This window comes from Mytilus californianus, unplaced genomic scaffold (genome assembly GCF_021869535.1).
Source record: "Mytilus californianus isolate M0D057914Y unplaced genomic scaffold, xbMytCali1.0.p SCAF_31, whole genome shotgun sequence".
Taxonomy (NCBI): Eukaryota; Metazoa; Mollusca; class Bivalvia; order Mytilida; family Mytilidae; genus Mytilus; species Mytilus californianus.
This window is the reverse complement of record NW_026262681.1, coordinates 1,689,152-1,833,330: the sequence shown is the minus strand read 5'-3', so window position 1 is coordinate 1,833,330 and position 144,179 is coordinate 1,689,152. Positions and strand designations below refer to the sequence as shown.

Here is a 144,179-nt window from a genome sequence, read left to right as displayed (position 1 = left end):
ATAAGAACAAACTATACAAATCAGTTGAAAGAGGCTTAACTCATCAGATGGATAAAAATACAAATACTACAAATACAAGTGGACGTGGCCGGGTACTTGTACATCCAAACGACAAAAATACACTAAGAACAGATCTGAGAGTACTCGCAGTTACTGACAGCTAGTTCAAAGCCACTAACAACTAATAAAAAAAATCATGCATCTAAGACTAAATATGCATAGTTTCAGCATTGCCTTTCTTTGTATGTCAAGTTTTTTCAGATGGGTTGGGTAATCGTGGTTGCAGTATTTTTGGAAAATTCGGGGGTGTTATTTTTTTTTTTTTTATTAAATTTACAATAAGAAGCTGCAAACCTTTTTTTTAGTAAATAGTTTTTTTTTCTGTCGAATGGAGAAAAGAATCATTTTTGTTTATACAAATTCTATATATTAAATAAATAAAGTGTCACATTTTCTGTGTATCCAGGTGACAACACTCTGTTGATTTAAAAATGTACTATTTTACCTCTGTTTCATTACACAATTTTTTTAGAAGAGGGTGTTTTTGTGTTGACCTATGAACTTTGTTTACTAGATTTCATTTGGTACTAAAGAAAACAACCAAACCTTTAAAAACAAATATCATTTTAATTTCCCTTACTATTATTGAAATGCAATAAAATAAATACATTATAAGTAACAGGGAAATATATCTCTGTCTGTCTGTCTGTCTGTCTGTCTCCCTATTAAGTACCATACTTTCATTGAAATACATTGTATTTAATAAAATAAGTACATTATAAGTAACAGGGATATGAACTTACACACACACACACACACACACACAGTGCTTCTCTATCTGTAAATATCTCTGTTCCCCATATACTATCATTGAAACAAGGTGTGTTTAATAAAATAAGTGCATCATAAGTGGCAGTAACTTGCACACATACACACACACATTTTCTCTCTCTCTTTCTCTCTTGCTCTTTCTCTTACTGTCTCTCTTTTGCTCTTTCTCTCTTTCAAATAGAATTTCCTCCATGTATCATGAGTATTTTAAATTGATTATTTGTATAATATTTGATTGGGGAATTTAAAAATTAACAAGATCAACTGAATCATATTAAAGCATGAAAAAATAGTCCCTCTCCAGAGTAAATGAACATCATTCACACACACATACAAATATACACAGACAAAATTATTAAATGCAATATGATAACTTTCAGAAAATGACTATGGTCAACAAGCAAAATCAAACATAATCTTTTGTGACAAAGACTTTGTTTTGAATGTCATAATTCTCCTTAATTAATTTCAGACAATTAAATTATTTGTATTCATGTAAGGACTAGAAAAATGTCTAAATGTGTGCAAACTCTAAAGATCATTGTGAAAAAAATTTGTCTGTGGAAGATTTATGGATTCATAGACTAGGCCATTAATGCAGTTATTAGATTAAAAAAAGTAAAAGGTCTTGTGTGATTGAGTTCAATATTTTGAACCATATTAAAGTTCTTATGATTTAAATGTCAAGCTACCGGTATTTAGTTTTTAGATTTCCTGTTACAAATGGATTTTATAAGAAATAGCATTTACTATTTAATTATTCAAGCTGAAATTGTTCATCATCTGTAAAAGTAACTAGCTATATATATAGATTTCACAATTTACTGGCAAATACTTTGATTTTATGATGTCCTTAATTGTAAATATATGAAAACAGATATTAATTATCAGATAATTAATGAACTTCAAGCAATTAAATATATGAATACAAATTAATTTCATCTATTTACTAATTAATGTTAATTAGGTTATACTGATAAGGAAACTATTGTCTACTCTTCAATACCAGCTGATGATGAGGGATTATCTGACAGTGTACCGGTATGTGCATATGAAATGGAGGTATTTCCCGATAAACGTGATGGCTTGAGACTTTTTATGTGCCTCTCTAGTCCCAAATACCACAGCACACTTGCCACATGTGCACAGCAGCCCACCATCCTAGCCCCAACTTTGCATGTGCAGTACCATCCATTTACAGGCTTCTCCTCACTTAACCCATCATTGTAGTCAATCCATAATGTATGGATGGTAGATTTGGAATGTCTTGATTGAATTTTGACTTGCAGAAGAGTTTCAGATTCTTTGCAAAGTAATAGTTCATAATTTCCAGATTCAGAGAGATGTTCCCTTGTGTATCCTGGTGCCTGTTTAAGTTGGTAGATACCTAAAGTGATATCCCTTAATATTTCCTCTGTCAGCTTTGGAAAATTTTCAAGTACTGTGCCAGAAGCATTAATTGGTAAGTATACAGTTCTCCGTCTTATCAAGTTGTTCTGTTCTACATAAGTTTGTAGACTGTTTTCTAAGACAGAGCGGTCAAGCATCTTCTTAGCTACTTCTTCATTTTCAGGGTTGCAGACAAGAGGTCGTTTGTACTTATTTAGTATACCACCAGTAATCTTTACTAAATCACCAATACTGGAAATCATGGTATTTGGAACCACCTTTTCAAAAAAATGAAACTGTTTCAATCTGGCATTTGTGCTTTCTACAACCCAGCGACATTTAGTTACTAAGCGAGTCAGATTAGCTTCGTTCGTTGTCAACTGTTTTTTCCCTTTTACCAAACAAACGGGCATCTTAACCATATATCCCTGATCTTCCAAGTACTGAACTGCATCCCTGAAACCCCTATCTACAATGCAAATATCATCATCCTGCAACCATGCTGTTATGTTCTCCAAGTTGTTTGTTATGGCATGTTTTGTTATTGATGCATCGTTATTGTGACCGTCTGCAAAGTAAGGCCCTAAGATCGACAGGATATAGCAGTCAGTTCCTACAATTATCATAGGTTTGACCAATGGGCGGTGTTTGTGCATGCTGTAAGACATTCTCTGGAAATGATAATCACTACTATTTTGAATGAAAATGTATGTGCCGTCCAGGACGATTACAGCTTGTCTTGGATCTGTAGTGAACAATTGCTTTGCTACTGGTGTTGTATGGTTTGTTACAAAATCTCCATGACTTATATGCTGAAAACCTAGTGTATGTGGAACAAAGGTTTCCATTAAAGTTCTTCTTGCTGCATGGATAATTCTCTGTACCTGAGATGTTTTCAACCCTGGCAAAGACTGTTCCAAGAATTTTGTTTGACAAACCAACACGGAGCTTGGTAAGAAATACTCCAAGGCAAGTCCTTACTGACCTTACTCCAGAACTCCTTACAGTGGACATGTATCCAAGTAAGTCACTAAACTGATCCTTACTCAGTCCTGTCAAGCCATTATAATTTTCTTCAGTCATGAGTGCAGGTATATCAAAGTTTAAACGTGAAGATGTCATTTTCATTATTGTTCTTAAATCATTTAAGAGACCTGTTATGTCAGTACGAGAAAAATATTCATGCTGTTTTGATGACTGCAAAACATCTAATGCTTTCATCTTAAAAAATCTACTTTCCATATGTGTTTTGCAACATCTACTTTTTTGGTTAATGAAAATTCCTTTTTCAATAAATGATTGAGTTCTGGCTTCAGATGTTATTGTTACCAGATGGTGCCGCTTGTTTCCTTCCTTCTTACATACAATGCAGTACCTGTGTGTTTTTGGTGCGGATTTTATATCTAGCCTAATTGACTTTGGTGATGTAAAAACATTATCTGCACATGCTCCAGGAATATCTGCCACATTTTTTACCCTTGAATTGTTTGTCTCAATTGAGCGAGATCTTATTGTTTTATTGCAAGTTTTTACTTGTTTATAAAGTTTTGCTGTGCAAGATGCACATAACCTGTCTGTTTCCTGGATACATCTCTGCAATTCATCTGTTAGGAGTGTCTTTAATACACCACTGAAGCAGCGTCTTCTGTTGTTAAGCTGGCATCTTTTCTTACAAAGACAGCAATTCACAGACTTTGTCATCTTGTAAAAAAACTGGAATAGAAAAAAAATAAAATGAAACACTGTGAGCATTATGGACATAATTAATGGACAAAAAGAATATATGTATATATTTCATTACCTGAAGATCTGTTAAAGCAGTGAAAGTGCTAGTAAAAGTGATGAATTGAAACCGTTATTATCTTATATTTATTTTTTTACATATTATATATATATATATATTTTTTTAAACGCCTAAAAAGTGTACAAAACAACACCAATAACAAACAAGAGGCTCTCAAGAGCCTGAATCGCTCACCTGTATTTCAGAGGAGAAGATTTTTAAATGTTAGCAAACTTGATGAACAAATTGTGTAAAATTGTATTTAAAGGGCAATAACTCCTTAAGGGGTCAATTGACAATTATGGTCATATTAACTTTTTTGTAGATCTTACTTTGCTGAACATTATTGCTGCTTACAGTTTATATATATCTATAATAATATTCAAAATAATAACAAAAAACTGCAAAATTTTGTTAAAACTACAAATTCGGTGGCAGCAACCCAACAATGGGTTGTTCAATTCGTCTGAAAATTTCAGAGCTGATAGATCTTGACCAATTGAACAATTTTACCCCATGTCAGATTTGCTCTAAAAGCTTTAGTTTTTGAGATATAAGCCAAAAACTGCATTTGACCCCTATGTTCTATTTTTAGCCATGGCAGCCATGTTTGTCGATCAATCAAAACTTCGGATACAATTTATAAACTAGATACCCTAAGGAACATTTAGTTAAAGTTTGAAGGTATTTGGCCCAGTAGTTTCAGAGGAGAAGATTTTTTAAATAGTTTACGACGACAGACGACGACGACAGACGACGGACGCCAAGTGATGGCAGAAGCTCACATGGGGCCCTTTGGGCCCCGGTGAGCTAAAAATGGGGGGTTGTAGATTTGTATCCTAACTGTATATATGTAGTTGATAAAATAGAATAAAATGCCCTGCAGGGCGCAGCCTGACACAACCGCAGAGGTCGAACCCTGAACAATTGGGGCAAGTATGAAAACAACATTCAAGCTTGATGCAGCTCTGAATTTGGATTGTGATTAAATATTTGACACAGCATAGGTTTCTGACATAGAATGAATGTGGTCTAAGAACTTAAAAATTTTAAATTGGTCATTTACCTATTATGGTCCAATATCCCAAATCTAAATACATGGTTAGATTCAGCATATCAAAAAAAAACAAGAATTCAATTTTTGATGAAATCAAACAAAGTTTAATTTTGGACCTTTTGGAACTCAATGTGGACCAATTTAAAAACAGGTCCCAAAATCCAAAAACGTCATACAACGTTAGATTCAGCACATCAAAGATCCCCCTATATGCAATTTTTGTTGAAATCAAACAAAGTTTAATTTTGTACCCTGATTTAGACCAACTTGAAAACTGGGCCCATAATCAAAAATCTAAATACATGTTTAGATTCAGCATATCAAAAAACTCAAAAATTCAATTTTTGTTAAAATCAAACTAAGTTTTATATTGGACCTTTTGGACCTTAATGTAGTCCAATTTGAAAACAGGAACAAAAATTAAAAATCTAAATATACGGTTAGATGCGGCATATCAAAGAACCACAATAATTCAATTTTTGATGAAATCAAACAAAGTTTAATTTTGGACCTTTGGACCTCAATGTGGACTAATTTAAAAACGGGGCCCAAAAATCCAAAAACTTAATACACGTTTAGATTCAGCATATCAAAGTACCCCATATATTCATTTTTTGTCGAAATTAAACAAAATGAGAGCAATGAAATGATATTCCGACAAAACAGACAAAACCATGGCAAAAAAGAAATAAAAAAAAAAAAAAAAAAAGACAAAGACCAGTCCATTAATACTACACAGAAAGTTAAAGATAAAGCAACAAGAACCAAGGAGTGCCCCTGGTACATATCCTGCCCCAAATGTGGCACTTGTTGTGTTGCTTAACGATATTCTCAGACCAGAAACTAATATCACCAAACTAAGCATAAAATCACTTACCTCTATTTGAATTTTGTTTTGCATTTCGCATCACATTTTGCATGTTTCGGTAAAACTACTACCATGTTTAGTAACTTCCTCGTAAGCAGTGATCCATTATGACGAAAATTGTTGTATGAAATAGAAGCTTTTACTTATTATATGAAATGGGAGATAAATTCTTTCTGTTGCTTCAATCACAATAGTCCATATGTAAATAAAGTGCTTAATAAAGGAAATGCAAATTTACTCTAAACTATCCTGTATTGGTCCAATACCATGGAGGAACTGCTTGGATACCGGTGACCATAATATTGCAACCAAATACAGCAAACTAGTGATGAAAATATAAAACAAAAACAGCAGCAACTATTCTAATTTTGGAGGGTGGGCGGGTTTAAAATAATTAAACTATTTTCTGCAGCACCTGCTTTGTTGTCGACAGCAAATTAACAAGTGCCCGATACGGGAATTCCAAAATTCAAATTCCACGTGAGAGCGCCATCTATGGCCATGCCATATATGGCAATGAGCTAAAGGCTGTAACACCCACACACCCACACAAATATTTGATTGAATTAAACCAGATTATTGAAAATATAAAATTTTGATAATCTCTATTAATTGCAATACTCATAGAAGAAGACCCTAAAATAATACTGAACGAATAACAATGAGATGAAGAACAACGATCAAGAGTTGTTGTTGTATTTTCTTAACTATGTTGAAGTCCTTCCTTTAATCACAAAGTGATTAAAAATTGTTATAGAGTTGTCTTTATTTGTCTGTTGTTTATTTTAATTCACAAATACCAAGATGAAAATACTACAGACTTTCTGTATTTAATACTCATTTGTGTAGAGGTTCCATCCTCTGTTTTTCATTTATAACCTTTACCACTTATACAAAAAACAATCATTCTAATTAAACATACATTTTATTACACCAACTTGTATTTTACATTTTCATGACTAGAATATACATTTTTACTTTGTGGCATTACTTTGGCTACAAAGTATTCTATAATATTTTGTTGAGGCGCCAGGGTGACTACCGATTACTTATACACAATGGCTATCAGCTGACCTATGTTGACATACTGTCATAAAAACCCCTGGTAGTTAAACACGGTTACACCACCACCTACCATGGGGAGTGACCGGGGAAAACACTCGTATTTCCAATGCTTCAGTTATTAGTGCCCCACCTGTTGGCAGGTGTAGGCCTCCCCTCTGTAAGATGAGGTGGAGGAGGTCCCAGAGTTACCCATCTGTAGACCCCACCGTTACCACTAACCACATTTTCTAAACCTGCAAATTGCAGAACTTGTCAGGCCCAGAGCAAGGGCCGAGTGAAATAATCCCCCAATCACTACCAGTCTCCCTGGACCGCCACATGAGAGCCCAAGTCAGCTACCAAATCTGACTTGGGTTCTCACCGCTACAAAATTTTCATTATTGAAGCATTGGAAAAGTTGATTTTGTTGTGCGTAGAAAAGACTCAACCCCCATCGTATATTATTTAAGAAAACCTGATTTCCGGTTTGTGATAAATGAGTTCCATATGTTCTGTATAAAGACACTTCACTTGCCCTAATATTCTCATGTAAAATAGCTTTTCCCCCATTTTCTATTACAAAGTTTTTGACCACTGAATTCACTCTTTTTCTCATCCGTTTGATTATTGGACCCGCATTTAAGGGTGCAAAATGCCAGTATCTGCGCTGTAGAATTGAAGACCATATTATAATAACATTTTTGAATAAAACCTGATAACGTAGGATAGAACATTTTACATTTTCAATTGAACCCTCCCCTGTCAATTCTAAATCTTTCAAATCATTAGCTCCACAGTGAATAATAATAAAATTAGGAGAAGGTAAAAATTTTCTTTTTGCATCCAGTAGGGAGTCCAAATCTTTAAACTGTAAATAAGGTTGCCCAATCCAGTATGCTGAGACTCCATTGGACTCCAGTCCAAGGTTGGTCCTACCAAATTTCTTTGCCTCTACATTGGCCCAATGAACAAGGGAACTTCCAACAATCCATAAAATCTTGGGACCTGTGAAAACTTGTAGCTTGTTAGCCTTTTGTAACTAGAAAAATTACAACCTAATATAGCGAGAATAAGCATGCGATTTCCATCTACCTAATTTCATAATTACCTCCTCTGAGACCCCCTGCCTGGCGAGTTCAGTGGCTCCCCCAATTCTAAAACTATGTGACCTAAAATGACCTTTCTTGATATGAAGAAAATGTAAAGCCTTTTCCAGTATACTGCTGAATTGGTATCTAGTTAAAGGCGTACCAATTTAATCTATAAACAAATCGTTATTGTTACAGGTAGGTCGTACCTTTAAGTATTCGTTAATGAGTCGTATCGGACAGTAGTTTTTTTCTGTTCCCAGGTATCAATAAAGTAACGGACTTTCCCTTTTGTTCAGTTTGACCACCTTACTCTTAGCTCTAGGACTTTTTTCTTAACTAAAATATCAGCAATTGTTAAGTTGGGGCCATTTATAAAATACTTAGTTTTTGGAGTAGTGATTTCCCCTACCCTTAGCAAACCAAAGCAGGCAACTGAAAAAACTGCTGAAAATAAAGCAGCTTCATATTTATTCTTACATACTTTATCTAATTATAAACAACGTATCATATCTCATAACAATTGCACTGTAATTGGTGCTCTAATATCATTATGTTTCCCTACTTGAATTCTTTTTATTCCTTCTAATGCCTTGCCAATTATAAAGAATTTTGTAGTATCCTGTATGCCTTGTATTTTATGATGATATGAAACTCCTGATATATAAGATGATATGGTACCCCCAGAAAGACCTTATTCTGACAAAGAAGCTATAAAATTTAGCAAATCATTGACTGGCACTAGCCAATGCTGTTTCAATTTGTAAGATGATCTAAAATTACAAAGTTTTGACAGAGCCAAATTGTATGATTTTTGTGTATTTTTGGACACACCTTGATTGACAATATAATCCGCCACCTGACTTAAATGTTCCAGATCTGTGTTGGAATTTTGGTTGGCCACTGGTCTGCTTCTGGAGCTAGGCTTCTGAACTTCCCCCACTGAGAACGAATAGGACAATCAGCAATTTGGTTTTGTTTTGAAGGGATATAAATTGTCTTAACTGACGTATTGTTTTTTAAATTCGTAGTTTTTTTCTGTTCCCAGGTATCAATAAAGTAACGGACTTTCCCTTTTGTTCAGTTTTTGACCACCTTACTCTTAGCTCTAGGACTTTTTTCTTAACTAAAATATCAGCAATTGTTAAGTTGGGGCCATTTATAAAATACTTAGTTTTTGAAGTAGTGATTTCCCCTACCCTTAGCAAACCAAAGCAGGCAACTGAAAAAACTGCTGAAAATAAAGCAGCTTCATATTTATTCTTACATACTTTATCTAAACAACGTATCATATCTCATAACAATTGCACTGTAATTGGTGCTCTAATGTCATTATGTTTCCCTACTTGAATTCTTTTTATTCCTTCTAATGCCTTGCCAATTATAAAGAATTTTGCAGTATCCTGTATGTCTTGTATTTTATGATGATATGAAACTCCTGATATATAAGATGATATGGTACCCCCAGAAAGACCTTATTCTGACAAAGAAGCTATAAAATTTAGCAAATCATTGACTGGCACTAGCCAATGCTGTTTCAATTTGTAAGATGATCTAAAATTACAAAGTTTTGACAGAGCCAAATTGTATGATTTATGTGTATTTTTGGACACACCTTGATTGACAATATAATCCGCCACCTGACTTAAATGTTCCAGATCTGTGTTGGAATTTTGGTTGGCCACTGGTCTGCTTCTGGAGCTAGGCTTCTGAACTTCCCCCACTGAGAACGAATAGGACAATCAGCAATTTGGTTTTGTTTTGAAGGGATATAAATTGTCTTAACTGACGTATTGTTTTTTAAATTCATTAAAACCATTTATCTTACTAAAGTCATAACTCTACTTGATTTGTTAGATGATCTAAAATTACAAAGTTTTGACAGAGCCAAATTGTATGATTTTTGTGTATTTTTGGACACACCTTGATTGACAATATAATCCGCCACCTGACTTATATATTCCAGATCTATGTTGGAATTTTGGTTGGCCACTGGTCTGCTTCTGGAGCTAGGCTTCTGAACTTCCCCCACTGAGAACGAGAAAGACAATCAGCAATTTGGTTTTGTTTTGAAGGGATATAAATTGCCTTAACTGACGTATTGTTTTTTAAATTCATTAAAACCATTTGTATTACTAAAGTCATAACTCTACTTGATTTGCTAGTTTTCATATTAATGATTTGAACAACCGCCTGATTATCAACATGAAAAATAACTTTTTTGTTAACAAAATATGATTCCCAGGACATAAGTGCTGCTACAACTGGAAACAACTCTAGCAATGTCATACCTCTGGTGATTCCAGTTTCAACCCAATGTTTTGGCCATATGCCTTAGGCCCACTGACCTGCAAAATAGATCCCATACCCACCTTTGGACCCCCCTGCACTATCCGTGAACAACTCTAATTTTTCGTTTGAAACCCATACATTGTCGGTTATTACAGTGACACCATTGTATTGTTTTAAAAAGTCTAACCAAACTTCTAAATCTGCTTTCATCTGCTTGTTTACTCGAATTTTGTAATGTGATTTTCTTACCCCCATTGTTGAATTTATGAGTCTGCGGCAGATGGTGCGGCCTGGAGCAACCACCTTGCAAGCAAAATTCAGGAGTCCACGAAGAAATTGCATGTCTTTAAGAGTTATTTGAGAACTGTCGAAGGTATCTCTGATTTTTTGTGAGAGTTTGACAAGTTTTTCATTTGGAAGCCGCATGATTAAATTTTGCGTATCAAATTCTATACCCAAAAAAATGAGTAATGTCGTAGGTAAAGTAGTCTTGTCACTAGCAAGAGGAATACCGATTTTATCGCATACTTCTTGGAATATCTTCAAAGTATTGCCAACTTTTGATGTTTGGCTCGACTCGACAAAAAAGAAAATCATCTAAATAATGGAGGATATTATCATTTTCACTATTTTGCTGTATTATCCAATGCAAAGCTTTTGCAAATTTCTCCCAAAGGGCACAATTTATTGAGGCCCCCATTGGCAGCATTTTATTAAGATAATATTCACCTTGAAATTTTATCCCCAACAAGTCAAAATCCTGCGGGGCCAATTGGCAATAAGCGAAAAGCCGCCTTTACATCACACTGACTTAAACGGGCAAATGTTTTGTGTCTATTAATCAAACATGCTGCTTCGTCCACTGAACTGTACTGCACTGAACAATGATCTTTATATACAATCATGTATTGAATTATTCTCAGGATAGGATAAATGTTGAATAAGTCTAAAATCCCCATCATATTTTGGCACTAGCCCCATTGTTGTCCAGAAGTGTGGGAAAAGGCGGGAATCTGAAAGGACCAGCAATGCGACCAAGTTTAACTTCCTTCATTAATTTTTCTTTAAAAATGTTGGGTAGCTGTATTGCACTTTTTAAATTGGAACTCTCCATTGGTTCCCTAGAGCCAAAATATTTTAATAAAAAACCATATTTGAAACCAGATATAATTTCATGTGCTACATTGTTATGTGGGTAAAATTCTAAATAATTTTCCAAGACAGATACTTTAACAGGAGTATTTCCTAGTGAATAAAAATTAATACTTTTCGTTACTTCTTCCTTGGGCCCGCTTATTACATTGGGCCTTTCTGTGTTTGCAACTGCATATTTCACATACATGTTTAAACCTACAACGAGGGAAGTAGGGACAGTCATTACCATTATCATAGTATTTACATGACATATTTGCACTACCTTTAGTTACCTGTGATTGCTGATGTGTTCTCGTGTAAGTGTTTGAAAGTGTAGCTGCATTTGAGTTATAATGACCACGATTTTTTGTATTTGTTCTATAACCCTGTGATTGCACTGACACATTGGTTTGTACTGTGGGAGATGTGATGTTTAATAGCCAATATTCACCGTGTATGTTTCCCCAAGATAAATTTGGATTCTTTTCTATTGTTAGCCTAAATTGCTCGTCATAGGTGGCCCAGTTTTCTGACCGCGTTGCCGCTAATCTTATATCACGTATATATTTTAACAATTCCTGTGCCCGAGTACTGTATTTCTCAATGTAAACACTCATAAAAAAACCATGAATGCTGAATTCCATTCATTTATGGACAAAAAAACACCCGACGATCTTTTTTCAATGCAAATTTTCCCCCTTTTAAATTTCAAATCGCCCTCGTCAACCTCCTCCATTTCTTTTTGCGTTCTCAAAAGATAATGTAGCTCAATAAACTTTCCTTTATCTTTTCCTTAATTTTAAACGGCACGTGTTCCCCCACTGTGTCATGAATGCTAGCCTCTTGTGTCGGGGTGAAATCAATTGAATTATTTGCCATTTCAAAATTTTTGTGTGACGGGTTGTGCCTAAAAGGGGGGAATGCCCGTGCATCCTCCTCCGACTCATTACCTGATGATATTTCAGCATTTTCTTCTGGTCCTTGTGTCTCCACGTGATCCATCTCCTGTCTTTTCCTTTCCATTCGTTTGCGTTCAACTCCGGCCTTCTTTTGAGTGACGTCTACGTTCTGTACTCCCTGTCCTTCTTTCCTGCTTGTCGTCTTTCTCTTCTTTCCAATGTCCCTTTATGGCGATCCCCTGGCATTTCTTTTGTTTGGCATCTTTTAGTTTTTTAATTATTAAACTATTTTCTGCAGCACCTGCTTTGTTGTCGACAGCAATTTAACAAGTGCCCGATACGGGAATTCCAAAATTCAAACTGCATGTGAGAGCGCCATCTATGGCCATGCCATATATGGCAATGAGCTAAAGGCTGCAACACCCATACACCCACACAAATATTTGATTGAATTAAACCAGATTATTGAAAATATAAAATTTTGATAATCTCTATTATATGAAATGGGAGATGTGCCTTTCAAATGCAGCTCAAATGTTGCTGCAAAAAAAAACGAAAATTGCACTGTAGGTTTTTTTTATTGTTTCATCATAAAAATTATCACATTAGGTGTACCTGTCATGACCAACACAAGAGGTGTCAAATGCATATATAAAAAAGGATCTACTCACCCTTCGGGGCACCTGATATCAACTAGGTTTTTGGTGGGGTCAATGTTGCACATTTTTAGTTTTTATTTATTGTTTTATTACAGTAGCATGTTGTTTGTCTTTTTGTCGTTTTTTGTTGTTTTTCATGGTGTTGTCGGTTTCTCTTCTTGTGAGTTTTGATTAGTCCTTTGGTATCTTTCGTCCGCTTTTTTAAAACTATTAAATTATCAATTTCGTCGTAATGTTATCAGATGTCTTTCACTTCAATTGTACAAAAAGTAAGTGTTCAGCAAATTTATTACAATTAATATACTTTAAAATACACATGTTACGTAAATCTTTTGTTCAAACTCTCCATTATTTTTCAGGAATGGAGAGTTATTTTCTATTGTTCGTCTTCATTCATCCGGACCTTTTGCCCTTTGGATATTTCCATGGGCACTTTCTTTAAAAGTGTTCATTCATGGGAATAATTCTAAAGGACGTAACGCGATATTAAATGAAGATGAAATCTTGCTAAAACGACTGATACTGGATTTTTTTAAATTGGGATCGTAGTAATACAATGAACACTAAATATATTATTTACAAACAGCTTTTATTTGCGAGTCGTCATTCCATCGTGTAAAATATAGTATCGTATTCACTAAAATTCAACAATATAATCCAAAATTTGTTTTCCGATGCAAATATTGGCTGAATTTTTGTCACGGATAGTATCCAAGTGGGTAAAAACGAATATTTTCCATTGAGTCCCATTCCTCTTCTGTGCATCCACAAAATATCAAAATATCAAATGTGTTAACTGTTATTTGTATGAGTCAGTGAATTTTATTGTAATATTGAACACATTAACATTATTCAATAATGAAAGTAAGAGAAAAATATATTTCACATAAAGATTTGATTTTAATTTTACCGTTTAAGATATCATTTCCTTGAAATATTTTGATTTTGTACAGCAAAAATCATTTGTTACATTTATATATATATATATATATATAAATTAAAAACACAAAAATTACTCGGATAGTTTCTACAATAATATTGTGGTTTAGTAGAATAAATATGCCAAGAAACTGAAATGGTCAAAGTGGTGTATTCGGTATTTTATTTGATTGTTCGTTGTTATGTTGTCTGCTCTATGGTCGGGTTGTTGTCTCTTTGACACATTCCCCATTTCCATTCTCAATTTTATTATAATTTAAATATAGTACTAATGAATAAAATTTGAGGTGTATGTTTAACATTTTAATAAGGCTTGTGTTAAATATTGGGCAGGGTTCTTATTCAATTTTCAACAGAAACGCGTAACATAATCGAATTCATTCACTGTTGTTATATGTCCAGTGGCAAATATAACAGTTATATCGGCAGTGCAAATAAACGGCGTTAATCTTGAAATAAATGTTTAAATGAAATTAAAAGGTAGTTGTCCACTTAAGTTAAATACATACAAAACGGAATCCAGAAATGCTTTTAATCATGCGGTTTTTTTGTTTCTAAAACATTTTTTGCCTCCTTTCTGATAATAAGGAAGAATGAAAAATACTTTCAGTTTGCTTGTATTGCTATTTAAAAAAAATGCATAAAAGTTTTGTTCGTTGTAATTAACAAAAGGAAAGACAAAATATTGGTTTGTAGACCGTGTATATTTACGCCAAAGATATTTCATTTTTGGTTGTCGAATTGAAAATAAAATTACTCAGTAATTCAAGGTGATCTTATATCTGGGAAAAAATAATATTGAAAAATACTCAAAATTTCTCATTTCAATATTAACTTGAAGATTAAAAAATCGCATTTGGAACAGTTATATTTACTTTATTTCTAGATTATTCGAAAAGAAATCATATTTTTCTTGTTGTATATCAATTTCATTTCTTAACATTGATACAAAAATTGAAAATTGAAATTGAACTTTTACAGAAATATATTTTTTTCTATTTAACATACAAATGCAAACAATGCACAATTATACGGCTTTTTCAATTTTTCTTCAAAGAATGTAAAAAGAAAAAAAAAATCCCCCGTTACAGCATTTTCCATTTTACAAATTGAAACTTGAAAATACTAGTAAGATAAACATTACATTACCTATTTTAGTTTTGAAATGAAAAGAATACTCCTATGTGAAGAAGTTTTTCAATTTGAAATGTCTCGATACACATAAAAAAAATAGTCCATTATAGTTGAATTTCCAATTTTCGAAAATTTTCATAAAAAATGAAAATGCTCCTGTGTGGAGCATTTTTCAATTTTTGGAATCGTTTGACAAAATGAAAAATGCTCCAAAGAGGAGCATTTTTCATTTTTCAATTTTGACAAAGATATTTAAAAATGGTTAATAAACCTATTTTTTTCATTCATTGTTAACAATTTATGAAATATATAATACCGTTGTTCGACCGGAGACGTAGTCAGCTGTTTATGAGACTATTAAATGGACGATTTTAAAAGAAAGTGAATTATTCAATATGGATTCAGTTTATTTATACGATTACATCAAGAGATAGATATTCTTCCCTTAGTTTATTTATTTTGTATTTACATTGTGTCATAGGTTAAATTTATTTGTTCAGTGTATGTTCAATGGTGTTAATATGTCCTTTGATTGAGTTAAGCTATTTCAGTTGATATTTTATAGTGTGTCTTTCTATGTTGTGATGTTACACTATTGTTTCAGAAAAAGGGTGAAGGTTTGGTACCATTAAAACGTTTAAACCCGCTGCATTTGTTTGCACCTGTCCTAAGTCAGGAATCTGATGTTCAGTAGTTGTCTATTGTTGATGTGGTTCATAAGTGTTTCTCGTTTCTCGTTTTTTATATAGATTAGACCGTTGGTTTTCCCGTTTGAATGGTTTTACACTAGTAATTTTTTGGGGCCCTTTATAGCTTACTGTTCGGTGTGGGCCAAGGCTCCGTGTTGAAGACCGTACTGTGACCTATAATGGTTTACTTTTATAAATTTTAACTTTGATGGAGAGTTGTCTCATTGGCACTCATACCACATCTTCTTATATCTATAGATAATACTAGTTTAGTAACAATAACATAACGGTACCAATTTTATTACACCAGATGCGCATTTCGACAATTAATGTCTCTTAAGTGAAGTTCGAGGTAAAAATAGTTGAAAACCATAATACTTATACAAACGTTGAAGGGGCAAATCAAATAAAAAATGACCTAAAATATAGCCAAATCAGGAATCAGAGCTTTGCACGAGATATATATTCCTTGATTTTGAATATTTTCCAAAATAGTGTGGATTATTAAACGAAATCTGTTTTTTCCTATTTTAGTTTTTCATAATGAAGAAAAAAATCGTTCAGAAACACAAATAACAAATTATTATTAACATGAAATAAATTTTAAAACATAAAATTAGAGCGAAACATTATGAAATGATTATCTGTAATGTTCATAAAAAGGGCGACTTAATTGTAATGAATTATTTCAGACCAAATCTTCACCTGCAAGTGGAGAAATCTTCATGTGATTTTGAAATAGAGTTAACGTGGTTATTAGGTTCATTGGAGAGAGATGTGTCTGTGCCACCAAAAACACTAATTTTCTGCAGGTAAATATCTTAAATTCCTTTTTTGTGTTTCTTGAAGCCGTTATGAGGTTGGGTTAAAAGTGAGGATTTTACAAGAAGCTTATATCTTAACCATCTTAACCATATTCGAACGTTTTATATGTCTCTGGTACCGTTTAGTCAATGATATATGTCTGTTTTTAAAGGGGATCTATAATAAATAAAAGCGAGTCATGGTTTATATCCGCATATACAGTTAACTCGCTTGGTTTATTTCTTCAACATTCCATATTAAATATGTAAACTTTGTATTAAAATAAAAATCGCGTGAACATTATTATCAGGACTAAGCCTTTAATTAAACAAAAAGCTGGTGATTTCAACTACAATCAAATGTTTAAATGGTATATGTTTCAAAATAAACTGATATATGTTTTAGATCTATCCCAACAGTTGCAGAGATCTTGTTGCTATTCAATGATGAACTTGGGGGAAAAAGGTTTTGTGGTGACTATCGTTTGGTGAAAATGTTTCACTATGCAATTCCAGAGGATAGAAAGAAATATATTCTAGAGGAGTTTAAAAAGACTGATAGCAAAATCAGATGTGTAATAGCAACCGTTGCTTTCGGTATGGGTATCGATATACCTGACATTCGTAATGTGGTTCACTGGGGTGCACCAAAATCTATGTTGAGTTATTGGCAAGAAGTAGGTCATTGTGCACGTGATGGAAAAGACGGTATGGCTGTCTGTTATGCATATGCAAGATCTCTGCATAAAAATATAACATCATCAGATGTTGTGGATATGGTTAAGAGCACATCATGTGTGCGACGAGCTACTCTGACCAATTTTGCAATTCCTGGAGTCACCTCGGTGAATCATATCGTAAATTCGAGGTGCTGTTGCATCTGTGACATGGATATCTGGAAACCTTGATCAGTGTGAAAATATTTTTTATGGGATGAATAAATATTCATATAACCCTTGGGCAAATTAAATAAGTGTAAAATACCATTAGAAAAGTACAGACTATTGACAATTATTCTCGGTAGAGAATTTCAATTAATTTGTTTTTAACTATTGCTTGGTATTCACAGAAAGAACATTTATTCATTTAAATCGCGGTCGGAATTTTTATGCTTTATATAAAAAATAAAACCTTTGTTACTGTATAACATCATAACTACTTGTCGACAATCAGTAAACCTCAACTAAACAACAGAAAGTACACATAATCTTAAGTGGCATAATTTGCCAGTAGCATTCAGTCTCTGTGAAGTCCGCGTACAAAAAGTATGAGGTGCAAAATCGTTGATTTAACGAGTTTAAACGTTCGATACATTAAATTTGTTTCGTCTACGTTATAGCGTAGAAACGTCACGTTCCGTAATATAGCGTTACTGATGTAAACAAGATTTCCACAGCCTCGACTGCAAGGGATTTCCTCCTGTTATAATGAGTTTCCATATAGTGTACAAGTATTTAAGGTATGTAACTTGTTTATTTTATCAAGTTTTACCATTTGTAATACATTTTTTTCGTATTTGAGCGCTCTGGCAATGTCCAAATCGTCAATCGTCCCTGGGTAATCTACCAGGGAGCTTGCACCATTGAAGGTAATGGAGGGCGAACTGGACTCAGTGACAACAAAAAAAATTTAAAAAATGAAAATAAGTCACTTAGGCCAGGGTTGGACTAAATAATGTACAAACGTGTGTTACAAACAATAGAGACCTCAAAAATCTGCTTTTTGATTATTATCATTTAATTAAATATTTTTCACAGAGGTTAACTAGTGATTATTTTAGAAGACACATTGTAGTCATTAAAATTCACGTCTTTAACTTTTTCGGCCGCAGATGAAACATCTATCTCACCATTGTACAACGACTGTCGCAATATCGATGAAAGCATCTGTACACGTGTAATACAGTTAAACCCAGATTTCTGTCAGAACGATACATGTGCTGCTTTGAAGTTATGTCCCCTGATGTGTAAAATTTGTTGTAAGTAACGTAGTACTTAGTGTTTATTTTTAAAAGATTTTTGCTAACAACGTAGAAACATATTATTTAAATTCAAAACAAGATCTAATATGTAGTTTTGGTGTATCATATGCTAACTAGAAGTAATATCATTATTATGATGTTTATGATGATGATGTTTAATGTCCATTGTCAAATGCATATCAGGACGAAAACATGTTAATTAAGGAATGACTGTAATATTTTTTCTGTCTATGAAGAAATAACATCAAAAATGTGGTGCACACTGAATAACCCGCGTAGCGGGTTATTTTAAAGTGTGCACCACATTTTTGATGTTATTTCGAATAGACAGAAAAATATTACAGTCATTTCTTATAATTTAATTCTAAATTCCATTTTAAACCGGAGTAAACCATGAAAAAACGTTGATGACGTCACGGTCACATGACAAAATTATGTCTATGAGCTGATAAACAAAACAACGTCAGCCAATCAGAAGACGCGTTACATCCAAAATTAAATTATTGTCATATAAATGGGAACATGGTTTGGTTAAAAAACCGACACGCTGAGTCGGATTGTTAAATGATTGATTGTTGGTTACTTAAAGTCTAGTTGCAGATATTTTATGCATGTTCAAGACAACCGGCTTGTTAACTTGCAAGTCCACAACGAGAAGACGTTTCACCCTGATCAGACACATTATTATGATTCTGAGCCGCACAGTATTTGCCGTTACTCTTAAATGCCATGTGCTTAGCGGAGAAGCAAATAATGCCTTTGATTTGGCACGGCTTGAGATCGAAACAAAGACCTCCCACTTACACGCTTCCACGAGACAACCATTCGGTTTAATTTGTTGGAAGGCAAGAAAAGAAAGGAAAAGCCAGAAAACGATGTATTAATGATAGAACTTAAATAACAACATACACAATGTAACAATACAGAAAGAAGAAATTAAAAAAAATCGATACTTATTAATGTAAAATAATTCTCAAATAACAAGATTAAAAATTTACCTGTGTATGTTTTGGCTGCTGCATGTTTAACTGTGTGTATAAGTTACACGAGGTAAAGATAAAACAACTTTAACAAAAACTCGTCTGCGCCTTATTTTTGCAACATTCACAATTCTCTTATTTTCGAAAGAAATAGTAGTATGACGTTAACAATGTAATGAATTTAATATCCAAACAGTTAAATTTTGAATTATCACATGAAAAATAAAGAGGCCATATATAGACAGAACATATGAACGTTTTTTTCTTACTTCTGTTTTACTCAAGAAATTGTGTGTATTTCCCAAAAGTCACGAAGTCTGATGTACTGTCAATTAAAAGGTATCATGGAAAAAGGGGTTAGTACGTTATCAATTTATTCCGTATTATTTTCGTAATTGTACTTTTTTCAAAATGATTAGTTGCTATCTAATGTTTTATCCAAAATGATGAGACAATAGGTCTTAAACTTTTCTGTTTCCCGCCATTTTAGTTAGATGTAATAGTTGTAATGACACAGAACACATAGATGACTGCAAGGCGACAACCAAAAATAACGGGGACATGGTACAATGTAAGCTGTCTTTAGTGCGGGAGATACTTCTTGGGAAAATGCTGAAATTATAACAAGTAGTACACAATTACAGTTTTCGCAATGTAAGGTCCTAAACGTCGAAAAAACTTTCAAATTACCAAATAGGAACAAGAAAGTCATTCCAAATAAAGGAAACTAAATGGTAATATTGAGACTACGTCCAAAATAACTTATGAATACACATATTTTAATGAAACAGCATGTCAATAACAACTTAAAATACACACGTCAACGATACAGCAACCCAACAAAACTAATATATTATAGACATCAAGAAACAGAATCCCAAGGGTTGACTGGGAATTAGAAATATGGTTATTCATGGATTTCTGCCGTTTAGGCAGTAAAAGTCTTGCTAAAGTGAGCGCGCGTTTGGCTGTGTGTGATGTTTAAATACGCAGTCACGTCCAGTCGGAATGGGGGCGTTATATGCAACGTGTAGGGAGAATGTCACGATCTCTGTACGTTAAAGAACAACTGTTACATCTCTAATGGGTCGTGGCTAGTTGCAGTTAGTAAACAAAAAAAAACAAAAAAAAACAAGAAGAAAAAAAAACAGTTTTGAGTTCGACCTTTCGAGACATCAAAATAAAATATAAAAAAATCAAACTTTACTGCTACTTATAATGTACTTATATTTTGTTAAGAATTGTGTCATTTAAAGTGAAATAGATTGTTTTGCAAAAATGAGATGACATAGTAAATGTTAGTGGAAATAAAATCCAAACTAATATATTATGTGTCTTATCGTTGTTAAATTATCTATTTCAGAAATGTTATTCTCTTGAAACATTAAGTTTTGATCTCAGACCGGTATACAGACTTGGATGTATGGATGATCGATCAGTTATGGTTTTTTTTTTCTTTATTACAGGACGCAATCTACACATAACATACAATAACTAAATTGAACTGAGAGAAAAAAAACACACTTATCCCGTATTTACAAGTAAACATGAAAAATAAATCCCTATTTAGGGTACCGTTACCCCCTTTAGATTTTAAAATATCTACGTTGAATTAGAAAAGACCTTTCTCTGTCTTTATAGGATTTAGAGATGTACACAACACAATTATCATATATTCCAGATTTATATTTTTTGGTACGCCAGAAGCGCGTCTCGTCTACATAACAATGAACAGCAACACTCAAATCAGAAGAGTTGTAAGGAAAACACATTCTAAGCTTGTATATGTTTATTTATAGATTTCTGTCGTTTAGGCAGTAAAACGCAAGAACATCTGTTTCGTCAAAATATGATTATGAATATAATTTTGTAAGAAAAATATTTTTAAAGAATACCGAGGGAATACACATGAAAATCAATATCTGTGAAATTCCAAATATTCAACAACATTCGCCTGTCCCCAGTCAGGAACCTGTAGCCTTGGTCAGCGTTGTGTGTGTTTTTTTTTATTTTGGTTTATTTATATGTTTCGGAGTTTTGTGTGGCGTCCATTTCGCTGAACTAAGTATACATTATTGTTTAGTGGCCAGCTGAAGCCCGACTCCGGATTTAGAATTTTTTTGCTGCGTTGAAGACCCATTGGTTGCCGTTTCCATTCTCAATTCTTTAAAACTATTTTGTCCATTTTCCCCACTTTCCATCTTTTTCCCATTTACCCTAATCCCAGATTTCGGATTTCCTTAATGCATTGTATAGGACCACCTCGGGCTGTCTGCTTGCTTTTATGTGGTCCTACTGAATTGAAAATCGTGAGGTGAGCTACGGATGTCTGTTTATGCATGTTACATTGGTGATTGTGTACCGTCTTTATGCCATTACCCTCTGCATTATCCCATATCCGCACCTTTTCCGTGTGTAAAAGCTAATGCCAAATAATCCTTTGATGATGATCAATAATCTTCAAATCATTTATACTCATGGTGTTACATATCAAATATATAAGTGTCTACTTCATTTTGGACAAAGTCTGGTTGAAAGACATATCAAGAAACACTTATCATGGCAAGGCACCCAGTCATCACCACCTAGATTCCTTCCATATGCTGTGTTTTCTTTGATAATGAATTCACGAGTTAAGCGGGAACTATTGAGATCTACTAACACCTATTTCCATAATTGTTTTACTTCTCCACAGATCCCCCGGTTTGCCTCTTGATTCTTGAATTCATTTCTTCTTAACAGAAGTTTCGATGGTTCTTCGATGTTCTACCCGGAGTTTTCCCTTAGGAGATCTGAAATGATTCTTCCATGATTTTGATATGCGTTAGATTACCTTTCCCAATAGTTTTAATGTAAGCGGGTTTTTTTTTTATAGTTATGAAATTTGACAAAACAATTACTAATTGTTGTTAAAAGTCACATACCTCTGTTCTTTTTATATAATTATTGTTGATCCAGTTCCATACTTCAACAGACAGTAGTAACATGATTGGTAATGTTTGTAACGTAGTTTCTTTTTCGTCAATTAACAATTTTTTCAAAATCAAGTTTATCAACACTTTGTGTCTCCCTCTGATAACCATACAATAACAAAGCCCCGGTTTCTAATTTGGCGGTTTGTTGTCGAATAGAAAGTTGATTTACAATTTAAAGATATTGTTTCTAGAATCATTCAAGAGAGCTCTATCCCCTAAGTTGATTTATCATTCAGGAGAGCTCTATCCCGTAAGTTGATTTATCATTCAGGAGAGCTATATCCCCTAAGTTTATTTATCATTCAGGAGAGTTTTATCTCCTAAGTTGATTTATCATTCAGGAGAGCTCTATCCCCTAAGTTGATTTATCATTCAGGAGAGCTCTATCCCCTACGTTGATTTATCATTCAGGAGAGCTCTATCCCCTAAGTTAATTTATCATTCAGGAGAGCTCTATCCCCTAAGTTGATTTATCATTCAGGAGAGCTCTATCCCCTAAGTTGATTTATCATTCAGGAGAGGTCTATCCCCTAAGTTGATTTATCATTCAGGAGAGCTCTATCCCCTAAGTTGATTTATCATTCAGGAGAGCTCTATCCCCTAAGTTGATTTATCATTCAGGAGAGCTCTATCCTCTAAGTTGATTTATCAGTCAGGAGAGCTCTATCCCCTAAGTTGATTTATCATTCAGGAGAGCTCTATTCCCTAAGTTGATTTTGATTTCTTTTATTTTTGGCATTTAACAACCTTAAAAAACGGCATTAATCCTTCAAGGCGCTTGTAGTTATAATTGGGATTAGTAAAGTAAAGGAAAGGCAAAGATGTGTATTTTTTTAAGAACGGTACATTTTTATGAACAAGATACAACAAATTCAAGGGTACCTAGAGTGACGACTCTACTTCGCATCCGAGAAAAAAGTTTCCAACCATCTTTGTGAAATAACTTTTAAAAAGCCTAATTTCGGAAACGATATCAGGATTAGCTTCAATTAACGATTGTAAGCAACCAAGGAGCAATTCAAAGTTTTCTGAAACCCTCTCGAAACACAACTAAACCTTGCAATCGCTGAACAACTAGTGTGAGCTGATAGGATGCCTTAACGTTTTTGGATGCTTCGGAAAAAAATTGTCGATATTCTTCAATTTATTCAAGCTTTCTGGCAATGTACACTCTACTTCAGTATGAATCTTAAAACTGTTATACAAATCACATACTCCCCCTTTTTTGTCAATTTCCTATTCTCCCTGTCTTTTTTCCATATCACACTTTTCTAACCCCTATAACCCACATCCAAAAAAGCGTGTTATACCCTCATCTATCATATTGCATCCATCATTTAAATATCACAAGACATTAGTCGGTCAGATACCAATATGTATTTCTGTTGAATTTTGTTTTCCACATTTGTTTGATGTATTCAAATGTATAGAACACATTTCTTCTACAATGCTGTTGTGGGACATGTATATTTTATATACCTAGGCGTGGTTAAGGCTCTGACTTATATTCAGAGAGAGAGAGAGAGAGAGAGAGAATTATACTGTATATTGTATATTTCATATTAAAGCTTTGTCAGAGATTTAAGATATCGAGCCCACAAATATTTGGAAAAGACAACAGTTACAACTTAAAGGAGGTTGTTGCAGTTATGACCTATGTAATGACAATGTTGTCATGACAACTACACCGACTACAACAACAACACAATTTCCTACTACTATGATTACTAGCATGGTGGTAATGATTTATAAACATTACAAAAATATAAGAAAATGTTTGATTTTAAAACAAACAGAATCTTTTAACGGACAATTTCACAATATCATATATTACCCAAGATATGTTCAATCAGAAAATGAATTGATATTCAGTAGCGCTAGCTGCGGAACCGTAGCTCTTATGGTCCTTATGATACTTTTTGACAATTGTCCGCAATTTGTCAAAAATATCATAAGGACCATAAAAGCTACGGTTTCACAGCTACAGAAGAACTAGGAGTCCGTTTTTATAAAAGAAATTACGACTAAGATTGATCGTAAGTATACTGAATTGTTCATGACTTACGATCAATCTTAGTCGTAAGTTTGTTTGTGAAACCGACTCCTGACTAATATCAGTAATTAGAAAGTATCAATCAATGAATAGCAAAAACACATCAGAATCGATAACCAGACCGTTGACAAAAGTTAAACAAATGTGGTTGAATAGTATTAGCTTTGTTTTTAAATCTTATTATATCTTTTTCAAGTAATAATTACCAATCATTGATAATTTATTTGAGGATTGCCAGTTTGTTTTAAGCGACGATTGCCAGTTTGTTTTAAATGACGATTGTCAGTTTATTTTCGACTTGTGGGTTCGTATCAACTTCACAAATAATACATGATGGTCTTGAAGTATAGATTCTAGGTACTGACGTTGTTTATCATCTTCATTACGTGTTATAGTGTTCTTTTATTTGTCTTTGTAAATTATTACCTTTACTGTTTAGTCCATTTTTGGTAATATCCATATGGCGTGGCTCGGTACTTATACATCCCGTCATAATGTTATTGTGCTATGGTCAATTTTTGTATTCTTGTCTTTCATTTTTGTTTATGTTCTTTGCCTATATGCCATTTTGTTTTTCTTTGTTGACATATTTGTTTGTTTTTTGTAGTAATTAAGATTATAACACAATGTTGACTGCTGTACCCCTATTTTTGACATTTTTATCTATTATGTCTGTTTGTTTTGTTCACACATTTTTGTCAATATAATGTAATTTTATGCGACTGTCATACAAGTGAGGGGTTTAGCTATCTATAAAACCAGGATTAATCCACCATTTTCTACATAAGGAAATGCCTGTACCAAGTCAGGAATATGACAATTGTTTTTCATTCGTTTGATGTGTTTGAGCTTTTGATTTTGCCATTTGATAAGAGACTTTCCGTTTTGAATTTTTCTTGGAGTTCGGTATTTTTTTATTTTACTTTTGAATATCCCTTTTGCATCTCGCGCCTGTCGTTGATCTTAGCTTCTTGATTCCTTAAAACATTAAGAATAACGTTGATTTTGAATTTTTCGATACATCAAAAATTAAAAGGACGAAACCAATTGAACGAACTGTTTTAATTTATGTATTCAATGATGAGAATATTTAAATGATTTTGTTTAATGTCGTCACCTGGAAGATGATTATTGACTACATTTTAAGATATTTGCGAATTTTTTTAGTAGGCTGCGGTCACCGTTCATCAAAACAATGTCCTTCAGGATTTCAGCTTTATGGACATTCGTGTTACCATCTATACAACTAAAGGAAGAGACTGATTTCATTGAGCCGAAACTCCTCTGAAATCATAAAAAGTCAGAAATATTTGTGATATGACGTATAAATGTAGTGTTTTGTACTTCCTAAATTTGTCTTTGAAACAATCTTTTTTCCCCAGAAAACGCCAATTTTTAAAAAAATATCCAAATTCGGAGACCGTTATCAATCTGTGTCTAATACGCTTTCGCGCATGCTCAGTCGACGTACTGCCGGCGAAATCCAAGTGAAAGTTAGAAGAAAGGATAGAAAATAGGACAGTTAGGCCTATAAGGATCCTGTATTGTATTGTGAGTGCATCATTTTGCTAAATTAAACGACATCCACCCTTTTTACTCAGGTGCAGAACAGTCCAAAAATGAAATGGGCGTTGAACGTGTCGAAGTGATCCTCTCCCCTTTTATGTGTAAACACAGGCACCCGACGTCTGGACCCCTCCCCCTTTTTATGTGTAAACACAGGCACCCTTGACACTCTTTGTTTCAACAATTGTACCGCGATTTCTCGGGCATCTTCTAGTTTTGGTAAAGACGCGAAGAACTGGCATGATGTAGAGGTATAAAAATTGACCCCAAAATAAAAGCTCAATTGGGAAAATACTGCCCGGAAAATAAATGTACAATATAAAAATTAGAAGCTGTGGTATTATTTGCAATGAGACACCTATCCACAAGAGAATATATGACGTAGATATAATCAACTATCGGTCATTGTACGGTCTTCATCAAGAATCGAAACCAATACTGTATATAGGTTCAAATAAGTCGTGTAAGCTATAAAAGGTTCCGAGATAACAGAATTCAAAAAAGTCAAACAAGAAAACCATTTATTCACAAATGTATGTACAAAACAATAAACGAAAAACAAATATGACAGACATCAACTTAAGACAACCACTAGCTATAATACTAAATACACAACGTACCGATCTAAGAGTAGTACAATTTGCAGTTATCGAAAGTCAGTGCGTGTAATCAACATATCAAAAAGTCTATTCACCGTAAAACATATCTACTTTGTGTTTCCAGTTATTTCCGAACGCCTATGTCACGGACTCTAAGGAGCTATCTGAATGTGAATCTTTTGACATAAATTTGTTCATTTTTCAGAGTTACTGTCAGAGTAAATGTACCAGACTTTCAGACTTCAGTTCGCTAAGCAATCTACAACAAGTGTTTTTCCATATTCTTTCAAAAATATCATATTCACAAAGTAAGTATGAATACTTTATATGAACATGGCAATTTTTTTAATTAAATTAAAAACTTCTGAACTTTACTTTTTTATGCTGTATGTAAATATGGCAGATAACTGGTCCAGGTGACTTTTGAAAGGGACACGTACGTTTAGAATTTATCTTTTTAGTAAGTACATTCTGCAAAAACTAAAATAATTGTTGAGAATTGACATTAGGGTTGTCTTTAGTTTACAGGATTAATATAGCATTAAGTTCGTTTAAACTCTTCACTTGAACATATCTAAATCTAGGGATGTTCCAAGTTGTGGATGTTGGTGCAAGGTGTGTTTTGTTGTGCAGTTTACTAATTTTGGTAATTCTTGGCCTCTTTTTTGTTTTTTAAATAAAAGATGAACATGCAACTATATTATAAATGTATATTGTCGGAAAATATATAATTTATATGTACGAGCTTTAGAAACAGACGAAAAGCGGGGCTCGCCGAGCTTTTCTCCTGTTTCGTAGCGAGTACAAATACAATTCATATTTCGTACAATGCGTTTTTATCCTGTAATTTACACCCGGCACTTTAAGATTTAGTTGTTTAAATTCAAAGAGTTGTATCTGATTTTTCAATGAATTCGACATAGTTTAAACACGTACAATGTACCGCGAAGAAGACACCAAAATACTTACAAGGGGTGTTCAAAGACATTAACTACACATGCGGGTCTCGCACGGTCCTAAAAAGGAACTGTCACACAAAAGGAAATATTCACATTACCGTTTGCTCAGTATGAACGCAACGTAACAGGAGACGTTATTTCTACAAGTACAAATAAAAGTGAAAATTTTTTTGTGTACCTGTTATATGTACAATAAATGACTGATTGCAGGATAAAGCTTTTTATATGGTAATCGAAGATTTTTAAAATTCTGATATTAGCGTTTACTTATTTTTCTTCTACCTGTAAACCTTGGGATGAATAACGTTCTGTTTAGAATCATTAGCTGGGAAGTTAATGTTAAGTATGAAACCTAAATCGCTTTTTAAAGTCATGTAATATATATACTATTCTTATCCTTTTAATTTCAGCATTGAATTTTTGGACAGATGGTGTCGTATACACAACTTATAGCCATGGTTATAGACATTATTGGTTGTGGTCAACTACAAAAGCAAGAATAAGTTCTGAGTTGACTGATTATGTCAATCTCAGTAGGTCTACTGAATGCATAATGCTTAATAGGAATTCCCTCGCAAACACTGACTTTTTGTCGGAGGCAAATTGCCAAACAAAGTTAACTCCAGTATGTAAATTGTAATAAATTTAAGAAACACTTACTTTTCGAAATTACTTTAATAGTCTTAGATAGGGGGCAAAGGTACCAAATAGTCAATCAAAATTCACAAGAAGAGGAACTGTCAATACCATAGAAAAAAAAAACAAAAAACGACAAAAGATAAACAACATGCTTCTGTTACAACATAAAACATAGAAAACTAAATACTGAGCAACTTTAACCCAACCAAAAACCTCGTTGATCTCAAGTGCTCCGGAAAGGTGATCAGATCCTTCTTCATATGTGCATATGACACCTCTTGTGTTACTCATGGCAGGTACAACTTCTTAAATAATTCTTACTCGGTGATGAAACAATTGAGGAATCATAAAGTTCAATTTCCGTTTTGTTGCAGCAACATTCGAGCTTCATTACACTGGTATGTCTCCCATTTTTTATGATATTTAAAAGTTTCTATTTCATATAAGTATTTTCTTAATGATAGATTACTGATTACAAGGAATTTACTAAAGACGATAGTATTTTTACTGAAACATGAAAATTGGATGCAAAATGCAAAACAAGATTCAATTAGAGAGTGATCTTATGCTTAATTTTGATATCAAAGTCAATTCTGACAATATCGACGCTTCACATACACGGATTTTACTTACGAGTCCTTACGCATCGCCAACTCGAAGTCATTCACAGGCAGCCGTAAATACCTCACTGGTATTTGTAATAACTCGTAAAATTTGTAATAAACCGTTAATACATCCTAACATCTCCTAAATCGGTCGTAATAGTTTCCAAATCGTAATAATACGTCAATTTATGCGATCCATAAGGACTCGTAAGAAAAAAATCCGTGTTTGTGAAAGGGGGCATAAGCAACGTAACAAGTGCCGCTTTAGGGGCAGGAATGTACCCCGGAGTACATCTTGGTTCTTGTTGCTCTATCTTTAGCTTTCTGTGTAGCATTTAATGGACTGTTGTTTGTCTTTGCTTTTCTCCTTGGCCATGTTATTGTTCGTTTTTGTCGAAATATGTTTTTGGCATACATTTGTTAAATAAAAATATATTCAAGCCACGTGTTAAAAAATCAGTTTACTCTACATTTTATTAATTTGTCTTACTTTTATGTTAATATGCAGTATGTGATCTTCAAATAAAAAAAATCAATTGAAATCACATAAACCAAATATTATAAGGTGTAAAAAAAAAAAAGAGGCGGGAGATAACAAGAGACATTCAAAACTCATAAGTCGAAAGAAAACTGACAACGCCATGGCGAAAAATAAAACGAAAGACGACGAAAATACACACAAAGTAAAAGGTTCAATAAGACTTATTAGTCAATTTATTTGTTAAGCCCGTAAATATTCACTGTATACGGACTTTATAAATAGGGGTGTTATCCTGTCACAAAAGCTGCCTTTGTCGACATTGATGTATGTTGATAACAATTGTAATTTACGCAATATAAGCTTGACGGTCACTGTCATGAATTGGTTGACCGATACAATGTGTATGTGTTAAATGTTCGCAAGTGACATTTTTTCTTGCTCTATGTGTTATATATAGATACCAGAACAGTCGTCTGGTCTGTAAATATACCGATTGTATCGCATTCCTGATTGCAACATTTTGACTGATTGTGGATTCGGATGGTGGTCGATGTATGCATAGCAGGGGCTCTTAAAACACGAGTTTCAAAAGGTGAAGTTGAAGTCATCCCTTTGACATTTTTATGGACGCTATCTCGAATTTGTTGACCGCTATAGCATATCTGTTTCATATGTGACAACAGTCCCATCCACTATTCTTTGAATGTGACCTACCGAACAAGACTTATCACCGGGCATGTTCTAACATTAGCAGCACGACTGATGCCAAAGGTGAGGCAGGATCTGATTATACTTCCGGAGCACTAAAATCACCCCGGTATATTGCTGGGGTTAGTTTTGCTCAGTCTATAGTTTTCTATTTTGTGTTTTGTAGACTGTTTGTCGTTTTTTTTTTTTTTTTTCCGTTTTGCCATGACATGTCAGTTCATTAAAGACTTATGAGTTTGCAATTCGACCAACCCTTTTTGTTTCTTCTATCTCATATTTACCCCGTCAATGCACCGTTATGGGTTCGTGTGACCCCTCAGGTGTTGTTTTTGTTTTATTCGGCATTGTAAAATGTTCCATGTATCTGTTTATTCGTCATTAATGTAATTTTGTTCTGGTCATATTTCATTCTTCCTTCTTCTGAGTGTATTCAAATCTGAGAATATCAGAAGCCTGTGTTGAATGCAGATTTCTATGCAGTTTGGTTTATTCCCAGTTATGCTATTTTAATAGAACATGGAGACTACAACTAGGGAATTTAGATTAAAAAGCTGAACGTGTATAAACACCTTTTGTTAAATTTTCAAGTTGTTACTTGTAATGCATTTTCTGTTGACCTATATAGTACAAATTGTGTAGCAAAGGGGAAAAGCGAATAGAGGAGTAACAAAGGTATATAGTTGTGATCTGCATGTCAATAGTTTGCTCATAACATATCCATTCCGTTGTCTAAATTTTCCATCGACTTCATTCTGAAAAGGTAAAGGATTTTCTCATGTAGTTCACATACAAAATATTTTCCAAATTGAATTAAATCTTTTCAAATACTATTACATAACTATTTCTAAATATGCTCGTACAATTGACCAACCACCCATTGTTATATCAATAAAACGGTTTTTTAACGATCAATAAGGGGCACAATAAAAGACAACATATCCCCATTCTCACTTATTTTAGCGACTTATTTAGACCGTTTGTCTTGTATAAAGCGGTCGTTTTGTTTCTGCCATTTTGAATTACAAAGGGTGTATTGAATGGCATATTGAATTTAATCAATTATACATTAAAAATAGAAAATATTGCTTTTAGATTTAACGTTGGTTTGTAAATATTATTCAATAGAAATAAAAAGATGTGGTATGAGTTCCAATGCAATGAGACAACTTTCAAACCAAGTCACAATGTGTAAAGAGTAAACAATTATAGGTCAAAGTACGACCTTAAGCACAGAGCTTACATTATTGATATATAACTAATTTTGTTTTATTGATGAATTTCATTTTGTAAAATAATATGATTCAATAGAATCGGGAAAAAATACTGACACTGGAGTGTAATCCAAATCATTCATACTTTTAGCATCTGGAGTAGCTCTGAAAGGAGATTTTACCCTGCTGCAATTATAGCAGATGCAACCTTTCCCTGGATGGAGTACTCGGCATTCATAAAGTGTGCAACCCAAAGTCGCACACAACTTGGCACAGTAGTACGGTGTGCAAACATGCAAATGAGCTTCCGTACCTTCAAGATAAATAAGACCAATTAACTTTTATGTATTTTCACGAAGTTTTATAACAATAATACCGACCTACAAGGTTAATCCAGAAAGAGGAAGTTTATAAAAACTGACAAAATCAAACGTTATCAACTAACGGAACGAGTAAAAATGTATGTCATGTTCCTGAATTGATACACACATTTTCCAAAAAACTGGTTTTATAGCTACCTTTACCTATTCGGCATTCATAAAGTGTGCAACCCAAAGTCGCACAAAACTTGGCACAGTAGTACGATGTGCAAACATGCAAATGAGCTTCCGTACCTTCAAGATAAATAAGACCAATAACTTTTATGCATTTTCACGAAGTTTACAATGCATAGTTATTTTGTTGACAGCAAATTAAGTGTTTCTGTAGACTTGTATAAGATAAACCAAAAAGTATAACATTAATACCGACCTACAAGGTTAATTTAAAAAGAGGAAGTTTATAAAAACTGACAAAATCAAACGTTATCAACTAATGGAACGAGTAAAAATGTACTGTCATATTCCTGAATTGATACACGCATTTTCCAAAAAACTGGTTTTATAGCTACCTTAACCTCCCACTTGTACATCAGATAACGGAGTTTCGGTAGACTTAAATGAATAAAAGTAACTGGAACACATTCTATAAATGACACATAGATGAGAGGGTGATAGAGCAGATTGCTATCACGAGAAAATATTGTAAACCCATGCAAAGTCAAGGTTGACAATGTTTTTTTCAATGTGTAATCTCTGCTTTATTACTCTCTCAGCTACGTGATATGTAATTTATCATATTGAATGTTCTTTCATTAACCATTGTCTTTTGAATTTTAAATTGAAAGTACTTTATTATGACGTCATGTACTAAAAAACAACAAAAGTGAAGCAAGGTGTTTTTATTATTTTGACAGTTAATGAAAAGAGAACAAAACGTAGAACTTGAGCTTTGTATTTAAAATTATTGATGTAAATTCGATGCATTGTCCTTTAAATCATCAATTTTCTATTGATCTGCTCGAGAGGGTAACATACAAAATTTGTCTTCCACTAAGCCATGGGATAGGGTAAATTATCTCCCTCGTATTAGCCAATAAAAAACTGACATTTTAATGGTTAAAGTATAATAATAATGTTAATTGTTTGAAAACAAATCATGGTGTTTCTGTACACCTCGTTGAAATGAATGAACAATAACTGGAAATGTTTGAGTTAAGACCAAATTATTTCACTGCATCGAGTGTAAAACAAAACTCTTGAATCAAGACATGTTTTAATATTTCAAACTAAACTGCAAAAGTTATCGCAATGTCGTAATAGAAAATTCAGAGGAAATAAAGAAAACGTGACTTGATTCTCTATTATGAACAATGAAGAACTGAGATCAAACAAACCACGTGTTTATTTAGAAAATAATTATCAACCGTTTTGGAAGCGTTGAAAAAAGGAATTCGAGAGAATATTTTACAAACAAATTACTTTATCTTTGATACATGTTAAGGAAAAAGCTCAATTTTTACTGACAGTGACTCTTGAATAGTATATTTTATCTACACACACCAGCAATATATAGAGAAACATATTTACCTGCGACAAAGACTGTCACTACAATCACTAACAAGATTGTAACCTTCATGTTGCCCGTTCTTTTTTCGGGGTAAATAGAATTATGATCCTAAATTTGAAAAAGATACAAGAAATTATGTTATAGATAATGCATATTTTAAGGTTTTTCTTGTCGTAAAACACACCGAGGGGTGTCAGGATTGATCAAATGAAAGACCGACCGTAGGGAGGTCTTTCTTTGGGCAATCCTGACACCCCGAGGTGTGTTCTGCGACAAGAAAAACCTTAAAATATGCATTATCTGACGTAAATACCGTCCAAAAAATATTGTTTTTTATAAAGATTTGCAAAATTTAGCATCCTATTTTACCGACCACACTAAAGTGGGATATTCCTTTTTAATGCGTTCAGGTTTTAATACGCCCTACGGCTCATTTAGAACGTGAAATAAAACTCACTAATTAATCTAGATATAAACCTTAGAAATTATTATCCATACACAATAAAAATATTACTGTAACTGCATGAAGTAAGACACAAATGAATTGTTACCATCTGATAACGGTGTATGAAAAATACAAGACACTTTGTAAGTAATTTATTTTACCAACTTAGTTTATGGAAAGGTGTAGGTGCTATGTTTATTTTTTTTGTCTATTTGTAATGACATTTTATCGTGGAAAAGTGATTATTTTTTCAACAATTTTAATTGAATCGAATGAAATATTCAGAATAATTTTCTTTTGAATAGCAATACATTTTTTTAACAGATAATCAGGATATAATTATATACCCTCCCCCAACCAACCTCATTGTGAGGTACGTGAATGTTATTCAATAGAATATAAGAATATTTTATTAGTTAATCATTTGATAGAGTAAAAGGTATACATAAATGTAAAACAGTTAAGAACTGACATGAAGGGGGCACGAAATCGTGATACATGTACATGTTACACGAAAACGAATATCAATACATGTAGGTCACAGTATGATTTCCTATTCAGTGTGTATCGTCCTGAACATGCATGAAATATTTGCCACTGGACGTTAAGAAACCATCAATCAATCAACCTATTCAGTGTGAATCAATAAGATTTTAAAAATCTTACACACGAATATGTTAAATCTGGCTTTATTTTCACATTATTTGTTTCTAAAATTAAAATTTGGGCAATGACTGACTTTGGCAATGATTTTTTTACATCTATCATAGATTGAACTTTAAAAAATAAATCCACAAATCGGCAACAGAAACTATCAGACGAATATAATTTTGAAGTAAATTATAGTTTGCATTTTTATCAAGGAAAATAATGACCTCATACTGGTAGTGCACGATTTGAAATGTTATATTGTTCTTTGTCAGATACAAATTTTCAATTTTATCATTTTACTTCAGTGTTTTTCTTATCTTTATAAAAACAAGAATTTTAATAAGAGATTAAAATTTCAATTAATAAGACGGATTATCATATTGTATAGTTCAATCAAAATTAATTCAACGATTTGCATCATTTAGACGCATATCCAAAGGGGCCCGCCTCCCCAAACCCTCAATTCGATATCTTATTTTAGAATATTTCTCTTGTTTTTTGTCTACCCCCTTATTTTTCACTTGGATCCCTTTAATAATATCGTGCGACTGTTATTCTATTTACACTTTTTTAAAGAATGTTATAATTTGTATGTTTACTAACCTTGTTTGCAATCGTGAAAAAGCAAAAATGTAAACACAAATAGTATATATATATACATATGTTGTAGACAAAAAAGACAGAGATTGTGGTTAAACAAAGCATTTAGTGTTTTTTGCGTAGTTGTTATTTTTTTGTCTAGTAGCTGATTTTGTGATCAAATCTTTTTGCGCAGTATATTTATGGTGACAGTCGAGAAAAATCAACCGACTTTTTTTCACATATTTGTTAATATTAACCATCTGCATAACAATACTTCATAGTCGTTCGTGTTATATTTATTTTTTTTCTTTAAATCATTGTCTTTTTGTTGTTGGGATGTACAAGTTCCCGGCCACGTCCACTCTGTGTTTTTGTTAGATGTATTTCTATTTGTATCCATCTGATGAGTTAAGCCTTTCTCAATTGATTTTTATAGTTTGTTCTTATGTTGTACTACTACACCACGTGCTACATTAGGCAGGGTTAGCGCCTTCAAATAAGTTTTACCCAGCAACATTCTTTATGTGCCTGGCTGAAGTCAGGAGCCTGTAATTCAGTGGTGTCGTTTACCAGCTGTATTGTCATAAACCCTAGATTTTATTTTGTAGTTTGTCATTGGAAACATGCTCTGTAAAGTTATAAAATCTTTGAAAAATTAAAATCTTGTAATAACTATATAACTGATTCATAACAGTAATTACATCGGCAACTTTTAAAAGTACCACGGGAGTTTAAATAATTTAATAGTATAAAAGCTGCCTTGACGAATACAAGTATTGTCAAAAAAGCTAATTTAGTCACGGAACATGACCTTATTCATTTTTATAGTTCAAGAAAGACTGTTTTTTATTATAACAAATGAATTCATGATCTGGTTTATATAAACCAAGGTATCATTCGTTTGGTTTTTTTCAGGAACTTTTATCTAGATATTTTGAACTACACAGTAACATTCACATAGTTTCATCAAAGTTATATTACAACGATTTAATTTCAATGTTTGTTTTTATAGTTTGGACCGTGATTTGTTCAATGTCAAATTCTGAGTTCTGATAAGTAGACCTCAAATATAATTAATGAAGCCTACTTTTAAGACAGTGAATTCGTCAGTTGTAACCTTGATATGTCTCTTCCTAATCGAATTATGAGATTTGAACATCGGTAAACCATTGTCATCTTGATTTACAATACCAACAGAAGAAACATTTTAAAATACTAAATTAAAAACAACTGTAGTTTACTGATTTTCCCATTTCATAAATCCAATAAAAGGATACAAATAAGGATAAAAACTAATGGAATTGCCTGAACCTGCAATGAATGCATCAACCACCATGCGAATCCACACTCAAATTATCATATCGGGATCAGGACATGACCGGTAAAATAACTGATCAAACTAACTTTCTGGTATCTAAAGATCTTAGACCGTGGAAACATATCACTAGTGAGTTAAGACATAAATTGCATCGGTTTACCAATTAATGATGATGAAAGTAAAACTTATGTAGTGTCGATTTCAGTGTGTTATAATATCTCAGACTCTGTGAAAGTGTATTTTGTGTAATGAGCACATCACTATTACATGTAAAGAAGTCCGTATAGTGTAAAATTATGAAAACACGTATTATTTGAGATATAATAACGCCATACGATGGGCTGCGCGCAGGTTAGTTCTATGAAAATGTTAAGTTGACCATTGGAAAGTTAGAATTATTATGTGCGTCATAGATTCTATATTGGAGTCGTTCATCTATTTCAATATCAAAGATCAAGATAAGGAGCAGACTTTCAATTTTCAGAATGTTCATTTTTCTCAAGTTGACAACAATATATGAGATGCACTCACCAAAATAAGGACATTTACGTTACAGGACATCATCAATATATCTGAAATTGACATTCAACCATTTTTTGAAAGATATGTTTTTGTGTTTGTTTTTCATGAGGTTTTCAATGAATTCTGCTTTATATGGGACAAAAGTAAAGTTGACCAGGAGGGGCGATCAAATAACACCCCTGTTATGCCGACTGTCTGTTGAAAGATCGATCCATAAAACTCAACAAATATGTTGTCGATCAAAATGTCAGCAAATTAAGATTTGTCTTGACTTCAAACAATTTTTGTAGAAAAAGCAAAATCGAATGAGGTGATGTAGTCGGTTATTAATTGAGCATGGGGAATAGTAACTTCAACCATAGATAAATCAAGTTTTGATATTTCTGCAAATTTATATAAACGTACTTTATTTTATTTTTAATTTTACATTGATAGTTAAAAAGGTATTGAATATTTTCTTAGTTTAACGGAAATTCATATAAAATAAGACGACATTAGTTTAACGTATTTAAATCTCGCAAATGGACTAAGAAAAGACAAATCAAGGAAACATCAAAAACGGAGTGTGGACTTTAAAAAAAGCGAGAGTGGATGTATCAACAGGATGAGTGTCTCCTGCATGCATCAACATTTTGTCAATATACCTTTATTGCATAAAAGAGAGTCGAAAGATATCAGAGGGACATTCAAACTCATAAGTCGAAAATAATCTGACAACGCCATGGCTAAAAAAGGAAAAGACAAACAGACAAATAATAGTACACAAAACACAAAACACGAAATAGAAAACTAAAGACTGAGCAACACGAACCTCAACAAAAACTTGGAGTGAACCCAGGTGCTCCAGAAAGGTAAGCAGATCCTCCTCCACATGTGGCACCCCTCGTGTTTTCGTGTATCTCATGTTAGTACAAACCCGGTAATAATTCTTATTCGGTAGATCACATTCGTGATAAGGGGACGGGATTGTAGTTAGGGCATTAGGAACATATCCGCTATCATCTGTGAAACGGTTATTCCATAACGGTCAACCAATTCGTGATGGCGTCCATAAAATTTACGAAGGGATTATTTCACCTTCACCACATGAAACTCTTGGTGTAATAGCTTCCTTGTGAGCAGCAACCCTCTATCAAGGAAATCATGATAGTAAATACAAGCCGTGGAATATCGTATCACCTGGGAGATATATACTCCGTATGAAGGCGCTGCTGGAATGTTGCTACATAGAAACTGAAAATTCACAATTGGAAAGCTGAAATCATCTCTTTTGTCGTATAGTTTTGTTTTCAACCGACCCTCATTGTCAATTTCTAGATGTAAGTCAAGATATGAGGCAGGCTTAACTGTATCTGTTGTATCCTTAATCTCAAGTTCGAAGAGATAGATGCGTTCAAAATAGTCACTTAACTTTGAATTATTTAGTGAGAGAACATCATCTGTATAGCGGAAAGTCAAGTTTAAGGATACTGCTAACTTCTGTTCCTTCTTCCTAAGAAGTTCCTGTATGAAGTCAGCGTCATATGAATACAGGAACAGGTCTGTAAGAAGAGGGGCAATGTTGATTCCCATGGGAATGTCGATTGTTTGTTGCAAAAAAAGTCCTCCAAATGTATAAATATGTTCACCGTGTAGAACGCCACATATGGGATGTTGGCTATGTTTGACACGGGGTGGTGTTTTGAACATGTTGAAGCGGAGAAAAAGCGATCAAGGTAAGTAAAAGTTTCAAGATTCTTTTTTGAGAATTCTTAGCACCAAATAATGTATTGCACGGAAGGAACCGAACCATATTTTATTTCCATCAAGCAAAAGCAGACGTTTCCTACGCTCCGTTTTCTCAAACACCTCTAGCAAATTTTCCGTGTTGCAGATTTTGATACTTCAAATCCAAGTTTCAGGTTCAAAAACTACTTTTGGTTATTTTTTCACGTATGATTTGTATTGAAATTAATTCCTATCATAGAATATAACCAAATACTAGCTTCTTAGTCCAAATGTATTGGTTTTAAAGTTAATTTTTCATCGAAATGCAATGTGTCATGCGGGGTGTCAGATTTTGCATAAAACATCATATAGCACTGAATCTATTTTCTTCATATCCTTGAGCTTTGTTCTTAATATTATAATTAAAACATATTATGCAAAATCTGACACCCCGCATGACACATTGCATTTCGATGAAAAATTAACTTTAAAACCAATACATTTGGACTAAGAAGCTAGTATTTGGTTATATTCTATGATAGGAATTAATTTCAATACAAATCATACGTGAAAAAATAACCAAAAGTAGTTTTTGAACCTGAAACTTGGATTTGAAGTATCAAAATCTGCAACATCGGAAAATTTGCTAGAGGTGTTTGAGAAAACGGAGCGTAGGAAACGTCTGCTTTTGCTTGATGGACATAAAATATGGTTCGGTTCCTTTCGTGCAATACATTATTTGGTGCTAAGAATTCTCAAAAAAGAATCTTGAAACTTTTACTTACCTTGATCGCTTTTTCTCCGCTTCAACATGTTCAAAACACCACCCCGTGTCAAACATAGCCAACACCCCATATGTGGCGTTCTACACGGTGAACATATTTATACATTTGGAGGACTTTTTTTGCAACAAACAATCGACATTCCCATGGGAATCAACATTGCCCCTCTTCTTACAGACCTGTTCCTGTATTCATATGACGCTGACTTCATACAGGAACTTCTTAGGAAGAAGGAACAGAAGTTAGCAGTATCCTTAAACTTGACTTTCCGCTATACAGATGATGTTCTCTCACTAAATAATTCAAAGTTAAGTGACTATTTTGAACGCATCTATCTCTTCGAACTTGAGATTAAGGATACAACAGATACAGTTAAGCCTGCCTCATATCTTGACTTACATCTAGAAATTGACAATGAGGGTCGGTTGAAAACAAAACTATACGACAAAAGAGATGATTTCAGCTTTCCAATTGTGAATTTTCAGTTTCTATGTAGCAACATTCCAGCAGCGCCTTCATACGGAGTATATATCTCCCAGGTGATACGATATTCCACGGCTTGTATTTACTATCATGATTTCCTTGATAGAGGGTTGCTGCTCACAAGGAAGCTATTACACCAAGAGTTTCATGTGGTGAAGGTGAAATAATTCCTTCGTAAATTTTATGGACGCCATCACGAATTGGTTGACCGTTATGGAATAACCGTTTCACAGATGATAGCGGATATGTTCCTAATGCCCTAACTACAATCCCGTCCCCTTATCACGAATGTGATCTACCGAATAAGAATTATTACCGGGTTTGTACTAACATGAGATACACGAAAACACGAGGGGTGCCACATGTGGAGCAGGATCTGCTTACCTTTCTGGAGCACCTGGGTTCACTCCAAGTTTTTGTTGAGGTTCGTGTTGCTCAGTCTTTAGTTTTCTATTTCGTGTTTTGTGTTTTGTGTACTATTATTTGTCTGTTTGTCTTTTCCTTTTTTAGCCATGGCGTTGTCAGATTATTTTCGACTTATGAGTTTGAATGTCCCTCTGATATCTTTCGACTCTCTTTTATGCAATAAAGGTATATTGACAAAATGTTGATGCACGCAGGAGACACTCATCCTGTTGATACATCCACTCTCGCTTTTTTTAAAGTCCACACTCCGTTTTTGATGTTTCCTTGATTTGTCTTTTCTTAGTCCATTTGCGAGATTTAAATACGTTAAACTAATGTCGTCTTATTTTATATGAATTTCCGTTAAACTAAGAAAATATTCAATACCTTTTTAACTATCAATGTAAAAGTAAAAATAAAATAAAGTACGTTTATATAAATTTGCAGAAATATCAAAACTTGATTTATCTATGGTTGAAGTTACTATTCCCCATGCTCAATTAATAACCGACTACATCACCTCATTCAATTTTGCTTTTTCTACAAAAATTGTTTGAAGTCAAGACAAATCTTAATTTGCTGACATTTTGATCGACAACATATTTGTTGAGTTTTATGGATCGATCTTTCAACAGACAGTCGGCATAACAGGGTGTTATTTGATCGCCCCTCCTGGTCAACTTTACTTTTGTCCCATATAAAGCAGAATTCATTGAAAACCTCATGAAAAACAAACACAAAAACATATCTTTCAAAAATGGTTGAATGTCAATTTCAGATATATTGATGATGTCCTGTAACGTAAATGTCCTTATTTTGGTGAGTGCATCTCATATATTGTTGTCAACTTGAGAAAAATGAACATTCTGAAAATTGAAAGTCTGCTCCTTATCTTGATCTTTGATATTGAAATAGATGAACGACTCCAATATAGAATCTATGACGCACATAATAATTCTAACTTTCCAATGGTCAACTTAACATTTTCATAGAACTAACCTGCGCGCAGCCCATCGTATGGCGTTATTATATCTCAAATAATACGTGTTTTCATAATTTTACACTATACGGACTTCTTTACATGTAATAGTGATGTGCTCATTACACAAAATACACTTTCACAGAGTCTGAGATATTATAACACACTGAAATCGACACTACATAAGTTTTACTTTCATCATCATTAATTGGTAAACCGATGCAATTTATGTCTTAACTCACTAGTGATATGTTTCCACGGTCTAAGATCTTTAGATACCAGAAAGTTAGTTTGATCAGTTATTTTACCGGTCATGTCCTGATCCCGATATGATAATTTGAGTGTGGATTCGCATGGTGGTTGATGCATTCATTGCAGGTTCAGGCAATTCCATTAGTTTTTATCCTTATTTGTATCCTTTTATTGGATTTATGAAATGGGAAAATCAGTAAACTACAGTTGTTTTTAATTTAGTATTTTAAAATGTTTCTTCTGTTGGTATTGTAAATCAAGATGACAATGGTTTACCGATGTTCAAATCTCATAATTCGATTAGGAAGAGACATATCAAGGTTACAACTGACGAATTCACTGTCTTAAAAGTAGGCTTCATTAATTATATTTGAGGTCTACTTATCAGAACTCAGAATTTGACATTGAACAAATCACGGTCCAAACTATAAAAACAAACATTGAAATTAAATCGTTGTAATATAACTTTGATGAAACTATGTGAATGTTACTGTGTAGTTCAAAATATCTAAATAAAAGTTCCTGAAAAAAACCATACGAATGATACCTTGGTTTATATAAACCAGATCATGAATTCATTTGTTATAATAAAAAACAGTCTTTCTTGAACTATAAAAATGAATAAGGTCATGTTCCGTGACTAAATTAGCTTTTTTGACAATACTTGTATTCGTCATGGCAGCTTTTATACTATTAAATTATTTAAACTCCCGTGGTACTTTTAAAAGTTGCCGATGTAATTACTGTTATGAATCAGTTATATAGTTATTACAAGATTTTAATTTTTCAAAGATTTTATAACTTTACAGAGCATGTTTCCAATGACAAACTACAAAATAAAATCTAGGGTTTATGACAATACAGCTGGTAAAAGATTGTAATTACCTTTAGGAATTTTGTATCCTCAATGCTTTTCAACTTTGTACTTTATGTGGCTTACTTTTTTTTATTCGAGCGTCACTGATGAGTCTTTTAAGACAAAAAACGCGAGTCTGGCGTACAAATTTTGAAACCTGGTATCTATAATGGATATATTAAAAATTGACAATACAGATAGGAATACAATTCATGTAAGAAATTGCTTTAACCATCAAGATTGAGTCTTTCTAATTCCTGGAAATTTAAATTCTTCTGTTAAGGTTAATAATTTTTAAATAACGTAAGCCATATTTGACGAACGAACTAGAATTCTCCTAAACGTCATGTTTTTAAACTAAAATATATGTAGTTTACTTGATTTTATCAACTTATCAAGCATATTGATTGATCGATTGATTGTTATAACAGGAGAACTTAGTATTGTCCAAGACATGGAGGTGGTGAAACTTTAAGGATTGGACAGATATTTTGACCATCTACAGAGACCTACTAGAAATGATTCGGAAAGTCATCAGCGGCTCATTTTCCTGTTATAGCACTTCTGAATAGTAGACTGAACCCCCGTTTGTGTTTGAATAATGATAACCGTGAAAGATACCAAAGGGACATTCAAACTCATAAGTCGGAAATAAACAGATAAAACCATTGCATGAAAAGAAAATGACCAAACACAAACAACAGTATACAAAACACAACATGGAAAACTAAATACTGAGTAACACGAACCCCACCAAAAACCGGGGTGATCTCTTGTACTTCGGAAGTATAAACAGATGCTGCTCCATATGTGGTACCCTTAGTGTTGATCAATTATATACAAACCCGGTGATAAATCTAATTAAGCATACTCTAATGTTTGCTGATAATCAACCTGATGTAGTGGGATAGTGTGAAAGATTTTTAACAAAACACACAACTGATGATAAATTACAAGTACATGGATACGAATTTGAAAGAAACAGAACATCATATGGTTGGGGTGGTTTGATGATTAATTTTTCTAAAAAGAAAAAGAAGCAAATGTAGGCATAAAATATACACACAGTAAAACTACAAAAATAACCTTTCGGAATTTTGGATCCTCAATGCTTTTCAACTTTGTACTTTATGTGTCCTACTTAATTTTTTTTTTGTTCGAGCTTCACTGAATAAACTTTTACGACTTCTACTATAGAAATTAAAAAAAAATCAATCAAAACTATTAGACCGGCAATTATATATTTTATAAGTCGAAAATAATCAATACACATGCAAAAAGAGAGTTAAAAGTGACAGACAACCTGAATAGTATAACAGTGAAATCATTTACGCAAGGAATAAGAGAAATAAATATAATGTTCTTGGTATGTACTGTGAGTATAGATTGTGGAGAAATATAACTGAACAAATCATAGATAACTCAAAATAAGAATTATTACAAAATTATGGGAAAGGACCCCAATGACCCTGTCACTTTATGAAAATGACTTCACAGTATGAACCCAAATGTTTTAAATACACCATATGAGTAGGCCACAGAAGACAATTTACAACGAAAAGTAAAAAATCAATAGCTGATACTATTAATAACTTTGTTCACTTCCTGTGCGGAAAAAACTGAGAGAGCAACGAAATTATGAAACTGTAGACAAAGCAAAGGACTAGAGTCAGTTACCTCTATAAACAGCCATGTAAAGGTATATTTTATAAAATGCAATTGCTTGAGTAAATCTTATGTGTATGTTTTGCTAAATGTTTTATTTTTGAAAGAATAATAATAATAATTGTATATTTGCTTCATATTTATAAATGAAAAACCTGAAATAGGAATAGACTCCATTTTAGTTCATTTTTCAAGAATCTGTCACATTTTCGACCTATATTCATAATTTCGAATGTGGCGCCATCCCTCGCTAATCAACAATTTGGTTGGAAAATAAAGAATGTGGTACATAAAGAATATTTCAGATAAAATATGTGTGGGCGAGAGGTGGCCTACACTTATTACGAAACAAATACATCACTAATGACGCAATCGGTCAAACTCTTTTTTAACTGAAAGAATTGAACATTTTAACATATGTTTTCATCAAATATTCATATCATGATCGCAGTTTAAAATGTTGAAATTTTAAGGCCCACAATTTTGGGTAGGGGAACAATCTGTAATCTTTGTTAATTTGTTCAAAATCAATTTGATAAACATTAAAGATTTACTGTACCACCAGTGACCAAGAATGAGCTATTAAATGATTTAACAAAACTTATATACAAATCATCTGGTATTTATGGATACTATTAGACCAAACATCCTAAGTTTATGTACCCCTTTCATTGCATCATTTCTCACATATATATTCCAACGAATGATAGATACCCGTGGATAGACACGGTTATATATTGACTGTTTTAAATTTCTAAGCATGTCCAAACTTGGCTCATCTTAATCTTACCCAATTCAGTGGGAAATCTAGTGAACTAGAACAAAAGAAAATTCACTCTTCTTATGATAGAGTCGAGAAAATCCAAAACAACAATGCCTGTGACGATATTGATCAAAAGTTATTTCTAAACAACAAACGTACATTTTATAGAAACTATTTGTTGAACTGTGTTATAGAACATATGCATGCAAAAACACGATAGTTTATATTCAGTATTTATCGAGGTAATTGCTTTAGAAGCTTGTGAGATTGAAATCTAAAAATGTTAATCTTAAATGTATATCTATAAAAAAAATTGAAAAAACAAATGTACATACAAAATCTTTATAAAGGTCTTTCAGGCTACCAATTTTCGGAGTGTTCCACAAAGTCCTTCTCATGTTAAAATTGAAGTTGCTACTTCATGAATTAATCGAAAAGCAATATTTTACATTTGTAAATCAATTTTACACCAAGCTCCTATTACCTGCTGTTCTCATCGTTTACTATTTAAGGAGATCATTAAATGGAAGTTTTGTTTTGATTTAAACTTTTTAATTTTTACTATTCACTTGAACGTGTTCTCGTGAATTTTTAACTGAAAGCGTCCTTGCCAAGACGGAACAAACATACATTGAGAAGATCAAGTGTTCAGTGTGAACAGGGGAGGTAATATTTTGTCACTTGATTTCCCAACGTAACGTGTTTTGGTCCGACTGGTACCATTTCTTTTCCTGTGTGACCCTATGATCTATGGTCGCCGATTCTAGCACAAAGGATGCGGCGTTTCAATGCTTCTTTATTGAAGAATGCTAAGGTAAAACCAGTTGACAAGGTTGATGAAAAGTTTTTTTGAACTGATAACAGACCTATAGCTTTTCATCCAACTTTTTAGAAATTTATATAAAGGCATGTTTCTAATAACATGTACAAATACTTATCTAAATTAAGACTTTTAAATTCTACTCATGGCATATTTTGGTATTAATATTGATTCACTCATAGGGTCTTTGCATCGAAAAAAAACACATTTATTCTAAAACCAGTTGTTGGCATGATACGGGTTATGTTCTTCTCATATATTTTATGATGATATGATACCAAAGCCTTACGAGAGTGATTGTGCTTGATTTTCATATGATGAAGACATAATCGTTCAATCAGTTTAATTGAGGTCTGGAGTTTGCATGTCAGTAACTGCTAGTAGTCCTTTGTTAATTTATGTATCATTGTCATTTTGCTTAGTTTCTTTTGTTACCTATTCTGACATCGGACTCGGACTTTGCTGTGTGTTTGTTTTTTCTACATTGGCTAGATGTATAGGGGGAGGGTTGAGATCTCACAAAACATGTATAACACCGCCGCATTTTTGCGCCTGTCCCAAGTCAGAAGCCACTGGCCTTTGGTAGTCTTGTATGATTTTTAATTTTAGTTCATTTCTATGTTTTCGAGTTTAGTATGACGTTCATTTTCATTGAACTAGTACACATTTTTGTTTGGGGGCCAGCTGTAGCCCGCCTCCGGGTGCAGAATTTTCTCGCTGTGTTGAAGACCCATTGGTGGCCTTCAGCTGTTTTCTGCTCTTTGGTCGGATTGTTAACTCTTTGACACGTTCCCCATTTCCATTAATTTTATCATTCTGCAGGTTTAATGATATTCTTTCTTTAAAGCTTGGAATTTATGATTTAGTGGTCCTAATCTCAGTTTTCTCAAGTCATACCTAAATATCAGAACACAGCAGGTAAACATTTGTAATGTTTATTCTGAACAACAATATGTAAAATTTGTTGTCACACAAGGTTCTATATTTGGAACTCTAATAATTGTGTTTTTTTAAACGACTTTCCCCTGTGCATTGAAAGTTGTGAAACAGACCTGTCTGCTGATGACAGCTGAATATCCAATACCTCAACTATTTACTTTATAAAAATGTTTGCGTATGGAAGCATCTAAAAGTTTCAAAAGTTTAAACTGATAGTAGATAATAATCCTTACTCTTGGAGAGGTGTTATTTAAGGTTGTTCGATAGTTCCTAAGCCTTATCCAGAAACTGAGCTGTTTAAGAAATATTTTGTTTATTCTGAATCAGTGAAGCCAGTGGCCGAAACGTCTTAAAATGGTTTATTACTACAATGGTATTCTGAATCAGTTATATGGAATGAACTACCACACAAAATGCGTAAAACACATTTATCTTTATTTTTATCATTTGAAATTATATCTGCATTTTAGAAATTTACTTTTCTTTGCTTTTTTGTTCCTTTGCTGACTCATGAACAGTTACACCACACCTTCAACTATTCATGCCAACAATTCTAAAGAAAACCAAAAAACCAGTGTCAGACATTTCCAATTATTATTACCGATATAAATCAAATCTTGTTTAAAATATTATATTCTTTTTTCTCATATGTTCTATTCATAGCAGCAATGACGAAGACAAACTGCTTGTGTGGTCGTCCATCACAACATTTTGAGTAATGTAAAACCTTCAATATGGTTGATTTATCAAAACAAAAGGACTTCATCGAGTGAATCTTGATTAGCCCTTAGCAAGTTAACAAAAAGTGTTCGATAATATAACATTATAAGTACCCTGCCACGTTCGGTCCGTTTTTTTGTTACAAGCCTTTCTGCTTTGTATCGATCTGATAAGTTAAGCCCTTTTCACCTGATTTTTATAGTTTGTTCTTTTGTTGTACTGTTACACCACTTGCAGGGTTAGGAGAGGGTTGGCGCTTTCAAACTAGTTTAACCCCGCAACGTTCTTTATATGCCTGTCCGAAGTCAGGAGCCTGTAATTCAGTGGTTGTCGTTTCTTGCTGTATATCATATTTTCTTCGTTCTTTATTTATTTATAAATCAGGCCGTTAATTTTATCGTTTGAATTGTTTTACAGTTGTAATTTCAGGGCCTTTTATAGCTGACTATGCGGTAAGGGTTTTGCTCATTGTTGAAGGCCGTACGGTGACCTATAGTTGTTAACTTCTTTGTCTCATTGGCAATCATACCACATCTTCTTATTTTTATATCTGGACCATGTGTTGTTCGTCGTTGTTTGTTTTTGTTTGAACTTGTATTTTGTTAGTTAGTCGAGTTTTGGTGGTTTATTTGGGTTTTTTTTATTGGTGATTCTTGTGAACCTTTTCTTTGTCTTGCATAGTTTTCCTTGACAAAGTAAAGTTATAAGATTGTAAAATAAATTGAGAGAATAAGAAGAGTATTTGCATTTACCATCAAAAATCTATCCTTAAACAAACAAAAAACATATGAGTTATGTTAGTGTGTTCAAAATTTTATTAGAAATAAACATACTGCATTCCATATAAAGTGCAGTTTCAATGTATGGTCACTAGTTATTTGAAAATCACAACGGCTCGCATTGATATGATTGTATAACACAAACAAATACTTTATGAAAGGCCATCACAATTGGATTTAAAATAAAGAAAACAAAATTTTCAGAATAAACCCAATTTGTGTACCAGACATTTCAGAGACAATACATACTGCATCAGATAGATTGACATGTTTCAGAAACAATTTTAAACGCTATTTAAAAAGGCATCATTAAATTTAACAAAATTTACATGATATACACGAATACTAGTGAAATCCACATGACGGCCTATTTTCCTCTTAACAACTATAGGTCAATTTTATATAAGCATAATTATCCATCGTTTAGTTAGTTTCCTTTAAATTTTTGTTCAATAACATGACAAGAGCTGAAGGGAATTCTAATTATCAAAATCCTGAAACAGATATTCATCGATACAAGGAAAATTACTAGCAAGTAATTATTCAGAAAGACATGCTTGTATATATAAAACACACAATAGAAATTTGCAAGGAGCATCATTATGATAAGATATTTTATTTCAATGCAATTCGCTTCATATAATTTTTACTACCCAGAATTCTTCCGTTCTATTTAAAATATTCAGATTGTGTTTTGAATTAAAACCGTCTTACAATCTTTATCCTTTAAAATTATCACTCATTAATATTTCATGTTTTCGTTTTAGATTTAGGTTGATACTTTACTATTCTTCAAAACTCAAAAATTTCAATATTAAGGCAACACTCTTGTTAGCTGTTGTAGTGGCAGTTATTGTCGGAGGTAAATATCTTTATTGAAATGCATCTGTGTGTATGTTTGCCTGAAAAAGTATATTTTAAAATATTTCTTTGAGATAATGATAAATGTTTACAAATGAAAGGTAAAAAATACCAAACGGACATGCAAACTCATATGGAATCTGATGTTCAGTAGTTGTCGTTTGTTGATGTGGTTCATAAGTGTTTCTCGTTTCTCGTTTTTTATATAGATTAGACCGTTGGTTTTCCCGTTTGAATGGTTTTACACTAGTAATTTTTTGGGGCCCTTTATAGCTTACTGTTCGGTGTGAGCCAAGGCTCCGTGTTGAAGACCGTACTGTGACCTATAATGGTTTACTTTTATAAATTTTTACTTGGATGGAGAGTTGTCTCATTGGCACTCATACCACATCTTCTTATATCTATATCATAAGTCGAAAACAAATTGACAACGCCATGTAAAAAAATGAAAAAGAACAAAGAACAAACACCAATACAAAAAAAAAATCACACAACGCAGAAAACTAAAGACTAGCAACACGGACCGCACCAAAAACCGTGTGATATTTTTTTAGGGTATCTAGATGGATATGTAAACGAACTTTTTATAGAAGCATCGTTATTTGTGTGCACACTTACACATACTTACTTTATATTTTTTTTTTTTCTTATTTTAATTTAGGTTAAGGAAACCCAATCAAAGTCTTGCACATCGTACTACTGTAGTAAGTTCTGTTCGACTGCTGGTTGCTTATTTCATAGATGCTACACCACTAATCCCGGGAAAATTTGTTACTGCCTTCATTGTAGCAGAGTTGAATTACCATTTGCTAGAAATGTGAACGAAAAGGATAACACTCCAAAGTAAGTATTTAATTCAAGATATCGTTGCACAATATCAACTTGATAAATTTGAAAAAAATATTAATTGACTACATAACAGCATATGTTGAATCTAAGATGTATACCTCTTTTTGATACAGACCATTTAAAAATTAGAAAATAAAGAATTCCATCTTGCAAATAGTATATACTCAGTCTTATAACTCCAAATTGCCGGGAAAAAGCGACCGTCTGAAACACTTCTGTAAGAGTCGTTCAACATCACTTTCATATAAATCACTGACTGGTAAATTGCAAGAAAATAATCAGCAGTAAAACTAGTATTTGAAAAGATTTAATTTAATTTGTGAATGGAAGGCCGCAAATAAGAAAAGATTTACTCCTTTTTCAGAATGACTGAGATGGAAAAATTGGATCACGGAATGATATGTTCTAGACAAACATTTGACATGAGGATCACAAACATGTAACTTAGAAAATCTGCCATACGTCTTTCCATTGGCGTTGAACACTTTGTTCCAATTCTAAAACGTTTATTTTCAACTTGAAAAATTAATCAAATCTTCTGTCACACACTATAAGCTTTTCCAGCGTGAAGTAATATTATAACATTTAACAAATAACATATGCTTGTCAGTGTGTCGTGATTTATATCTGTCAGTGGAAGTTAGTTTTAGGAAAACAGAACGTATTAATTGTTTTCTTCCCGACTTGTTATATGCTTTATGCAATTTTAATTTTTGTTTCTTTGTTTGTGTCTTCATGTTCAGATAAAATAGCTTGAAAACAAATTAGAGTTATGATTTAAATTTTCATAATAACCAATGGTAGGCAGGAATTAAACCATTATCGTGACGTTAGCCTAGTCATTTACCGTGGAACCTTTTTCTAGAATCAACGCTTCCTAAATCTGTCGCTGAAATGGACTCACCAAATTATATTCAATTGTTTCCTTTGTGTACCTAATTTCATTAAGTTTGAATTGGCTTATTTACTGATTTCTGTTCACCCGTCCTTGAAATCTGTAATGTCTGACTGACATCAACATATCGACGAAACCTCTAGGCTACCGATGGATTACAGTTTAGATGTCTATTTTATATATATAAATGAACATATGATATACATCGGTACAACAGACACACAAGGCTTGTACCTTTATATATACATATAAGACAATCGTATAGTATAAGTTGGTAGCCGCGAGGTTAGCATGGTTAAGATCAATGAGTTAAAGAGTCAGGTCAAAGGTAGGGACTTGTCGGTTTAGGTTCGAATCCCTGTAATCTCTTTGTTGTCCCTATTCTTCAGTTTTTTCAGATTTTTCTTACTTTGTATGTTCTTGTGGATATTTTTGTAATAAAAGCGAGTTTTACCGTTTATTTTTGGATTTTTATTGGCTATTTCACATATTTGAAACGAAAATGATTACATTCAATTTATCAATTTTTGTTTTATAAATACAGTCCAGGCTCATGGTATCTTTTTCAAGAATCAACGCTTATTCATTTTATCTATAATACGAAAACCTACCCTGGTATACACCAGTAGTTGTACCGGTTACTGACACTTCAAAAGTTATAAATTCCACTATTTTCAAAGGCCTTATTCGAACAATTTATTACCAGGTTTTTAATTGTTCCAAATGTACTAGTAAGTAGAATAGACAGTTAAGAAGTGAAACAAAAGCTTAAAGACGAAATAAATCTATATTTGTAAGGTGTTTTGTGCAGCATCGGAAGCCAGTACATAGTTCGAACTTTTATGTTATTCGGTTCTGCTTGTAAAGAGGTAGCTTAAAGTTGATGTTTATTGCAGATGTCAGTTTAGAATATATTACTTAAGTCATTACCTTATAAAGAATAAAGTAGCTGTCGCGTATTGACATTAGGATTGTCTTTCGTTTACCATAAAACAGTATTAATATTGCATCAAACTCGATTAAAATGTTCTCCCCTGAAAATATCTAAATCTAGAGATTTTCGAGGAGTTGGATGTTGGAGCTAGATGTGGGATGTTGTGCAATTTAATGATTTTGGAAATTGCTGGCTTCCTTTTTGTTTGTTAAGGATGTTCGCTCTTCTGTTTGAAAATAACAAGGTGTTTAAAAAACTGTTATGAATTGATAGTATACAAATAAAGTTAACGGAACTTAAAAAGCAGGCTAAAAAAGGGTCAGTTTCCTTGTGTTTTGAGATATAAGCAATTGAAAATTTGACGGGAAATGATTCTCTCTAGATTTTTCATGCATTTAGCATTGACGCCTTTTTCCTTTCAAAAACTATGAAAAAATAACAATGCATTTGTAAGATTTTTTAAAAATAACTTATAAAACATTGTGTAATAAAATTATCAAAAGAAAAATATGGGTTAGCGGGCAAGTTTTTTTGGCACTACATGGATTAAACTAGAGTTTTTCAAATAACTGACAAAAAGTTTAAAACAAGAGTAGCGAACATCTTTAAGTAAATTATGAGCATGAAATGGTTTTTTTTCTGTTTTTTTTTTTAAATCGAAGACTTTTAATATTTTGATATTAGCGTTTACATATAATTTTTCCTGCTCGTAAATCTTGGGTTGAATGTCGTTCTGTTAAAATCATTAGTTTGTAAGTCAATTTAAAGTATGAAACCTAAATCTCGTTTTTTAAGTCATGTAATATATGCTTTTCTATAATTTTTTTTATTATAGCATTGCATTTTTGGACAGATGGTGTTATACACACTACTCATAGCCATAGTTAGATACATTATTGGTTGTAGTCAACTACGAAAGCAAGAATAAGTTCTGAATTGACTCATAATGTCCATCATAGTAGTTCTAATGAATGTATAATGCTTAATAGGAATTCCCATGCAAACACTGATTTATTGTCTGCGGCAAATTGCCAAACAAAGGTAACTTCAGTGTGTAAATTGCAATAAAGCTTGATATACACTTACATTTCGAAAATTGAAACTGAAGGATATTTGATAACGTTTCGACAAAATTGATGACTTCATAGGAGAGGAACCGCCAAACAAGGAAAACAACTAAAAACGAAGAAAATACATCAATATGAAAATAAGGAGATCTGGTAGATTGCCAATGAGATAACTTCTGTGATAATGCTCATTCGATGATATAACAATCGAGGAATTCTAAAGTGCAATTTCTTATTTTTATTAGCATTTGCATATGATATGTCTCCCATTTCATATGATATTTGAAAGCTTTGATTTCATCTATGAATTTTCTTCATAATGTATCTCTGCTTACAAGGAAGTTACTAAAACCGTAGTATTTTTATCGAAACATGCAAATTGCGCAAGAATCCGTAAATGACTCGTAACAATTTTTCGTAACTAATACGTAAGATCTTCGATGAATAGTAACATTCCGCTTTATAAAAAGCTCGCAAAATGCCCGTACGTTTCTCGTAGTTATCCGCGACAACTCGTAACAAATCGTGGAATTTTCTGTTAATACTTCTTAATAACTCGTAAAATCCGTATTAAAATGTAAATATAACGTAACATCCCGAAACAACTTTTAAATCGGTAGTAAAAGAGGCAAAATCTTTAGAATCCGTGAATTTGTAAGATCCATAAGGACTCGTTAGAAAAATTCGTGTTTGTGAAGGGGGCATAAGCAGGATATGTACCCCGGCTACACCTTGATTTTTCTTGCTCTATCTTTAGCCTTCTGTGTAGTATTTAATAGACTGTTGTTTGTCTTTTTTTTCTTTTTGACGGTGTTATTGTCTGTTTTTGTCGAAATATTTTTTGCACACATTTATTTAAGAACATTATACTCAAGCCTCGATCTCAAAAATCAGTTTACTCCACGTTTTATTCATTTGTCTTACTTTAAAGTTAATATACAGTGTGTGATCTTCAAATTAAGTACACAAATACATCAATCGATATCACATAAATCAAATATTATCAGGAGTCAAAAAAAGGCGGGAGATACCGAGGGACATTTAAAACTAATAAGTCAAAAGAAACCTGATAACACCATTATAAAAACAAGACCCGAAAGAACACGAAAAGACAAACAAAGTAAAAGATTCAATAAGACTTATTAGTCAATTGATTCATTTAGTGCGTAAATCTTCACGTTACACAGATTGTCACAAAAGCTGCCCTTGTCGGCCTTGATGTATGAGGGAAACAAATGAAATCAACGCAACATAAGCTTGACGGTCACTATCATGTATTGTTTGACCTATACGATGTGTATGTGTTTCACCTAACAACTGACATATTTTCGCGCTTTAAGTGCTTTAGATACCAGAAGTGTCGTATGATCTGTAACTTTGCCGATTTGTATCATATTCCTGATTGCGACATTTTGACTGATTGTGGATTCAAATAGTGGATGATTTTTGCATAGAGTTTCAAATACTGAAGTTGAAGTCATCCCTTCGACAATTGAACTGACGCTATCTCGAGTTCGTTGACTGTTATGGAATATCTGTTTTACAGATGACGATGGATATGTCATCACAATCCCATTTCCCAGTTATTTTCAAAAATTAAAATATCAACGCTAGTTTGCTTTTCAAGCTGTTTTATTAGAACATGAAGACAACAACTAAGAAAGGAAAAGATAATACAGCTGCTGGAAAAAACCTTTTTAATAACTATGGGGAAATGCACTTATTTCTTGTTACAAAGTTTTCTACTGCCACCGATAAATCTTGGCACACGTTGGTACATTTGTACTAATTTTTTTATTCCTTTTATATAATGATATTACTTCTGGACTGGAGAGCTGAACGTGAATGACTAAATTGTTGTTAGTTTTTAAGTTGATAATAAATTTTCTGTTGACCGATTTCGTACAAAGTGTGTAGCAAGGGGGAAAAGGGTGATAATGATAGCAACGCTACACGGTTGTGATCTGAATGCAATAAGTTTGCTTATAACATATCCATTCCGTTGTCCAAATTTTCCATCGACTTCATTCTGAAAGAGTAAAAGGTTTTCTCATAAATTTAACATAAAAAAGTATTCACAATTGAATTAATTCTTTTCAAATACTGTTATATTTATTTCTAAATATGCTCGTACAATTGACCAACAACTCTTTGTTTAATAAGTAAAACGTTTTTGTTTACGATAAATATGGGTAGCAGACTGAAAGAATTCTCACTAATTCAAGGTAATGAACTAGACAGACCTTCCGTGTCTTGCTAGAGTTTTCCAAACGGATAGTTGTTTCTGTCTTTTTTAAATTTAAATCGTGAATATAATGGCATATAGAATTTAACCACTCGTACACTCAAAATAGAAATTAATGTTTTTGGTTTAAATGTTGATATGTATTAAATAATAATGCTTACATTTTTCATATATAACATATGTTGGTCTATTGATGAATTTCGTTTTGTAAATCTATAACATTCAATGTAATGTAATAAAATCGGGAATAAAATACTTACACTGGAGTGTAATCTAAATCATTAATACTTTTAGCATCTTCAGTAGCTCTGAAAGGATTTTTAACCCTGCTGCAATGAAGACAGACGCAAAGCTTTCCGGGATGGAGTACTCGGCATAAATAATGTGTGCAACTAGCAGTCCCACAAAACTTGGCACACCAGTACGATGAGCAAGCATGCGAATGAGCTTCAGTACCTTAAAGATACAAAAATGAAATGTAAATAAGACCGGTTAATTTTGATTCATTTCTTCGAAGATTACAAAAGCATGGCAATGTTCTGACAGGAAATTTAGGCGTTTCTGTAGACTTTATTAAGACATGATACAACCAATGACGGAGTTTAGGTGGACTAAATTGAATAAAAGTAACAGGTAAACATTGTAAATTGTTTTACAACAAATCACGGTGTGTCTGTACACTTCGTTAAAATGAATAAACAATAACTGGAAATGTTCAAATTAAAACAAAGTTATTTCACTGCATCGAGTGTAATACAAAGGTTTTGCATCAAGAGATGTTTTAATATCTAAAATATAACTGCAAAAGTAATTGTAATGTCGCAATAGCAGAATCAGAGGAAAGAAAGAAAATATGATATCATGAACAAATTAACAATGAAGAACTTATATCAAGCAAACCACGTGTTAATTAAAAAAATAATTATCAACCGTTTCCGAAAAGTACAAAGAAGAATTAGAGACTATGTTATATATAAATTACTTTATCTATCAAACAAGTTAAGGAAAAATCTCAATGGTTACTGACAGTGCCTCTTGAATAATATATTTTAACTAAACACACAATATATAGAGAAAAATATTTACCTGCGACAAAGACTGCCACTAGAACTGCTAACAAGATTGTTGCCTTCATGTTGTTCGTTTTGAGTTTCGAGGTAAATCGAATTATTATCCTAAATTGGAAAACAAATATACAAGTAATGATAATAAATGGAATTGTACAATGGAAAGCTTTAGGGTAACATATTTGCAAATATGTACGATGTATCTGAAAAAAAACCACCAAAAAACCAATATAAATATTTTTTTTTCAAAATAGAGTTAATGAATTAAGTGTAATACAATAAAATTAAACAAGTTTTTAACATAATGATTCACTTTGTATTGTGTGCTTACGTATGGCATATGATTCTGAATAATTACTAGTAGTCCATTAATTGAATGGTTATCTCGGTTTTTGTCAGATATAGAATTTTATTTTTTTCGTTTTACCTCAGAGATCGTCCAACCTTTACAAAAACAAGATTTTGAATATAGAGATTGAAATTTTCAAAGTAATAAATCAACAAGACGGATGATAAGACTTTAATATTAAATAAAAATTGACTCAATGATTTTCATCATTCAGACGGAGATCAAATTAGGCGGCTTCCCCAACTCCTCATGCCCGATGTTTTATTTTTAGAATATTTTTTCCTTTTTTGTCAGACAATACCCTCACTTTCAGTGGGATCCCCTCAACGATAGCACTGCCCCTGTTATTCTATTTAAATATATTTTAAAGAATGTTATGATCTGTAGGTTAACTTACCTTTCTTGCAATCGTAAAAACGCAAAATTGTAAAGTTGAATAGTATATATATATACATATGTTCTAGACAGGAAAGACGGACATTGTGGTTAAACCAAGCATCTAGTTTTTATTGCGTAGTTGTTTTTTTTTCTTATCTAGTAATTGATTTTATGATCAAATTATTTTGCGTAGTATATTTTTGGTGACAACCGACTATTTTTTGTACATGTTTGTGCGGAAGGACAATGTCAATCATCTGCATCACATTTCTTCATAGTCGTTTACGTTATATATACTTTTTTCTTTAAATCAACTTTGCAGAATCGATTTAGAAGAACTTGATCTAGGTTGAAAATGAAATTACACCTTTTTTTAAAGTTTACGCTTCCGAAACGTTTTTCTGCATTTACCTTGCACGGTAACAAGTTTCTTCAAATTCGTCAATGCAATCAACCATTTGACATATGATATGTTTGTTTATCTTGATATCCAATATGCAAAGGTAGCACTCCACAGTTAGAAAATAAAATTAAAATTGAACCACAAAATGTTTAATCATCTTCTATTCCTGGTTTTCTAATACATTAATCCAACTGTTTGCGTCATACATGTGCATATGTATGTAATCAGTATCTTCCATAGATTTGATTTTCAAAAGTTAAAATGGTGAAAAATAATTCCTTTTAGGTGTATCCATGGCAACATTCTGCATTTATTTACCATAAAATATTGCAAAAAGGGGCATGAAAATGTCACATATTCCCCTAAAATTTGGTTTAAACTAGAATTTCAATGCCTTTGAGTGATACCTTTTCTGAAACGGTTGACATTAATCTACCAAATGATCAAATAAAAATTGGGTGTCTTTCGCCTCATTTTTTCGTAAAGATCGTGCGACAAAACGTTGGAATAAAAAACATTACAGCAATTGCCGGACCGATGTCTGGTATGGATATGAAAATACGGACTGTCATACAGAAAACAGCTCATAATACATACATTCCACAACCTTAATGTTCCTATAAACCCACTTTGAAGGCTATACTAATCTTCAGCTGTCCAAAACTGAATTTTATTGCACACTAGCTCTCATATTTGAAAAATCCACAGGGGCCAAAACGCGAAACTACAAACCTAACTGTGGAGTGCTACCAAAGAGTGTTTGGCAAGGCCGAAAAATAAAAATGGATAAAAGTGGGCCGGAAAAGATCTTCGATAGCTTTATTGAAAGCATTTTATTTGCCCTGCAAATATAGCGTAAACTCGTCTATTGGGTTTTGTGTTACTGGTTTGCTGTCTCATAATAAAGGTACCATGATGTATCTATGAAGGTCAATAAAAGTAAATGTCATATATATATCAAGCCATATATGCATAAATCGCATGATATTCACAAGTGCTTTTCAGAGTATTTTAATACATATATCACATATTGTAAATATTGTACAATCAAGAAATATATGTATAGTGTGCTTAAAAATCCTGATATATCATATTTATCAGTAAACTAAAAGGCACGTCTTATATACACATGAAATACTATACATAAAGTGACTATGGCAAATATCTGCATTACGTATAGAAGAATATACATCGCTGAGACAGCAACCCAATGCAAAAAAAAACCAAAACAACCAACATATACAGGGCAACATATAGTCTTCAACAATAGACAGGTGTATATACAATATGCATATCTGTTTACTGTCATAAGTCTATGATAGTTTGAATAGATTCACGGTAGGTATAGTTTCCGGCTAGGATCGTGGTTTTTTGAGTGAATTGGTCCATTTTTTTCGAGTGTAGATCGGGTTTTTTTCGAGTGATAAAACATGCTATTTCGTAATTATAATAGTTTTTTACACGACTACCCATCTTATTTTGAATACTATACATGTTTTAAGTAACAAAGAAGCACAATTTCCTGGTATTTAACCAAAAGATTCAGTGTTTGATATTGTCCGGGTTTTTTCGAGAGCAACAGTGAAACCGTCCTGGTTTTTAGACAAATGGTCCGGGTTTTTTTTAAAGAAAATTTAAATAAGAGGAAAGGTATTCTTGACTTTAAAAATGACTTTTTCTAGTTTATAACTGTAATTAAGTGAAGGACAATATCATATATTCCCAATAAGTCACCAAAACATATGTAATAGTTATACACTGAGGGATAGGTGTGTCTGCATAAGAAACCCCGACGTCCGGAAGCCGGAGGGGTTTCTCATCCAGACACATCGACCTCGAACTGTATAACTAACTTACACCCTATGCTAAACCCTTTATTTGTTTACATTAAATATTTAATGAAAAAGAACGGATAGCATTTTCATTGACAGTATCAAACCATGATTAATAAGAATTTTTTTTTTTTTTTTAATGAAACCCCACTAGTAACCTTACTTTGACATCTTTATTCAAACATTGACAAGTGAGAAGATTTTACAAATGTCAAAGTTGCCGTTTTGCTTATTCCCGTTAAATCCATGTGCTAATATGGATCAGCAGGTCAAGGTTGGCCGTATCGTGCATTCTTATTACCAAAAAAATGCATCATGCTCATGGTATGCAGTTGTCAATATGGACGGGTATAAGACGGACGACATTTTGAGTCATTCGTTGGATTTGGCAGAAGAGACTGAAGATAATGTTACGGGTTTATCAAAAAAAAGCCCCCTCTTCTCAACATTTAACAAACATTCATAGTCGAACATACTTAGGCATGGATTAGAAATTCGACGACCGGACACGCTTTACATACAAATACATATTGCATATGTAGTAACTCTCTTTTTTGGGGCAATCCAACGGGATGCGGGTCCTGGGACTAAACCCCCCCCTTTTTAACGATCAATGCTTTGAAATGGGGACATCTGACTGGAACCCCCTTTTTTATCTTGGGTTGGCTACCCCTTTTAAAAATGGCTGGGGATCCGCCCCTGGGTGCCATCATTAGTCTTCAACAATCCAAACTTTATATTTATTTTATGATTAAGACTTAGTCCGAATGAAAACTATATGTTTTGAATGTATAATTCAAATAAAAGTTCTTTACATGTATGTTCTTTAAGACATTACCTTATGGAATTAAAATTGTAGCTTCAAGCAAAGGAGTATTTGATTGATTTTGTTTAATTCAAAATAGAAGCTAAATATTTTGTTCGCTATTGGAATTTCCTGAAATATTTTTTTAAATATGTTTTGAAACAACTTGTAGTGAATACTTTTAATAATCCTTTATGTTCATGCTTAAAAAAAACTATTTCTATTGTTATGAATAACAATGGACTGTGTTTACGGTATGTAGAAGCAGGGGTTTCCAGAAACCTCGCTTGTCACACCCTGTGGTCAAAATCCATTGTTATTCCTAACAATAGATCTATTCAATCTACACTTGTTTCAGAAACTATGAAGGATAACAATAGAACTGGGGTGTAATACTACATAGATCAAAATTAACTTTTTTTCAATGTAATGCAAATTTTCTGTTCGGAAAACGTACCACAACTTTGCAGTGTTAAATTAGAAATTATTGGATGCTTTATAAAACGGTCTATAGAACATAGTGCAGGGGACACATAATCTTTTTAACTTCATTTCATGCTACTTTTGTTTTTACAGTTAATAGGATTTTTTTGTGGTGAACCCCGGAGTTTTTAAAAAAAGGAGTAAGAAATCTACTGGACAGCAGTGAAGAATCGGAAAAATGCTATGTTATAAAAAATATTCAACTGAAGGAGGCCTGTCCCACGCCCCCACAAAAAAAAATCCATGAATAAAAAAAAAACCACACACACACACTCAATCCGCCCCATTTGTATTCCCATTGACAATAAAATTTCAATTAAATTTCATACATGATTAACAATGAAATGAATAGTTCATCAGCTTAACACACTATATGTATATACGTCTCAATCCAAATTGTCAATGCTTACATTAGATTGTTGACATCACGAATATATACTGTACATGTAATTTATAAGATGTGACAAACAACAATATATACAAATGAACGATACTTGTTTATAACATGTAAGTGTTAGTACACCATTATCAAACTGATGAATGCATTGGTTTCATGCCTTGAAAAGTACTTAATTTGAACCTGTTTTTATTGTTTTTTTTAACGTAAATACACTGACACATAACATTTAAAGCTATAGAAAATTTGTATAATCACTCGATTAAACATGGACGCACTCGAAAAATTTTTGTAAAATGTCTGTATATCTAAGGATATATAGATTCCATGTATGCATTTCCTTCGACGTTTGCATTGGTATGTGTATAAAAATGGCTTTATTTCTGTATTTCGGAATAAAAGCATTTTAAGGCTAAATTTAACTTTTTTAATATTTAAACCTCAAGCGTCTATATCACATCTTGTCAGAAAGGAAGTCTGTTTGTTTACATTTTTGTTCATATTCACGCGAAAAAAGTGGTCACACTCGAAAAAACCCGACCAAATCACTCTAAAAACCACGATCCTAGCCGGACACTATACCTACCGTGAGATTAAACGGGAACAATCGAGATGTGCTGTCAACACCAAATACTTCAAATAAAAAAATGATATATGACAGACATTGTGATCAAAATAGAGCATCGGCAAACTAGTCAACTGGGCTCTTAAATTCTTTAGTGTATTGGAAGATTAAGATTATATACTGTTTAGGGGTGGGTATATGAATCATTTTAAAATATTTATGTATTACATGCGGGAGAATGTAAAGATGTTGCGCACGGTGTTGATACTAGTGAGCGTTACACGACGTTTCCGAAAATAAGACGATTTTGACGTTGTTCCAAAGAACGTTTGAAGCGTTCAAGCTTATATGTGATAAGCTTAATTAACTGTAACAAATATGGTAACCTGATTTCGGTTTTCTTTTTCGCAAAAGATATAACCTAGTTAATTATTTGGGAGTCATGGTTTTCTCATTTCCGTATTTTTGTGGCATTATGCATGTCCTTTGTTTTTTTTTTTATAATTTGTCGACAATGGTATTTCTCTATTGCTTTCTTTTTGAATTAACGATAATACTTTATTGGAGATTTGAAACCTGTAGACAGACAACTCCTCTAGTAAAAATCAAATATACTAAAAAGCAATGATCCCGATATTTTTTCTGGTATTTTGATTTTTGTTTCCTATTTATCTTTATCTTCAAGACTATTACACTCAATTCAACCAAAAATCACTATATTTTTATCGAGTTGACCAGTCTGCGCATTTATATTTATGATAATCTATAGAAAAATGGAATTCGTACCAACATCGTGTGCAACATCTCACCGTTAGTTACACTGAAGAGGTCTTGCCATGGCAAGCAAACATATATACGTGTTTTAGTGTGACTTACTTGACTTAATCTACTTCGTCCAATGGGGGACATAGGGCAACAACAAACATGTTCTTCCTTCAGTCTGTGACGAGAAAGAGTAGTTGCTTTTGTGGTCGTTTCTGTAATCAAGATTTTTTTCCAAGGCAGAGTGATTAACCCTACGCTTAACCTCCTGGTCCCGGAGGACCGGCAGCTTTTCTGTAGGGGTTTCCATCACTTAGACGATAGCTGTTGCTAACGAGTTCCATCTACCCGGATTTTCTGTCTGGATTTACTTCCATAGCCTTTGATTCAAAAACCCAATCACAAGGCAGTGTTACTATTTGACTCATAGCTGGGACAAGGATAATGAGTGCTAGGGCATGTCCATACGCCGGTGGGCCTACACACTGCATCTCTGTGTCCTTGCTGCTCCGAGATCCACTACAGATGACGCCTAGGACACAATAACCTAGTTAACCGTGTACATGTGTTGTCGCAAAGCGGCACTGCAGAAGTCTTGGATAATGTAGAGGCTTTGTACTGGCAGGAAAGATTTACACACTCTACTTTCTTTTCACCAACAAGTGAGTTAGCCAGTGGCAATGATAGAGTATTAACTCCCCACTGCTCTCTACACATACACAGCCCCTGTGACAAAAACCACCAGCACACGGGTTTTAGCGTGGACATATACAAATTAATAATTTATCAAAGGTCACCTTCAATGGTATGCGACACAATTTATTTAGGTGTTGCATTCATTTGGCAATTATCAAATGCCTATGTCAAATGATTGAAAAGTTATGTTATGGACAGAAAATGTGAAAAAAAATATTTTTTTACATTGAGGTCAAAGGTCAAGGGCAGATGACGATCATGGTAAAATGCGCACCACAGTTTTGTAATGATATACCTTCACACCAAATATTACAAACATTGGTCAAAAGATAAAACGGTATTCACCCAGACAAGGTTGTATACATGAGAACAACCAGAGGAATAAGACACACAACTAAAACATATTGTATGGCTCTCTCTGTGTCTCAAGGGAGAAAAATTTATACAAATATAAATTCTATGTGTAACTTATATTTGTATTGCTTACAGTGGTTATACTGTGATATGTCACTATTATTTGAATTTCCGTAAAATAGACTAAATTTAAAATCTGTATGATGGACGTGTTACGGGTGAATACGGACGTAATATGGATGTGAACCAACGGATGTTTTACGTCCGTGGTACTAAACATCCGTAAAACATCCGTTTAATACGGACGTTTTACCTCCGTAGATATTTTACCTGTGTACAAAACCTCCTGTTGAATGATAAATACTGCCTTTAGACCTTCTATATTATACTATAATTTGTGTGGGTTTTTTTTTTTTTTTTTTGGTAATGGCGTTTCCTTTTTCACAAGTAATACAACGATATTGTAGAATAAAATTTTTAATCGACATTTTATGATTAAATTTCAAACTGCATTTTTGCCAGTATGTAACGGTTATGAAATCAGAATTGTGAACTTTGAACTGCAGTAACATATTTTCATACATGTAGTCCTGGACGGTCCCATTTCCCTATTGTCATGGAAGCTTAAAAGACATAATATTAGGTGAAATATTTGACATTATGTAACTTTTGATAAAAGAATTAGTTAAACTTACCAGGAATTCATAAAATATCATATAACACTGAATGCATTTTCTTCACATCCTTGAGTTTTGCTCTTAATATAAAGATTATGATAACTTAGGCCATTCTTTATTAATGCGTATATTTGCAGCACTTTTCAAAATTAAGATTCTTTTAATATTAAAACTAGTTGTATTCAATCATGCTAGGGTGTGAGAATTGTATTCGAGCATGCTCAAACATGACTAAAGTTCGTTTTCTCCCAAGTATTTTCATTTATCACAAGGGGATTTGTCAATAGCACTGTATCCTCAAATTAGGACATTACACTAATGACCTGTCCATGGTCAAAAACACTTCGTGTGGTAACCAAAGAATAGAAATATTGTGAGCCAAAATCTATACACTGGAAACACAACTTCAAAATACTGTTAAACTATATATTCTAGGGTCGCTGTTGATCATGTGTTGATACTGAATAATTCGAAAGATCTTTTGTGTACTTACAATCTAAATATCCAACTCCTAGCAATAGCATTAAACTATTTAACTTCTCTCCTACTTATACTTATATACTCATTCTAAACTAAAAGACATATTGAAATAACTAGGTCAACTTTGTTATATGAAAAGGAATTGCCAACGTAGATAAAACAACTTCTCTTAGGGACGGATAAATCATACTTTGTAAAAAAATCACTATGATTCAAATAAAAATTCTCTGAAAATATCATTATCAAGGTGCATGATTTATTTTGTTGACAACGTATTTACTACGTTTTAAATTCGTACTTGTCAACAAACAATCAGCATTCTCTCGGGAACAAATAGTGTCCCTCTTCTTGCCGACTTGTTCCTTAACTCATATGAGACAGATTTCATACAGCAATTTCTTAGGAAGAATGAAACAAAAGCTATCAATATTCTTTAACTACCCGTTCAGCTATATAGATGATGTCATCTCACTAAACAATCCAAAGTTTGATGACTTTGTTGAACGTCTCTTTCTCGTCTAATTTAAAATAAAGGATAACACAGATAAAGTTAAGTCTGTCGGATATCGTGACTCACATTTAGAAATTGACATTGAAGGTCAGTTGAAAACAAAAGGGATGATGACAGCTTCAAAGTTGTGAACTTCCCTTTTCTATGTAGCAACATTCCACCAGCTTCTACATATTGAGTATATATGTTTCAGATGATATTTTGATTTTTTTGATTTTTTGTGTTTTAACGCCACTTTTAAGCACCGCTTTTGGGCTATTTCGTGGCGGTCAGTTTTTATTGGTGGAGGAAGCCGGAGTGCCCGGAGAAAACCACCGACCTACGATAGGAAAACTGACAATCCTAGTCAATTAAGATTGGAGTCGAGTGCACCCGCACGAGCGGGGTTCGAACTCACAACCTCAGTGTTGACTGGCTAGTGATTACAGTAGTAACTACTTAGACCACTCGGCCACCGAGGCCCCTGTTTCAGTTGATACGATATTCCAAAGATTGCATTTCCTATCATGATTTCCCTAATAGAGATTTGCTGCTTCAAGGAAGCTATTGAACCAAATTCCTAATCACCGAAGTTTAAGTAATTCCTTCGATAGTTTAACAGACGCCGCCATTAGTTGGTTGACTGTTTTTTGAATTGTCATAAGCCCATTCCCGTAATTTTTTACCTGATTTCAACATTACCGAATGCGACCCATCGCCAGATACGTACCTGCAAGAGCAATACAACGATTGCCGCTTGTGTAGCCGGAACTTCTAACCCTTCCGGAGGACTTGAGCTCACTCCCAGATTTTGGTGGTGTTGCTGTTGCTCAATCATTAGTTTTCTACATAAATTTTGTTTAAGTGTTCGTCTTTTTGTCGTTTTTCCTTAGCGGTGTCATTTGTTCATCGACTTCTGAGTTTTGAATGTCCCCTTGGTATCTATCGTCTCTTTTTATAATACATATTCATATATTATTATGGTTTAAAAAAAAAAAGATAAAGCACCTCGTAAGAGAATTTTAAAGTTCTATATACATATTTACATGTTGTATGTATTCCTGTACTGTAATATTCTGATTTCATATTGATACAATTCCATGAATTTGGCCACTTTCATTAATAAATGTAAGACGATGTACAATGTATGTATTTATGCAAATTGACATGAAAGTTGATTTATGATGCTTAACACCACCACTTGTAGCAGGGAACTAATGTTTATATTTGTCACCTCGCGGGTGAACCATCAACAGGGAATATTTCATTTTTTTAAAGGAAACAAGTGAATCTTCTCTTAATTCTTGTATTTAAGCAAACATTAACGTTAAGATTAATTATTAGTATATGTTATTTAACGAGACTTTTAGATAATCAATTGCAATTTTCAATTTTTTACATGTTACATTGTTTAGAGGTTTTACAAACATGTTTGGTCGGATATTTATATTAAATCCGTAGGAAATGCTTGTTGTTGTTTTTTCCTATTAAAGTCGGGCATTTACAGCTTTAATATGAAAAACATTATGAGGAAAGATAATGAACTTACGGGAGAAGTCCATTCAAAAATACTCTAGTTGTTTATTACTTTTTCAATTGATACTATTGCAGTAAAGGTATAATGACAAACAATTGATGCATGCATAGCATATCATGTCGACGCATATGTACTCCGTTCTTTTTGAGTTCATGCAATTCTCTCAGTCTGTTACTTGATTTACGTGATTGGAACATCGGTGAACTGATGTCGCCTTACTCTATATAAATGTCCATGAAACTTTGAATTATTTTTAATTGACAGACTAAGTATTTTAAAATTTCAATAACTTTTCAATTTCGTTGTTAAAAAAATATCTGAATAAATATAACATGTTTAAAAAGCACATTTTTACAATTTTGCAGAAAAATCCACACTTGATTTTTTCTATACTAAACATTAGTATTCCATGTATTCCCCACGCTGACTTGAAAAATCGACGACCTCATCTTACTTAATAGGGTTTTTTCCTACAAAAATGGGAATCGTAGATATACATTTAAAAAAAAAAAAAAAACACAACGCGTGTCAGATCTTATTTTGTTGAAAACCACACTGATATCAACATCAAGTTCATCGCAGATGATATAAAAAAAATGCTGGACTTTTTGATCGTCATCATATTTGTTGGGTTTGATGGATTGATTTTCAATAGACATACGTTATACTAGTGGGTACTAATTGTTCGTCCCTTCTGCTCAATGTGTTTTCCCTATAATGCAGAATTCACGGAGAACATACTGCAAGACAAACTCAAAAACCAGTTTTAAAAATTCTTAGATTTCAGATATATTGATGATTTCCTATCACTGAATACCCAAATGTTAGTGCGTGCATATCATCTATCTGAGTCAACTTGAGATTAATAAAATTCCAGAAAATAGAAAGTCTGCTCCATATCTTGATCTTCTATATTAATACAGATGAACGACTTTAATCTAGAGTCTATGAGGCACTTGATAATTTTAACTTTCGAATTGTCAACTTCCCATTTTCATAAAAGTAACCTACCCAACGCCCATCGTATGGCGTTAATATATCTCAAATAGTACGATACGAGCGTCAATGTTTACACTATAAGGACTTTTTTGTAAGAAACAGGGGTGTGCTCACTACACAAACACTACTACTACAGAATAAGTAAACCGATGCGATACATTTATGTCCCAACTCACTAGCGAAATGTTTTCACGGTATAAGATCTTCAGATACATACAAATTCTTCTGATCAGTTTATAAGTGTGGATTCGCTTGGCGTATGATGCATACATAGCATTTTCATGCAATTTACAAAATTTTTGTTTTTATTTGTATCTTCTTGATGGATTTATGAAATAAGAAAATCCGTTATAAATTGACATTTTTAATTTAGCTTTTAAAAATTTGCCTTCTATTGGTATTGTAAATGAATGTGTATAATAGTGAATTTTTAAAGAAGGGACCGAAATTTCGACCATCTTCAGAGACTTACTTGAAATGATTCATCATTGACTCATTTTTTATTTAATTGCATATCTTTGTAATCAACTTAATTCCCCATGTGTTTAAATGTGGGTTACCGGTAACCGTCTCATTTTTGGATTGTCCTGGAAAAATGGTTTTAATTTCTCACTTTTATATTTAGTAAAATTCATCACTGGGTAGGAGTTTCATGACAGGTTGTTGGGTATGTGTCAGGGTTAGATAATAGACCTTGACCATACCACTATATGTTTTTGATTTATCACCAGATATGACTCATGAGGGTATTTAAACAGGCGAAACACAATAGGTGTCACTACTGGAGTAGGAACAGAGCTCACATAAATAAATAAAGAGATTTTTTTTCTCTCTCGATAGTGTATATATTCGTTTAAGATACGTAAACAGATTGGTTATCGGATTGGAACTCACATATTGCAGATGTTTTTTCCTTTTCTTTTACGAATTACAGTTTATAAGAATACGCCGGTAAGAAACAATGAATCGCCTATCGATACATATTTTTAATATCACCAGCAGATATATGGAGGTTATTTTATCTGTTGATAGCCCCGAATTTTCTAAATATTCATTGTAAGTTCACCAACCTCATTCATTCTAGGTAAATCAAAAATTAACAGTGACCGATATCAGAATTTGTTTATGGTAACATTAATACCAACAATTATAGTAAACGGTACGGCTTTTCTTTTCCTATTCTTCATTTGTTTCCTTTGATGTTGATGTTCTGTTGGTTCTTTCTTATGAAGTGTATATTTTTCATTTGTACTATATTTGCGTGTCCTATTTCACAGAATCAAAAATTTTCTTACTAAAAAGTTTTAATAAAGTGATATATATCATAACTTAGTCACTTTTCCTAATTGATATCATAAATATAGAAATTCATTGCAAAACAAAGTCAGAAGATATCAAAGGGATATTCAAAATCGAAGATAAACTTATACATTTCGATTCCACCTTTACGAATTTTTAAAGAACGGTAATTATCATCTAGATTTTTACGGGAATATTTATATAAACTTAGAAGTTTATGATGTCTTTACAATCTCATGATTACGATTAGTTGATGCATTCCATTCTTTGATATCTCTTTGATAAATTTAAACTCAATTTGCCTGACTTTTTTTAATGTCTTTACAACAAAATGTGTTGAAATGCATTTAAAAAAAATGGAAACAGCACGTTATAAATATCATGCGTCAGAAGTGCTTTTCTGGATTGACCTTCATCAAAAACGCTCAAAGCCGAATATTAGAAAGCCAAGGATGTGTAAGGACCGAAAGCATTGAAGAGGTATGACCAAAAAAAGGGCCTAAAAAATAGCCAAATCCATATAAGGCCAACTTTGCCTGAGGGAGTTAACATAGGAATAAGCTAAAAAAAACCGTAAATATAAAAATTAATATGCCCGCAATACTAGCTGACTCACGCACGCTAGGAATCACGTCGGTTATTGTTGTTGTTTCTAACATTTTGTCTGCACATTTTAGAATCTTGCTATGTTGTCAGATCTGTTTGGTTGTCACTTTTATTTCGTTTCAAATTGATGAACAAAGGGTGGTGATGTGGGATATGTTCAATGATACAGAAACATAACGACTAAAATACCTGTATGACATCTAGAAGTCTAAGTATTATGAGCTTGCCATGATATTTGCGATTTTGCCATTTGATTAGGGACTTTCCGTTTTGAATTTTCCTTGGAGTTTGGTATTTTTGTTATTTTGCATTTTGTTAGGCATTGAAAACCATATATGCATTCTAGTTGTCAATTTTTCCTATGTTTTTCTTATTCAATTACCGACTTCTCATAAACACTTAACACACATCTTTTTCTATTCATGCCAACAATTCTAAAAGAATACAAGAAAAAAAAACGGTATCAGGCATGTAAGTTACTATAAATGCTATAAATCAAACCTTGATTAAAATATCATATTTTTTATATGTTCCATTCATAGCAGCAATGACGAATACAACTACTTGTTAGGTCCTCCAACACAATATTTTGAGTAATGTAAATAAAGGCAACAGTAGTATACCGCTGTTCGAAATTCATAAATCGATTGAGAAAAAAAAACCAAATCCGGGTTATAAACTAAAACTGAGGGAAACACATCAAATATAAGAGGAGGACTACGACACAACATAAACACAATATTAAAATGTAACACACACAGAAACGAACTATAATATAAACAATGGCCATTTTCCTGACTTGGTACAGGACATTTTAAGAAAATAATGGTGGGTTGAACCTGGTTTAGTGGCTAGCCAAACCTCCCGCTTTTATGGCAATGTTAAATATCTATACTATTAAACGAGAAGACCTCATTTTGTGTGTCGCTTCTCTTCCTTCCCCAATAAATGAATCATCATGCCTCTGTGTCCTATAGGTACCATGCATAGTCGCATTTGTCATCCATTCTTATGATTATTCAGTTTGGGTTATTTTGGGAGAAAAACGAAGAAAAAGGCGTCCGGGTATTGTTTCCGTCATCAGACCGACTTTTAAGTCATACCCAAGACTTCCGATTTTAAACTTTAAAAGAGGGGGTAAAGGGTTATTTTCGTGCAACGTGTTTTGACACTTTTTATTTCACGTGCAGGCGTGAAAAAGGTTCGTTATTCAACGTGTTTCTTGAAATCGATAAAAAGATCAACGTGCAAGAAATTTTTAATTGTTCGCTCATCGTGAAATGGCAATTTTATTTCGCGTTCTTCCGTGCAGATACCACCCCCCTTTACTCCCCTCTTTAAACATAAGTTTCATAATTACTCGGGGACAGGACAATTATTTTCCCGTTATTCTGCATGTATACTATGATAATAATCCTATAATATATAGAGACTCTCTATATAATATAGCAGTGATCGCCGTGGAGAAGAAACTTGGAATTGATAGTTAATAGCAAATACACTTATTTATATTATATGTATGTTCATAGTATACAGAAACGCGAAAATCATCATGGAATTTAACAGAGAGCAAAAAATAACGGACTTTGGAAAAAAGGGAGAGAGCTTAAAATAATTGTCCTGTCTCCAAGATCCTATATGACTCAGTTTGATACCTTTTCTGAAATCCTCCAGACATAAAATATTTTACAAAAATTCATCCTAAAATCAACAGTTTACATACTTTCAACCAAGCTCTAAATACCCGCGATTTCGCGGATGTGTTCTAGTAACATTAGAATGACAACATTACATGACAGGACTACAATACAAATAAATGGGAGAACATATAGGACAGAGAAACAAACGAATAATAGCTAACAAAAGGTACCAGGTTTAAAATTTAATACGCAAGACGCGCGTTTCGTCCACACAAGACTAACCAATGACGCTCAGATAAAAAAAAGTACGAAAGCCAAAATAAGTACAAAGTTGAAGAGCATTGAGGACCAAAAGTTCCAAAAAGTTGTGCTAAATACGGCTAAGGTTATATGTCTAGGATAAGAAAATCCTTAGTATTTAGAATGATTCATACTTTTGTAAACAGTAAATTTATAAAAATGACTATATAATAGATATACATGATAACACCGAAGTGGTGACTAACTACAGAATAAAAACGGATACATAAAACAACATAAACCAGCACATAAAAATTCACAGCCGAGTAAGCGAAAGAGATCAACGCTAAAAAAAAAGGTGACGTCACATTTGAATTTCTGAAATTTTCCCCAAAATAGGATAGAATTCATGATTTGGTTTATAATACTCATATAACATTTATCAATAACAATGAAAATTACAATACTAATTAATATAAAATGTGGTAGTAGTAAGATAATTAATAGTATTATCTAGCTATGTCGGTGTTTCTTCTAAATCAAACTGTAAACCAAATATATCGTATAAATTTAGTTGACCCAAACTAAAATCTAATTAATGAACCGGGTGATTAATAATATTTACCATAACACACGAATACAACAAAAAAAAATAAGATTTACAACTAAAACCTTCAATATTGATGATATAGACACGAAAGGGCAAAACCGGGCGAATTTAGTTCAGCAAACAACAAGTTGAAAAAAAAAATGTTTAATTATGTAACATTAAAACGTAAAACAACAAAAATACCGAAATCCAAGGAAAATTCAAAGCAGAAGGTCCCCAATCAAATGCCAAAATCAAAAGTTCAAACCCATCAAACTTTGAAAACGACTGTCAGTTTTTTTTCAGAAATTGTTTTGAACTTATCAAGTGAGACTATCTGGAACATGTGTTGTTCGTTTGTTGTATGTCTTTGTTTGAACGTGTCTTTTTTTTTATCTTTTCAGTGTTGGTGGTTCATGCAGGTTGTTAATTTGTCCAACAATGTTGGTGATTTCTGTTAACGATTTTTTGTATTTAACTCCTTGACAAAATTAAGTAATATGAATGAAACATTTGGTTGCAAGAATCAGACGAATATTTGTCATTTTTCTACACTTAAACTAAGAAACCATATGAGTTATGTTAACGTGTTCAAAGTTTTTATTAGAAATAAACACTAGACACAAACACTTGGTCTGCAAGTTTGGCTATACCTTGTAAACTTATTTTAATCGGAAAAGCACATCCTAAATTTTAGGGTGATGTTGTAAACCGAGCCCAAAAATTTAGATACGATCCGGGTAAACTTATCAATCCTTTATATAAATTATTCTAAAGGTTACCTATTCAACACTGTAATTAAATCTTAAATATTGTTTTTATTTGTGTAAATAGTGATTTTAATATCAATAAATTAAAACCATACTAACTATTACACATACGTACTTTCACGGTTCTTCAATCTGTCGATACTTATAGTTTATCATTGCACAAGGTCATGTTTTTCTCTGACTGTTAATGACGTCTTTAAACTAAATAAACTCATCTTAGATACCAGGATTGAAATTTTGTATTTGCGTCAGACGCGCGTTTCGTCTACAAAAGACTCATCAGTGACGCTCGAATCAAAAAAAGTAAAATAGGCCAAATAAAGTACGAAGTTGAATAGCATTGAGGACCAAAAATTCCTAAAATTTTTGCCAAATACAGCTAAGGTAATTCCATTGGATTTTAGATGTGTACTGATTGATATTTTAGTCTTAGATACATGATTTTGTTTTCATTTAAGAATTGAATACTTCTTTTTGTAACTTTATTGGGGTGTAAATGCGTTGACTGAAGTACATTTTGTATGAATCGCGGAAGCGCTTCATTCTAAAAATGTGGGCACGGTCAACGCTTTTACAACCCATGAAGTTACAAAAAGAAGCATTCAATACTTATAATTACATTTTTTAGCTAGGATCATAAAACCACGGTTTTTATCAAGTTTTTATTTAATTTACCTGTGCACTTTTTTGTAGGACCTCGTGTCATCATGAATGATAAATTTTATTGTGTAATGAAGTTGATTAAGGAATAACGCGAGATTGCAGTGTAGCCAATCAGAATAACGTATTATAATGAAACATACATCTAATGTAATTATTAGTTGTTATTGGCTTTGACTAGCTGTCATTTACTGCGAGTACTCTCAGATCTGTACTTATAGTGTCTTTTGGTTTTTGGGATGTATAAGTACCCGTTCACGTCTACTTTGTGTTTTTGTTTGATGTATTTCTATTTGTATCCATCTGATGAGTTAAACCTTTTTCACCTGATTTTTTATAGTTTGTGTATGGTGTACTGTTACACCACTGTCTCAGGTTAGGGGAGGGTTGAGCGCTCACAAGCATTTTAACTCCGCCACATTCTTTATGTGCCTGTCCCAAGTCAGGAGCCTGTTTTTGTTGGTTCATGTTTGTCATATTTGTTTTATTGTAAACTGTTTTGTTATAGCTTAGACCGAAAGTTTTCTCAATTGAATTGTTTCATATTTGCCATGTCGGGGCCTTTTATAGCCGACAACAAGGTATGGGTTTTACTCATTGTTGAAGGCCGTTCGGTTGCCTATAATTGCTTACATCCACTTTATTTGAACTTCGTTGGATAGTTGTCTCATTGGCAATCATACCACATCTCCTTATGTTTATACTGCATTCCATATAATGTGCACTTTTACGGTATGGTCACACGAGTAACTTGAAAATAACAAAGGCTCGCATTGGTGTAATTGTATAACGCAGACAGATATTTTTTTATGAAAAGCCTTCAAAATTGGATTTAAAATGAAATTTTCAGAATTAACCCAATTTGAGTACCAGCCATTTCAGAGACTTTAAGTCTGGATCACATATGTGGACATGCTTCAGAAACAGTTTAAAACGTTATATAGAAAAGGACATCATCACATTTAACTTGATTAAAATGATGTGCATGAATACCAGTAGAATCTACATAACAGAACATTTTTTTACCTTTTCATGAAACAATTAGGAAACATTCCAAATATCAATATAAGGGGTTGTTATGTAAAATAAATGACTGCTTTAAAAATTGCTCAAAAGATCAACTTATCAACTAGATCTATAGTTCCATAATCACCATTGCTTTAACAGAGAAACAGGCGAACATATTTGCTATAAAATATAATTTACAATATAAAAAATCTTATTATAATACATCGAGTACGGTAGTTTAAGATTTTCAATCAAATATTTTTATATATTCAGATGAAAACATTTCATTCGTCAATTGATTACACAGATGAAAAAAATGTCAAAATTTTAATATTTTGTCATGTAGTTTGAATTTTAGTGAAACTTGATGTTTCGACAAAAGGTTGAAATACTAGTATAACGTAATGATATGATGCAGATGTTATATATTCCCTTTTAAGAAAAGTAGAATAGTCGGCTATTACGCAGATAGATTTTGGCAATATTATTGGCAGTTTGACATTGACAAAAAACTACGCTTTTAAATTTAAATGCAGAGAGCAACCACAATATCCGTGTTTCCTGTTCAGAACATTTATATATTATACTAATATACTTGTCTTTAACTTCTACAAGATTGTACGAAAGGTAGGTCAATTTTCAGATTATTTCACTTGTCAAAAATCTTGTATTTAATTAGTTTCATTTAAATTTAGATTCGATAAACATCGTTACTCGAACAAAAAGCAAAATGAATAGCAAAAACATTTTCACAAAGACATGCTTGTAAATATATATATAGTGTTTAAGAACATCCGTTGTTCGAATTGTTAGTCAAATGCGTTTTGTTTAAATATACTTTTTCCCTTTTTTGGTCTTTTGGAAAACGTTGTTTGTGCTGTATTTAGACCCCTTTACCAAGAAATTTGTTTTGCATGCACACGTATACAAATTGCGGTTTTTATCCAGCGCAATCATAGGTTTGAACGTTGTTTTCAATTTAGACTTATTTATATATATATATATATATATATATATATACGTCTGAACCAGTGACAACTCTACAACAGATTTCTCCATCGGACCACCAGTAGTGATGGTGATACATGGCTGTGTACATTCTGTATATACAACTTGTCTAAACATCAGCCCAACAATGTTAGATCTAGATATATATATACACGTCTAAATTGAAAACAACGTTCAAACCTATATATATAACACAATACAAATTTAACCAATGAGTACCACTACGGTAAAATGTTTGTTTTTTTTTATACAATTCGCTTCATATTATTTTTGCTACCAAGAATTTTTCATTCTATCTAGAAATATTCAGATTGTGTTTTGAAATGAAATACCCTCTTTCAATCGTTACCATCCATTAGTATTTGATGTTTTCTTTTTTATTTAGGTTTCGTATTTAGTATTCCTAAAAACTCAGAGCATTAAACATGAAGGCAACGATCCTGTTAGCTGTTGTAGTTGCAGTTATTGTCGGGGGTAAATATATTTAAAGAATTATAGATATGTGTGTATGTCTGCATTAAAAGTATATATCTAATAATGTCTTTATAAGATACCTATACGGGAGACGGATTGATAAACGTTTTTCAAAACTTTTCCGAAACCCATATGCCTGAATTTTATGTAAAATTATACTTCTTCATTTTAATAATTTTTCATTAATAAATACTTTTCAAATTAAGATAATTATAAATGTTTACAAATGAGATATTTTTTGGTTGTTTAAATTTATATTTACACATTTTTATTTACTTTATACGTGTTGTTCGGTTCTTAGTTTTCTATGCTGTGCTTTGTAAACTGTTGATTGTCTTTTTTTTTGCCATGGAGTTGTCAGTTTATTTTCGACTTATGATATCAAATGTCGCAATGGTATATATCGCTTCTCTTTTATACAGGCATCGTTATTTGTGTACAAACTTAAGCAATTTTTATTTTTATTTTATTTTTTCTTATTTTTTTATTTGAAGTTCAGGAAGCCCAAACAACGCCTTGCGCATCGTACTATTGTAGTAAGTTCTGTGGGACTGCTGGTTGCAAATTATATGGATGCTACAATCTTCATCCCGGGAAAATTTGCTACTGCCTTCATTGTAGCAGAGCTGAGTCTCCATTGGCACTTTCTGGAAGCGCTAGAAATGTAAACGAGAAGAACAACGAGATGGACAACACTCCAATGTAAGTACTTAATACAAGATTCCGTTACACAATATAAACTTTTAAAAATTTTAAGAAAACAATAGCTGTCTACATGCCAACATGTGCTGTATTTAAGATGTATACCAATTTTTGAAACAGATCATTTGAAAAATTTTGAAATAAAGAATTTCATCTTGAAAATATGATTGGTAAAATTCAATTATCTTCTAAGTCGCATAATTCACAATCGTAGAAAAAAGACGAACTCCTGAATTACTCCTGCAAGAGTCTGAAGGGGTGGCTTTTGGTTATCGGTTAATGTGTGGGGAGGCAGATAAGGTGTCTTTCAATGTGTCTCTTAATTATTTGCGTTCAAAAACATTTATATACAAATCGATCACTGGTCAATTGCACAAGAATAGTCAGAAGAAAAAAAATATTATTTGAAACGTTTTGATTGAATTTATGAAAATAACTCCACATATAAGAGAAAAAAGAGGGACCAAAGATACCAGAGGGACAGTCAAACTCATAGATCGAAGACAAACTGACAACGCCATGGCCAAAAATAAAAAGACAAACAGACAAATAATAGTACAGATGACACAACATAGAAAACTAAAGACTAAGCAACACGAACCATACCAAAAACTGGGGGTGATCTCAGGTGCTCCGGAAGGGTTAGCAAATCCTGCTCTACATGTGGCACCCGTCGTGTTGCTTATGTTATTACAAATCTGGTAAATAGTCTTATTTGGTAGGTCACACTCGTGAAAAGGGAAGGGTATTGTAGTTACGACATAAGGAATATATCCGATATCATCTGTGAAAAGGTTATTCCATAACGGTTAACCAACTCGTAATGGCGTCCGTAAAATTTACGAAGGGTTGATTTCAACTTCACCATTTGGAACTCTTGGTTTAATAGCTTCCTTGCGAGCAGCAATCCTCTATCAAGTAAATCATGATAGGAGATACAAGCCCGGGAATATCGTATAAATATATACTCCGTATGCAGACGCTGCTGGTATGTTGCTACATAGAAATGGAAAGTTCACAATTGGGAAGCTGAAATCATCTCTTTTGTCGTAAAGTTTTGTTTTCAACCGACCCTCATTGTCAATTTCTAGATGTAAGTCAAGATATGAGGTAGACTTAACTGTATCTGTAGTATCCTTTATCTCTAGTTCGATGGGATAGATTCGTTCAACATAGTCACCAAATTTTGTATTATTTAGTGAGAGAACATCATCTATATAGCGGAACGTAAAGTTAAAGGATATTGCTAACTTCTTATATTTCTTCCTAAGAAGTTTCTGTATGAAGTCAGCTTCATAATAATAAAGAAACAAGTCGGCAAGAAGAGGGGCACAATTGGTTCCCATTTGAAATTCCAACAGTCTGTTGAAAAACATGTCCTCCAAACGTCACAAATGTGTTGTCAATCAAGAAATCAAGCATCTTGATAATGTCAGTTTCAGAGATTTTTTTTTTTTTTTTTTTTTTTGTCGAATCAGAGTGATTCTTTACAAAGTAGGATTTATCCCTCCCCAAGACAAGACACTTGTATCCACGTTCGCTATTCTTTTTAATGAAACAAAGTAATACCAACTCTTTCAATTGTCTTTTAGTTTGGAATGGGGAATACTTGTGTAAAGTGTAGAAAAGTCAGATATTTTAATACTATTGCAAGATGAGAGAGTCTTAGATTGTATGTACTCTAAAAGATCTTTGGAATTTTTTAGTATCCACATCTGATTCACGCCACCTCTAGAATAGGCAGTTTCACACTAACTTTGGAGCCCGGCTTTGATTGCTGATAAAATAGATGTTAATAATTTAGCACATTCACTTTATTTCAGAATGAATGAGATGGAAAATTTGGACCAAGGAATGGATATGTTCTAGACAGATATTTGATCACGAGCCAACTTAGAAAATCAGCTATACTTCTTTCCTTGATGGTGAACACTTTGTGCCAATTCTGTCATCAAAAATGTTCATTATAAACTTGAAAATTTATTAAATCTTCTGTCACACACTTTCAGCTTTTCAGCTTGAAGTAATATTATAACATTTAACAAATTGCTTGATAGTGTGACATGATTTATATCCGTCAGTAGAAGTAAGTTTTAAGAAAACAGTAAAACAGTACATAATATTTGTTTTCCCTCACTTGTTATGCAAAATATGTTTTTATGCAATTCTAAATATTTCTTTTCTTTGTTGATGTCTTCATGTTCAAATAAAATACCTTGAGAAGCTAACTATAGTTGTGATTTGAATGTCTTTTAAAATAACCAACCACCCAGTCAAAACTACTAAAGTGATCAATATTGAACAATTGTTGTTTTCATTGTGATATTCACTATTAATTTAAGTTAACAAATTGTGTATGGCAAGAACTATACTATACAAATCCTTGACACAATGTAGGACACATGAACAACCTGTTTTAATTTAAAATTTTACATTCTGTCAAGTGTCAGAGTTAGAAAATTTTACATGACCGATGGTCTAGAATTTGGTGATGTCTTAGGGTTAGATAAGAGTCAATTACCAATCTGCTACTGCGTGATGTCTTATCACTATATATTGCTATAGGGGAAACACGACGGGTGTCCCATGTAGAGCAGGATCTGCTTACCCTTCCGGAACACTTCAGATCACCCCCAGTTTTTGGTGAGGATCGTGTTGGTCAGTCTTTAGTTTTCTAAGTTGTGGCTTGTGTACTGTTGTATGTCTGTTCGTCTTTTCTTATTAAGCCATGGCGTTGTCAGTTTATTTTCGACTTATATGTTTGAATGTCATATTGGTATCTTTCCCTTCTCAATAGTTAGATTCAATAAAATCTTATTTAACATTAATGATGTGTGTTCAGTAGGTTCCACAATTGATTGCCCTTTCAAGTAAAACACCCTCAACATTCAACCTATCCACCCAGATTCACAGTTCTGTCATCAACTTATCAATAGTAGAAATTTATCCATTAACCGTCTTCCATTAAAGGTCAAAACCAGTTGTGTTAATATTTCTTTCTCCGTGAAAATGATTTCATTTCCCTGCAGATTCAATTTCAAATTGATTCATAAATAAACTAAAGTTAAAATATTACACATCATCTATAACCATTGAATAACATGTTAAGCCCTTCAACCTTGTGCCTACATAATCCGTTAGCCCTGGGATCAGTTGTTTCTAATTTTAATTTATTCTCGTCATGCATGCAATATTTGCCACTGGACATAAAAAAACAACAACCAATTAATCAAGTATGCATCAAATATTTGGCACTGGACCTGAAGTAAACAACAATCAATCAATCATGCATCATGATCAATAAAACACAACAACAAAAAAAGACCATTTAAGAACAGTTATGATTTTCTTTTTATTCAAAAAAATTATTTCAAACCATGCATGAATCCAATTATTTTTGCAAAGTAATTTTTTAAAGAACATAATGCAATACTCTCAGACAGGATTTCTATTCCTTCTCCCTGGTTAAAATATCTTTCTTCAATGATGAATCAGAATAGGTCACAGCTCAGATATACAGTGAATTCATATATTTTCGTGGGTACAAATTTTTGGATTGAGGAAAACTTGCCTTTTCGTGGATATTTGATTTCGTGGTTTAGGCAAAGTCTGCATACAACCTGATAGAAATGTGTGATTCGTTGAACATTTAAATTCGTAGTTCACCTGTGCCCACGAAAACCAGGAAAATTGAGATCCAAAGAATAATAATGAATCCACAATGAATAGTTACTTTTATATGCATGATATACAAAGTACTAATATGAACGTAAAAAGTATATCTGCTAATTGCATTGAGACAACTATCCAGCTGTGTAAAACGTGGATGCAAGGAACTATAAGTATCCGTACAATACAGTCTTCAACAATGAACAAAACCCATACTGTATATATATATGTGTGTGATATAAAATGACGCAACATTACTAAATATGAAACAATTCAAACCAGAAAACATGAATAGCCTGAAATTATTACAAACTAATTAAAGAAAAACTAATATGACAGGCAGCAGCCAATAACAACAACTGAATAACAGACTCCTAACATGGGACAGGCACATAAAGAATGTGGGGGAATTTTCTATCATGAATTTTTTTCTGATTTATACATATCAAATCTAGAGTTTTTTTTTTATCTCAAATATGAAATAAGGCAATTATTAAGGAAACAAATAAACATTTGTATACCCATAACTAAAATATGACACGTGTACATCATGGATCAAATGCTGCTTTGAACAAATTCTTTGACGGAATGATAACGGTTAGAATTCATATCTTACACATATGTACATGTACAAACTTATTGGTGTTTCCTACTTTGCATACAGACATTTTGTTGAGTAATACAATATTTCCATAAGATCATCTACATTATACTGTTGCTTTTATTATTTACTGTTGTTTTATATAAGGGGATATGCTTAATTTGCGCAGAATCAAATGTCAAATGTAAATGTTCATGTTAGGCAGTTTTATAAATATACATTTTATGATTTCATTCAAACTTTTTGATACAATTCCTGAAATATCAGGATTGTGAACTTTCAAAGTTCTGCATTAACATTATTTCAATAATCTAGCAAAGTTCCATGTTGCTACTTTAATTTTAGCTTGATAGACAGATTATTAGTTGAAATGTTTGGCGTCAACTAAAATTCCAGATTTTCTTAAAACATCGTAAACTAAAATTGGTTTTTTTCTTCTTCAGATCCTTGAGTTTTGTCCTTAATATGTAAAGTAAATGATATGTTATTAAAGTCATATTTTAACATTTAGATGGATGTGAAATACTGTAATATATTATTTCCCAAATGATATAATTCAATGGAATTGACACTGACCTATGTACATTTATACATGTAGGAAACTGTACACTAATTGTGTACATGCAATGAACTTAAAGTATGCTACTCATCCCCTACCACAATAGAATAGACGTGCTCTTCCATAATGTTAACCAACACTGTATATAAAACAACATTGGAACTCATATATAGTTTACTTTAAAATCTACTTTTATTCATAGCTTGCATATGTTTGGCTTGAATCCAATTTTTTAAATAAGAATTTGTCTTTTTTGCGAATTTACTGTACAGGTGTAATACCACCAAATCATAGTACGTCACATCCGGTTGCATACGAAATTAGGTCGAAAAAAAATATTCCCTTGAATTTGACAGTTGTAGGTAATTGATCCTACATTTCATTGCAGTAAAACATTTCTGAGTCATAAACATATATCTTGGGTATTTCAAAGCACCATTATTTCTTTATTTGGGGTTTCTATAGAATATTTTGGAAACTTGAGGTTACATGGTTACTAAAGCTTGTACACAGGTTAAAAAAGGGGGAAAATTTGATTGGTTAACTTCCAGTGATGGTTTTTTTCTTATATGCAATGAAATATTATGTGAAATTTTTTCTATAGTACTGGACAGGATAAATCTTTACTCATGCCAAGTATTTCTTTATTTGAAACAAAGATAAATTCTGCACAATTTTTTGAAAAGTGCAAATTTAACAAAGACTAATAGGGGGAAATCAATGGTGGTATTACACCTAATATGGGAAGCTGTACATGCACCTTTGACCTTGTGAGTACTCTCATGTGTTAAAATTTCTTGCTATTTAAGTGAAATATTACAAATAATGAAATATTCTGAGTGGATTGAGTCTCCAAAATACATTTTATGAGAAAATTTCCTTGAAATAGGACTTTACCATGAATATTAGTTGACAGAACAAGCCATACTTAGAGTTTTGGGGAGCTTTTTCTCCTTATTTCTTATATTCTGCTATACTAGAAAAGTTTTCCTCAGAAATACTTTAATAAGTATATAGTTTTAAATAAATGAAATTATTTTTAAAGCAGTAACAACAAATTATTCACCAAAAGAGAAGTTTTTTATGTCCTTCTCTGGAACGCGGCGTAAATTTAAGTTTTACGTAAGGACTTATTGAAACCTCCTTGGAGACAGTAAACTTTTATACGGATGGTTCATTCTGCTTGAATACTTCAATTAATCATTCATAATAACATTTCCATCATAAATGAGTGAAAGTTACCCCAAAATTTTTATTTATTGGCCTAAAAAGTAGAAATTTTGAGGAAATGAGAGGTATAAATGGACCAAAAGAGACCTTATAAGGAAGACAAAGAGGTCCATTAGTAGTATTTATCATCCTTAAGTCATCTTTTGTATCATATTCAACTGTTTTTAGGCAGATGAGATAAATATTTGATCATTTATTGGTCCACACTATATTCTATCATGATGCGGCTTGGTTTGGATTTTTCGAAGAAATTTTGCTCGAATCGCTGTAGATGTCGTCTTACATTATACTAGATTTTTCTCAAACTATTGAACTGATTATGACAAGACTTGACAGGAATGCTTGAAATAACCAGTATTACAAAGGAAAAAATTCACATTCAGTTTATTTAACAAAAAAGTCTTCTTTAGGTGTAATAGAACCAAATCATAGTACGTCACATCCGGTTGCATACGAAATTAGGTCGAAAAAAAATATTCCCTTGAATTTGACAGTTGTAGGTAATTGATCCTACATTTCATTGCAGTAAAACATTTCTGAGTCATAAACATATATCTTGGGTATTTCAAAGCACCATTATTTCTTTATTTGGGGTTTCTATAGAATATTTTGGAAACTTGAGGTTACATGGTTACTAAAGCTTGTACACAGGTTAAAAAAGGGGGAAAATTTGATTGGTTAACTTCCAGTGATGGTTTCTTTCTTATATGCAATGAAATGTTATGTGAAATTTTTTCTATAGTACTGGACAGGATAAATCTTTACTCATGCCAAGTATTTCTTTATTTGAAACAAAGATAAATTCTGCACAATTTTTTGAAAAGTGCAAATTTAACAAAGACTAATAGGGGGAAATCAATGGTGGTATTACACCTACAAGTGTACATGTAAATTTATTTGTTCAAAGTGGCTATCGCCAATCAGACAACATGACATTATTTTAATTTTTTTTATTGGCATCTGTGGATGCATAAGCCATTTAAAAAAAAATACAAATCTGTGTCTTCACTTGTTCATATACAAAAAATTTAGATTATCTCCCCATGAAAACTTATTGATAATATTTCAACTTCGCAAAACTTTTATTTAATATTATAATTATGTTTAAATTCAAACTTATATCTAATTCCTAAAAAAAACACAAGACTTTTTTGAAAGGAAAAGTATGAAAGTTAAGTAAGGACATTTAAACAGCAATTAAAAAAAAAGTACTCTCGCTTCTCAAATGACTCATTGAAATAAAAGTATGTATAGAAATTTTAGTCCATACTTTCTTGATAGAGTGGAACTCACATCATAATGCAGTTTAGGCGTAAAAATAGATAAGCAAATATTAAAGATATTGCCATTTGTGTAAGGAAAAATTAACGATATAAAACAAACAAATATAAATTGCACGATTGTAAAAACTATATTTCATTGTTATGAGTATATGTTGGCAAAGATAAAACTGTTTGTAATCATTTAGATTGGAGTGGTAAAGTTAGTAAAATTAAGTCCTTATTAAATATTGGAATGTAGAGGCAATTGACAATACAGGGTAGAGGGAATATTATTGTCAAGATTAGGGTACTCTTTGTTTGTAACATCGATGCCAGATCATGTTTTAAGAGATATTAAAACTGCATATGTTAATTTTGTGTGGAATAATGGTGCACACTTAGTAAAATACAACACGATAATTGATCAAAAGAGTAATGGATGATTACAGTTACCTGATATTGAATCAAAGATGTATGCATTTAGATTAAATCTTTTAGCCAGGTTTTTATACAAGAATTATACAGTACTATAGAAGTCTACATTTGAATATCTTATCTCAAAACATTCTAATATCAACTTATCAGAAGAAATATTATTCATATCTTTACCAGAAAACGTAAAATGTATTTGTAATGTTTACAAAGAAATTTTGAAAGGTTTTGGTCTCGGAAGAGATGATATTGAATTTGATCATAGCACTGAAAATATATACGATCAACCTTTATTTGTAATCCAGATGTGTTGTATGGTGGAAAAAACTGTTATATGGTATGATTTTATAAATGCTGGAATTGTTCAGGTAAAAGATATATGTTATGAAGTTATAGGAGATTTGTTTAGAAATGGCTATAGTTGAGATAATACAAAATGTAACTGATCATTGTGATATTAACAATACTGTAAAAAGATGTAATATTTTAAAAGTAATGTTGTCTAAAGAAGGGACTGAAATTATTCGTAAAAATGTTCATAGGAGAAATAAATCTCGCTCTTTAAATATTAGTGTTATTTTCAAAGACAACTTGTCAGAGTTTTCAATGTGTTCTACAAAAGAATTGTTTAATTACTTAATAGTAAACTATGTGTAAACTATTTATTTTTATTGTGTTCGAAAATAGTAGAATTTCATATGTTTGTGCAGCAAAAGTAGTTATTTTTATTTGATAATGTTGTCTCTGACAAAATTGATAATGTAGTGTTTGAAAAGGTATTCATGTTTGGTTTAATTGGATCTTTTAAAGATATAAATGTAACTTTTTTTACAATTTCATGTTATGTATAGCGAGATACTGTATCATCTTCAGAAGAAGGAATTTACTTACAAATATGAACAGTAATGTTATCAGACAATTTACATACACAGTTTTTGGTGTAATGTTTTGTGAACAATTTTCGGTCTAAATTATACCTGTAGGAATATTTTGAGAAACACTTTTTAAAGTACAATATTCTTGTGCAAGAGACTGAAGGTGTCATTGCATTTAATTTTTGATTATAATGTTGATGATATATGTCATTATACTTTTAACCTTGTTTTTTTTATGAATATTTTTGTGTAATTGTAATATGTATTATATCTATTGTATAAATGTTGAATAATTGAATAAAGATTTTAAAAAAAATCCAAAAACTCACATCATAATGGATTGCAAGTATGCATTGTTTTTTATGAATATTTTTGTGTAATTGTAATATGTATTATATCTATTGTATAAATGTTGAATAATTGAATAAAGATTTTAAAAAAAATCCAAAAACTCACATCATAATGGATTGCAAGTATGCTTTGCACTTTGGTGACTTGGCAGTGGTTCTTCTACAGCAGTTGGTTTAAATATCTGACCAGTTGAACATTTTGAATTGATGAAACAAATTGCAATTTGGAAAACAAATTGAAATGAACTGCAATAGGTGAACAGCATCTCTTAAAATCAAGTGACAGTAACATTTTGTTAATTCATACATCAAAAACCAAATTTTACAGAGACACATATATCCAATAGTACATAATACATGATATAAAAAAGGGTTATATTTGTTCCATTAACAACTCAACAGGGCTCATTAATGGAGCAGATAACTTACTCTTCCCAGTTTATGCGTTCATTCGACGGTTACAGTGCAAATTCGTGTTGCAAAGTCTTTAGTTTTTGGGGTAATGTTTAGTGAACAATTTTCGGTCTAAATTTTCTTAATTCTAGAAAAAAACATTTTTCTTTTAATTATTTACTTCATTGTCACTTCCTGTCTTCTGGCGTTGTCAGTTTATTTTGGACTTATGAGTTTGAATGTCCCTCTGGTATTTTTCGCCTCTCTTTTTCTTACTTCATCTGATTTGAAATTTTGCAAGAACGTTCTTTGACATTATCACAGGGTCATTTAACGGATGTGGCAAGGTTCCAAATAATTGTCCCTGTTTTCACCTCGTCCGTATAGCTTTTTTTCTATTTTTAATGTTTATTTTTAATGTACGTGGGTTGTGAATTGTTAAACGGGTTATCCAAACACCCCCTAGATTTCCGAAACAACACATTACAAATAAAACGCAATTCTGTTGGAAGAACCAAATCCGTCCGGTATTGTCACAAGACTCAATTCTGTTGCAAACACCAAATCCGTCCGGTATTGTCATATCTGCATCAAATGTTATAAAAGCCACCAATTTGTCAATTTACTCTCACAGCCTGCTGACTAATTAAATCATACATATAAGGTAGGTAACTGTGTCAAAATAAATTGTATCACTGTATGTAAACAGCAATATCATAGTAATCAAAACGTTACAATATTTAGAAATAGACTAATTGTATCTTATCTTTTCAATAAATCAGTCGTGAAACAAAAAACTTTTTAACATGCAGGTTATCAAAGATAACTTGCTATGTTTATTAATCGGCATTCTAAATTGATAACACCCTTAGAATGTGGGAAAATGTCTACTGATTTTTGCGAGAGGCTTTAAGACAAAATAGAAATAAATTGTTACACTTTACCATATATTTATCTTGCTTTCGGTTAGACATATCGAACTTTCGTATTAGATACTACCCTGAAGTTTACTGCGTTAATATTTCATATTCTTTGCGCTTCCTTTTTTCATTGCATGCCTTTTCCTATATATGGAAAAAATGTAACAAACCTTTCAATTTCAGATCAATAAGTACGTTGCTTTAGATCCAATATGAAGGTTGCAATTATTCTGGCTATTGCTCTTGTTGTAATTCTTACAGGTATGTACATAATGTTGCTACTTTATATTAAAAACATATAAACGTTTGAAAACCGGAGTAAAATGTTAAGTCCTTGCGGCATATCTTTACTCTCAGGAAAAATCACAGTAGAGTATTTGTTACATTAAAGATGGGTGTGTTCACTGGGATTAGTATAAACAAAACTGTAGTGAAAAGAATAAACCAAATGGTTTCTTAATGAATAAACAAAATCTTCTCAAAACAGAGAAGAAAGATCCGAAGGGACAATGAAATATCACAAGTAGATGAATAACGGACAATATCATGACAAAAAAAAATCATATATAAAAACAAAAAGGCCACAACAATCTCCAAGGATGAGCAACAAGCAAACCACCAAAAACCGGGGGGCGGTTATCCCAAGTGTTCCAAAAGGGTAGGCAGACCTTACTCCACATGTGGCACTCATCGTGTCGCTAATGGCGAATACAAATACGATGATAAGTCGCATGCAGCGATGTCAAACTCGAGGAAAAGATGACGTGTTAGTGGCTACGATCAGGGATGTTTTGCTTCAGGAGATTTATGGAATTTACAATAGAGTTACGTCCAATTTCATTAAATAGTTAATTGTCCTATTGCTAACATTATGAAAATTCATCCCATTTCTCCATCATGTTAAGAGCTTTTTCATTGTCTCAAAATACCATCTTCGATTGCGTTTTATAATAAATATAACGCTTTTCAAATTAATATTATTTTATATGATTTCTGGATATATCTACAAATTAAGACTATGGCAGTCATATTTGGTCATCAATGTTCCCCCTTAAAGTGTATGCTATTCTTTTTGTGGTCAGTATTATTTCTTCAATGACAAATACTTAGACACATTGTGCTGAGTAAATGGCAAAAGAAAAGTTATGGCTTTGTTATACATAAGACAATAATTCACTGAAATATGAGCAAATAACCTATACCTATAAGATATCGCTCTTTTAATGATTACGTCTATGATATTTTTTATTAGTCCACGAGGCAGATGGTAGAAGAAGCTGTATTCCCAGGTGTAAATATATTTGCACAAGAAGAAGACGCTGTGGATATTATGCGGCAATCTATTATTGTCACCGATGCTACTGCAAATGTCTTAGCTGTGCCAGTGAGCAAACCATTAAATTCCATGAAAATGAAGAGTAAGTTGGAATCGAAATAATGATTAATTTGGTATTTTTTGCTGCCTTATGTACTGTGGTATATATTTTATTTATATATCAGTTGACATAATTTAAAAATTAGGTTGATTTGTGAATGTGGTTGTCCCCATGGTATTATCCCTCCTATGACCGTGTGAATTGGACAAGGATTTTGACCACTACTAAACAAATGGTGTATTTTGGTGTTGTCAGACATCTTGAATTTTAACGTGTTACATGTACAGAGATAGGTCTTCTTAAAACATATGCAGTGGATTAAGCATCCTTTATTAGTCCATACGGGGGTGAGTGGGTGGGGGATGCGGTTATATTGCAATATAAAGTTATAAACAGACGTTCCGCTTGTATGGGTTACTTTTTTAATGTCAAATATATCAATAGTGTGCAATTTCACGGAGGTAATATAACAAGAGGTAGAAATTTAAGAGCCAACGGGTCATGAAGTTTCATCTTCTCTTAAAGTATCTATGAAAATTGTGCACTGATCTTTTTATCAAATGAAATAAACGATCCCATGTGGTTAACGTCTAGATAGAGAGTCATATGAAAGCTGGGAAATAAATATACATGGGTTATGATTTTCCAATTAAATATACGAATTGGTGGGGATTTTCGCATAAATAAATATATGAATGGGTGGTGGGTAGTTTTTAAACCCCAGCCAGATGTCTGTACCCAAATGTGTATTTCGAGACTCCATCCTACGAGTCTGCTTACTTTCTTATTATGTACATTTAAAAGACACACTAAACGATTAATTAATTTTCTAATTTTGCATCAGATCAATTTAATTCCGATTTTTGATTATTTTTCGATCTCCCGAATTTGCCATAAAAAGTGTCTACAAAAAGACTCATCAGTGACGATCGAATAAAAAATATCACTCTGTGTCAGTAAGACCAATCGTTAATCGTATGTGGTTGACAAGATTCTTGACAAGAGTGAAAGAGACATAATTTGTAAAAAAAAACTATAAAAAAATCTACAGTTATTTCCTTCATTCCTTTAATTATTCTTTTTTTAATTTGTAGATCATCTCTATCTGAGATTTTTCCACAGATGAATGACAATGATAACACTGACCCCTTCCAGAACATTCCAAAAGGAGAAACCGAGCATGGTGAAACTGGCATGTAAAGAGAATGTCCGAAGAAGAGATGATGACCGGTTCTGACTTGACTTTATAAGATTCTACTTTTTATTGAGTTTCAACTGTTTTAGATATATCTTTGATTTCTGTTATTGCACTTTTAATACATTAAATACTTACAAAGATGAGTAAAAAATATATTAGTGACACATATAGAAGTTTACATAGCGGGATTAGATTGCAATGAAAATAATTGCCTGTGTTTATAATGCAAAAAAAAACAATAACAAAAATACCGAACTCTAAGGAATAATTCAAAACGGAAAGTCCCTTATCAAATGGCAAAATCAAAAGCTTAAACACTTCAACCGAATGGAAAAAAACTGTCATTTTCCTTGACTTGGTACAGGATCTAAATAAATGGTGACATATTTAATGCCCGTGAATATCCATCGTCACTTTTGTGATGCCTAGCTTTTTGTTCTTTCTTTCTTTTACTTTTATAAATAAAATCAATGTTACCTACATCACGAGACAGCAACCAAACTCAACAAAAAAAAACTTCTAGAGGACAAAATATGGCCTTCAACAATAAATAGATGTCTGTACAATATAATCAGGTCTAAATCGCCCAGAGTGGAACAAAATTGTCAATAAATTAAACAGGTACTATCAAAGATCTGTTGTTAATACCAAAATGACAGAGTAAATTGCATAAACATGTAGTGGACCTAAATAAGTTTGTTTTTGTTTATTTCTAAAAGTCTCTTCCTTCTTAACTTGCTCGATAGACTAACAAAAGGTACACATTATAATTCAGTACAGGAAAAGCACTCCTCTCAATAATACCAATATAAAACCGGATATATGTAAAAGCAAAACAATGATAAACAAAACCGTCTTAAAGAACGCATGCAAAATACCTAATCTGGTGATATATCGCACCTCGGATAAATTAGTGTCGTTGTGATTAGTTTAACGCCATCACGTGTTGACACATTAGAGGTCAGTAGATTTCAAAGGTGTATCATGACGTCTCGTCTAATATTGATGCTATTGCTACTATGGGAGTTTTCACTACATTGCTTGACTTTAAAGCCCTCTCACTATTGTATTTCATTGTTTATTTTATACACAATTTTGCAGGAATAGTCCAGTGTGCAAAAAAATCGGTAAAATCATAATACGGTTCACATCTGATCACTTACGGATCCATAGCAGTTTGATTTTACTAACCCTCTATGGATCCGTGGAGGGCCAGTAGCAAACCATATAAATTATAATTACAGTCTTGTACATTTGACTGTACTTCCATGTATATTTATAAACAGTACATAAAGACGCGATCTCGTGCAATGCACATTATAGATTTGTAGTTATGAATTATCGAATTGATGGCATTCCCAAAATATGCTATATGCGATCATTGTACTACAGTAGTATAATTATGGCTTCATAAATAAGTCGTTAAAAGCCTAAAAGAAATACATAATAGACAATTCCAGAACTTGTTAGATTTACAATTAACATTGCTGTACAACGCTGTGTGTAAATGCCAATCTGTAATAAGATCCTGAAGGTGGAATCATAACTCCCATTAAATCTCTATAATTTATATAAGATTAAGTAAAAGATTGACGGTTCATATATCACTGATCGTTTATGCATATTATGTATTTATCATTCAACATATATAATCCAAGATATTTTTCAACCATGAAATTATGAGTGTTAAGCTTTGGATTTTCAAATATTTTGGCGTCGAGCATCACTGAGGAGACTGCGCATTTGGTGCAGAAAAATTGGTACCGTTTATGTTATATCAATTGAAAAGAATTTAAGGTAACTAAATTTCATGGGTCTTACATGTTAACAGGTGTGAATGATTAATTGTAGTCCCTTATAAATATTGATACAGGAGGAAAAGAGAAATAAAAGTTACTTCTTCATACCCGACTTTTTAATAGTGTTAAAAATTTGCTAAATCCAGTAAAGGGAAAGTTTGTGAGATCTTTTCTCTTACGGCTTTTGTTTTTATGCACAGCAAACGCCTTTTCAACTTGATTAATTAATTCATAATAAAGATCAAGACATATACAAAATGCAACTTTTAGGTGTAAAAGATTAGCAGATGCAAATCCGATAACTGAAGTAATTATATCTGGTGGAAAAAAAGTAAAATAACAAAAATACCGAACTCCGAGGAAAATTCAAAACGGAAAGTCCGTAATCAAAGGTTGTCTCATTGGCAATCAAAACACATCTCCTTATGCTCCTTATTGGTAGGGTTCGTGCTGCTAAGTTTTTAGTTTTGTATGCTGTGTTTTTGATACTGTTGTTTGACATTTTGTTTTTTACTTTTTTTTGCTAAGACGTTGTCAGTTAATTTTCGACTCATGAGCAGCACGACATACACAACGATGTGATCTCAGGTGATCGAAAGGGTTAAGAAATCCTTATCCACACGTGACATTCGCAATGCTGTTCATAGTAAAAACAAATGCATAGTTTTGTCGCATTCGGGGATGACGATCGAGGAATAGAGGGCAGGGGAATGGCTACGACAATTGAAACATAGCAGTGTCGTCTGTGATAGATATTTCATAAGGTTATAATGATAAATCAGCATTTTCAAGAAATATACAAGAATATTGTGTAGTCGGAAAATTACAATGTAAATATTTGGTTTAATAACAAGTGACAAATTAACAATTACAGTATAACCCACGTACGGCCTTTAACAACCAGAAAAACTCAAATCGTATAGTCAGCTATAAAATGCCCCGACATGATAAAAAGGCCTACTCTATAATTATACAAGTTACGAAAAATAAAGATGACCGACATGAACCAACGATTGTTCTTGTGATGGTGATGCAAATCAAAATAAAAAACCAATGAACATTTGTCGTTTGTTGTATCATAATATTGCCTAGTTCAATTTTTGTTCTACTGCGTACATTTAATGTGTATTTTAATCACGATGTGAATGCTGAAGATTGTGGATTTAATGTGCCTTTCCCATGCAAGGCACTTCGTCAATTTGTTGATTTTTTTCTTTTTTTAGATTTAAACATCAGTTAATTAATGACGCCTTAATAACATTAAAGTTACAAATTTTACTTCACTAGATGTGCATTTCGACAACATATATCTTCTGTGATGCTCCAAGCCAACATATTTTAAAAACAAAAACTTGTACAAACGTTGAAGAGCTGATCAAACTAAAATGAACATAATATATGGCTAAAGCCGGACAAGGAATCAACAGTTTGCAGGAGGGAATATTTATTTCACTGTCACTTAAGTTGCAATTTCCACTGGCATAGCTGTTCTGAGAGAATTTGGCTGTTCCTGTATAGCCTCTTTTAGTTTTGATGCTTTTCAATGATTTTTTTTTATAAAAAATAAGGAGATGTGGTAGGGTTGCCAATGAGACAACTATCCACCAAAGTTCAATTGAATGGATGCAAGCAGTTATAGGTATTCAAACGGCATTCAACAATGAGAAAAACCCATGCCGTATATTCGGCTATAAAAGGCCCCGACAAGAAAAATATGAATCATTTCAATAGAAAACCAACGGCCTAATTTACATGATTTATAACAAAACAATTTCCGAAAAACAAATATAACAGACATGACCCAACAACAACCGCTGAATTATAGGCTCCTGACTTGGGAAAGGCACATATGCTTTTGCTTCCTCAATGTATCTGGTGAAGGTTATTCCGTTCACATGCGTTATGCGCACTGATAATTGGTACCATATGCTGCATTCAAAATTGTTTTTTTCTTCCTTTTTTTCTTGTACTTGGTTGTTATTTCATTGACGCTTGACACATATGTTTTCATTTAATTTTGTAATTACGGAATTCTCATAATTGCAAATATATTGTAGTGTGAAGAATGAATTTTTCCTGTATCTGCAAGAATAGTCATACATATAGTTTTGGAGTGGGGATCTCTTTCAGATAGATAAGATGGGTTGGAATGGAGATAGTGTTCCTTTTAGAGCAGATGTGGTGCACTTAGTTTATTTCGACATTTTGAAATTGAGAGTATCATTTAGGTTTAAAATCTTAACGGTTTTTGCTGTACCTACATGTACAAGATTATCAAATATTTTATAATAATTTAAAGCGTAGCTTAATTTTTTCCTATTTGATCAGAAATACAAGCGAAGAGAATTGTATCTAAATAACATGTTAACGCGTATCAACAATATGAAAATGACAAAATAAAATATAGGTTTCACGATTTAACTGGTATAAGACAAAAGATTAAAAATAAAAATTGAACAAAACAATTACTACTGCAAAGCATGTAAACAAATATTTTGTAAAACAAAACCAGATTGAACTTACTCTAAATTTGAGAATATAAGAAGTATGTTTTGAAAGCAGCAATTGCATCAAGTTTAGATTCTCCACTTTTTTTTAAATTCGGACCACAGCCCTACTTTGTTTTAAATCTGTTTTATTAGAACATAAAGACATAAAACAAAAAACAAGAGATAACAAGTTACATAAAAAGAATTTTTAACAAGCAAAGAAAATACAAGTACTTTATTCGTCTTACTGACTATCATGTAACCTGTAAAAAATAATTTCACTGAAATTGATCCAGATTCGCTAATAAGCATATTAAATGTTAATATATTACTTGAAACTAAAGAAGCTTAAAGTTTGTTACAGAACATGAGTTTAATTTTAACGTTTATAATATAAGTCTTTAATGTCAAATGTTAGCAACTACGGGTAAAAGCGACTAAGTGATTAGCTATGGTACGTGCTTTTAATCTGCATGTCAAAAGTTTGTTTAGAAAACGTCCATTCCTTGGTCAAACTTTTCCAGTGCATTCATTCTGAAAAAATCAATGTGTTTCTTATATATGGCCTCTTATTCACAAATAAAATTAAATATTTTTAGATATTATTTTCATTTCTATTTTTTTCTTGTAATGGATTATGCAGTCATTGTTATCATAGTCAAACATTATAAACACAAATATAATGAGGCACGATAGGAGATAGAATGATTCCTACCTATTTTAAAGACAACAAAAAATACAGAAGTCCTTACAATACAAAACCATTTAACTCTTGTAGCAGTGTTTAAGTTGGTCCTGTTTTTTCTACTACATGTATTCCGAATAATAGGTAATCACATTAATATTTAACAAAATTGTCCCAAATATATTAAACTACACGAGTCAGTGAGTGCAAATAACCCTTTAATGATATAGTACAAAGTATTTCAGTTATATTGACGATGTCGGCCAAGATGCAATATTTTGACTCATCGGAAATGCTCTACTATTTTTTATATATTTATCAAAGAATAACATCAAATATTGCAGTTTTTGTTCAAAGAAATCTACATGAAATAATTTATACTATACATCCCGTCATTGTGTTATAGTGCTATGGTAAATTTTTGCATTCTTGTCTTTCGTTTTTGCATAATATTTATGTGTTTTGTCTATATGCTTTTTTGTTTTTCTCTGTTGACATAGTTATTGGTTTTTATAGTGATTAAGATTACAACACAATGTTGACTTCTGTACCCCTATTTTTTACATTTTTACCTATTATGCCTGTTTGTTTCGTTCACACATCGTTGTCAATATAATGCAATTTTATGCGTTTGTCAAATATGTGATAGGTTTAGCTAGCTTTAAAACCAGGTTAAATCCACCATGTTCTACATAAGAAAATGCCTGTACCAAGTCAGGAATATGACAGTTGTTATCCATTCGTTTGATGTGTTTGAACTTTTGATTTTGTCATTTACGTATGGACTATCTGTTTATAATTTTCCTCGGAGTTCGGTATTTTTGTATTTTACTTTTTTGAATAACGACATATTGGTGGCCTTGGGCTGTTTTCTGCTCTTAGGTCGGGTTGTTGTCTCTCTGATACATTCCCAATTTTCATTCTAAATTTCATATTGTATTTTACCAATCATATGTTGAGATAGAATTAATTTTTTCCTATTTCATATTCAATCTATCCCATTAAACTTCGAATAAATACAACACATACATACAAGCCTGCCTTTATATCTTGACTTACATCTAGAAACTGACAATGAGAATCAGTTGAGAACAAAACTTAACGACCATAGAGATCATTTAAGCTTTCCATTTCTATGTAAGAACATTCCAACAGCGCCTTCATATGATTTATGAATCGCCCAATTGATACAATATTCCAGAATATGCATTTTCTATCATGATTTTTATAGAGGATTAAAGCTTACAGAAATGAACCTCGGATATACAGAATCTAATAAACCAATGGTTCAAGTGATAAAGTTGAAGTCATCCCATCGAAAATTTTACAGACGCCATCACTAGTTTGTTGTCCGTTATTGAATATCTGTTTCACAGATGACGACGGATATGTTCAAATCGCGTAACCACAACCGCGTCCTCCTTTCTATTAATGTGGCATAACCTAATTAGACTTATAACCGAGTTCTAACATGAGCAACATGACGGGTGCCAAAAGTACAGCAGGATCAGCTTACAATTTCGAATCACCTGAGATTACCCCCGTTTGTAGTGGGATTCGGTTGTTTATGTTGTGTTTTGTAAGTGTCTAAACTGATGTTTGTCTTTTGGTCGTTTTTTGTTTTTTGTAGTCGAGTTGTGAGTTTGAATGCCCATTTGGTATCTTCCGCATCTTTTTTTTTTTGTATAAAAGAGATGCCTATTAAAAATGCTTATATATCTTATATATAAAGTTGGTTAATATACTTATACATTTTGTAAATATTTTTAAAAATTTGATATTGTGCAATACAATCTAGAATCAAATACTTACATTAGATTGTATCTTTTTCGTTTATATTTCTAGCATCTCCATAAAGTGAAGGTTGAGACTTAACGCTGCTACAATTAAGGCATACGCAAATTCTTCCGGGACTTAATGGTTGGTATGTATAACCTCTGCATCCAGCACACAACTTACTACAGTAGTACTCTGTATAGTCCCTTGATTGAACTTTCTTAACTTCAATGTAAATTTTAAAAAAAAATTAAAATGAGGCATTTTTGCTGGTTTTTTTATTTGATAATAAATTATGATGTTTCTGTAAAAAGTTTGTTAAAATATATCTGAATAACTGAAGAAAAAAAATTATTTCTAAACATTTAACGTTATTTCCCCTTTATTTTTTTAAAACAATGTTGCACACAGATAAAAGGAAATTAGAGAATTTACCTCTCACCAAAACTGCCACTACAATGGCTAATAAGATTGTTGTCTTCATGTTGTACGTTTTGAGATTCGAAGAAAACTAAATAACCAACCTGAATTTAAATTAAAACATAGATTAATAAATAGATGTTAATCTTTGCGATAAACTTTGTAAACAAACTGTTTTAGAAAACATTTACAAAGTATTTCAATTCAATCCACAATCTGAATATTTCTAATTGAATTGAGAAAACATTATCTAAACATTAAACAGTTTATCTTATTAATAGTATTGTGCAAATTTTGTTATCTGTGCTATTCACATACGCGCATGGATTGCTTTTTGTTGATCCTTCTTGAACTTTTATCGATGTTTAATTGTTCCGATAGTGTTCCAGTTGTCGTCACGTTATTGAATCATAATTTAGATGAATGTAATCAAAGACAAGCTGAAAAATTATGCTAAAATTTAATAACTTTTCACCTATCCATTTAGTTTCAATTAAATGACAGAAGTAATTTTTAATTGTACCTATCTTTCATACGAAGTTGAAACAATGTTTAGTCGTATAGTTTTTTCTATAAGTATATTATTTATATGCTGAAAAGGAAAACGAAAATTGTGGTTGGTCCTTGCATTTAATTTAAAAGCGTAGTTTTGTTTTATGCCAAGTGGTAATAATAATGCCAAATATTTTTGCGTGTTAGGATTTGATGATTAATATCTAAATTATCACTGACTTTTCTATTTTCAACTAGTTTTCTCGAAACCCCGATATACATATATATATATCATCTCCACGATATCAATGCTTAATGATCACTAGCTCTTCTTACTTTTTCTTGCATGTAACCAATTGACTGATGAGATTTTTCTCCATCTGAATATTCAAAATTATTTTGACCCAAACATTTATTATCTGCCCACATCATTTTTCTTGTAAGGAAACAGCTGTAACGTCTTTTTAATTTTATGTAACCACAGACAATTACGTCGTTAATCATTTTTATATTCAATGGTTTTTATATAACTTTTGATCTAGATGATCGATTGATCATAATGGGTTTTGAAACAATACTTTTAGTCACAAAAAAAAAACTTATTTTCATACTTTTAATTATACATTCCTGTTACGAGGAGGGACAAGCAGTAATACTGTAATCACCAGTTTCTAGTCACAGCATTTGAATTAAATAATCAGATTACGATGATTTCTAAAATTATGTATTCCTACTGATTTTTCTCATGAAGATTTTTTCTTTCTGAAGCATGCCAACGGAGTTTTGTTGCAGCATTCATAGTCTCTGTAACGTTTCGTTCCCATATAGCATAATTGTTCTCAATGAAAACGTTTACTTTAAACCAACTTTTGATGGCTTTCTAAAATCTCTGTCTAAAACGTTTACACCTATATGAGCCTTTCTCTAACTTTAACTAATATTTCTTACTTTCAAGATTTATTCCGTTAAGATGCACCTTTCTTGTAATGAAAAAACAATCATTTTAATCATTTAAACATTGAACGATTAACAAAACTTGTATAGTTTTTTTTAATGGTCGAAAGTGGCAGACAATCATATTTTGCATTGTTCCTGTCAAAACTGCAGACTGCTTCCAGCAAATTACTGTTTAATCATATAACACAACTTTGTAAATTGGTATGTAGTACATGCAAAGGATAACGGAGTCACAAAAAGTATTGGACAGTACAACCGACCACATGGACCATCAACACTCGAACATAGAGGTTCAAACAATGAAAAACAACAACAAACAACACAAGGTCCAGATATCCTGAATGGGATAGACACATAATTATACATTCAGAAATACATTTACAAGACCTTTTTTGATGTGCAACCTTTTCTGTTTAATTAATCGGCGTGTACTTAACATATTCTAGTATTTGTTGCATTCATACCAAGGACGCGCTATTGCTTATTTGATATGAAGATATTTTGTTTCGCTTTACCAATTTTTTTAAATGATGCTAACTCACATGCAGACAGTCCACTGTAAGACGGGCTCTCACTCCTAAATACCGCAGTTGACAGAGAAGAAATGAATAACAAAAGTATTTCATATATGACGAGGCTTTGAATCGAAACCAACGTCTCCACCCCATATGTTAGGCAAGCACGCTACCAACGCTTATTGATTCGACATCAACCTATACCCAACATTTCCGCTTATCCATTCATAAAGGTTAACGACTATCAGAAAAATATTTCATGAAGTCTGAAGACTGAATTATACACTAGTCCTACATTTTTGTACTAAACGAGTCTTGATTTGCATGTGCATTTCTTCGGACTGCAATGTGATCATAACGTCAAAATAAAAGTACTATTACATGATAGACTAAATGTAAATGGTTACGATGATGATGATTTAGGATGAGGATGAGGATCCAATTCATTAACATGTTCAGGTCTACAACAATATTATTTTGATCTGAATTTGAATCCTACATTGAAAATTACGATATGACATAAGACAACCACTTAACGATGATCACAGGGTTTCTGACTTGGGACATGTACATATATATAAAAGAAGATGTGGTGTGATTGCCAATGAGACATCTCTTCACAAGAGACCAAATGACACAGAAATTAACAGCTATAGGTCATCGTACGGCCTTCAACAAAGAGCAAAGCATATACCGCATAGTCAATGGCAGGTTAATCTAGTGGTTTTTCATCTCAACACTCACCTTTTTAATCTCGACCAGTCATTTAAAGAAAAATATATTGAAAAAAAATGGAACATAAAAAAGTATGTTATAAGCACCTTACTCTACAATATTCTTTAATTCACTGGTAGCGATTGTGAGTGTTGCGATGTAAAACCACTAGATTAACCTGTCAAATATCCATGTAATTTTTTATCAGTGAATTGATATGCATCTCCTTAACATATATCAGCCAAAGTGATTAATAAATCAGCAGTAAAGTTCTAACCTTTGTAAATAAGTGTTTTAGTCTAATAAAAACAAAAAATCACCACACAAATATGTATGCAAAATACTATGTTTTATTAAATTCCAGTATGTGGATTCATACTTCTACAATACATTTCTTATCTGTGATATAATTCGTTAAAAAATTGTTGCCAATTTATAGCCTATTTTAAAAACGTTTCAGCAATAAATCTTTACTTTTACTGAAATTCTGCCAAACTGGTGCATATTGAAGTAACATATTTTAAAATTTATACTTAACAAGGAGAAACCAACGAAATATTACCATTTCCACCATGAAAAGGGCAATTAGCATTAGGAAAGTTGAAATCGTACCTTAATTCATAATGTTTTCTATGAATAAAAAATGATAAAATATAAGATTAAGTTTCAAAGAAGACATCGTTCACCATTTATATTTGCTTTGATAAGAACGAGAAAAGGGGATACAACTTTTATTTTTATATTCGAACATGGTTAACAGTGTCTAAATATCTGTAGGTATATGTATCAAGCACCTTTTCGTTGGGTCTTTATGACGTGTTTCAAAAACTGTGCTTCATAGCTGTAAAAAAATCTGCAAAATGAGGGGCAAAATAAGTTTTCATCTGATAACTAATCACTTTGTGGTTAACTTTATTTCAAAAACGAATTAAAACACTATCAAGCAAAAACAGTAAAAGCTTTACATTTAAAAAATTGTACAAAACATAACAGAAAAAATTGATGCATCAGCAACATGATTCCCTTTAAAACACAATTATTGGTAAACTCAGGTGACTACTATGAATTTCAGAACAGGAAAATGGAGTCGCTGGTTACTTTATGACATTCTCCTAGGTTAGTTTATGAACATGATCAACAGTTCGGTCTCTTTGTTAAATATTCACAGCCTCTCTGTCTGGGACAATGTTAATGTATCTTCTTAACACAGCTATAAGGTTTATACTTAGTCCATGGAATTTCATAATATGAGAATAGTCATTAGTGTTGTATTCAAAACCAAGTACGCAGAAAAAGATATTTAGTTAAAGTTATATTTCTGCCTTTTTTTTGTAGTATTAAATAAAAAAATATAGATTTTTTGTTTGCATCGTATACATGTACATGTAAATGGAAAGCAGGAAATTACATATCCTATATTGTTGTGGTTTTTGGTTGTTTTTTTTGGTTGTTTTTTTTTTTTAAGTAGATGTAGATTGTTCATATGACTGCTAGTATCATAGGTTTTTGTAAGCATTTGAATACATTTGAACTATAGGAAACCTCAAGTGTCCTTGTTATTGTTATTTTCCTATTTAAATCAGAGATAAACATCCCTATGTAGCAAATGTATGGCAGAAAACTACAACTATTATCTAAGAAAAACATTTGCTCAAATGAACATTCTAATTTATTAACTTTTTAAATATACTCCAAGTATTTTATCATAGGTATGAATATTTTCCAAAACTGCCATGTTAAGCATTATGTACGCGAGCAGATTATCATATAAGTTTTCATCTCATATTTTTTTTTTTTTTTTTTTAAATTTTCGAAAAAAGGATTCAAAGTAAAAAACAAAATGTTTTCTTAGTCCCGTTTTAACAGTAAAATTTGAAAATAGTAACCGTTTTCTTACGCCTAAGATTCAGTAATTAAATTCAAAGCATAAAAAATAATAAAAGGAGATGCGGGTTATACGTCACAAGACAGCAAAACAGTGGCACAGAAAGACATCTATGGCCAAGAAGTCAACATACGGTCTTCAACGGTGGACAAATCTCTATGTTAAGCTTTCTATCGGCCAGTCTTAGTTGTAAATAAATTTAACAGTGGCTTTCAAAGATCTATTATCAACTCGAAATTTCACAAAGGAATTATCATGTATAGTAATAAAATATTATCAATACTTATAAAACTTTAAACGCAAAAACCATTTCTAATAATGGATTCATTGTTATGACATGTTATAACTTAGAAGTATTATAAATCCATAATTGGGATGTCTTGTGATATATAAGTCGTTAGCTCAATTGACGCCTTGTTGACGGAATCCCCTCTCTGTAAATCTTAGCCAATATATGCGTTACCCGAACGGCTTATAAATTCTTTGCTGGTGCTAATTTCTCCATTGTTCAAAAATAAATTATGACTTCAGATGGTCTTGATTTCCTCTAATTTTGTTATTGTGACGTCATAAAAAATGTTAATGTGGTTGATGGCTAGCTCAGATAGAAAAAAAAGTGTCTGTACGTTTTATCAAAAATTACTTTGCGAAATTAATTCTCTGCCGATACTATATTTGCTTACGTTCAACGGTTAATCGCTAAAACGCTCGTCAATTTTTTTTTTTTTTTTTTATTTGAAAGTTGAAAATGAAACAGTCTCGAGAGAAGAAATGTAGTATAACAATCGATGCAGTAAAAGAATCTGTATGCATTTTCGTTTGTACAATAATAATAAAATTATTATTGTAACTTTTTTTTTCTTTTATACGTAAAACCCTTTCTTGTCTTGTGCTATAATGTAAATATGTATAGTTTAAAATGTAACTGAACTTGTCAAGGTTGGACTGTCTTATCTTTGATAGCAAACGTACACTTAGTTGCGTATTTAGTAATCATTTATATTTCTAGATATACGATACTTACGCTATATATACATTATAATTACTTAATAACTTAAACCTAGTAAATCTGCTACACTGGAAGATGTTATCGACAAAAATCAAATCGAATCTTGTTCATCTAGCTTGCAACAAGTACTCGTCATTTTATAACACCTCTTCTGACGAGAAAAAAAGCCATACAATCGCTGAGAAACCGAGATGATATTGTGATAAAACCAGCAGACAAGGGAAGTGCCGTTGTGATAATGGACAAAGCTAACTACATCGCGGAAGCAGAGCGTCAGCTCTCTGATGACAGATTTTATAAGAAGCTTGACTATGACCCTACTTCCGAGTTTAGTTCCAAAATTATTACTGCGTTACAAACCATGCACGATGACGGTTACATAGATGATGATACAATCGGATATTTAAAACCAGAGAACGCCAAGCCTGGTCGATTGTATCTTCTTCCCAAATTACACAAGGTAAACAACCCTGGTAGACCCATTGTATCCGCAAACGGCCACCCGACTGAGAAAATCTCGGAATTCGTAGACTTTCATTTAAGATCTCATGTAGAAAATCTTCCTTCTCACATTCAAGACACAACAGATTATATTCGTAAAATGGAATCCATGAACCCTCTTCCTCCGGAAACCCTCCTTGTCACTTTAGATGTCACCTCATTGTATACCAACATACCTCATGATGACGGAATACAATCGTGTAAGGAAATATGGGACTCTCGCAACACCTTAGAACCACCTACCGAATGTTTAGTCCAGCTGCTCACTCTGGTTCTGAAATGCAACAATTTCACCTTTAATGGTGAACATTACCTTCAGATCAACGGGACAGCGATGGGGACGAAAATGGCACCGTCATACGCCAATATTTTCATGGGAAAATTAGAGAAACAAATTATTTCAACATCTTTATCCAAACCTCTGTCTTGGTTCCGTTTCATCGATGATGTTGACATGAAATGGATTGAATCCCAACAAAAATTGGATGATTTTATCAGACATGCAAACAACGCACACCAGTCAATTAAATTTACATATGAAATTTCCGACTCCAAAATATCTTTCTTAGACACTACTACATCTATTAAGGACGGTGTCATATCAACAGATCTCTACTGTAAACCTACAGATAAACATCAGTACCTTTCTCCCCAAAGCTGTCACCCCAAACACTGTACAAAAAGTATCCCGTACTGTCAAGTTCTCAGAGTAAAGCGGATTTGCTCCTCTGAGGAGGCTGTCACTAAACGGTTACAGGAACTTCGCGGTTTTTTGACCAAACGAGCTTATAAGAAATTGGACATAGATAAGGGATTTGCGCGTGCTAATAACAAAAGCCGCAATGACCTATTACAGTACAAACAGAAGAGGCGCAGCAAAATAGTTCCGTTTGTTTTAACATACAATTCCGCCTTTACTAACCTTTCACGTTTGATCCGTGCCAATTGGCAAACTATTGCCAAGCACCCAAAATTGTCCAAGATCTTTCCCAATCCTCCTGTCTTAGCTTTTCGGAGACCAGCAAGCCTGAAAGACTTATTTCTGAGAGCTGACGTCTCATCTAATAAAAGCAGTTCAACTGCAGGATGGTGGAAGTCGTGTGGTAATAGACGATGTCTGACTTGCCAACAAATACTGAATACTCAAACATTCACTTGCCACTCCACTGGGTCTGTGTACACTATATTTTGTAATGTAACTTGCAAAACACAGAATGTTGTATACCTTCTTCAGTGTCGATGTGGCATGCAGTATATTGGCGAGACAGAACAGCCATTCAACAAACGCATGAATGGTCATCGAAGTGACTACACCTGCAAGCCCGACCTCCCCGTAAGTCGTCATTTGAGATCAACTGGGCACGCCCAAGCTGATCTCAAAAACCTTACAATCACAATCATAGACCAATACGAGGGTTGGTCAAGGGCCAAAAGACTTGCTCGGGAAAGGTTTTGGATAAGAAAGCTAAGGACAGTTTCCCCAGAGGGCATAAATGAAAAAACATAGAATGAATCACTCATTTTCCCTACCATCACTCATTTTCCTGACATCATTTGTTTCCAGTTACTCTGGCTTCCTTACTTGACTCTAACAGTTTTAAGGATTCTTTTGAAATATTTTGAATTTTACTAGTTTAAATACCAGGATTCTTTTCATTTTGTAGGGATGTACAAGTACGCATCCACGTCCAATTGTTTAACCTTAGCCCAAATTTAATTATTTTTTCTTTTCATTATAAAACTGCTATTTATTTGGGATGATAAATACGCAGCCTCTGTTTGACACATTTTACCAGCTTTTATCGATCAGTGCTGTTTTCTTTTTTGGGAATGTATTTACACACAATTGTTGTAACATCTTAACTGACGTCATTTTGGAATTCTAGAGTTCATATCTCTAATTACTATTTTCATTTAAGGCATGTCTTTGAGTCGTTGTTTGGAAATTTTAAAAATTTATTATCGTCTCTACATATGATGTTCGGGTGATACTGTTTCACTTTTTTATTGTATAGAATTCAAGATTGCTATAGTTTAATAATCAGAATAGATTGATCTGATTCATTTTACATCGTGCTCATACTGATGAAGGATATCTGTTATCCGAAATATTTATAGTTACATTTGTTCGTTTATTGTCATTTTTTGATGATGTTGTACCCTTTTAGACTGGTTATATATTGTGTTTTGTAGTGTACTGTATCATATTTATATGATCCATCGCCCCGTAAGATTTATCGTTGGCTATTATTCAGTCATTTTTTATAATTACTTATACATATTTGTTTATAAGAAGAAAGACGACTGTGATTTTCATGACGTAGAAGTCACATTCTTACTTTACTCTTGCCTATAACGTATATTCTTATGTCGAATTTAACTTTTAATATATATTGAAATGTAGTTTTTGTTGTGTTTTTTTTTTTTTTTTTTCAAATATAATATTTATATTTATATATAGATGTATTTGTTTAGTATTTTTAGTCCTGTGTATGGTTATTTGTGCTGAAAAGGACAAATTGCAAACGAATGTCTGTTCAAGGCTTTTAGGCTTTTCGAAAAATACAAAAGCTTCTGTGACGATCGCGACCTGGTCTTATCACAAACGACTCAAAAAAAGTTTAAACGTTGTTACAAAATAGATACACAAACATTACAAGTTGATCAATGAGCAGACCTTGAGATATGAATGTTACAAAAGTTGGTCTGTGGTATGTAATGGTTTAACTATATTTCATAGTAAACTTGTGTATATTATACAATTAAATATGTACACCTTGCTGATGGACACGAAATTGTGTAGTATCAATTATGACATGTGCAATTATGCTAATTTTTATTAAAAATGATTTTTTGGCAAACTAGGCGGTACTATGGAAAAAGGCATAACTCTTTGTCCTTTTTCCGGAGAAACGCAAATACCAAGTTATTCCTTCCCCTGATCATGTTCTATGATCTCAGAAGGCGCTTCAGTTGCAGGTAGAAGTGGCAGGAAAATTTTGGAACTAAAAATTATATTACATTCTGCGTAATTTTTGTTTTAAATAATACGATTATATTGTGACTTGAGAAGGACAAGGATTATATTCTGTAGATAATTAGGTAACTTTAATATGTTATTTGACATTGTAATTGATATGTCCGTAATTTGTCGTAATTTGCATCTACCTGCTTGAGATTTCCAGAGTTTAAAGAACATTGTAGTTTAGTTTTATTGAAAGGTTTTTCTTGTATTACTTTTCACGGAACGGTTCCTACACACGGCCACCAATCCAACTAAGTCATACACAAATAATATGAAAACAAGTGCGTTAATCTGACTTCCGAGTATGCAGTAGAAGTAATAAACAATCAGTATTGCTATACATTCACTAGGTAAGTCACCCATTTATATCATAAGCTTTATATTTTTCAAAAAACCGAGAATGTCATTCGACCCTTTATTTTGTTTTCCTTCATGTGTTATCACAACTTTGTTGTACATTGAGTAGTATTTTTACTTCAGCTTTTCTCCCGGTGAATAACGATACAATCTGCACGAAATTCTTACCGACATCTTATGTTATTTGTTAATAAGACACGTTATGCATGAGTACTGGTACATTTATTGATCGGTGTGATAAATAAATTAATTCTAGAAAGCAAAATACTTTATAATTGTACTAATTATCAAATTATCGCAACAAAATTAAGAGTGTATGGTTAAGAAGGACCATATATGACTTAAAAGTAACGAGTATGATTAAGTGAGAGATATTTTAGAAACCAACATGATGATGTTCTTTTACACAATGTCAATGTTAATTATGAATAAATTCATCTTTAGGTACCGTCCTTCCTTTAGGGGATATATATCTAACAGTAATAATTAGCCAGTAAGCATGAAGGTTTAAATTCAACCCTGTTAAGGCGGATGCTCTCGACTCCTATCTTAGTTGACTGGGATTGCCAGTTTTCTTACCGAAGACATGAGTGTCTACTGGAAGCCTTCAACAATAAAAGTAAACTAATAGTCGAAAACCGAGCTAGCAAAACAATCCATTTAATGAAACACGCAGATCAAAACTATTTGCCTGGAAATGCAAATAATTATTGTACGCATCTATTTGCTATTTATCGTTATAAACAAGTTAGCAACCTGCATATCATATATAAATATTCTCGTCCTAAATTCATTAAATGAAGTAATCTAAGTTTGACAGCTTCTAATAATCTAACAATGTTTATAAAAATAAGAATACTCGCTCGGAATAGTAAATAACCTCTCAACCAGAACCTTACATAAAGAAATGGAGGTCTTTGATGAAACGTTACCAAAATGAGACAGCAAACAAACGATAAAAATAATCAAATAACCAACATTAGACAACAAACACACAGTTTCAGCTCTCTATAATTATATAAGAAGGTTGAATACGAATGTATTAAAATAGAATTTTAGATTAAAACGGAATGAGGCAAAATACAAAGACAAGCAAATAAATTTAGAGGAGAGCTGTTTCAGCAAGCATTACAAATATAAAGATGTTATTTTTATTAGAAAGCTGGATTATTGGGATGTGTAACTATATTATACTAAGAGCAATTTTATGATCTAAATTTTTCGTAGTGTGTTCTTACGTTACCATCAACTCATACTTGGTACGTTTTAATCATATATGATACCTTCAAATCATATCCTCCTAGTTTTATATCGTTAAAATGATAATAAAGACATATATACACATCTCGCAACGTATAATTAATTTATTTATCACACCGATCAATAAATGTACCAGTACTCATGCATAACGTGTCTTATTAACAAATAACATAAGATGTCGGTAAGAATTTCGTGCAGATTGTATCGTTATTCACCGGGAGAAAAGCTGTAGTAAAAATACTACTCAATGTACAACAAAGTTGTGATAACACATGAAGGAAAACAAAATAAAGGGTCGAATGACATTCTCGGTTTTTTGAAAAATATAAAGCTTATGATATAAATGGGTGACTTACCTAGTGAATGTATAGCAATTCTTGATTGTTTATTACTTCTACAGCATACTCGGAAGTCGGATTAACGCACTTGTTTTCATATTATTTGTGTATGACTTAGTTGGATTGGTGGCCGTGCTACATAAGTACAAGAAAAAGTATCCAGAGAATATTGTATTAGATCCAGTGAGTGATTTTGGTCAGCTGAAGCGCCAGAAAATAGAATTATAGTTTAATTAGAGAGACTGTATAATTTTACGATGAAAATTGTCGTAGTTGGTAGTTAACACGTTCGTAGATTGGGAACTTTTATTTATAATAGACATGCATTACATAATTTCAACTTGATGAACTGTGAGGTGAAATGTCTTGGGATCGGCGGCGGAAAAGTTTCAAATTCAGATCATGTGCAAACTATTTTGTCTTTCATAGAGAAAAATCGTCCCGAACATGTAATTGTTCACATTGGTGGTAACGATTTGGATATTTTAGGAGCCACTGGAGATTTCTGAGATTCGAAGATTTTCTGACAGAGGAATTGGGGTTACGGCTGATTTTATTATCCCAAACATTGACAACCCGATTTGAGATTAAGTCAGTAACAATATGCCAACTTCTACCAAGAGAATCGACACGAGTCATTGCATCAAATGTGTATAATGATTTAGTTATTAAGACTAACAGATTTTTGAAAGCACAAATAAAGGACCAACCACATTGTCGTTACTGGAAAATAACAGGGGTGAAAAATTCGGATTGCAATAACTATGTTGATGGTGTTCACTTTAACTTTGATGTTGGCATGCCAAAATATTTTCGAAATATAAGAGGGTCAATTATTCAAGCTATGAAATAGAAGAAAGTTATTAGCAGTTAAGTATTGGACAGGTTTTTATTTATTTATTTATTTGTTAAAAACTATATTAAGTCCAAGGGAAATTCCCCATAAACATGCTTGTACAGAACAATGCGAGTCAATGTTCAATTTCTTTCAAAACTGGAGGTATAACTTGGGTATAGTGTGCCACAAATAGTTTTATGCAACTTTGGTATATTTATATCAGGATGATTTGTTTCAATAATAATTATATTAAAATTAGGGTCTCTAACCGGAGTGTTATATCATAACAGTTTTTATTATAACAGAACACGTTATATTCCTTGGATACTTTCTCGCGTGTTTGTATCAAATCGGGTGCACACATAGGAGCAGAAGATAAATAAACAAACTCATAAACTATACGGCTTGTAATTGAAAGTCATGATAGTAACAACACAGCTGCATCATCCATCAATTTTAACGGTCATCCAGACAGTCTGCTAAGGTTCATAAAAACAATTAAGATAAAACTATTTAACAACCTTAACCCTAACAAATTAAATCACAGCTGCATATTACATTAATTTTAACGGTCATTCCGACAGTCTGATAGGGTTCATGAAAACAACTAAGAGAAATTTATTTAACAATCCTTATCATAGCAAATTAGGTGGGCAATTAAATACTGGCAACAGAACTGCGTATATTTACAGAGCTTAAATCTTCTTCTTGAGTTTTGTTATAAGTGTAACATTAAACATGTAGACTTTTTCACCAAGAATCATTGTAATTAGAATTCACATATTTATTAGTTAATAGTGCATATGACACATGTATAGAATATGATTAATTTTTTATTTTATTTTTTCCTAAATTTTGTACTTGGATACATTGTGTACTTTAAACAGGTGTTATGGCACCTACATGAATTTATGAGGCTCTAGTACAAATGATGCTTTGATGAGCCACTTAGATAAATAGTGTACTTGGATACATTTATGTACTTAACACAAGCGCATCTGAATCTATGAGGCTCTAGTACATATGGTGCTTTGATGAGCAATGCCCATATGGCATTTATATAGTTTTGTTGTGCTTGAGTACATATTTGTATGCATGATGGGTGCATATAACATTTAGATGAATTCTATGAGGCTCTAGTACATATGGTGCTTTGATGAGCAATGCCCATATGGCATTTAGATAGATTTGTTGTGTTTGAGTACTTATTGTATTTAGTTTTGAGTGCATATAGCATTTAGATGAATTTGTGACGCTCTAGTACAAATGATGCTTTGATGGGCAGTGCTTAGGGTACTTATATCAATTCTGGTGTGGTTGATAAAATATCATATTTAGAATCAGTGCACACGGCACTTAAATGAATTTAAATGTATAGAGTATATATGGTTGATAAAATATAATATTTAGAATCAGTGCACACGGCACTTAAATGAATTTAAGGGTATAGAGTATATATGGTATAAGAGAGAAGTGCAGATGGTATAAATATGTTCAAAATGTTCTTATGGCACTTATTTTGATATGGAAGTTCTATATCATGCATTCAATATATTTTGTGTTCTTTTTCCAGCAACCGTTTTATCAGAAATGCCATCCAAAGAACCTAAAAGAAGTAATCGTAAACGGAAAAGCACACAGAGGCTTGGAGAAGTAATGGAAAACATAGGCAGTTCAGATCTGGGACTGGGTGTATCTATTGACAATCCTGTACCAAGCTCTTCAAATCCAAATAATAATTCCGGCCAGTTGTCAGCTGATAATCCACAGGTACAGTCCAATCCAATTGATCCAAATACGTATAATAATGACCAAATTCTGAGAATATTGACGGTCGCAACTCCAATTATCACCCAAACAGTAGTTACAATCCTCAAAAGCACTGGTGTTATTCAAGGCAGGGATGTAATCTCACCAGATCCAACTTTGATACCAACACACCAAGGCGTTAATTCCATTTGTCCACCCAGGCAAGATACCAGTACATGCAATACAACAGAGATGGCGACACCATCCCAGTCCCACTCAACAAATATTATTGATAACCAATCATCTGAGAGCAGTTATCCGTCCTGCTCAAATGTTATTAGCAGAAGCGGTCAACAGTGTTTCATGCCAACTCCGAGTCAACATGTGGTGAACCATCTTCTACAGGGCACTCCAAACACAGGTACATTTTCAAACGAGTTAGGAGGCCAGGGTTTATCACGCCCACTGGCTTTGGGTGTGGACCCAAAACTGAAAGCTGATATTTGGTCTAACAAATACACTAATCTGGAGGATTTATTGAAATCCAAATCCAGAGTTGTTAAGTATGTTCCAGTGGAGAAGGATGATTGTTTAACATTTGTTAAAAATAGTAGTAGTAAGGCAAAAATTGAGTCAATGGCACAGTGGCATGAAGCTTTTCGCATTTATGGGGCAATTTATTTTGAAAAATACCCTACTGAATCCCCGAAGCTGATGAAATATGCGGCTATCATTGCAAACTTAGCAGAAAAAGCTGGAATTGAGGCTGCATTTTTTTATGATCAAGCATATAGGCAGTGGAGGGAAGTAGACCCTTTGCACTTACCATGGGATGGAGTAAATGGGGAGTTTTTCAATGAGTCGTTAGCTATGGGGCTTATTGGGAAAACCAATGCCATGAAACAGCCCTTTCTTACACAAAGCCTCACGGCTCCAGCCCGTAAACAGAAAAGGTTTTGTTATGCTTTCAACAATGAATCAGGCTGCACGGCAAGAATTTGTAGATACGAGCACACCTGCCAGGTTTGCGGTGGAGACCACAGCAGGAGGGATTGCCAACAATCCAAACACGAGAACGCCGATTCTAACTCCAACAATAGAAGGGGGGCCCTGATTCAGAAAAACAGTCCAGTAAACAGAAACCTAAAACCAGGTGATTTTCAAATATCTACACCTATTCACATTGACCAATTGGGCAAGTACCTTAAAGGGTATGACACAAGAAAAGTTGAATTTTTATTAGAGGGGTTCAAAACTGGGTTTAAAATTCCTTTTGAAGGCGCTGAAAAGTACCAATTCAGTAGAAATTTGAAGTCAACTCTGGAAAATTGTTTAGTTTTACAGAAAAAAATTACAGAAGAGATTAAGGCCGGTCGGGTGGCTGGGCCTTTTAAGGAACCTCCTTTTGTAAACTTTAGAATCTCTCCTTTAGGTCTGGTCCCTAAATCAAAACCAGGGGAATTTAGAGTGATACATGATTTGTCTCACCCTTTGGGGTCCTCGGTTAATGAAGAAATTTCCAAGGAGAATTCAGCTGTACAGTATCAATCGGTGGATGATGCTTGCCAGTTGATGCTTAAATACGGAAAAACTGTATCATGTCTAAAATCGACGTAGTCCAAGCTTACCGCTTAGTGCCAATGCATTTTTCCTGTTACCATTTGTTGGGTTTTGCGTTAGAGGAGGGGTTATATTTTGACAAAAATTTAGCTATGGGTTTAAGCTATTCGTGCAATTTATTTGAGCGATTTAGTTCAGCTATACATTGGATTGCTGAGACAAAACTTGCTATTCACAGCTGTGTTCACCTGTTAGATGACTTTTTATTTATATCCCCCCCTCCAATAAAAATTGGACAATTTAACCTTCAAAGGTTTTTAGACTTTGCAGCGGAAATAGGTCTTCCGATTAAATCTGAAAAGACTGTGCTTCCAACAACAAAATTAATTTTCCTTGGCCTAGAACTAGATTCAGAGAAAATGGAAATTAGGCTCCCATTAGATAAGCTCGAAAAAGTACGAAATCTTCTTGGCTACTTCAGTAATAAGAAAAAGGTAACCATTTTAGAACTTCAGTCGTTAATTGGGTTACTTAACTTTGCTTGTTATGTCGTCCCCCCAGGAAGATCGTTTTTGAGGCGTTTAATAAATTTAACAAAAGGCATCAGGCGCCCGCATTTTAAGATACGTTTAAATTAAGAAGCAAAATCAGATTTAAAAGCTTGGGCTTTATTCATTGATCATTTTAATGGTAAAGGTTTGATTGTACAGCACAAGTTTGAAACTTCTCAGTCTTTACACATGTATACAGATGCTAGTAATTTAGGTTTTGGGGGTTTCCTGGGAACACATTGGTTCTATCATGGCTGGACAGATTCTTGGCTGAATTTACGTATTTCTATCAGGGAATTTTATCCAATCGTACTTGCTGTTGAGTTATGGTCTCAGATTTTGAGAAATAAACATGTCCAATTTCATTGTGACAATATAGCTGTTGTCCATTGTATCAACAAACAGACAACTAAAGACGTTCAATTAATGGCCTTAGTTCGTAGATTAGTTGTACAGGCTCTTAAATACAATATTTTTTTTGAAGCAAAGCACATTCCTGGCTTAAAAAACATTTTAGCAGACAAACTCTCTCGTTTTCAGGTATCAGATTTCAAACGTTTGGCACCAGAGATGGATCAAACACCAACAGATGTTTCACACCTTATGAAGGATCTTTAAGAATGATTGCTACAGAAATTCTAGAAGGTTCTTTAACTAAGAATTCATTTCAAAATTATAATAGGTCAATCAACTATTATAAAGATTTCTTAGCTCTATATTTTCCAACAAGTTCAGTATTGCCTATTTCGTTGGAATACCTGGTGTTATTTATAGCATACTGTATGCACAGAGAGTTATCCTTCAATACTGTTTCATCATATGTTTCTATGCTGAATTACGCACAGAAAATGGCTTGGTTTCCTGATTTATCAAAAAACTGTGTTATTAAAAAATGTTTGGAAGAGTTTCGAAAGAAAAAAGCAAGGGCGGATACTCGTTTACCTATAACACCAGCCATATTAAAAAAGTTGGTAGAATCACTAACGCATTTAGGTTTTTCTAAGTTTTTTGCAAATTTTGTTGAAATCAATGTATTTAATGGCTTTCCATGCTTTTTTGAGAGTTGGGGAAATAACCAGCACTTCGTAAAGTCCAAAGAATATCATTAGTTTCACGTCTGTAAACTTTCTACTAACTGGAGAGCATCCTTTTGCGGTTTTGCTGGATATGAGTCATTTCAAACTCCACACTGGAAAATCTTGTCATAAATTTCAAATTAACTGTAATGTTAAAAATGTAGATTTATGTCCAGTGCATGCGGTATGGGAATATTGCAAGATTAGGGGGATTCAAAATGGTCCTTTATTTTGTTTTATAGATGGTAAACCTATTCCTAGACAGTATTTTACACGCCAGTTACAACTTTCGTTACAATGGGTTGGATGTGACACCGCCGTGTATAAAGGACATAGTTTTAGGATTGGGGCAGCGAGTTCAGCAGCTATGATGGGCATTTCAAGTGATAACATTCAGTTAATGGGAAGATGGCATTCAGATGCGTACAAAAAATATATTCGGATACCAGTCCTTAACATTTGAATCTGTATTATGTGTTTTGATGTTGTATCATGGGGATATGGACCTCTGATACGACACAAGGCTGTTCTTTTCATGAAATACGTTGAAGGGTTCCTTGTTCTTGCCACTATGCCATAAACGGGTAATCATGTTTAGATTTAGGTTGTTTTTTGTTTTTGTTTTGTTTTTTTTGTTTTTTTGCCTGATTTTTTCCTCAAATGTATGATATTGTTTTAATTAGTAAATGTTATTACGTATGAAGTGTATTTTCATTACATGTATGAGAGTGTAATAACTTTGATGACAGTATAGTTGATACTCATTTTAATTGTATCTATGTTGGTAACTGTGATTACGAAATGTAATGGGGACATGGGCCTCTTTATTTTCAATCCTGTTTACAGACTTACGGTAATATTTTGTGTAGTGTATTTGGTTTTTGTTTGTTTTTGTTGTTTTTGTTTTTGTATTTTCCTTTTTGTTTTTGCTTTTTTATTATTTTGGGATTTGCTAGATCGGTTTTATTTTGTTCTTTGTATAATTAAGTTGAGATATTTATAAGAAATACAATCATTTGCTACCATTATTTTCAAGGATAATTTAACATATAATAAAATGAAGTATTTATGTTTGCAACCATGGTCATGCAATTTTATACCATATTTTCCAATTTCTCAGAGAAATTATAAAACTAACAGTAATGAATCATCCCCTTCTGTCATTGCAGCTGACGATGGGGTGAACTCTTGGTCGACCTGCTGTCATTAAATTTAAGGAATCTCATAAAGATGGTGATTAACTTTACGCACTGTAATAAACTATGCGGGTAATGCTGTTATCTTTCAAGAAGTTAAACTAAGCAGTCAAAAATGTTTATCACAGATAAAAAAAATTTTAACTGGATCAAAATAAAAACAAAATAAAATAAAATAAAAAATAGATATACGAATAATAATAAAAATAAATAAAATAAAATAAAATTAGAATTTTCAATGTAAATATATGTATATATTTGGCTTTGGTTGCCATGGGGACATGGGCCTCCGGCAGCCATTTAGAATCTGTTAATACATTATAATCATGGGATAGTTAGCGTTTAGTTTATAGAATGAATACTATAAGATAGAAGTAGCTTTACTTAGATTTGTACTTTCTTTTTTGATATTTTTTGTTTTACTTATTTTTGGTAGTTAGGACTTTGTTTCTTTAGAATTTTTTATCACTGGCTTGGATGGGGGATATTGTTACAAGGAAGGCTTTGGGTAACAATATTGTTGCGAATGTAACCCCATCTTTGATGGGATGGGTCAATAAGGTTTTGTAATTATAACCATATATGTTGTTTATAAATATGATTTATTGATTTCATTATACATGTTTTTTATTGTGTTGCTTCTTCGTCATTTTAATAATAAATGACAGTTTTCAATTCTTAAATATTTGTTTGTTTGTCATTCTTTCATCCCATCAAACAGAGCAAGCCTGTGTTGACAAAAATGATTTATTTAGAAAAGCGATAACCAAAAATAAACATATCAGTCTGAAATTTTTGTATAGCATCACAAAAAGTCAAACTTTTTAAAAAAAGTTTTAATGTAATTCGTATTTTATATAGTATCAAAAAAAGTAAAACTTTAAAAAAAAAACAATATTATTCGAATACTTTACACAATTTTGACTTGCTGTTTACACTACTCACCGGTAAAATAGATTGACAAAGAGGAATAGTCCCAATTTTTGAGACATGTCATAAGCATAAGCATACTTTTGCTTTGCATGATAATTGGATTTGTGATAAAATTACAAATAGATAATCGGCGATCTATGATAATATTTATGATTTTTTTTTAAATAAAAGCAACACTTTATGAATGTGATGCGTCCAAAGTGTTTTTTTCTGGATTTACCATCATCAGGAGCACCCAATGCTGAATATTTGAAAGCCAACGATGTATAAGAACCGAAACAGTTGAAGAGTTACAAAAATGTATATAACCAAAGAGCACCTCAAATAATAGACAAATCCATCTAAGATCAACTTTGTCTAAAGGAGTCATTAACCCTTACTGATTTTCTTATTTACCCCTGCATAATAATTAAAACTATTTTAAAGCAACATCGTACATTGTTACAGGTAATACTACTTCTAGTTCATTAATGAATGAGTGTCGCAATGTTGACGATAAAATATGCATAGATATGGAAGCCTCAAATCCAGGATTTTGCAAAAACACTTCTAACATAGCAAAAAAGTTGTGTCCTTTGATGTGTAAAAAGTGCTGTAAGTAAAAGGCACTAACTTATATATCAAATATACTGAAATAATGCATACACATATATAACGAAAATTTCCGAATATAAAAATTACCGACGTTTACATAAGATATTAAAATTCGTTATTTAACAACAATATTAAATAAATCAGTTTTGAAATAAATTGCATTTGTGGTAAACGTACAGTATGAATTGGTAAAGTTGGGTAAGAAATAATCGATGCTGTCAAACAAATATGGCAAATGCCATTTCAGTCGTCCAGTTTAGTTGCTGATGATATTCAGTCTGATACCTTTCAAGATCAATTTTCACTAAATCTCATTTTAGTAGGATATCAAACACGTAGTTGAATGATCCGGTAGATATTATTACCAAAAGTCTCGGGATTATCAGCACTTGTTAGTGTTTTTTTTTTTAAATAAAATCAATACAGTGATTAATTATCAAGTGTTCTTGAATCATTTTTCAGTCAGATGCTTCAGCTGCAACGACATCGATAAAATCGAAAATTGCAACACGACAACCACATGTAACGATGGCAAAGTGAGTTGATATTGTTTAGAAGAGACTAATTCATTCTTGTCTAAATTGGACAAATTTCCTTGTTTATTGTTACATAACCGCCGACCTATATATTAGGCTTCTTACTTTTTTCTTAGAACGAAGCTATTGAGTAAACAAACCTACGAAAAGAAGAAATTGTATCTCATAACGGTTCTTTTTACTTTTTACTTTTAAGGTTCAGGGAACTTAATACTGTTGGCAAATCTATGAATTCTTGTATAAATTAAACATTTTACCCACGATAATCTGCCATGATTTCTGTAGCAAAAGTGAGGCCATTCACTGACAAGTCTTCTCCAATCTATGCATTGTTCTGAGATTAGCTTATCTGTAAGAAAAATGGTAATATTTTAAATATTTCTACCTAGACACAATGTCCATCATGAATTACTCTCATGAAAATATGTGTAAACATTACTGGAAATGTTTTTCCTGTCAAAGGGAAGTAACAATTCATAATATTCGCGACCATCATTTATGAACTATTTCTTGTATGTAGAAATGGAGAAATATACAAATCGTTACAATGCTAAATATGTTACCAATACAATGACGCCGTTTGTATTTTGGGGACCATAGAATGACTTGGAATTTTATGTTTTTAGTGCTCTTCAACACTTTGTTTGACCTCCTTGCTGTTTTGATTTGGGCTAAAATGATGAGTCTTATGTAGAGAAAATGTTTGCGTTCTTAATTAGAAGTCTGTATATTTCAATTGATGAATAATATAAAGTATAAAGTGTATAGCAAGGTCAATGGCAATGAGTAAGATTCTCAAGATTTTTTCGATTTATTATAGAAAATGGAAATTTTTATGAAGAATGAACAAAGTACCAAAAATAATTTTATTAAAAAATCGTCGAAGATACTAAACTTATAATTTGGAACACGAGACGCTTTTGTTTACATAGGTTTCACCGGTGGCACTCGATCGAATCAGTTATTTTAAAGCTAAAACCAAAACAAAATTGAAGAGCAAAATTTCACAAACGTTGTGCTTAATAATGAATCAAAAAAGATAAATGCAGCGACAAATTGGACAACGAAGGCGTTATCAATCAAGAGGTGCATTTGATACAAAACTGAGATCACTGGTGACACATCAGATAGAACGGGTGTATAAATAGCATACAGAGATAAAAAAAAAAAAGGATACATTTTCACAAAACTATATCTCATTAGAAAGAAATGTTTATTCTCAAACCAAAACGTGTCCAGACAAAGTTTTTATTCATACTAAAATGAAATTTGTACTCACCCTTTATTAAAAGTAAGTAAGTAACAGTATCAACAAAACTGTTTCACGTCTAAATTATTTTTGATACAACCGAACATTTTATGTATTTGACAATCGTATTTTGATTATGTCAAAAAACACTTGTCGCTATATAATGCTTGTGTCAATTCTGTGTTCCTGTAATCTAAGATCAGCGAGCCAAAAATGAAATAAAGACGATTTTAATAGAACTTAAACCTGTACTTTCGTACTTTTGATCTAAATTGGTTTGTCAATAATTTATAAAGACATAATGTCCATGAACAATATTATATTTCAGTCTGAAGTATGAAGTTGAAGCGGCCTTCTAGATTAGCCTTTGACTGAAGCTTATCGCTCTACAAACATGCATATTTAGGTTTTGAAAAAATAAGAAAACGATCAAAAATGTCAAAATTGATTGAGAAAGTTGAACCTCGTTTAATATAAAGAGATGTTACTGAACTAAATGTAAATTTGAGTGTAAAGTCTCTCTTCAATTCTAAAATTGAGTGAGCAATAATGTCAAGCATTGATTCTTTCATTTTTCTATGATCGTTTTCTCAGGCAAAGTTGACCTAAAACAGATTTGACTAATGTTTAAGCTCCCCTGTGGTCATATAGCTCATCAAGTACTTGTGCATTGCTAACTTTAACGTTTTTGTAATCATTATTTATTCGAGCGTAAATGATGAATGTTAATGAAGAAAAGAGTTTTAGTATTGACGAATGAATGTTATTATCATAATGAAGTTCTTGGAAACCAAGATATTGAAGTTCTAATATAAGTTCCGATATATTTTCAGCGATGCTTTGTACTTGAAACATTGAGTCTGAAACTCAGACAGGTGTTTAGATTGGGGTGTATGGACAGCGTCGTAAGTAAACGTTCCTAGAGAAAATAGTTTGGAAGAAACGAGTTGATGCAACAGCAAATTTCATATTTAGTAATTCTTTTCTACCAAAATATATAGGACAGCCTGGTTATATTTTATGAAACGAAAAACATCTAAAAAATATTTTGGAACAAAATAATTGGTTATGTTAATTTTCTTTTTTAAAAAGGTTGCATTAAGATGACGCTAGAAGATCGAAAATTCTATCAGCTTCTCAATGTATTTGATCTAAAAAAAATACTTTCAACTCGTAACCAAAGATGCAAATAAACTATGTTGTCTCATTGTCAATCATACCACATCTTCTTTTTTATACATAATTTTTTTATAAGTTATTTCGATTTTAGCAGAGAAATTGTATATTGGAACTCAAAATGCATCTCGTGATAAAAAAAAAATTCGGGTTTGTGACTTCGCTTATTCAGGAGGGACATTTAGAGCTTCAAATCATTCTACACTCCTGCACCCGCCCACTGCAGTAGATTTTTCTCAATATATTGTTGTATTTTCCTATCATCGATGTTTTACAATGCATATGTTAAAACATCGACAATCTTAAAAAATTAAGATATCTTATCCACGCTTAGCATAATAACAAGACTTGTAAGTAAATCTGGTTTGCTTTTTCAACTTCTAGCAAGGAATTCCTCTACAAACAGTGCAATGGACTGTTTTCAACTTGAGTTTTATTTTCCAAATAATAAGCCTGATAACTTTGATGCATTTTTACAATCAATCAGTCGATGCCACTGCTGGTGGACGTTTCGTCCCAGAGAGTTCACCAGTTCAGTAGACAGCACTTTTGTGTTGACATGAAATATCATTTACATGTTAATTATCTTTAAATTAAATGATAGAAAATTGTTGAATTATTGAAAACACTGAGGTTATTCTATTCCCAGGCAATGAATGGCTAACAATTTTTTGTGAATTTTCTGTTTTCAATTCTCTTCCACTTTGAGTTTAATTTGGCCATCCAACTGTTATGGCGTGTTGAAACCTGGTATCTTTGATGGCTATTTGCCTATATGTTTAATGCCTAGGTATGACTTTGAAACGAAAGAAAAAAAGCGTTATTCCTTTGCTTTTGTTGATCAAATGTGTATTAAGATTTTGTGTCACAAATTATTACACCATATCCTTCTTTATTCCGTTTCGATTAAGGCTTTAGTTCTAGTTTTATTTCATAATCTGTAATGAATGATTGACCTTTTTTCAATTGGTAGAGAGAGAAATGAATAATATTCATTAATTTAAATAATACATTATCGAAAGTAGAGTTTGTCAAAATGAAAGACTTGAATTTGGCATAGTGAAAAAGGGGGGAAAGATCCTAGGGTGGGAATGAATAAACTCATCATAGATACCAGGCTTGAAATTTCGTATTTGCGCCAGACGCGCGTTTCGTCAACAAAACAGAAACAAAACAGTCGAAGAAAACACCTTTAACAAAAGAAAAACAATAAAAAGACAAACAACAATTCTTTAAACACTAAAAGAAAGAAGAATAAAGATCGCGCAACACAAACCCCGTCAAAAAAATAATTTGCTCTGGATAAGTCAGCAGCTTCTACTCAACTTGTGACAGCCGCCACGTTACTCTTGTTAAAATACGTTAGTCAGTCATATCTGAAGAGGAGGAATTACATACCAGCGGATAATTAAATGTCTCTAGTATAACCTTAACCCTCTTAGTCCCAAATAATTATCATTTTCATACTTAGAAAAAACCATTTTTTTCGAGGTTAAATGCAGATTTTCCGCATATTTTGAATACACATTCCTCAACTAGTATGCCTTTATTGATGTATTTGACTTTGTAAACATTAAGTTTATATAGTTGACCTTACAAAAACATTGTTGGTTTTTTTTTCAAAATGTACCGTTAAAGCATATGACGTCATCAAAAAGAGTGTTATTCGTGACTTTGATGTGTCACACGTCAACATAAACTAGCTTGCAGGTACTTGAAAATAGGGTAAGTGTTGTACAGTCAACGGCTTGTAAAACGGTAATAGTTTTATCGATTTGCATAGTGTAAAGTGGTATTGATTTCAAACGTTCTTATGCCATCCTATCAATGTTTGATTTTTTGAAATATATTTGATATTTGCTGAAATATATTTAACTAAAAGAAGGTTTTATAATGGAAACAATATATGTTAAAAAAAATATTTACTATTTTGTTATATAAAATCGGAAGTATAGCGTCGAAGTCTGGTCAATACTTTTTTATATATAGTGCCGAAGTCTACAATATCTCTTCATAAATGGAACATCATATCAAAATAATTATTTAAGCAACTAAACAATATGCCGTGAATTAATAAATTGGCCGCATCATTATTCTTACTTTGCTTTTATTTGAGATTTCAACCGGCTGCGGGAGAAAATTTTCAGGCCGCAGTCGTCAGCAGGAAATATTAAGGCCGGTATAAAAGTCATATTCACCAAGAAGAGAACAAATAAAAACCTTCTTCTAAAAATCATACCCAGAATTTACATGCATTTACTTAAAACATACATCTTTATACTCCGTCTTAAAAGAGAATGAATAAAGGCAACAGTAGTATACCGCTGTTCAAAAGTCATAAATCGGTTGAGAGAAAACAAATACGGGTTACAGACTTAAACCGAGGGAAACACATCAACTATCAGAGGAAAACAACGGAACAACAGAAACACTGAAGTGCAACAAAAACAAACTCCAACATACATAGAAACGAACTATTTGATAACAACTGCCACATTCCTGACTTGGTACAGGGTATTTTAAGAAAAAAATGTTGGCTTGAACCTGGTGTTATGGCTAGCCAAATCTCCCGCTTATATGGCAATGTTAAAAATATCGCTGAAATAACAATACTACGTGACAGAAATACAGCACATGACAGGACTATTTATGTCGGTCTGTTCAATCGGTAATGCGTCGTCAGACTAGGTGATATTTCAAGTATCAAAAACTATTTAACTATCTAATTAAATAAAAGAACCATGCCATACAAATTGAATATTTTTTCCGATTTTAAGTTTTCATCATTTTTTCTTTTAAACTTTAAGCAAAAAGAAAGAAAATAACCAAACATCAGATGGGGATGAGATTCTAGGATTTTTTTGTTATTGTCTCAACGTGGAATTACATTTTGCAACTTTATACGAGTTTTTTCAGTTATGATTGAACGGACACTGTAATTTAGACAAAGCTGTAATGTAAGAATGGAATTAATAAACAATTTATATTCATTGAATAGCAAAGAAAAAAATCTCCAGCAGATAAAGGAAACACTGGCATCATTGTACATCTATACAAAGATCTTCATTTGTTAAATTTTTAAAGGCCTTCCCCTAATCTGGACAAAAGAGATAAGATTTAAGTCATTTAATTAACGCCTTGAAACAGTGACGCAAAAGGCATTTAGGACACAAATGGTACAAACTGTATAGATCTGCATTAAATTTAAGCACAAGGTTCCATTCCACAATATGAAGGTTGGGATTTATTTTTTGGGATTATTGTTGTAGCTGTTTAGTAATTAAGGACCAAAAAGGGGTCAAAAAGAAGCATTTTTCAAGTTTCAGGACGCCAATTTGTGTAAAAGAGTTTGGATTTTTATGAAATTTTACTACAAGGTTGCATACTTTAAAAAGAAAGTTGGGATTGATTGTAGGGGTCATGATATAAACCTTTCAATTATAAGGGGCCGAAAAGGGGCCAAGAAATATGATTTTCTGATTTCTGGACAATAAATTGAGTATAAGTCTATATATTACTATTTAATTGTGCCACAAGGTGTTTTACCATAAAATAAAGTTAAGGGTTGATTTTAGGGGTTATGACCCTATTGGTCTAGTTGAAATGGGACAAAATCAATACTTTATGTAAATTGCTTATTGTTTTAGCAATTTCAATGGGGTTTAATGCAAAAGTCTTGGGAGTTTTTAAATATGCTGAATCTAATTGGGTATTTAAAATTTGGATTTTAGGGTCTGTTTTTGAAATGATTCATGTTAAGGTCCATAGGTTCAAAAATTAAATTATATGTGTTCCTCGATATGCTGAATCTAACTGGGTTCAGTTGTTTACAATGTTAAATTATTCTCGGCCTGACCAGGCATGAAATATTTGCCACTGGACATTTAATAAACAACAACCAATCAATCAAGAATGCATTAAATATTTGGCACTGGATCTAAAGTAAACAACAATCAATCAATCACGCATGATGATACCAATACAACACAACAAAATTAGAGACCATTTAACTGTTGGGAGGGGTTATGATTTTTTTTTCATTCTAAAAATTTATTTCGAACCATGCATGTATTAAATTATTTGTTTTTTGTCATGCAAAGTTGATTTTTTTTTTAAAGAACATAATGCAACTACTCTCAAAGAGATTTTTTTTTCCTTCTCCCCGATCAAAATATATGTTTCTTCAATACAATATAGGGAATCAGAATAAGTCATAGCTTAGAAATAAATAGTTACTTTAATATGCATGATATACAAAGTATTAATATAAACATTAAGAGATGTATCATAACTGCCTATTGCAATTAGACAACTATCCAGTTTGGTCATAAAGACGTGGATGCAAGGAATTATAAGTATCCGTACAGTACATCATTCAACAATGAACAAAACACATACTGTATAGTATGCTATAAAAAGGTCAAAACAATGACTAAATGTGAAACAATTCAAACCAGAAACCAACAGCCTGAAATTATGACGGACTAATTACAGAAAAACAAATGTGACAGGCAGCAACCAATAACAACAACTGAATGACAGACTCCAAACTTGGAACAGGCACATAAAGAATGTGGCGGAATTTTCTTCGTAAATTTTACGGACGCCATCACGAGTTGGTTGACCGTTATGTAATAACCGTTTCACAGATGATGCAGTATGTGTTTTGTTCATTGTTGAATGATGTACTGTACGGTCACTTATAATTCCTTGCATCCACGTCTTTATGACCAAACTGGATAGTTATCTAATTGCAATAGGCAGTTATGATACATCTCTTAATGTTTATATTAATACTTTGTATATCATGCATATTAAAGCAACTATTTCTTTCTGAGCTATGACTTATTCTGATTCCCTATATTGTATTGAAGATACATATATTTTGATCGGGGAGAAGGAAAAAAAAATCTCTTTGAGAGTAGTTGCATTATGTTCTTTAAAAAAAAATCGCGGAATTTTCTACCATATTTTTTTCTGATTTGAACATGTTAAACCCGGAGGTGCTATAAGGCCCAGTGGAAGACAAAGTGAAGTCCTTTATACATATTTGAATTTTAAAATATATACATAGATGTGTATTACTGTAAATGGTATTTCCCGAATGATATAATTCCATGGAATTGACACTGACCTATGTACATTAATACGTGTAGGAAGATGTACAATGATTTTGTTCATGAAATGAACTTAAAGTATGCTACTCACCCCGGACACAAAAGAACAAAAGTGCACCCTCCAGCATGTTCATCAACATTGTATATCAAACAACACTGGAACTCATATCTTGACTTACATCTAGAAATTGACAATGAGGGTCGGTTGAAAACAAAACTTTACGACAAAAGAGATGATTTCGGCTTCCCAATTGTGAACTTTCCATTTCTATGTAGCAACATTCCAGCAGGGCCTGCATACGGAGTATATATCTCTCAATTGATACGATATACCCGGGCTTGTGTTTCCTATCATGATTTCCTTGATAGAGGATTGCTGCTCACAAGGAAGCTATTAAACCAAGAGTTCCAAATGGTGAAGTTGAAATCATCCCTTCGTAAATTTTACGGACGCCATCACGAGTTGGTTGACCGTTATGTAATAACCGTTTCACAGACGATATCGGATATGTTCCTTATGTCGTAACTACAATACCCTTCCCTTTTCACGAATGTGACTTACCGAATTAGACTATTTAACGGATTTGTAATAACATAAACACGACGGGTGCCACATGTGGAGCAGGATCTGCTTATCCTTCCGGAGCACCTGAGATCACCCCCAGTTTTTGGTGGGGTTCGTGTTGCTTAGTCTTTAGTTTTCTATGTTGTGTCATCTGTACTATTATTTGTCTGTTTGTCTTTTTATTTTTGGCCATGGCGTTGTCAGTTTGTTTTCGATCTATGAGTTTGACTGTCCCTCTGGTATCTTTCGTCCCTCTTTTAGGAGTCAGATATCAGTTTTGTCGTTTTTGTAAATTTACTGTACAGCGTACATGTATATAACATTTATTTGTACAGAGAAGTAACCGCCCACCAGACAACACAAAATATTTTTAGATTGTTTAATGGCATCTGCGGCTGCACAAGTCATCATAACAATTTACTCATCAAACAACACAAATCTGTTTCCACACTTGTTCATATACAAAAAATATTATAATATCTCCCAATGGAATCCTATTGACAACATATTGCAGCTTCACAAACCTTTTACTGAATATAATAATTATATGTTTAAATTCAAACTGATAACTGACTCCTATGAATAAGTAAAACATTTTGAAAGGAAAAGTATGAAAACTTAGTAAGGACATTTTTACAGCAATTAAAAAATAACCAACTCTCACTTTTCAAATGAAAAATAACATGTATAGAAATTTTAGTCCAAACTTTTTTAATAGCTATAGTAGAATTCAAATCATAATGGATTGTAAGTATGCTTTGCACTTTGATGAATTGACAGTGGTTCTTCTACAGCAGTTGGTTAAAATATCTGACCAGTGACACATTTTGAATTGATGAAAGAAATTGCAATTGTGGAAAAAAAATTGAAATGAACTACAATAGGTGGACAGCAACACTTACAATCAAGTGACAGTTACATCTTGTTAATTCATACAACAGCAAATAATTTTTACAAATAGTATGTGATACTTTAATATCATATTTGTTTCATCAGCAACTTGACAGGTGTCACTAATGGAGCAGATTACTTACTCTTCGGAGTACCTGAGTTCATTCGGCGGTTACAGTGCAATACGTATTGCATAGTCTTTTGCTTTTTGTGTTATGTTTTGTAAACAATTGTCGGTCTTAATTTTTCTTAATTCTAGAAAAAACGTTTTTCTTTGATTTATTTATTTCGTTGTCCCTTCCTGTCTTCTCACTTCATCCAAATCAAAATTTTGCTAAGAGCCTTCTTTGGCATTTGCACAGGGTAATTTAACACATATCGCAAGGTTCCAAATATATGTCCCTGTTTTTGCCTCGTTCATATAGCCTTTTTTCTATTTTTTATGTTTATTTTAAATGTGGTTTATAATGTGTTATACGTGTTATTCAAACACGATAGATTTCAGTCACAATACATTAAAAACAAGACGCATTTAGGTTGCAACAACCAAATCCGTCCGGTATTGTCATTTCTGCATCAAATGTTATCAAACCGCTAATTGTCAATTTACTGTCACGGCCTGCTGACTAGCTGAATCATAAACATAAGGTAGGTAACTTTGTCAAACTAATTTGTATCATTTTATGTAAACAGCAATATCATAATAATCAAAACGTAACAATCTTTAGAAAAAGACCAGTTATGTCTTACCTTTTAAATAAATCAGCTGTGAAACAAGAAATAGATTAAACATGAAGGTTATCAAAGATAACTAGCTATGTTTATTAATCTGCATTCTAAATTAATAACACCCTAGCAATGTGGAAAAATCTCTCCTGATTTTTGCGAGATGCTTTAAGTCAAAGTAAAAATAAACTGTTATACTTTACCGTATTTTTATCTCGTTTTCGGTTAGACATTTCGAACTTTCGTATTTGATACTACCCTAAAGTTTTCTTTGTTAATCTGTCACATTCTTTGCGCTTCCTTTTTTCATTGCATGCCATTTCATATATATGGAAATAATGTAACAAACCTTTTAATTTCAGATCAATAACTACGTTCCTTTATATCCAATATGAAGGTAGCAATTATTCTGGCTATTGCTCTTGTAGTAATTCTTATAGGTATGTACATAATTTTGTTACTTTAATTTGACATATAAACTTTTGAAAACCGGAGTAAAATGTTAAGTCCTTGCTGCGTATCTTTACTATCAGGAAAGACCACGGTAGAGTATTTGTTACAGTAAATACGGGTGTATTCACCGGGATTAGTATTAACAAAGCTGTTAGTATAAAGGATAAACCAAATCATGACTATATGAATAAACAAAATCTTCTCAAAACAGAAACAAAAGATTTGAAGGGACAATGAAATATCACAAGTAGAAGAAAAACGGACAATATCATGGTAAAAAACCGGGGGTTATTTCATGTGTTCCGAAAGGGTAGGCAGATCCTGCTCCACATGTTGCACTGATCGTGTTGCTCATCGCAAGTACAAATGCGGTGATAGGTCGCATGCAGCGATGTCACAATCGAAGAAAAAAGGATGTGTTAGTAGGTACTATAAGGGGTAATTTACTTCAGGGGTTGCAAAATAGGCTTTTTATGAAATTTACAAAAGAGGTACCTCAAAATGTTCTTGAATACTTAATTCACCTTTAAATAACATTATGAAGATTTGCCCCATTCCTTTATTATGCCAAGAGCATTGCTATTGTCTCAAGAAATCATCTTCTATTCAGTTTTATATTAAATATTATGCTTATCAAATTAATATTAATTTATATGGTTTTTGGATATCTCTAAAAATTAAAGACTATGGCAGCAATATTTGGTCATAAATTTTCCCCCTTCAAGTTTTTGCTATTCTTTTTGAGGTTAGTATTATTTCATCAATGACATATACTTAGAAACATTGTGCTGAGTAAATGGCAAAAGAAAAATTATGGCGTTGTTATACATGAGACATGAATATCAGCAAATAACCTATACATAGCTAGGTATCGAGCTTTCAATGATTACATCTATGATATGTTGTTTTAGTCCACGAGGCAGATGCAAGTTGTGCTTCCAGGTGTTTACGTCTTTGCACAAGAAGTTATTTGGCATTCAGATATTGTCGCCGATGCCTCTGCAGATGTAGTCGTTGTGCTAGTGACCAAACCATTAAATTCCATGAAAATGAAGAGTAAGTTGGAATCGAAATAATGATTAATTTGGTATTTTTTGCTGCCTTATGTACTGTGGTATATATTTTATTTATATATCAGTTGACATAATTTAAAAATTAGGTTGATTTGTAAATGTGCTTGTCCCCATGGTATTATCCCTCCTATGACCGTATGATTTGAACAAAGATTTTGACCACTACTTAACAAATGGTGTATTTTGGTGTTGTGGTCTTCTCAAAACATATGCAGTGGATTAAGCATCCTTTATTAGTCCATACGAGGGTGAGTGGGTGGGGGATGCGGTTATCCTGCAATATAAAGTTATATACAGACGTTCCGCTGGTATGGGTCACTTTTTTAATGTCAAATATATCAATAGTGTGCATTTCACGGAGGTAATATAACAAGAGGTAGAAATTTAAGAGCCGATGGGTCATGAAGTTTCATCTTCTCTTAAAGTATCTATGAAAATTGTGCACTGATCTTTTTATCAAATGCAAAAAACGATCCCATGTGGTTAACGGCTACATGTAGATAGGAAGTCATATGAAAGCTGGGAAATAAATATACATGGGTTATGATTTTCCAATAAAATATACGAATTGGTGGGGATTTTCGCATAAATAAATTTATGAATGGGTGGTGGGTAGTTTTTAAACCCCAGCCAGATGTCTGTCCCAAATGTGTATTTCGAGACTCCCCCTACGAGTCTGCTTACTTTCTCATTATGTACATTTAAAAGACTCACTAAACGATTAATTAATCTAATTTTGCATCAGTAAAATTCAATTCTGATTTTTTATTATTTTTCGAACTCCTGAATTTGCCATAAAAAGTAACTATAAACTAACTCTTCATATTGTACGCAAGACGCGCATTTCGTCTACAAAAAGACTCATCAGTGACGATCGAATAAAAAATATCACTCTGTGTCAGTAAGACCAATCGTTAATCGTATGTGGTTGACAAGATTCTTGACAAGAGTGAAAGAGACATAATTTGTAAAAAAGAACTATAAAAAAATCTACAGTTATTTCCTTCATTCCTTTAATTATTTTTTTTTTAATTTATAGATCATCTCTATCTGAGATTTTTCCACAGATGAATGACAATGACAACACTGACCCCTTCCAGAACATTCCAAAAGGAGAAACCGAGCATGGTGAAACTGGCATGTAAAGAGAAGGTCCGAAGAAGGGATGATGACCGGTTCTGTTTTGACTATAAGATTCTACTTTTTATTTAGTTTCAACTGTTTTAGATATGTCTTCGATTTCTGTTATTGCACTTTTAATACATTAAATACTTAAAAAGACGAGTAAAAAATATATTAGTGACACATATAGTAGTTTACATAGCGGGATTAGATTGCAATGATAATAATTGCCTGTGTTTATGATGCAAAAAAAAACCAAAAATACCGAAAAAAAAAATCCAAGGGATAATTCAAAACGGAAAGTCCCTTATCAAATGGAAAAATCAAAAGCTTAAACACTTCAACCGAATGGAAAACAACTGTCATTTTCCTTGACTTGGTACAAGATCTAAATAAATGGTGAAATATTTAGTGCTCGTGAATATCCATCGTAGAGGCTAACCCACTTTTGTCGAATAGATGTCTGTACAATATAATAAGGTCTAGATCGTCCAGAGTATAACAAAATTGTCAATAAATTAAACAGGTACTATCAAAGATCTGTTGTTAATAACAAAATGACAGAGTAAATTGCATAAGCATGTAGTGGACCTAAATAAGTTTGTTTTTGTTTATTTCTAAAAGTCTCTTCCTTCTTAACTTGCTCGATAGACTAACAAAAGGTACACATTATAATTCATGGGAAATTCAGTACAGGAAAAGCACTCCTCTCAATAATACCAATATAAAACCGGATATATGTAAAGGCAAAACAATGATAAACAAAACCGTCTTAAAGAACGCATGCAAAATACTTAATCTGGTGGTATGTAGTCGTATCGCACTTCGGATAAATTAGTGAAGTTGTGATTAGTGTAACGTCATCACGTGTTGACACATTAGGGGTCAGTAGATTTCAAAGGTGTATCATGACGTCTCGTCTAATATTGATGCTATTGCTACTATGGGAGTGTTCAACTACATTGATTGACTTTAAAGCCCTCTCACTATTGTATTTCATTGTTTATTTGTATACACAATTTTGCAGGAATAGTCCAGTGTGCAAAAAAATCGTTAAATGCATAATACGGTTCACTTCTGATCACCTACGGATCCATAGCAGTTTGATTTTACTAACCCTCTATGGATCCGTGGAGGGCCAGTAGCAAACCATATAAATTATAATTACAGTCTTGTACATTTGACTGTACTTCCATGTTTATTTATAAACAGTACATAAAGACGCGATCTCGTGCAATGCACATTATAGATTTGTAGTTATGAATTATCGAATTGATGGCATTCCCAAAATATGCTATATGCGATCATTGTACTACAGTAGTATAATTATGGCTTCATAAATAAGTCGTTAAAAGCCAAAAAGAAATACATAATAGACAATTCCAGAACTCCAGAAAAGGATGGAAACATAACATTGACCAATGCAATAAAAGAATGAGCAGAGGTCAAGGATGGATGAAACCTGCCAATTCAAAAAGCCGAAAAGAAATACATAATAGACAATTCCAGAACTTGTTAGATTTACAATTAACATTGCTGTACAACGCTGTGTGTAAATGCCAATCTGTAATAAGATCCTGAAGGTGGAATCATAACTCCCATTAAATCTCTATAATTTATATAAGATTAAGTAAAAGATTGACGGTTCATATATCACTGATCGTTTATGTATATTATGTATTTATCATTCAACATATATAATCCAAGATATTTTTCAACCATGAAATTATGAGTGTTAAGCTTTGGATTTTCAAATATTTTGGCGTTGAGCATCACTGAGGAGACTTTGATTGTCGAAATGCGCATTTGGTGCAGAAAAATTGGTACCGTTTATGTTATATCAATTGAAAAGAATTTAAGGTAACTAAATTTCATGGGCCTTACATGTTAACAGGTGTGAATGATTAATTGTAGTCCCTTATAAATATTGATACAGGAGGAAAAGAGAAATAAAAGTTACTTCTTCATACCCGACTTTTTAATAGTGTTAAAAATTTGCTAAATCCAGTAAAGGGAAAGTTTGTGAGATCTTTTCTCTTACGGCTTTTGTTTTTCTGCACAGCAAACGCCTTTTCAACTTGATTAATTCATTCATAATAAAGATCAAGACATATACAAAATTCAACTTTTAGGTGTAAAAGATTAGCAGATGCAAATCCGATAACTGAAGTAATTATATCTGGTGGAAAAAAGTAAAATAACAAAAATACCGAACTCCGAGGAAAATTCAAAACGGAAAGTCCGTAATCAAAAGTTGTCTCATTGGCAATTAAAACACATCTCCTTATGCTCCTTATTGGTAGGGTTCGTGCTGCTAAGTTTTTAGTTTTGTATGCTGTGTTTTTGATACTGTTGTTTGACATTTTGTTTTTTTACTTTTTTTTGCTAAGACGTTGTCAGTTAATTTTCGACTCATGAGCAGCACGACATACAAAACGATGTGATCTCAGGTGATCAAAAGGGTTAAGAAATCCTTATCCACACGTGACATTCGCAATGCTGTTCATAGTAAGAACAAATTCATAGTTTTGTCGCATTCGGGGATGACGATCGAGGAATAGAGGGCAGGGGAATGGCTACGACAATTGAAACATAGCAGTGTCGTCTGTGATAGATATTTCATAAGGTTATAATGATAAATCAGCATTTTCAAGAAATATACAAGAATATTGTGTAGTCGGAAAATTACAATGTAAATATTTGGTTTAATAACAAGTGACAAATTAACAATTACAGTATAACCCACGTACGGCCTTTAACAACCAGAAAAACTCAAATCGTATAGTCAGCTATAAAATGCCCCGACATGAAAAAAAGGCCTACTCTATAATTATACAAGTTACGAAAAATAAAGATGACCGACATGAACCAACGATTGTTCTTGTGATGGTGATGCAAAACAAAATAAAAAACCAATGAACATTTGTCGTTTGTTGTATCATAATATTGCCTAGTTAAATTTTTGTTCTTCTGCGTACATTTAATGTGTATTTTAATCACGATGTGAATGCTGAAGATTGTGGATTTAATGTGCCTTTCCCATGCAAGGCACTTCGTCAATTTGTTGATTTTTTTCTTTTTTTAGATTTAAACATCAGTTAATTAATGACGCCTTAATAACATTAAAGTTACAATTTTTACTTCACTAGATGTGCATTTCGACAACATATATCTTCTGTGATGCTCCAAGCCAACATATTTTAAAAACAAAAACTTGTACAAACGTTGAAGAGCTGATCAAACTAAAATGGACATAATATATGGCTAAAGCCGGACAAAGAATCAACAGTTTGCAGGAGGGAATATTTATTTCACTGTCACTTCAGTTGCAATTTCCACTGGCATAGCTGTTCTGAGAGAATTTGGCTGTTCCTGTATAGCCTCTTTTAGTTTTGATGCTTTTCAATGATTTTTTTTTATAAAAAATAAGGAGATGTGGTAGGGTTGCCAATGAGACAACTATCCACCAAAGTTCAATTGAATGGATGCAAGCAGTTATAGGTATTCAAACGGCCTTCAACAATGAGAAAAACCCATGCCGTATATTCGGCTATAAAAGGCCCCGACAAGAAAAATACGAATCATTTCAATAGAAAACCAACGGCCTAATTTACATGATTTATAACAAAACAATTTCCGAAAAACAAATATAACAGACATGACCCAACAACAACCGCTGAATTATAGGCCCCTGAGTTGGGAAAGGCACATATGCTTTTGCTTCCTCAATGTATCTGGTGAAGGTTATTCCGTTCACATGCGTTATGCGCACTGATAATTGGTACCATATGCTGCATTCAAAATTGTTTTTTTCTTCCTTTTTTTCTTGTACTTGGTTGTTATTTCATTGACGCTTGACACATATGTTTTCATTTAATTTTGTAATTACGGAATTCTCATAATAGCAAATATATTGTAGTGTGGAGAATGAATTTTTCCTGTATCTGCAAGAATAGTCATACATATAGTTTTGGAGTGGGGATCTCTTTCAGATAGATAAGATGGGTTGGAATGAAGATAGTGTTCCTTTTAGAGCAGATGTGGTGCACTTAGTTTATTTCGACATTTTGAAATTGAGAGTATCATTTAGGTTTAAAATCTTAACGGTTTTTGCTGTACCTACAAGATTATCAAATATTTTATAATAATTTAAAGCGTAGCTTAATTTTTTCCTATTTGATCAGAAATACAAGCGAAGAGAATTGTATCTAAATAACATGTTAACGCGTATCAACAATATGAAAATGACAAAATAAAATATAGGTTTCACGATTTAACTGGTATAAGACAAAAGATTAAACATAAAAATTGAACAAAAAAATTACTACTGCAAAGCATGTAAACAAATATTTTGTAAAACAAAACCAGATTGAACTTACTCTAAATTTGAGAATATAAGAAGTATGTTTTGAAAGCAGCAATTGCATCAAGTTTAGATTCTCCACTTTTTTTGAAATTCGGACCACAGCCCTACTTTGTTTTAAATCTGTTTTATTAGAACATAAAGACATAAAACAAAAAACAAGAGATAACAAGTTACATAAAAAGAATTTTTAACAAGCAAAGAAAATACAAGTACTTTATTCGTCTTACTGACTATCATGTAACCTGTAAAAAATAATTTTCACTGAAATTGATCCAGATTCGCTAATAAGCATATTAAATGTTAATATATTACTTGAAACTAAAGAAGCTTTAAGTTTGTTACAGAACATGAGTTTAATTTTAACGTTTATAATATAAGTCTTTAATGTCAAATGTTAGCAACTACGGGTAAAAGCGACTAAGTGATTAGCTATGGTACGTGCTTTTAATCTGCATGTCAAAAGTTTGTTTAGAAAATGTCCATTCCTTGGTCAAACTTTTCCAGTGCACTCATTCTGAAAAAATCAATGTTTTTCTTATATATGGCCTCTTATTCACAAATAAAATTAAATATTTTTAGATATTATTTTCATTTCTATTTTTTTCTTGTAATGGATTATGCAGTCATTGTTATCATAGTCAAACATTATAAACACAAATATAATGAGGCACGATAGGAGATAGAATGATTCCTACCTATTTTAAAGACAACAAAAAATACAGAAGTCCTTACAATACAAAATCATTTAACTCTTGTAGCAGTGTTTAAGTTGGTCCTTTTTCTACTATTCCGAATAATAGGTAATCGCACTAATATTTAACAAAATTGTCCCAAATATATTAAACTACACGAGTCAGTGAGTGCAAATAACCCTTTAATGATATAGCACAAAGTATTTCAGTTATATTGACGATGTCGGCCAAGATGCAATATTTTGACTCATCGGAAATGCTCTACTATTTTTTATATATTTATCAAAGAATAACCTCAAATATTGCAGTTTTTTTTCAAAGAAATCTACATGAAATAATTTATACTATACATCCCGTCATTGTGTTATAGTGCTATGGTAAATTTTTGCATTCTTGTCTTTCGTTTTTGCATAATATTTATGTGTTTTGTCTATATGCTTTTTTGTTTTTCTCTGTTGACATAGTTATTGGTTTTTATAGTGATTAAGATTACAACACAATGTTGACTTCTGTACCCCTATTTTTTACATTTTTACCTATTATGCCTGTTTGTTTCGTTCACACATCGTTTTCAATATACTAAGTAATGCAATTTTTTGCGTTTGTCATACATGTGATAGGTTTAGCTAGCTTTAAAACCAGGTTAAATCCACCATGTTCTACATAAGAAAATGCCTGTACCAAGTCAGGAATATGACAGTTGTTATCCATTCGTTTGATGTGTTTGAACTTTTGATTTTGTCATTTGCGTATGGACTATCTGTTTATAATTTTCCTCGGAGTTCGGTATTTTTGTATTTTACTTTTTTGAATAACGACATATTGGTGGCCTTGGGCTGTTTTCTGCTCTTAGGTCGGGTTGTTGTCTCTCTGATACATTCCCAATTTTCATGCTAAATTTCATATTGTATTTTACCAATCATATGTTGAGATAGAATTAATTTTTACCTATTTCATATTCAATCTATCCCATTAAACTTCGAATAAAGGATACAACACATACATACAAGCCTGCCTTTATATCTTGACTTACATCTAGAAACTGACAATGAGAATCAGTTGAGAACAAAACTTAACGACCATAGAGATGATTTAAGCTTTCCATTTCTATGTAAGAACATTCCAACAGCGCCTTCATATGATTTATGAATCGCCCAATTGATACAATATTCCAGAATATGCATTTTCTATCATGATTTTTATAGAGGATTAAAGCTTACAGAAATGAACCTCGGATATACAGAATCTAATAAACCAATGGTTCAAGTAATAAAGTTGAAGTCATCCCATCGAAAATTTTACAGACGCCATCACTAGTTTGTTGTCCGTTATTGAATATCTGTTTCACAGATGACGACGGATATGTTCAAATCGCGTAACCACAACCGCGTCCTCCTTTCTACTAATGTGGCATAACCTAATTAGACTTATAACCGAGTTCTAACATGAGCAACATGACGGGTGCCAAAAGTGCAGCAGGATCAGCTTACAATTTCGAATCACCTGAGATTACCTCCGTTTGTATTGGGATTCGGTTGTTTATGTTGTGTTTTGTAAGTATCTAAACTGATGTTTGTCTTTTGGTCGTTTTTTGTTTTTTGTAGTCGAGTTGTGAGTTTGAATGCCCATTTGGTATCTTCCGCATCTTTTTTTTTGTATAAAAAAGATGCCTATTAAAAATGCTTATATATCTTATATATAAATATGGTTAATATACTTATACATTTTGTAAACATTTTTAAAAAATTGATATTGTGCAATACAATCTAGAATCAAATACTTACATTAGATTGTATCTTTTTCGTTTATATTTCTAGCATCTCCATAAAGTGTAGGTTGAGACTTAACGCTGCTACAATTAAGGCAGACGCAAATTTTTCCGGGACTTAATGGTTGGTATGAATAACCTCTGCATCCAGCACACAACTTACTACAGTAGTACTCTGTATAGTCCCTTGATTGAACTTTCTAAACTTCAATGTAAATTTTAAAAAAAAATTAAAATGAGGCAATTTTGCTGGTTTTTTTATTTGATAATAAATTATGATGTTTCTGTAAAAAGTTTGTTAAAATATATCTGAATAACTGAAGAAAAAAAAATATTTCTAAACATTTAACGTTATTTCCACTTTATTTTTTTAAAACAATCTTGCACACAGATAAAAAAAAATTAGAGAATTTACCTTTCACCAAAACTGCCACTACAATGGCTAATAAGATTGTTGTCTTCATGTTGTACGTTTTGAGATTCGAAGAAAACTAAATAACCAACCTGAATTTAAATTAAAACATAGATTAATGAATAGATGTTAATCTTTGCGATAAACTTTGTAAACAAACTGTTTTAGAAAACATTTACAAGAAATTCCAATTCAATCCACAATCTGAATATTTCTAATTGAATTGAGACAACATTATCTAAAGCATTGACATAAAACAGTTTATCTTATTAATAGTATTGTGCAAATTTTGTTATCTGTGCTATTCACATACGCGCATGGATTGCTTTTTGTTGATCCTTCTTGAACTTTTATCGATGTTTAATTGTTCCGATAGTGTTCCAGTTGTCGTCACGTTATTGAATCATAATTTAGATGAATGTAATCAAAGACAAGCTGAAAAATTATGCTAAAATTTAATAACTTTTCACCTATCCATTTAGTTTCAATTAAATGACAGAAGTAATTTTTAATTGTACCTATCTTTCATACGAAGTTGAAACAATGTTTAGTCGTATAGTTTTTTCTATAAGTATATTATTTATATGCTGAAAAGGAAAACGAAAATTTTGGTTGGTTCTTGCATTTAATTTAAAAGCGTAGCTTTTTTTTATGCCAAGTGGTAATAATAATGCCAAATATTTTTGCGTGTTAGGATTTGATGATTAATATCTAAATTGTCGCTGACTTTTCTATTTTCGACTAGTTTTCTCGAAACCCCGATATACATATATATATATATATCATCTCCACGATATCAATGCTTGATGATCACCTGCTCTTCTTACTTTTTCTTGCATGTAACCAATTGACTGATGAGATTTTTCTCCATCTAAATATTCAAAATGATTTTGACCCAAACATTTAATATCTGCCCACATCATTTTTCTTGTAAGGAAACAGCTGTAACGTCTTTATAATTTTATGTAACCACAGACAATTACGTCGTTAATCATTTTTATATTCAATGGTTTTTATATAACTTTTGATCTAGATGATCGATTGATCATAATGGGTTTTGAAACAATACTTTTAGTGACAAAAAAAAACTTATTTTCATACTTTGAATTATACATTCCTGTTACGAGGAAGGGACAAGCAGTAATACTGTAATCACAAGTTTCTAGTCACAGCATTTGAATTAAATTAGATTACGATGATTTCTAAAATTATGTATTCCTACTGATTTTTCTCATGAAGATTTTTTCTCTCTGAAGCATGCCAACGGAGTTTTGTTGCAGAATTCATAGTCTCTGTAACGTTTCGTTCCCATATAGCATAATTGTTCTCAATGAAAACGTTTACTTTAAACCAACTTTTAATGGCTTTCTAAAATCTCTGTGTAAAACGTTTACACCTATATGAGCCTTTCTCTAACTTTAACTAATATTTCTTACTTTCAAGATTTATTCCGTTAAGGTGCACCTTTCTTGTAATGCAAAAAACAATCATTTTAATCATTTAAACATTGAACGATTAACAAAACTTGTATAGTTTTTTTTAATGGTCGAAAGTGGCAGACAATCATATTTTGCATTGTTCCTGTCAAAACTGCAGACTGCTTCCAGCAAATTACTGTTTAATCATATAACACAACTTTGTAAATTGGTATGTAGTACATGCAAAGGATAACGGAGTCACAAAAAGTATTGGACAGTACAACCGACCATGTGAACCATCAACACTCGAACATAAAGGTTCAAACAATGAAAAACAACACAAGGTCCAGATATCCTGACTGGGATAGACACATAGTTATACATTCAGAAATACATTTACAAGACCTTTTTTGATGTGCAACCTTTTCTGTTTAATTTATTGGCGTGTACTTAACATATTCTAGTATTTGTTGCATTCATACCAAGGACGCGCTATTGCTTATTTGATATGAAGATATTTTGCTTTCGCTTTACCAATTTTTTTAAATGATGCTAACTCACATGCAGGCAGTCCACTGTAAGACGAGCTCTTACTCCTAAATACCGCAGTTGACAGAGAAGAAATGAATAACAAAAGTATTTCATATATGACGAGGCTTTGAATCGAAACCAACGTCTCCACCCCATATGTTAGGCAAGCACGCTACCAACGCTTATTGATTCGACATCAACCTATACCCAACATTTCCGCTTATCCATTCATAAAGGTTAACGACTATCAGCAAAATATTTCATGAAATCTGAAGACTGAATTATACACTAGTCCTACATTTTTGTACTAAACGAGTCTTGATTTGCATGTGCATTTCTTTGGACTGCAATGTGATCATAACGTCAAAATAAAAGTACTATTACATATTTGACTAAATGTAAATGGTTACGATAATGATGATTTAGGATGAGGATGAGGATGCAATTCATTAACATGTTCAGGTCTACAACAATATTATTTTGATGTGAATTTGAATCCTACATTGAAAATTACGATATGACATAAGACAACCACTTAACGATGATCACAGGGTTTCTGACTTGGGACATGTACATATATATAAAAGAAGATGTGGTGTGATTGCCAATGAGACATCTCTTCACAAGAGACCAAATGACACAGAAATTAACAGCTATAGGTCATCGTACGGCCTTCAACAAAGAGCAAAGCATATACCGCATAGTCAATGGCAGGTTAATCTAGTGGTTTTTCATCTCAACACTCACCTTTTTAATCTCGACCAGTCATTTAAAGAAAATTATATTGAAAAAAAATGGAACATAAAAAAGTATGTTATAAGCACCTTACTCTACAATATTCCTTAATTCACTGGTAGCGATTGTGAGTGTTGCGATGTAAAACCACTAGATTAACCTGTCAAATATCCATGTAATTTTTTATCAGTGAATTGATATGCATCTCCTTAACATATATCAGCCAAAGTGATTAATAAATCAGCAGTAAAGTTCTAACCTTTGTAAATAAGTGTTTTAGTCTAATAAAAACAAAAAAAAATCACCACACAAATATGTATGCAATATACTATGTTTTATTGAATTCCAGTATGTGGATTCATACTTCTACAATACATTTCTTATCTGTGATATAATTCGTTAAAAAAATTGTTGCCAATTTATAGCCTATTTTAAAAACGTTTCAGCAATAAATCTTTACTTTTACTGAAATTCTGCCAAACTCGTGCATATTGAAGTAACATATTTTAAATTTATACTTAACAAGGAGAAACCAACGAAATATTACCATTTCCACCATGAAAAGGGCAATTAGCATTAGGAAAGGTGAAATCGTACCTTAATTCATAATGTTTTCTATGAATAAAAAATGATAAAATATAAGATTAAGTTTCAAAGAAGACATCGTTCACCATTTATATTTGCTTTGATAAGAACGAGAAGAGGGGATAAAACTTTTATTTTTATATTCGAACATGGTTAACAGTGTCTAAACATCTGTAGGTATATGTATCAAGCACCTTTTCGTTGGGTCTTTATGACGTGTTTCAAAAATTGTGCTTCATAGCTGTAAAAAAATCTGCAAAATGAGGGGCAAAATAAGTTTTCATCTGATAACTAATCACTTTGTGGTTAACTTTATTTCAAAAACGAATTAAAACACTATCAAGCAAAAACAGTAAAAGCTTTACATTTAAAAAATTGTACAAAACATAACACAAAAAATTGATGCATCAGCAACATGATTCCCTTTAAAACTCAATTATTGGTAAACTCAGGTGACTACTATGAATTTCAGAACAGGAAAATGGAGTCGCTGGTTACTTTATGACATTCTCCTAGGTTAGTTTATGAACATGATCAACAGTTCGGTCTCTTTGTTAAATATTCACAGCCTCTCTGTCTGGGACAATGTTAATGTATCTTCTTAACACAGCTATAAGGTTTATACTTAGTTCATGGAATTTCATAATATGAGAATAGTCAAAAGTGTTGTATTCAAAACCAAGTACGCAGAAAAAGATATTTAGTTAAAGTTATATTTCTGCCTTTTTTTTTGTAGTATTAAATAAAAAAATATAGATTTTTTGTTTGCATCGTATACATGTACATGTAAATGGAAAGCAGGAAATTACATATCCTATGTTGTTGTGGTTTTTGGTTGTTTTGTTTTTTTTAAGTAGGTGTAGATTGTACATATGACTGCTAGTATCATAAGTTTTTGTAAGCATTTAAATACATTTGAACTATAGGAAACCTCAAGTGTCCTTTTTATTGTTATTTTCCTATTTAAATCAGAGATAAACATCCCTATGTAGCAAATGTATGGCAGAAAACTACAACTATTTTCTAAGAAAAACATTTGCTCAAATGAACATTCTAATTTATTAATTTTTTAAATATACTCCAAGTATTTTATCATAGGTATGAATATTTCCCAAAACTGCCATGTTAAGCATTATGTACGCGAGCAGATTATCATATAGGTTTTAATCTCATATTTTTTTTTTATTTTTTTTTAAATTTTCAAAAAACGGATTCAAAGTAAAAAACAAAATGTTTTCTTAGTCCCGTTTTAACAGTAAAATTTGAAAATAGTAACACTTTTCTAACGCCTAAGATTCAGTAATTAAATTCAAAGCATAAAAAATAATAAAAGGAGATGCGGGTTATACGTCACAAGACAGCAAAACAGTGGCACAGAAAGACATCCATGGCCAAGAAGTCAACATACAGTCTTCAACGGTGGACAAATCTCTATGTTAAGCTTTCTATCGGCCAGTCTTAGTTGTAAATAAATTTAACAGTGGCTTTCAAAGATCTATTATCAACTCGAAATTTCACAAAGGAATTATCATGTATAGTTACAAAATATTATCAATACTTATAAAACTTTAAACGCAAAAAACATTTCTAATAATGGATTCATTGTTATGACATGTTATAACTTAGAAGTATTATAAATCCATAATTGGGATGTCTTGTGATATATAAGTCGTTAGCTCAATTGACGCCTTGTTGACGAAATCCCCTCTCTGTAAATCTTAGCCAATATATGCGTTACCCGAACGGCTTATAAATTCTTTGCTTGTGCTAATTTCTCCATTGTTCAAAAATAAATTATGACTTCAGATGGTCTTGATTTCCTCTAATTTTGTTATTGTGACGTCATAAAAAATGTTAATGTGGTTGATGGCTGGCTCAGATAGAAAAAAAACACAATCTGTTTACAGATTATTGAAAAAGCGATAAAGTGTCTGTACGTTTTATCAAAAATTACTTTGCGAAATTAATTCTCTGCCGATACTATATTTGCTTACGTTCAACGGTTAATCGCTAAAACGCTCGTCAATTTTTTTTTTTTTTTTTTATTTGAAAGTTGAAAATGAAACAGTCTCGAGAGAAGAAATGTAGTATAACAATCGATCCAGTAAAAGAATCTGTATGCATTTTCGTTTGTACAATAATAATAAAATTATTATTGTAACTTTTTTTTTCTTTTATACGTAAAACCCTTTCTTGTCTTGTGCTATAATGTAAATATGTATAGTTTAAAATGTAACTGAACTTGTCAAGGTTGGACTGTCTTATCTTTGATAGCAAACGTACACTTAGTTGCGTATTTAGTAATCATTTATATTTCTAGATGTACGATACTTACGCTATATATACATTATAATTACTAAATAACTTAAACCTAGTAAATCTGCTACACTGGAAGATGTTATCGACAAAATCAAATCGGATGTTGTTCATCTAGCTTGCAACAAGTACTCGTCATTTTATAACACCTCTTCTGACGAGAAAAAAAGCCATACAATCGCTGAGAAACCGAGATGATATTGTGATAAAACCAGCAGACAAGGGAAGTGCCGTTGTGATAATGTACAAAGCTAACTACATCGCGGAAGCAGAGCGTCAGCTCTCTGATGACAGATTTTATAAGAAGCTTGACTATGACCCTACTTCCGAGTTTAGTTACAAACCATGCACGATGACGGTTACATAGATGATGATACAATCGGATATTTAAAACCAGAGAACGCCAAGCCTGGTCGATTGTATCTTCTTCCCAAATTACACAAGGTAAACAACCCTGGTAGACCCATTGTATCCGCAAACGGCCACCCGACTGAGAAAATCTCGGAATTCGTAGACTTTCATTTAAGATCTCATGTAGAAAATCTTCCTTCTCACATTCAAGACACAACAGATTATCTTCGTAAAATGGAATCCATGAACCCTCTTCCTCCGGAAACCCTCCTTGTCACTTTAGATGTCACCTCATTGTATACCAACATACCTCATGATGACGGAATACAATCGTGTAAGGAAATATGGGACTCTCGCAACACCTTAGAACCACCTACCGAATGTTTAGTCCAGCTGCTCACTCTGGTTCTGAAATGCAACAATTTCACCTTTAATGGTGAACATTACCATCAGATAAACGGGACAGCGATGAGGACGAAAATGGCACCGTCATACGCCAATATTTTCATGGGAAAATTAGAGAAACAAATTATTTCAACATCTTTATCCAAACCTCTGTCTTGGTTCCGTTTCATCGATGATGTTGACATGAAATGGATTGAATCCCAACAAAAATTGGATGATTTTATCAGACATGCAAACAACGCACACCAGTCAATTAAATTTACATATGAAATTTCCGACTCCAAAATATCTTTCTTAGACACTACTACATCTATTAAGGACGGTGTCATATCAACAGATCTCTACTGTAAACCTACAGATAAACATCAGTACCTTTCTCCCTAAAGCTGTCACCCCAAACACTGTACAAAAAGTATCCCGTACTGTCAAGTTCTCAGAGTAAAGCGGATTTGCTCCTCTGAGGAGGCTGTCACTAAACGGTTTCAGGAACTTCGCGGTTTTTTTACCAAACGAGGTTATAAGAAATTGGACATAGATAAGGGATTTGCGCGTGCTAATAACAAAAGCCGCAATGACCTATTACAGTACAAACAGAAGAGGCGCAGCAAAATAGTTCCGTTTGTTTTAACATACAATCCCGCCTTTACTAACCTTTCACGTTTGATCCGTGCCAATTGGCAAACTATTGCCAAGCACCCAAAATTGTCCAAGATCTTTCCCAATCCTCCTGTCTTAGCTTTTCGGAGACCAGCAAGCCTGAAAGACTTATTTCTGAGAGCTGACGTCTCTTCTAATAAAAGCAGTTCAACTGCAGGATGGTGGAAGTCGTGTGGTAATAGACGATGTCTGACTTGCCAACAAATACTGAATACTCAAACATTCACTTGCCACTCCACTGGTTCTGTGTACACTATATTTTGTAATGTAACTTTCAAAACACAGAATGTTGTATACCTTCTTCACTGTCGATGTGGCATGCAGTATTTTGGCGAGACAGAACAGCCATTCAACAAACGCATGAATGGTCATCGAAGTGACTACACCTGCAAGCCCGACCTCCCCGTAAGTCGTCATTTGAGATCAACTGGGCACGCCCAAGCTGATCTCAAAAACCTTACAATCACAATCATAGACCAATACGAGGGTTGGTCAAGGGCCAAAAGACTTGCTCGGGAAAGGTTTTGGATAAGAAAGCTAAGGACAGTTTCCCCAGAGGGCATAAATGAAAAAACATAGAATGAATCACTCATTTTCCCTACCATCACTAATTTTCCTGACATCATTTGTTTCCAGTTACTCTGGCTTCCTTACTTGACTCTAACAGTTTTAAGGATTCTTTTGAAATTTTTTGAATTTTACTAGTTTAAATACCAGGGTTCTTTTCATTTGGTAGGGATGTACAAGTACGCATCCACGTCCAATTTTTTAACCTTAGCCCAAGTTTAATTATTTTTTCTTTTCATTATAAAACTGCTATTTATTTGGGATGATAAATACGCAGCCTCAATTTGACATATTTTACCAGCTTTTATCGATCAGTGCTGTTTTTTTTTGGGAATGTATTTACACACTATTGTTGTAACATCTTAACTGACGTCATTTTGGAATTCTAGAGTTGTGCCAGTTCATATCTCTAATTACTATTTTCATTTAAGGCATGTCTTTGAGTCGTTGTTTGGAAATTTTAAAAATTCCTTAGCGTCTCTTCATTTGATGTTCGGGTGATACTGTTTCACTTTTTTATTGTATAGAATTCAAGATTGCTATAGTTTAATAATCAGAATAGATTGATCTGATTCATTTTACATCGTACTCATACTGATGAAGGATATCTGTTATCCGAAATATTTATAGTTACATTTGTTCGTTTATTGTCATTTTTTGGTGATGTTGTACCCTTTTAGACTGGTTATATATTGTGTTTTGTAGTGTACTGTATCATATTTATATGATCCATCGCCCCGTAATATTTATCGTTGGCTATTATTCAGTCATTTTTTATAATTACTTATACATATTTGTTTATAAGAAGAAAGACGACTGTGATTTTCATGACGTAGAAGTCA

At 32.6% G+C, this 144,179-nt stretch overlaps 2 protein-coding genes and 3 long non-coding RNA genes across 5 annotated transcripts; 4 read left to right on the top strand and 1 right to left on the bottom strand.

The window, feature by feature from the left end:
- Nucleotides 1-25,987: 25,987 nt before the first annotated feature.
- LOC127736497 (uncharacterized) lies at nt 25,988-28,546 on the top strand. The gene is made up of 3 exons (XR_007998989.1): nt 25,988-26,149; nt 26,969-27,071; nt 28,133-28,546. It is a non-coding gene; the product is annotated as an uncharacterized LOC127736497 (long non-coding RNA).
- Nucleotides 28,547-48,737: 20,191 nt separating this feature from the next.
- Nucleotides 48,738-76,042, top strand: LOC127736493 (uncharacterized). Its single transcript, XR_007998983.1, has 2 exons — nt 48,738-48,783; nt 75,835-76,042. It is a non-coding gene; the product is annotated as an uncharacterized LOC127736493 (long non-coding RNA).
- A 9,897-nt stretch (nt 76,043-85,939) lies between these two features.
- Nucleotides 85,940-89,047, top strand: LOC127736489 (uncharacterized). The gene is made up of 4 exons (XM_052247040.1): nt 85,940-86,077; nt 86,517-86,594; nt 87,586-87,751; nt 88,804-89,047. Exons 2-4 carry the CDS (start codon nt 86,546-86,548, stop codon nt 88,907-88,909), a joined length of 321 nt encoding a protein of 106 aa, XP_052103000.1. The 5' UTR covers nt 85,940-86,077; nt 86,517-86,545; the 3' UTR covers nt 88,910-89,047.
- Nucleotides 89,048-93,590: 4,543 nt separating this feature from the next.
- Nucleotides 93,591-96,182, bottom strand: LOC127736499 (uncharacterized). Its single transcript, XR_007998991.1, has 3 exons — nt 96,092-96,182; nt 95,693-95,881; nt 93,591-93,729 (listed from the first exon to the last, which is right to left on the bottom strand). It is a non-coding gene; the product is annotated as an uncharacterized LOC127736499 (long non-coding RNA).
- A 29,476-nt stretch (nt 96,183-125,658) lies between these two features.
- Nucleotides 125,659-128,693, top strand: LOC127736491 (uncharacterized). Its single transcript, XM_052247042.1, has 4 exons — nt 125,659-125,808; nt 126,249-126,326; nt 127,251-127,395; nt 128,452-128,693. Exons 2-4 carry the CDS (start codon nt 126,278-126,280, stop codon nt 128,555-128,557), a joined length of 300 nt encoding a protein of 99 aa, XP_052103002.1. The 5' UTR covers nt 125,659-125,808; nt 126,249-126,277; the 3' UTR covers nt 128,558-128,693.
- The last annotated feature ends 15,486 nt before the right edge of the window (nt 128,694-144,179 follow it).

Excerpts from the sequence above, each read along its gene's own strand:
- LOC127736489 (XM_052247040.1), top strand. The coding sequence starts at position 86,546 with ATGAAGGTTGCAATTATTCTGGCTATTGCTCTTGTTGTAATTCTTACA. Across the intron at positions 86,595-87,585 it reads TCTTGTTGTAATTCTTACAG|TCCACGAGGCAGATGGTAGA; the intron begins GTATGTACATAA and ends ATTTTTTATTAG. Across the intron at positions 87,752-88,803 it reads AAATTCCATGAAAATGAAGA|ATCATCTCTATCTGAGATTT; the intron begins GTAAGTTGGAAT and ends TTTAATTTGTAG.
- LOC127736491 (XM_052247042.1), top strand. The coding sequence starts at position 126,278 with ATGAAGGTAGCAATTATTCTGGCTATTGCTCTTGTAGTAATTCTTATA. Across the intron at positions 126,327-127,250 it reads TCTTGTAGTAATTCTTATAG|TCCACGAGGCAGATGCAAGT; the intron begins GTATGTACATAA and ends ATGTTGTTTTAG. Across the intron at positions 127,396-128,451 it reads AAATTCCATGAAAATGAAGA|ATCATCTCTATCTGAGATTT; the intron begins GTAAGTTGGAAT and ends TTTAATTTATAG.